The sequence below is a fragment of the Melospiza georgiana genome, chromosome 7 (genome assembly GCF_028018845.1).
Source record: "Melospiza georgiana isolate bMelGeo1 chromosome 7, bMelGeo1.pri, whole genome shotgun sequence".
Lineage (NCBI taxonomy): Eukaryota > Metazoa > Chordata > Aves > Passeriformes > Passerellidae > Melospiza > Melospiza georgiana.
The window spans coordinates 19,934,080-20,064,301 of record NC_080436.1 but is presented as its reverse complement, the minus strand read 5'-3'; the positions used below and the strand labels follow the sequence as shown (position 1 = coordinate 20,064,301).

The window sequence follows — 130,222 nt, the reverse complement described above, 5'->3', positions numbered from 1 at the left end:
CCGAGCCGGGCGGGGGAACCGAGAACCTCCGCGGTCTCTAAGGCAGAACAAAACCCGTCCCGGATAAGGCCGCGAGTTTGATTGTAATGCGCCACCTCCTCCCAGCGGGAGGACCTGCCGTGAGCTGGGCACCTGAGCCTTGGCATGGATCGAACGTTGTACCAGCAGGCTTTATTTTCATCGTGTTAAGGAGAATTAATAAGATTCCCCTCAACGTCAGTTTGCTGGTCTGTGTCTCGTGTTACGCAACACAAAGGAAACTGGGATCTCTCGGATTGTTAAACTAAGACAGGAAATATGTTTAAAGCGTTACATAAGTATATGATGATACAGGAATGATTATTAGTGGGCCTGTTTCTCTGTAACACCACTTAGCTTGTGAAGGGTTCCTGTAAAGGGGAGCAATTTGGGCTCGGCCTCCCGTCACATCTGAGTGCATGTACAGGGTCACGGGACAGTGTGTACTTTGACACGCTGATTCTGACCCTTAGCTTGTAAATTCTCCCGAGGAATGACTTTTTCATGGTTTCCCTTAGTGTGGTGTTCCAAGGAGTCTGAATGAGGCCAGAAAACCTCAAACCTACTTTCCTGTTACAATCTTTAATGTAATAAGAGCTGAGGATGATACAGTGAGCACAGTCTCGTATGTCCACAGTTGGGCTGAGTGTGTGGAGTCCCAGGCTCCCAAGATCAACTCATGGCCAAGTTAGTGACTAGGAAACCCAGAAGTATGGTCAGGATTTTCAACAGCCTCTCTGAGCAGAGAATAAACAGTGCTTTTTTAATCAGTCCCAGCACTATGACCTTGCAGTAACTGCCCAAGCTTAACTTAAAAACTATTACAGAACAGGGAAAAATGCACTCAGAAATTGTGAATTTAATATCAGGAAGTTAGGATGGATTCAGATTGTTGTTACTGCATGATGTATAGTCTTATTACTAACCCATTTACTTTTGCTGGTGTGTTGAGAGTATCTTCAAGAGGTGACTTAATAGTAAGTTGTAAATTAATCCCCAGTCTTTTTGTCACGATTCATTTTTGCCAAGGTAGTTAAAAAAACCCCTTCTGTTATTAAATGTTATTTATTTATATAGTCTTGTGTAATTCTACTTTAGAGTTAGTTGTTGGCAAGATAGATAACACAGCCATAAAGAAAATTTTTTCCAATTTGTATTTTTTATTTTAATAAACAAAAAGCTGTAACTGGGAACAGAAGTCAATGTTTTTAGAAAAAAGTGTCAGAAATAATTTTTAGCCAGTGAAAGCTAATATACACAACCTTTAAAAATCCATCAATATACATACATAAGGACATTTCAGGAAGAAAATGAAAATGCAAAATTGACTGACTAGTGCAGCATTTTTTTAAAAAGACTTGTACAGCTGGTCTACAACTTGGAGTTTGTTTGGCAGTATCAGAAGTTGTTAGTGAAACGTATGAGAATCTGTCATCCTGGAACCAGAACTATTACTGATGACTTTAGACTTCCTGTAACCAAGTTGCTCATTTAAAGACTGATGTATAAGAGAAATAATTTCTGTTAAGATGCTGTGATGGGGAAAATGATATTGAAAAACTGGCCCTTGCTATTTAGCAGGCTATTGCCAAAGACTATCAATGGCATTTTGCTTTAGGAAGATCGTGTTGTCTGGAGCTTAATCTAAATATGAAAGGTGTTCTTTCTTCTACAGCTGGGTGTGGGTGCATGTTGAGAGCTGTCTGACTTGAGGGGGATGTTGTCAATAGAGTAGTTTGCCTTACATGGGTCTGATTGCAGGCTTGGGGCATAACTGCAGTGCTTTAAGACAGAAAGATTTGAAATACCAATAGCAGGATTGAGTTTATATATGAAAGAGTTTTCCCATGCAATAAAATTCAGGTGTAATCAGGCTTAACACTAGCAGAGAACTGTCTTTTTCTACTCAAATATCTAAAATTGGGGGACACTGTTATATTAAATTCAGATAAAGAACTAAGCCAGAATATGAATAACCTGTTTAAAAAGTAGACAAAAAAATCAAGATAAATTACAAGAAAGTTGCAAAAAAAGATATGCTCATATGAAAAAGAGGTGTAAAGATAATCAGAATTATTAAATACAAAATCACATGTGGCTGTTTTCTGCTTCCCAGCAGCTATTAAGAACACATAAGAAGAAAAAAAAATACAAAAAAAAAAGAAGAAAAAAATACAAAAAAAAAGGAAAATATGTTATTTGTGGGATTTTTTTTCCTTACCACCATACTAGCGTTAAGACATTAATCATTAGAAAAATCCTGGATGCATGAGGGAATGCTGTATCAGAGCTGGACATCTGAGTTCCCCTAGGTGCTGGTTTTCCTGCAGTAGCCCCAGAGACTGAGCTCCATGCCCAGCTAGAGAGCTGTTGTTTTCTCTTCCTTGAGCTTGCCCACAAGATGTACCACATCCATATGTGATCTGAATAAATTAACCATGACCAGTTAATTCTTAGAGCCTTGCCTCTGTAAGGCCTTGCCTCCTGCTTCTAGGCAGTTCCTGGTTTACTGCAGGAATGTCCTGCGATGAATTCTCTATCAATTTGCTGAAAATGGTTTGTTGTAATTTGAGCTGTGCAGATACAGAGAAGGTAATACTGCTCTACAAATAATAAGAATACTTCTACCAGATACCAAAATGCATCAGTTTCAGAACTGAGATGCAGCCTTTGGGGTAAGTAGCAAAATAGTATGGAAGAGGAAACAATGTTTTCCAGCTTCTGATGAAACTTGAGCAAAGGTTTTGACAGATGAAACGAGACGCAACTTGGAAAGAACGCTAAAACTTGATACCTACCCTGTATTTCAGTTGTAAGCTCAATGCTGTATTTGTCCACTGTAACTTATATCTCATATCTCATTGGTTTAAGTCTTGAGCTCAGTCTCAGTGTCAGTTCAGTACAAATTCAGAAGGAAGTGCGCTGTCTTAACACAACTTCCATCCAGCACAGTGTCGGCTACACTTGGAAATAGCTTTTCTATTTCTATAGTCCTTCGAAATTTCTGAACTATGACATGTTATTTCTGTCTTTAGTGGTCCCTGCTATGGGTAGCCCTGCATTTCTTTAAAGGATTATATTATTGAAGGTTTGTTGGAATGTGGTCCAGTTCAGTTTTCACAGCTGTGGTACTCCATTCCTGTTGAGTGGTGGTTTTGCCATGCTGAAGCCTAGAATGCAACTGGACAAGATGGACAGGAATGCGTTCTGCTGGGACAGAATGTGACACCAGGAAAACTCAGGCTAAGTTCACTTTAGTTTGAAAGGCTGGGTCTGAAATGCCTATGAACAATCAGTAGGGATTCCATTCAACTATCTACCTTAAAACATGTTCTTTACTGGAGGGACAACAAGCAGGATTATCTGTCAATCTCATACCTCAGAAAATAACTAGAACACCAAAAAACCTAACTATTCAGGAGAGATATTTTTTGAAATTTGAGATACCATCTTCTGTTTTAGTAATTTGTTTAAAATTTCAGTGGAATCTGGAAAGCCATATGTTTTCCTAAGTGCTAAACATTTGCATGGTACTACAAAATCCAAGATAATGACAAGGTTTTGAATCAGACCTCTTAAACTTCCTAGCATTCAGCTTCATTATGAATTTCAGCCTGCTTTTGCAATTTGTTTAAGTCTCAGGAGACATGAATAAGAGTGTAGCTAGCAGTCCTGGAGATACTGCACTCTTAATTTCTACATCCCATATGGGTCCATTTGCTTAAGAATATTGGGTCATCTTTACGTAGGGCCACAGGCAGGACTGACAGGAAGTTGACCTGTGAGGTTTTGTGAGTCAGCACAGAGTAGTTGAGATAGTTGCATGACTCGAGTTCATCAAATAGAGAAATGAGCCCTTGCAAGTATAAAATCAGCGGTGGTTAGAGAAAACTCTTGGCTGGCATTGTGTCATCATCCTCCAGAAAGCACCTCCCTGTTCTTCTGGCTACAAGAACAAAAATTTTGCTGGGGGGAAGTAGGCTTTAGCAGTAGGAGTGGTCTGCCCAGAAGCTGAGCCAGCCTAACAGCTCATGGACATTGCCATAAGAAAATGCTGCAAAAATATGCTTCTGATACTGCAAGCTAAATTGAGTCAAACTAGACACAAGGAGCAACAGAGCTCCATGGGTGGGAGAGACAAAGAGAGGTAAGGCTCCCTTCAGCAGCTGCAAGTAGATTAATTCAGGGTGTCAGACTTGCTGAACAACACGGGAACTTGCTTTGGCTGTGTTTTGTGTAAAGTATCTTGTCAGTAGCCCAGGATTTCAAGCCTTTAGAGGAACGCAAATGTTACCTGAGAGCACATGCAATATCAAGGCATTGGTTTAGTCTGCTGCACAAGTGTGATGGTATCCGAGTGTAACGATATGAAGGACAAATAAAACTCAGGGAAATCGGATTTTAGGAGAGCATTTTTCTGTTTTAAATGGGGAAGCAATTCTAAGAGTACTGGTTTCTGCTTGAAAGAACTTCATTAAAGAAAGGTCAAAGGGAAACGTGTGGTACCTGGACCCTGCTGTTAGCAGGAGAGACATTGGGTTCCACTGGTCTGCTGGCATCCAGTAGCAGCTATGGATGGGGTAGAGGCAAACTCCTGGGCAGCCACAGCAGGAACGTGCCCGCTCCTGGCTCTTTGTACGCTTCACTGGAGGTCTGAAACACAAGGCCTGGTAAGAGGAAGAACCTGTGAATAAGTACCGTAACAACCCAGTTAGGCACAAATCTAAAGCCTGTGGCTCTTCACCAACACAGATGACTGATCTTCAAGGAATGAGGCCAACAGAAAGTCTGTCCAAGCTCTACATGCACCAGTATGTGACGGCAGACCTCTGGAACATTGCTTTCAACCTACTCACTGTATTTATGAATTTTTTTGAGCAATTGGGACAAAATAAGTCATGTTCCTTTTTAATCAGAAATTCTTCCTTGTTTGTTACAGCTGTAACTTTCCCCAGGTGATACATTTTTGTATATTTGCAAATTTTCAAGTTCATTAGAGACATGTGGTATTTGACCTGTAAACAGGTTCTGTTCTTAATAATGTTAGAGAAAACTTCCTTGTGTTAAAGTATGTCATTATAATAGGGAACAAAGTTCAGTGTACTTGCCGAGGGTTTTGGGGGTTTTTTTCCCCTTAATTTCATTATCTTGGTTTTAGTTGTGTAAAGAAATAAATAAAGAGTATATTAGTTAAATCTTGTAAAATATGTGTGGTTTTTATTCAACTGGCAGCACAGTTCATCTAAGTAAGAATATTTTTCATTAATAAAATTTCTTTCTACTGAAGATGAGACAAAGACATCTAATCTCCCTCCCATTTGGGAAGAGGCAACAGGAAAAAGCAGATCAGTACATAGCTGAAAATTTGCCATTTAGCAAGTTAGTCATTCTTCATTTCACCCCTCTTAAATGAGAAATAGATGTCTTTATTCAAACTTCCTAGAAGTTACTGTCTTTGGGCCCCATCATTATCCTGTTTGTTTATCCTTAATTTGTGCCCTTCAAGGTCATCATAACAGATAAAATTTAATCATATAAACAATTGGGGGAAAAATTGTAGATCCATTAGGTAAGGTTAGAAAAATTGTTCAGATGAAGGCGCCACATAACTGTGACTTGCAGAATCAGTAATACAGCATCTAAAGATTTTCTTCCACTATCCACAAAACTGGAATGGAAGTAATTAAATAGATACGTAGATAAAATATAAAGTCACCTGAATGGGAAAAAATCTTGTGTATTTCTTGTCTAGTGTAATTTTTTCTCACAATTTGGTGGTTTATTTTTAATAGTACTGATAGAAAAGGAGGCCAGTGAAATGAAAGAGACTAGCAAATTATATGTGTGCACATATGTTTGCTGAAAATTTGAAAACAGAATGGCAGGAGTTACAAATTCTGAAGGGAGGTACATCTGGAGGGATGAAGTGACTTACCTCTATGAATTTCAGTCTGAATTCCCATTCCCAAAACAAAAGCAAGTATGACTCCGTGGCTCCCTCTAGGAGAAGGAAGTCTGGGTCTGTAGTCCAAACCACATCCCATGCTTTCTCTGCAAGTCTCGGTTCCAGCAGCCAGAAGGCCACAGTGTGATCTGAAGAGTGTAATGTCTCTGTAAGGTCATTTGGAAACCTCTGTGTAGGTTCTGAATTCTTACATATCTTCAGATGAAGGAGCTTTTTTGTTTCTTAGGGAAAAAAAAATCCCTCACAGGATCTTTGAAAAAGAAGTTCTGGTTAGCAACCTACAGAAAAGGGCTAGACAGGAAACTTTGACATGAGAGCCTTCCCTGGGAGGTGTCTGATGCAAAGAGCAGCCAGACCTCAGAGAGGTTCTCAGCATTTTCTTTTAATTGGTGCTAGGGGATTACACACAGCCCCTGTCATCTCAGTCTGGGGGCTTAAGTGCCCCCAAGGTGCCTGGTCCACTCTCCCTATGAAGAACCCCAGTTTTTGGAGAGTTCAGGCATGGTCACAGGGGCATATAAAACTTCTGTGGTCCTTCCTAGAAGCATCATTTTATTAGAGTAGACAAAAGCATTAGGATGAACAGAACAAATTACGTTTGTGCCTAACTTTGAAAAAGGAGGTGGAAAGCTCCCAGGTTTATATCACATTTTCCTGTGTCTACATTTCTGCAAAGTCCAAATCTATAATTTCGACAAGACTTGGTAACAGATACATTCCCCTTATCTCTTACCTTCCTGCTTTGCCATGGATAGCACTGGAACTGCATCACAAACACCAAGGAAGAGAAAGCTGAGTGAGATGAAATTCCACTTCTGGTCATAGGAGAAAACTGTTTGGGGGGAGGGGGGAAAGGTACTAATTAAAAATTATTTAAGAAACGCCTCAGTAAAAGAATCATCAATCTGTTTCAGCTTAAGTCTGAAAGAGGCATATTTGAGGCTGAAAATGATAATTAACACACTCATGGTGCTCACATAAAACGCCAGTGGATGCTTTTTAACTGCTAATTAACCTCTGGCTTCTATAAACATCCTTTAAAAAAGCACATCTTCATCACCTTTATTGCAGTTCTCTAGCAATCACATACTTTACTTCTCAAATGGTGCTGCAGATCATTCCTAGTCTTTTTTACCTGTTTCTATTTCCAAACTATTGCACAACCTTCCCAGTCTAATGACACTTGCAAACATCTGCACATGCTGCAGGTGTCCTTCCTATTCCTAAAAATTAATTAACAAAAGTTAATTATTTTTTAATGTATTGTTTCTCTCTCTTGTGTCAATTAGTATCTGAGTTATTGAAGTGGATCATTGCTATTAGTTTGTTTTCACAAAGTTGGAAAATTCAAACTCCACTATCATCTTAATTACTTACAAATGAAGGATAAAATTCCTTCTTTTCTGTGGCAGAGGTCCAAAAGACATAATGGAGACAGGATGTTGTGGCAAGCCTCCGTTCCCCATGCATTCCTCCAGTCTCAGCAGGATCACTCTGGCATTGGAGGCAAAGCGTGCATGCCGTGCAGAAGCACGACACTGCATTTCCAGGACACAGAGCCCACTGCTTCTTTTACTTTTTAATAGTAGCGCCAGATTCTCAGCAACATATACTATGTTTAAGCAAAGTGGTAATTGAATAATCTGTGCTGCATAGAAAAAAAAATTAGTTCATTCTCCTTTTCTTCTCCCAAAGAAGTAGCATTGCAATACTTTTTTTCCTAGCCTGGATTCCTGCAGAAATTAAAATGGGGTTGAGATCATTATCTCTTCAGTTGTAAAATAAATCTCTGTGTGTGCGCATGTGTGCAGACAGATGTGCATGTACATACTTGCATGTTGTGCAAGAGAGGGGGAACAAGAACAAACAGTAGCCAATTTTAACCACATCTGATAGAGCAAAAAAAGGCTGAAAAATTCCTGTACGTTTCATCAAACAAGCTGCTGAGTAAAAGGAGACCCACTGACGTTTGAATTAAGCCCTTATTGAACACCAAGAAAGCTGCAAAGATGAAAGATGTCACAAATCCCTACCCCACAGGAAAAGCTGCAGTCAGAGCTTCTAGCTATGTAGACCTAGGAGAATCCAAACAAGATTTGCCCAAGGGGGACCAAGCCCCATCAGATCTGCAGCTCACAGGACTACTGGTTGGTGCTGGATTTCTAATCCATCGCTATCCAGCTTTGATGATGACATACTCCATCTTTTGCCCTTTGACTTTGGGAGAAAAAAGATATTTTTTAATGCAGATTTCTCAAAACTGAGGAGCTGAAACCCAACATGAAAGGAAGGACCAGATTTTGTTCTTGAAGGTCCTGTGGGATACCCTTTCAATAATCTAAAAGTGCAGCACAAAGAGAAAACAGCATCTTCCATTTCATGGCAAACTGGAGATAAACTTCATGCCCTGGCAGCCTGGAGTTTGATCTTAAGGTAGCAGGAATCAGTGCTGTTAAAAAGCCTCTCATCCCACTTTCTGATCTGTCACATCGCTGATGTCCATGGGTATAACTATTCTTAGAGTTTGGTGAGGAGCACACATCTTGGGCCTCTAAACGTTCCTGGTTTTTCTGCTATACAGGTGTGGCAGGAGACACAGCTGAAGGAAGTTAAGTTGGAGTTCTTGGCACTGCTCATCCTTCTCAGTGCAGTGCAGGGTCTGCCAGAGACACTCCTGCCAGTGTCACACAGTGTCTCTGGCACCTCCCTGGGTGCTGAAGGAAACACAGTGAGAGGAGTCCAAGGCCAGTGCTGCACCATGGATCAATGGACACAATCTTCCAGAAACCACTTACCTGCTGTAGTGCTTGTCTCAGTCACATTTCTCCTTCTTCATAGCTTGGTAGTGTTGGACAAGGTTTGTTTACTTCACCCCAGGGTTGTGTGTTCATCACCTGCCAGTAACACCTCCAGGGACAAACTCTGGTGCTTCAACATTCACAATCCCTTCTGGATGACTGCCTGACTTTTTATGTTCCAGTCACAGTAACTCAGCTTTCATCTATCCCTCTCTTCTTGCACTGTGTACCTCAGACCCTCCTTTGCTAAGCACACTTACATCTCTAAAAGTACAATCCAGGAACTTTTTATTCTTCATATTGTGTAACATGGAAACTTGTCTCTCAAGCTCAGCAATCTTGCTTGCAGGTGCTGAAGCAATCAATGCACCTAGGCTGCCTTGGATGCCTGTGGCCATATCTAGCTGTGCTCTGGTTCACTGTCCTTCATATCCCACACAAAGGAAAGATAATGAAAGGATTCAACATCCAAATCCTATTCCCCTCTTCTTCCCAAAAAGATTAACTCCAGTAAAACAGATGTGCCCATTCTTGTCACTGGGTGACAAAGGGATGTGTGTAGCATTGTTATTCTTGCTGCTACATGTTTGTGATCTTATCCTGAGATTTTTTTATGAACTTTTTTTTTCATCTTTTGTTGTTAAGAGAATAATAATGATCTAGCAAGGTATAAGGAATCTCCAAGGCTTGGAGCAATAAAGTCTTCTAAACTCTTAACTACTGTAAACTCTTAGAGTTTACTCTTGGTCATCTAAACTACCTACATTTTGCTATTTTTTATAAATAGCCATTCTATTCAGTATGTTATACCTACCAGTCCCTGTTTTCCCTAATCTAAAATAAAGTAGGTGAGTATCCTTCTTTTTGTGCTTTGTCATTCATTACTTAAAGGTATAGGAGAGAAGTTAAAACAGCATGTTTGTTAAATAAGTAAATATTTAACAAGTTGACTAGAATTTTAACAGTCTAAGGGAACAGTATTATAAAACCTTAGAAAGCTGGCAGTACTCACTGATTTTTTTATGTGACTCTCAAGTTTGTCGTTGGAGCTATTTTATTTCCTGGATGAATTATACAATTTCTGTAGTAGGACAATTCAGCATAAACATCTACAATAAAACAAGTCAATTAAAACTGCAAGTTATTTTTAGTCCAGAGGGAGAGAGCTACCTTTTTCTTGTTTACTGCTCCCTAAGAGTCGGGGCCCAGAGCAGTAGGACCCTGCAGAAACTCAAAGCTAAACACATACTTGATTTCTGTGGTTCTGGGACCCAGATCCTCACAGTTCTGTTGTAATTCACATTTGGAAGTTAGCAAGCATTTCTTTATTCCCATGGTTTTCAGGCAATGGAGGAGGCAGGCTGGGAAGCAGGTTTCTAAAGGCCACAGGAAAACTAAACAAAACAAAAAATCCACAACAATTTTAGGGGTTACAAATTATCTGTGAAACTTTGTAATCTGCCCCCAGGCTTTCCATGAGGAAAAGAAATTTATTGATCAAAGTCAGAATAAAGGACCTCAGATTTTGACTTCTGTAAACTGTGATTCAGATATCACTTTTGTCAAACAGTAATCAATAGGAATTAAAGTACGTTGAGGGTTTCCCATGGGGGCAGAGAGGCAGACACTCATCAAAATTCAGTGGCAACCAGCATGGCAGTGAGCTGATGGTCCTTTCTCCCATTTCCTCACTGGTTTGTCCACATTTGCTGTGTGGTCATCACTGGGAAGGTTGCAAGCAGAGGCTTCACAGAGAATAGAACTGGCTTTATCTTAAGTGAAAAAGCCTCACCCTGCCCAATATCTTGTGTTTAATTCCAGCCTGTACCAGACCATTTAGGATGTATTAACCAAGTCCAAGAACTCCCAACTAGCGAAGGTGCAAAGTATTTTTATTGCTGCAGCTAATCTACAAATGCCAATATTTTTGTGTTTACATTGTGAGAAACAAAATATCCTTATCTCTCAATAAAAAACATTTGCTCTTTGTTGGATACCAACACTGTTCAACTCCAAAACTGTTTGAAATCCTGGCTTGCTTCTTATCTAACTCAGCAGTGCCCATAATAGAAAGAAATCAGAGAACTCCCTCTGATACTACTTTACCTCCCTACTTGAGGACTCCAACCATTGAGGCTGTTCTCCTCATAAAATCTTTTTAGATTGTGGAAGACATGATCTCCATTTCAGATACATGAGTGAGATGTGCAAGAGCATCAAGAGCCTTGTCAGAGATTACATGTGAAGTCTCACGGCAGAACCAAAAAATAAATTTCCATTTTTTAATCCCAGTCCATCCTCCATTTCATCATCTTTCTATCCTGAAGAACTGATCAACAGTTTTTCTTTTCCTCTCTTCTGACTAAGTGTCTAAGTAGTGTCCCATTCTGTTCTTTGGAAAACATTTTTCCTTCCTCTTGTAGATGTTCCACATACCTTCTCAATTTGCAAAGTGGTGCCACACAGCACTGGTTGGTGTTCCTGGAGGCAGCAGACCAGCTGCAGACACAGCTTCCAAGCTCCACCAGCCCAGCTTCTGCCTCCAACATGCACCTGTAGCTATGCAGAAGGAGAACAACTTGAGGCATTGATGGTGACAGAGGCTCTGACTTTAGCAGCATCTCAGTCCTCTCGAGTGCCTCAAAGCCTGAGCTGAAATCCTACAAAGCCCCCACAAGTTCTGCTGTTACCTGGTCCATGCTCTCTGCTTTGGACCATTTTGCACAGGCTTGTATGTAAGAAGTATCTCTTTACAGCCCCATGGCATTACAGCCAACCTGAGATTTTCAGCGTGGATGTTAATAGAGGCCATTCCCAACATTTTGTCCATTAATTCTACTGCCAATATACTGGCTGAAGACAAATTAGATCTGGTTTTCCACCCTTTTTATTTAAGGTTGTGCTGTAGGTAATAAAACCCAAAACTCATTTTTCCAAGCCTACCACCAGTGCAATATTAGTAGCTGTTTCCTTATGGGACAGTGCTCCTCTCTCAATCATCTCTGGTTTTCAAGCCTTGCCACCTGCCTGTCTAAGTTGTTAATTCTCTCTGACATCTTTCTTTCAGAGTAGAAAGAGACCATTGAAGAATATCGTGCAGAGTCTCAAGCAGTTCCAGAATTGATTCCTCAAGGCTCAGGCTGTTGAGAGGGCAGCACGACTCAGAGGCAGGGCCCAGCAGAATTTGTGGGATCCTTTGAGCCAGCAGCATGCTGCTTGAAAAGCCTTTCTCCTTCAGACACATTCATACCTCAAATCACTCACTACCAAATATAGAATGTATTCTTTAAAAGATACTACTTTCCTCACATGAGGTATCTAAAACTGTTGGAAGAAGCACAGCTGAAAAATACAATGATACCCCTGGCCATATATGAGATGTGATTAAATCAAGATGCCCCCACAGGCTGACCTGGTGGCCATACAGACCCTTCCTTCACTCACCCTGGTTGGCATCTGGGATTGAGCCAGGCTCCCAGGGGTGCCCAGGCATTCCCTCTCCAGGGGCTGTGGGAGGGATCACACAGGCACGCCTCGCTCCAGCTGCCTGCCGGCATCTGGGAAGGGCATTCAGCAGGGTCCTGGTGAATAACACAAAGATATTGAAAGTAACCAAAACAAAGATGCAACGCTCTCTTGTCCAGAGGCCGCTCCACAGTTGCTGCTCCTGCTGCCATCTTCTCTGGCCATTACAAAAATGGTTTGTCTCAATGTTTGGTCTTTGTCAAATAGAAAACTGCCAGCTCCTCTCCCAGGAGGGCTCCAGTCCCAGGCACCCAGTGCTCCCTTGGCCCCTGGCCGTTCTGCCCTGCTGCTCTCTGGCTGCTCCTGCAATGCCAGCCCTGCAGAGCCGTGGGTAAGGCAGCAGCACCTGCCTTAGGTGCACACTCACTCATGGAGAGGCCCAGGAAGAGCCCAGAGCAACACGTGTGGTTTTACATTTGAAGTGTAATCATGATGTTAAAAAAAATAAAAGCACTTAGCATGGTTTACCTAACATATGCTTTAATGAGGAAATTAGTTCCTAAGAAAAGATAAAGAATGAGTAGGAGAAGGATAAAGCCCCTCCTGCTACTTTTTAACACCTTTCATGCTGAATATGCTTCCTTTTTCCATCCTAGGAGGCAGACTCTCATTTTAGGGGCAGTTTTTGCTCTAAAAAACATTCTAGATTCCTTCACACAAACAAAATATTTCTGATTCAGTGCTTATGCTGGGTAGTTGTTTTAGTCCCAAAAACAGTGCCCAGCAGGACCAGGGTAGTGATTATCCCCGTTCTTTCCACTGGTGAGGCCACATCTCAAAACCTGTGTTCAGTCCTGGTCCCCTCACTACAAGAAAGACCCTGAGGTGCTGGAGTGTGTCCAGAAAAACACAATGAAGATGCTGAAGAGTCTAGAGAATAAGTCCTATGAGGAGCAGCTGAGGCAGCTGGGGGTGTTTAGCTTGGAAAAAAGGAGGCTCAAGGGGGACCTCAAGACCCACATCACCTGAGAGTGTAGCCAGTTGGGACTCAGCCTCTTCTCCCAAGAAACAGGCAATAGAACAGGAGGAGGAAACAGCCTCAAGTTGTGCCAGGGGAGGTTCAAATTGGATATTAGGAAAAATCTCTTCACTGAGAGGGTTATCAAGCATTGAGATAGGCTGCCCAGAGAGATGGGATGCTTAGGGACATGGTTTAGTGGTGTATTTGGCAGTGGTGGGTCAATGGCTGGACTTGATCTTAAAGAACTTTTTCAACCTAAATAATTCTATGATACTAAAGAAGGTGGAATAACTCTCCCTCGCTTTGTTTCTTTTTCATTGTTATCCAGCCTCTGGTCTTTTTCCTCTGTGGCTGATCTTCATCTCTGTGTTTTTCTCATGTATCTTCTAAGACTACTCACTCCATCCATCACCTGTGCAGCTGACACATTTGCTTCCATGCTGGAGTCCCAAAGGAGCTCTGTTCTGTAGCACAAACCAGCCCAAAGCTGCAGTCACCTACCTTGTGGCCCAGCACTGCTTAAGCTCCTCTCTCTTCAGGTGTGTCCTTGACAGGTGTTTTGGGCTGATCCAGGCCTTGCTGTGGGGGCCCAAACCCCTCAAAGCTGGTGGTCCAAATTGAGCTCATTGATCCTTCCCAACCATGCTGCCCTGAATGCCATTGAGGCACAGCATCCGCCAGGAAACAATGACCTTGAGGGAATTCCCTCTGCTGCTACAACACAAAGTGTGAAAATCAAGATCACAACTACTCTAATAAGCTATTCTGGATTTTGATACACGTTTTTTTAAACATTCAGAGATCTCAGCTCATCTCCAACAGCTTTCAGACTTTCAGTCAACATTTGCCTTTGTGCTTCTTTACCTTGTGCATAAAGACTAACCCTGTATAAAACAGTATTCAGGCCAAAACTGAAGGCTACACAAGCAAATGTCCCCTTCCTTTGTTGTGGAGTGTTTAACCATGGTATGAATTGAGCCATAAGAAAATGACAGCCATTTCCTGGAATTAGCACTCTTAGAAATAGATTAGGATAGTCACAATAAGAAGATGCAATTTATGTACTAGAAAAGCCCATGCTTTGGGTTGTGCACATCTGATGCAAAGTAGCACTGAAATGCTGCAGCACTGGGTGGTCAGGCTGCTTGGTTGAATGAAGGGAAAAACACAAAGGGGAGGAGGGAAAGCAAACTCTCCCCACTCCTCAGGTCAGAGCACAAAACATCTGCCCACTCCGTTGCTCCACCTGAGCACCTCAACTTGATCACACTTGAACTGCTAGGACATGAGTACAAATACCTCCCTTAGAGCCTGGCCAGCTGATCATTTCTCTTGCAACATTTTGCACATTAATTTTGCTATCCTTTTATTTTAAGGCTGATAAAACCAGTCCAAACACTGCGGAAACCAGAAGACCCAGCATTCTTCCACAGTGACTTTGCATTCCTAGAAGGCAAATCTAGTTAAGGCAAGTCTTACCCCCCTGCAGGAAGTGAAAGAAAACCCCACATACCCCTAGTTTATATCTTTGATCCACCAGCTTTACACAAGGAGCACAGCATGTCTCCCACAGAATTTTGCTGAGGGCTATTTTCCCCTTGTGCCAGTGAGATGTTGGGAGGTACAGTGTGCATCTGTTCCAGCTGCAGGACAACAGCTGGGGGCCAGGAAAATCAGAGGCAGAAAGGGCATCAAAACTATTTTCTGACTCATCACTAAAAAGCAATAGGAAAAAAATCTTTAAAATCCTCTCAAGATGTTTTAATATTACACAATAAAAATTATACAGATGTGATACAACTCTCTCCTAAATAAACAGGAACTTTACAAGCAGCTATTAGAATAAGACACAGTTTGTAGTAACACTATTAAAACCTCAAAAATATTTATGGTCTGGGTCTTCCCCTCTAACCCAGGGTATGCCAAAATGTAAAAAATAATTCTAGTGACAAGACATACAGACAAAAATGGTCTTGCAATGCTTTCTAAGCTGTAGAAATAGAAATGCAGAATAGCTGTAGAATAGTAGAAATGCATTGGAATCCTGATTGCTCACAGACATCCCTTGAGCAACAAACATCAGGTTTAACTATCAGGTCTTATCATAGAAGAGACACTCCACAGCTCTTGGCCATATGGCAGTGGGCATCTCCCACCTCCCTCTAAAAGAACTTAAAAGAAGCAAAGGAAACAACATACCACACTTCATTAATGAACTGTTTCTAGCTGCTCTGAGTGGGAAGTTCCAGATCATGAATCTTCCCATCACAGTGGAGCAAAGAAAAGTAGCTGCTCCAAGCTGGACAGGATTTAATGCTGAACCCAGTGCTGATAGATGGGCAGAAGGTATAATCAATCTATTTCATTGTTAGAATCAGCCCAAGTGTGGGATTCTGGGGGTAGCCTACACAGGTCTTTCCTTTGCAATGCAAGGCAAGGATCCAAGCATCTCCTAAGTGAACTGTGCCTTTTGGTGCTGATTCCTTAGCTGCTATACTGGATAAACCACAAGGGACTGCAAAAGAAATCATCCATTCTGCTGGAGTCTGGTCAAGCAGGAAGCAACAGGACCAGTAGAGTCACATCCCAGTGGTGTGGCAGGGACAGGCACCTCAGCAGGGCTGTGCCATGGCCAGTGTCTCAGTGACCAACAGTGATCATCCTGTCGTGTCTTGTGCTTTCTTATATCCCACCCCAAAGCTCTTGCTTCACTTTCCTGACCCCGTATCTTTTTTGTGCTCCCTCTGTCCCTAGCCATTCTTGATATTCATAGAAGTTTTAATTATCTTCCTTCAGCTTTGGTAATTTTGTTTTCTTAGTTTTCTCAGTATTTCTACCCAAGGTTACATGCTTTCTCCTGTCCTTTCCACTTGCACACTTGGAACAACAGGCACTCTGTGAACTCGGTACTTATCCCTGCACAACCAAGGAGAAGAGAGGCATTGAGTAGAAATGAGAAACAGGGAACGAGGCTGACTTCACTGCAGCTGCAGTGCTGCCTCTGAGCAAGGCTAGTCCTCCTACATGAGCCTAGAGCCACCTACCTGCTTCATACCAACAGCAGTGACTTCAGCAACCCAAGTGCCTCATGGCTTTGCTTCCTCCTGCCTGACATTCAGATAGTGGAAGGCACGTGGGAAAGAACTCACCCTCTAAAATAACACCTTCAGCAGATCTTTCCTGAGCCCTCTGAAGTGCCAAGTGACTGCAGTTCTTGCAGCAGTTCAGTGCACAAAGCACACAGCTCCCTGGCATAGCCCACCATTGTTCCCAGCTCTTTTCCTGAACTCCAGTGAATCCTGGTGACTCCAGCATTGCACCCAGCCCAAGGGCAGCTCCAGCTGGCACTCTGCTGCTGTGACACTGGGCCCTGCCAAGAAAGCTCCTGTCTAAGGTCCCGGTTCCTCCAGCACGCTGGTGTGGAGGAAGTGGATTGCTGCTTTGGCTAGTGGCCTCCAAGTGCCCCCTCAGAAACCCCAGGGAGATGAATGGGCCTTGTGAACTCTTGCATACACCTTCCTTGATGTGATTGGAGGGTCACAGACTTCAGAGAAAAGCAGACCAGTTCCTCCTGTCTACCCCTCCGTCAAAGTAGTCTTAGAAATTCTTTTAAGTAACAGCAAGCTATTTTTAAGTGGCTGATGTCTTTCAAATACTGAGTGATATCACATATTCAGAGAGTCACAGCAAGGTTTTTTGTCTTGAAAAAGCTTAATTTCCTGAAGCACATATCAAAATCCTACCCTATGAATCCCTTCAGTGCAACAGAACTCTCCTAGTTAAAATTCTACACAAGCATATTCCCTGCTCCCTGAGGTACTATTCTCTCTATGCATGCTACAATAACAACTGTGCCTTTACTAAAATTGAACAAAATAACCAGATCTTTGTAGAGGATAATTAACAGCCAGCAGTGAATCTTTGTGCTGATTCAATGGGATATGAATGAGTGATGAAAATTCTCCTTTGCTGGAGAGTTAATGGGATATTGTTACGTTTACATATGCTTTGCCTCCTGTATGATAGCATGTTATGGTGTTCATCGTTTAAAGTCAGAAATACGTACACAGATATTTTGTGATTCTGTTCAGGCAGTTATGCCTCAACATGTTTGCCTCTCTTTCCGTCATTAACAAAATCCCCACTCCATCTGCATCTAATCCAAATTCCTCGTGTCCATTCTGAGCAGGATGAGTAGACCTGAGCCTCTCCAGCTGTTCCTAGAGATACGAAGGTTCATTTCTGGAATTGAATTTCTGCAGTCTTACGTAAACTATCTAGGTTAGTGCCCTCACACAGGATACTTCACAGAGCATTAGGAGGTAAATCCAGTGACATTACACAGGTCTGAAATACTTGGAGCCCCCAGAATTTTGTTTGCTTTTCATTCCATGATAGAAAATTCTCATCTTGTTCTTTCCTATTGGATAACTAAGCATGTGGGAAAAGTAGCAACTCTCATTTGAAATACTGCATGAATATCCATTGAGTGCACTCATACATTATATATTTAATACAGGAATACCTCTCAACTCTAGAGAACAATTGTAGAATAATTGAAATGAGAACATGGGCTTTCTAAAGTAGAAATACTAGTGAACATTCTTAAAAAGGCAAGAGGAAGAAAATATGTCCATATATGCTTAAAAAATAATTGGTAAATAAAAATTTATAATAATTAGCAAAACAAAGCAGCTCTCACCTGGCTGCACATGCAAGTGAACTCCTGCATCACCAAAACATATTGAGATGCATTTGCTTGAGTGCAATGGCCAGACAGGGACAGGCAGTTTTGTCACTGCTGTTACCTGGGTGTGCATTGCTAAGCACACAAAAAACATGGGAATGCTACCAGAAGAGGAGCTTTTTTGTCTGACCTTAGGCCTGTGAAATGGCTGGAAAAGCAATACCACGATCTCTGGCACATCAACAAGCCTGCCAGGCACCCGGGCTGGTGTCCTGGAGTCCTGGCAGGCAAAGGGCCTCAGCAGGGAATTTGCCATTGCAGGTCAGGGTTTGCCCAGACTGGAGGGATGGTCACACTTCACAGCAGCCTCCTTGCAACAGGCCTCACACCATTTCTGTGACTGCTGCTCAGGAGGTGGGCCTTTTCTTCTCCCCTGCAGCCTCAAAATCTCCCTTCAGTCTACAGAGTTATTCACACCAAAGGTGTGTTTCCAAAGCGGAGATTTAAAAAGAGGATGGGGAGTAAATAAAAACATTGCAGCCATCAGCTGCGGACAGCAGCCCTCTGACATGACCTCCAAAGGTGCCCTCAGAGCCTCTGACCTCCTCTGCCCTTGTATCATATTTTAAAAACCTTGAATTATATTTTTCTTTGAAAACTAACAGGGATGAGAGGTTTTATAGGATGGTGTATTTGTTTGTTTTCCTTTTGACATGTAGGGCCTGTCTGTCCCAGAAGGGATTCTGGCTAACTGGGCAACTAATGAAACAATAATATTGTCTGAGACAGGGGAGCCAAAATCTGGAGAGGAAACTTTTTTTCTTTTTTTTCCTTTTGTTTTTAATCTGACTGCTTAACATTCCTTCTTCCTGACATCTACAGGAGTTTGATCACCAACTGACAATTTGGAGAAAAAAAAATTTTTTGTAAAACATTCAAGAGCTTCATTCCTTCTAGCAGAACGTCCACATTACCACACAGCTGCCAGCCCACAGAATGGTGTTTCAGGGAAAACAAGCATTTACCACTGTGTGCATTTAAGGCGTTAAACAGAGCAGAAAAAGGGGATTCGTCTTTTAAGTATCTGTCCACTGCCTTTTTAACCATCATACAAAAGAAAACAATAAAAAGAAAATAAGAATTGCCCTGTAAGTCACCTGTGGACAGGAGACATGATGAGTAGGAAAGATATTTAGTTCATTTGGAGGGATTTCTTCCATGCATCGTAAAATATGTGCTCTGTAGTCCTTAGCAAATGTATCCTGCACCGTGGTATAAATGAATGTGAGCAGTTTGAACTGCTGGCCAGAAGGGCAAACTCGACAAGTGCTGCACTTGAAGTTATTCATTGCACAAACAGTTGAAAACGAGTCTGATTCTGCACAGGTGCAAAAAAGTCACTCTTTGTAGAGGAGGGTTTTTTGACATTAAATTAGTTTCAATAGATGGTGATGGAGATGCACATAATGAAGTTGTAGCTATGGGGAAGCAGAGCGTTGCTTCTGACCCAGATAAAATGCGAAGAGCTCTGCTGATGTCCGCGCAGGAGCAGCCCTGGCCGCCCGCCCCCGCGGCTCCCTGCCTGGGCTGACGGCGCTCCAGCACCTTTCCCAGCTCCAGCAGCCTCGCCACAGCACAAACACAAACACGGATTACTACACTGAACACGTCAGGCTAAGTCAATAGTTTAATAACCACTATTAAGGCTTTTCCAAATCCATTTAACAACTGTAAATTATTCCAAAATAAAATAGCCTCAGCCAATCAGCTGTATAGTCACTGACCCACAACTATGTGCTTATTTCTCAATTAAGCAAATGTCCACATGCTGGTTGGCTTCAGCTGCTTTTGTGGTTTTGTATGTTGCAAGTTTCAGCATACAAATCCCGGTTCCCTGCCTGAGAGCCTCAGCTGTTTCCGACACCAGGTACCGCAGCTTCACCCCGGCTGAGCGAGGCTGGGATAAGCTCCCCGTGCAGCCGCGCCCGCTCGCATCCCGCCCAAAGCCGTGTGCCCACCCGAACCCCCCGTGCGTACCTGTGCCAGGAGAAGCGCCGCCCTCAGAGCCATCCTGTGCTGGCCGGGCCGAGCCGGGGCAGCTGCCCTCGCCTCTGGGAGCGCATCTCGGCTGCGGTGAGGGTCCAGAGCCGGCGGTGTCCCGGCGCTCGGCGGGCACAGGGAGCCAGCCCGGCAGCGGCAGCGGCGGGGATGGGGCGGGAGCGGCGCGGAACGAGCCCGCGGCTCCGCTCGGAGCCAGAGGGGCTCAGGTAGCCAATCAGCCCGCCGGGGGGAGCGGGGAGAGCCGGCGGGCACAGCAGGAATAATTGGAGGGAGCTCCTAATTAATTTGATAATAACCCTATCCTGTGTTAACACACTCCACATGCAAAAACGGCTAAAAAGTGCCAATTAGCAGTGAAAGTGAAAGAAAGCACGTAAGGGGGAGTAACGGAACCTCGCAGCCAAGACCTGACAGCACACAGGTGTGCCAGGCCCTCAGCAGCACTGTCCCTCTTCCAGAACAGGGCTGACATGCCTTTGTAGCCTTCTGTCTGCTACAGATGTGTCTCCCATGGAAAGAGTTAGGTTCCTTCTCCATACTTGCATCCAACAACCTGCTGTAGATGGGCTCATGATACATTTAGGTGAGCTGTAAATTCTTTTCCTGGCTGGTTTTGAAGGAGCTAAAATCCTCATCCTTCTCAAACAGAGGGTAGTCTGTGGGATCTGAGTGGCTGCACGCCCTGGGGAGAGGTAGAGGCAGCGTACAGGGCCCCAGCCTCTTGGAAAGCAGGGCTGCAGCTGCATGGCCAAACGGGGCATCAACAGGCATCCCAAACCTTCCACAGCCATCAGCTTTTTCATTTCTCCTGCCACTCGTCCAGTCTGTCTGTTGGGAGGTTTGGGGTGAGGAGGGCAGAGCAGCCTCAGGAACTCCTTGCCCAGCACTGATGGAGCCAGCAGAGCCAGCTGGGGATGGCACCTGCAGCCCTCTGGAGAGCCAGGACATGCACAGGCCTCAAAACTGCCCCTTGCCCCCTGCAGCACTCATCCCAGGCTGCCGCTAGCCCACAAATCAGATTTAGGATTTAATTTCTAAATACACATATTGGCCTACCACCAGCATTTAAGATAGCCTTTTTTTCCCTTCTCCTATTACTCTGTGTCAAGCTGTTTTGTATTTTTACTCCTGAATTTTCTCAAAACTATAAGTGTCCTGTATTACAGTCTAATCCCAGGCCAAAACTGGCAATTTCAATATATTTTCCAGAAAATAGACAACTCAGATGTCATTACATGTTGTTAAAGTTTTACCAGGTATCTTGTACTCACCACTTACAAGGCTTCCATAAAGCATGTGGCTATAATGAGTCCCAGCTTTCTTTCCAGACAAATATGAAAGAGGGCTTTTTAAAATTAATATTTGTGAACCAAAGTCCATGCTCTGTGGATGCTGTTGTGATTGCCAGAACACACAGATGGCTGTTTTACTTATTTCCTAATCCTGCAAAGCAGAGGGCAGGTACAGACATTTGTGTATACCCATCTCTGGGCAGGTCACAGAGCTGATAAGGAGAGGAAAGCAGGGAAGAGAGAGGGAGCTGGTGCAGGCTCCTGTTGGGACTGGAGAAGAAAAGGGGCCTGGAGTCCAGCAGCCCATCTTACAGCAGCTCCCATTCACAGAGCATGACTCCCAGCCACTCGATACCCAGCACGTGCTCTCAGGCACGGTTGGGATGAAGCAGGTGCCTCCAGCACAGCAGTGTCCCACATCTCAGGTTCACCAGCCCTTGGGAAGGTCAGCTGGGGGCAAATGGAGGAGAGGAGAATTGCAGGAGAGTCTCACCTGGGTGGAGGTGAGCTACACTCCAGCCTCAGAGGGACTCCCACCCTTGAGGAGCCTCCCAGGCTGAGGAAGCAGAGGGACTCAAAGTTGCAGCATGCACAGGGGTGAAAAGTGGGGTTTGCACCTGTACCGGAAAGCCAAGCACCCCTCCTCTCTGCACGTGGCACTGACCTTAATGCTGGGGCCAAATCTTGGGTTTTAGACAAAGCCATAAAAGGCAAACTCTCTCCAAACATTCATAAGCCTCTTTAGAAAGGTTCAATTTAAGACAAACCACAAACTAGGCACCTTGCCATGGGACTGCACTGCTTTTAGCTGACCCCATACCTAATGGCAACCTGAGCAGGCTGTCAAATGCTGTAATGCAGCCTTCTGGCCCCCAGGGCAACTTCCTCCTGTGAATGCCAGAGCCAAATCTCTGCAACAGCAAGCTTTAAATCTGGAAACACCAACTGCCCTCCCATCTCATTAGAGAATCCAAGTATTCACTGGGACACTGTGAACAGTAAATTGAATGCCCAAGTTAGGGATAAGGGAGGCTACATCTCTCACTCCTGTGAGAGCACTCAGGTTTGGGAAGTGTCATTAAATAATAGTGGCAGCACTTGGTCACAGCATAGTCTGCCTTCTGCCTTTTAATTAAATGATACCAAGAGGCTGTGCTTCATACCATGTGCAACAGAGAAGGCATTGGCTGTGAAAACCATCCCTGCCACTGCTGTCAGCTCCTGTACCAGCACACTGCACAGGAGGAGGCATCTGCTCCTCTTTCCCTGGGAATTTATTAATTTTAGACTGCATTGCAGTAGAGCAGATTCACCCCCCAGTAGAAAAAGAAATAAAACACCCTCCTTCCTTAGAGCAAAGAGACCAAAACTGAAGCATGAGACAAAGTTAAAAAATCCCAGCAAACATAACTTTGATGTACTTGATGCAGGAAATGACATGGTTTCTCTAGCTACATTGCTATGAAATCTTAAGTGAAAGATTGCTTCCAGCAGAACACACTGATTAAATCTGAAGAGATTTAAGAAAAATTAAGATTCCAAGGCCAAATTAATTTTCTGATCAAGACATCAAGATGGGTAAGGAATTGGGAGTGGCAGCTGAGTTGTAAGTCTTTCTTCCTTGATTGTGCTTCTGTATATTAAAGAAGCTTTAAAACCAAGGTACAGGAGAATAAAAGGCTGACCTTTGATGTATGTGATATGCCATAAACTAGAACCAGTCCTCCAGATTTCTGTTTGTCAGCTTTGCATTTATGAAACAGAAGCTGCCTTTGAATGCAGTTTAACATGATTACAGGTCTTTCTATGACTGAAGTTCACTCTTAAAGAGAGTAGCCTACATATATTGCCCCTTTTCCTTCACGGAGTTTAAAGAAAAAAGGTCTGAAAGGTTTGAGAGCCATTGCTTCTTACTTGCCTCTTTTCCCTGGAATCTTAAACTCATGCAAAATCTTGTCCTTTTTTGCTAGAAAAATTTGTAGATTATTTTGTCCTCTCTGTGAGGATAGAGGGGCTTCCTTGCTCCTATGGAAAAGTAGGAGAAAGACAGTTCCTCACAGAGAGAGCTTTGCTTGTAGATGTACTAGTAACAAGCATAACAATGAAAACAGTCCAAATAAGACACATCTGTGTGCTGAGCAAGGATATCGTGCACTTGGCAGAAGTGAGCCCATATCCTCCAGCCAGCCACAGAGCCTTGCAGAACAGATGTGCTGCTCCAGTGTTTAAAAACTTACAGCTGAAAAGTAAAACCCTTTCCAAGATCTCCTTCACACATTAATAATAATGTTATTTTCAAGGAATAGTGACTAGAATTAATTTCTGCAGAACCATGTTCCTAACAAAATCTAAAACTCCAGCTGAAAAATTTGACTACAAAGAGGGAAACCAGCCAAACTCACCGGTGTGATGAGGAGTTTGAGAGACTTCTCCATGCCCAAACCAGCCACATGCAAATGCTAGAACAAGGATTCACCTAAAAAACTGGGGGGACAGGGAAGTCACCCAGGAGTAAAGTGAACTATAACTGAGATTCCAATGCACTGCAGGTAGTGAAAACTGCCTAACCCCCTGAAGTTTGCAATCCTCATCTAAAGTACTGTATACTCCATAAGTAAAACCTCCTGCCCCAGAAATCCAAGGGAGGGTGAAAGAACTCACTTGAAGGTTTGCCTCTTTGAAAAAGACCTAAGGAAAGGAAAAAAGGTCCATTTCAGGGCTCACAGAATAAGAGTATTTAGATACTCCTCCTTAAGAAAGGACCCAGACGCAAGCCAGGTTTGTGCCATAGTTTAAATCCAGGTTCCCAGGAAAACTTGCTTACAGAAAGATGTGAAGATCAGAGGATCATTACTGCAGAGGATTCAGAGAAATTATCTCCTAATACACAGTTGAAGACAGAACTAGTCTTGGTCTCTCTTTGGCTTGAACCTCTACTGAAATTTAATGCTGACAAATCAAAAAGGGATATATCCAGAATTTGTAACCCTGATAAAAATGGGAAATCTGTATCATCTTAATCAAAGGATATGCCACCCTGAGCTGGATCTGTGTCTTGTCCCTTGGCCTCATATGACTCCTGTGTGCTAGAGGTTAAGGGTTTGTTAAAGAATATCGGTTTTGATTAAGTGTCACATATGGTGTAAAACATCCTCTTTATCACTGGCAGTGAAGGTTGGGGGCCAGACAGTGCCTTTTAGAGAGCTTCTAATATAAATTAGGTGTCTTAGGTAATGGGTGGTTTTCAGACAGGATTGATCTTTCTATGGTCCAGTGAAAGTAGGTGTGTTTGGTGAGATGTCACAAAAGCAGCTTCCTGGCACCTATACTAATGGGCTGGTTACCCCTTTTGGAGTAGGACTTGAAAAATATAGCACAGGAATCCCCCCCTCCCCCTTCCTAACTTTTTCATTTTCTTGATGTAATGGGCAAAGGTCTATATATCCTTTACTCCTTTGGTATTTCAGTCCTTGTATTTGCAGTATCACTCAGTGAATCTTAAGCCACTCATCCTTTTAGTCACTTACACCTCCCTAAACTTGCATGAACTTAAGGATGAAGTGGTTATGAGTAGACTGGGTTACTTACTATTTTTATCCATGTACAACCTTTAAAGAAAAACGTATCAAGGATCCCATCACCACCACAACCAAATGATTTCTGTTCCCCACCCATTAAGTCCTTCTTGGAAACTTTGATGGCACAGAAACCTAAGAAAAACTGTTGAGATGTTAAACCCTAAGTTCCCCTGCCTCAAAAACAAGAGCAAACATGCATTTCTATAGACATCAAAACATGTCTGTATTTTCCTCTTTATGAAGCAGAAATTCTCTCAGCTTTGTGCAAAGAGTGGCATGATCAAAAGCACAAACTGAGCACATGAGATCCAGAAGCTGTAATGCAGAGTCTAACTATGGACCTCAGGTAAAGAGGGTATACACAAAATAAATCTTTCCTTTATAGTTCATTGACATATTGTAGTTAAAACTTTTCTGAAAAGTTTCCATGGGTTTATGAAGACGTGAAAGCATAAATGTTGGTATTGAAGGCTCAAAAACTCAGCTGCTGAACAAAGTCCTTAAATCATTAAACATGTAAGAATATTTCACAAACATTTTAATATTTCATTGCATTTCCCATATACCCATTCATCACAGGAGCTCTGGTAAATAACAAATTTGATAAAAATATTTAGATAATTAAGATGCAGAAGTCTATTCTGATTCTGGCCAGAAAGGTTTCCTTGGACCCCAATTTAACTAACTGGGATAACAAAGATTTAAAGCATGATTACCCTTAATTTGCTTATAAAAATGTATTTGTCTTTAGGCAAAGATAGGCAGATCAGTAACTCCAAGATCAGAGCAGTTTCACTGGATACAGTGGGATCATTATGATTAAAATTGCATTTGCCTGAAAACCAAAACAGAACTGGCTCTAGAGATGGCCTTCCATTTAGGTTATTTCAGATATGAAGCATAAAAACTCCTCTGTTAACATGGGACACCTAGAAAGCATTTCTCCTATCTCATGATCTCTCCTGCTTATTTTTTCTTATTTGCTCATTGTTATAATGAAGCAGCTTTGGCAAAGTGCTTTTGAATATCTGTCTTACTAGAGATACTTTCCAAAAATTGGAATAACTAGTTGAGGTTTGGGTTTGGGTTTTTTAATACCATCAGATGAAGGACACTCATTCCTACACCCCACTTGGGTAGGAAATCCTAAGGGAGCCAACATGCTTGCCAGGCCCCCAGCAAGGCTCAAGCACCAAAATGCCTTTGGTCTCCTGTGCTGGCCTCTGAGCCCCCAAAAGAAGGTGCCCACTGTGACTGTCAGGGGTAGTACCTGACTTGATTTCTAATGCATTTAAAGATATTTTGTCCAAAGTAAAAACATCTGGTGGAAAACAACACATGTATTCTTATTGATTGCTAGAAATAATCCATGAGTACTTCTAAGATACAGTTTGATACAGTATTAAAATACAAGTCCTGCAAATAGACCTTCACTGCCTTTGAAAATAGAACCACTGATTTCAGAGTGAACATACTCATCCCAGACCTGCTGCCATGCCAATGCCCTTCCAAACCATTCCAGGAGCTTACTTAGGAGATAAAACCACATTTTTCAAGCCTGTCTTATACAACAACTCACATTATTCCTCATGGAAGAACCAAAAAAATGTTTCAAAACTGCAGTTTGCCAGAATAGGTTTTTGCCCATCAGAAACACTCCCCAGTCCTGCAGGAACAGTGGCACAGCAGCAGAGTCCCTGCAATGCTCAGCACCACTTAGCTTTGCCAATTTGCTGTCACTGGGACCCTGCCATCAGGAGCACACAGGACACTTGTAAAAGCTGATGCCAGAAGCAGGGGAGGGAGGCAGGGCCCCCACAGCAGAATCACCCTACAAGCTGCCTGAGCTCTGGCAGGGCTGCCTTGGGAGCTGTAGGCAGCCTTGGGATCCCACCCTCTGAATCCCATTGCCATGCTAACTCCTTGTATTTTTAATTTGTCTTTGATGGCTCAGACACAAAGTGCTCCTGTATCCTAAAACAGATGTTACAGGTTCAATATGCCTGATTTGTCACAGGAGCACCCCTTCTCACTGGAGAAATGGAAGGGGTAGTGGGATGGAGCACAACCGTGCCGTGGTCATTGCTCCACTCCCAGGCACCGGGCTGGGCACTGGCACAGAGCCACAAGAGGTTATTGGTCAAGTTATTTCTCCATCCTTTCCAAATGTGCTTTCATACAGTCTTGGAATTAGTGAATAAGAATGTTCCCAACAAGGATACACTGGTTTATTCCCAGCTTGCCCTATGTGTCAGTAGTGCAGGAGTAAATTAGCTGTTTACAGGACCAGGAGCAGCCTGCACCTCCCTGCAGCCCCATTTATCCAGTGGAGAGGTAAGGTTGCCTGGGGCTTACCTCACACAGCCAGGATGGCAGCAGCATCCCAGCAGCACTTTCTGGCCTTCATTGCCATCTCCTGTTTCCCAGAGACATCACCTGTGTGGGGTCACGAGGAGGACAAACAGGATTCAGCACCTGCCAGTTCATTTCCTCTGTTCCACAGCAAAGACACATAATAGAGATTTATCACTGCTGCAAAAGGTTATAGAAATATAGGAGGCTCTCCACCTACTTCACCCTATGGAAGTTTTGTGCCTGCCTTGTGTTATTTAGATGGGCAGAGAGAGCAAGGGCTGAAAGGGTAACGTCAAGCAGAAGCTGCCTGAAAGATCTGTCCTAGATTAATTACTCTCTTTTTGTGCTGAAAATGCAAATACAAATAATGAAAGTTATGACCAAAAAAAAAGTGATTGGATTCCTGGGGTTCCCCTGTTCATCCAGTGGCCACCAAACAGTGGGCTGATGTCCTGGAGGGCCAGCTGCCCTTGCCCGAGGTGTGAGGAAGGGGAGGTCCATTCTCTTTGGGGATGAAGCATGGAGAGAGGGGAAGATTTAAGACCCATAAGCCATGGGGTGCTCATGGGGCCTTGCTGGTGGTCCTAATTAAATGTACAATAGATTGTCCTACTTGAAAGGCCAACCAACTGTAATGCCAACACAGCCCAACAAAGAGCAATTAAACGCAGTTTGATACCCCATCCCTTCTATGTACCCCTATAAAGGGGCTCTCCTGCAGCCCTCACCAGTGCAAAATTGCTCTGTACAGAACTGGCCCTTCCAGGGTCTGATGGTTTCCTATTTGTGAATGGAGGAGAGGTAAAATATGGCCAAACTCCCTTGACCTCTGAAGAACAGGGGACAATTTTCATGAAATGGAGTGTTCAATTGCTCAGCGCTGTCCCTAGGCACAAGGCCCTCGATTACTACCCTGCACCCCTTTTGGGTTCCTTTTGGGTTTATTAATAATTTCTAATTCCTATTAGTCTTTCTCCATTAGAGGAGACAAGAGTGGGTTTCACGTTCTGTGGTACAGAACCTCCTCTGCTCTGGAGTCCAACCAGAGGCTGACCCCCTCTCCCGGTATCCCTGGCTGCCCTGCCCGGCCCTTCCCGGCCGTCCCCGCCCCTCCGCCCCCTTTGCGCCGCCCCGGAGCGCCGGGCTGTGCCTCGGGCTGCTCTGGCGGTGGTGACAGACGAGCTTGACAGCCTGCCCAGTCCAGGTGACTGAGCATTAGCTCGCCCGAGAGTGCAGGCGCTAAGTAAATCTCATTCCTAATCCAAATTGCTTTTGATAAGAACAAAAGCTGTGTGCAAATGAATATTTCCATCTTATTTCAAATTCTAGGTTTCAACTGCAATATTAATGCTATTTTACAGTGTAATTTACTTGTAATAATATGTCATTATTGTCATTTTACAGTTTTCTCTTAAAGTAGTAAAGAAAATGTTTTAAAAGGCACAAATAGCTGCAGCACAAATCTCCATTCAGCCTAAGAATCTGTGCTCTCCCATCAGAATGCACGTAATTGAAAACAATGACATCCCCAATGGGCTAAACACTCCAGTCATTAACTCATTTTTATTTTGGGATAAAAGGGTGTGCTTACAGCTTTTTTCCCAAATAGTAAATATAAATTAAACAGTTCTCTTTCTTTTCCAGAATGGCATCTGCCAGTGAAGCCAGCAATGACCTCTAACACTGTCCAGAAGCACATCCCAGGCCAGCAGCTGGTGTTGGACACAAACCTCCTCCAGGTGAAGGGTTTCCCACAACACAGCAGGTAGAGGTGGCATGCAACAGCACAAGTGTCCTTATTGCCTGGTGGCAGGCTCCTGAGCACCATGAGACTGCACTGCGGGGCTGGTAGGAGTCACAGAGAGCCCAGGCAGCCTGCAGAGGCCGGGCTGTGTGCAGGGATGGAGGTGCCACAAGAACTGGCATCTCTCCATGGAGATGACATGTGTCACACTGTATTCCAGCTGTGTTCCCATCCCTCCTGTGTACCTGTGGATGAAAACTGATGCACTATGAGTACCCTCGAGGACAGGCAGAACCCATCAAAGGCTGTCACAGACCTCTCGTCCTCCTCCAGGAGGATTCCCACCACACTTCCCCCATCAGAAAACTCCCCAGCCTGAGGAGGTCAAGGCTGTTTGAGATTGGTCAGGAGGGTGTAGGTTACACAATTGTCTCCTGCAGGCTGGGAGTTTATCCCAGCAGCAACTATTGCGGAGCAGCTGTGAGATTTATACCACGTTTCCAAAAATATGATTTCTCAGTGTGATCTCTGTCTGAATTCGACAGAAAAATATTTAATGGCTGGCAAAACATTAGTAAATAAAAGCAGATCAAGATGATGTTGTTACAATAACAGATTACATTACTATTCCCTGTCCTCAGGAAAACCCTGATTAGACCAAGATCCTCATGGGGTCTTATGAATAAGTCAGGAAGGGGCTCTAATGACCCTGCTGAGCTGCAGCACAGCCAGCGAGGTGCCAGGTGCTCTCAGAAGCAGGCTCTAGCCTGGATGACTAACAGCACTTATCACAGGGGGATTGTTGATTTTCTTTAACAATTTGGGACATATTTTCTGCTAATATAAACTAGTAGCCAGGATAATGCTGTCAATTTATAACAGCAAAATCTGAATCTATTCTTAATCCCTTTATTAGTCATTATCTTTTTGAAGACGTGTACTTCAGCCTGAATATTCCCCACTACAGAGAAAAGCCACAGACTTTTCTTGTTAATCTCTATGGGAAACTCCAATAGCTGAAGTATCCTTCCACCTTTGCAAGCACACCTAGCACTGATTGCTGATCTTATATCTTGAAATGCATAATTACTGAACTAAGAGAAAATTACTTTTTGCTTGTGAGTGTCAGGACAGCTCTGAATTCATGAATGACTCACCCTCAGGCACTGGTGTTTAATTTATGAGTTATTTATCTCCTTGCACACACCCCAGCACAAACAATTATGCTTAGTAATTTGTTGATCTTATCAAGGCTGTTTGATGTTAGTATTGCTACCTCCAATAACGCTTGTGCTTTGAAACTTAAACAGGATTTATAACCAAATTTGGATACTTTGCACATGATTCATATTACAGGGAAGTTTAACTCTTCAGCAACCAGAGGGGTTTGCATGCACTTTTGAAAGAATCTTTTGCTGACAGGTTTGGCAAGGTGTCCCTTCAGCAGCATGAGAGCCCCTGGTTAGTTTGTTCTGTCCTTACCCAGCATGGCTGAATGTTCCTACCCAGGACAAGGGAAGGGAGCGAGGCCTGGGCCTGGCCCAGAGCAGCAGCCCCAGCCCATGCCCCTGCCCGGGGCCTGCTGCAGTGCCCTGAAGAGCTCAAAGCCCCCAGTGTTCACAGGCTGGCCTGCAGGGTCTTCCCCTCAGAGCCTGCCTTGCTCCTGGGAACCCTTTTATGTGGGCAACAGCCTTCCTCATTACTGAGCACAAGCTTTATTAGCCTTTAAACTGTGACATGTTTACTATAAATGAAGCCCTGTGAGCCCCTTAGCCCCGTGTAACTCCTCTGTTGTCAGGTGCAGGTACCAAGCCTGGGCTGGGCGCGCTCACCTCGTGCTGTGCTGTGGGGCAGGCAGCTCCTCTAGGCCGTGGGGGCTGAAGGTCCTCGCCAAGGGCTTTCCCAAATCACCTCACAAACCCTCCTCCCTCCCCCGTGCATGCTGCTGTGATCATTACACCAAAATACAGCAAGGGAACTTGCTATCAGAGGCACAAGCAGTGCAGGGATTTTACAGACTCACAAAATGGTTTGGGATGGGCTGGCAGAGACCTCAAAGATTGAATCCGACCCCCAGCCTTGGGCAGGGACACATTCCATTACACCAGGCTGCTCAAAGCCCCACCCAGCCTGGCCCTGAATGCTTCCAGGGATGAGGCATCCACAGCTTCTAGGGCCTCACCACCCTCACAGGGAAAATTTTTTCCCAGTATCTAATCACAAACTCTCCAGTTTAAAGCCATTGTCCCTTGTTCTGTCCCTACATGCCCTTCTAAAAATAATTTACCTTAGCTCTTTTGATTCCAGGCTCAGGTGCCTTGAGGCGTGGTGACGCTGCCTGGGAGGGATGGAGGGTCTCTGCTGTGGCTGTGGTAGGGCCCAGTGCTGGGCCTGGGTCGCTGGAGATAAAAACATGGTCAGTACTTCTTCCATCCCCACTCTTACCTAAATAGCCCTTGATGTGTTATTTATCTGTGTTTGGAGAAATCCCCATACCCAATTTAAGCCTTCCCAATTCCCTGTTGTGCAGAGTTCTGCCCTCAGGGCCCAGCAGTGCCAAAGCCACAGCAGCAGCAGAGCTGCCGAGGGCAGGAAAGCCCCGCGCTCCTGCTCGGCCCGCCCCCGGCTGCCAGGCCCTGCCTTTCCAAAACTCACTGCATCTATTCTGTTAACTTACACGTCCCACACCCTCTTCCGACAGCTGCAGATTTGATTTGCTGTGTGGTTTATCAGTTTCTCTGCTGAGCACGCTCATTTTGCATGTAGAAAATAAAACTCTGCAGGCATTAAGTGCACAGAGCCACAAAGAGCTCTGATGGCAGCACAGACCCAGCCCCGCTCCTGACAGCAAGTGCACACATGGAGCATTCCTCAACATGCAACACACTGCCATGTGTGTCTGTTCCATGGACCTGGAATGGCCACTACCCATGCAGAGAAGTCAAGAAATAACTGCTCCAAAGACAGCCTTGAAATGCAGAATTTACTTTAAACTTTCTAAACCCAACCTTTACACCGTTATTTCAATCCACAGGGATACTGTGGTGAATACCATTACTTCGATTTTTTTAAAAATCCTTCAGTGGTTTTCCTGTTTTAATTGAGGTGAAACTGTGCAATAGTGTAATCAAACATTTGGAATTAGTATGGAGGGAGTAAAAGCTAAAAGAAGTGATTATTAATTTTACACAATTACAAATTTTTAATGACTTTCTCTGCTTCATCCTCTGTGAGTGGACAACAATGGTAAAATTTAGCCAATATTGTTCAAACTGAAAACTTCACCAGACATACTGATTTTTCAAAAAGCAACATTATGGTCCTATCCTGCAGCTGGCAGAATAAATGGTGTTCAAACCACCCATTGGAAGGGGGTATGCAGCATCCCTACCTCAGTGAGGACCAGCGGAGCTGTGCAAGGGCAGCTTGAACAAGCCTGGCAGCCACCAGAACATGGAACACTGTCCCAGGAATGCACCTCCCTGACGTTTGTGAAGCTGCAAGGATGGTTTGCCAGCTTGCTGGGGGCACAGTGGGGCTGTGGGGACACTTGGCCTGAGCAGGGCTGTCCCTGCTCTCAGCTGGCACCACTGAAGTGCCAGGAGGTGCTCAGCAAAGCCAGCCCAGCTGCAGTGCTGCCACTCCAGCTGCAAGCCTGCTTTCTGGGAAAGGAGGGAAGGAAAATACAGCTAACAGCACGGGGCTCCAAGCAGGCACTCTGCCATACAGAGTCCTTGACAGGCCCTGTGGGCTGCAAAGAGATCAGGGTGACCTTGGGTGGGAAAAGGCAGATGGAAAGCTGCAGCAGGTAAGAAGGGATCCTTCAGGAAAAGAAAACCTTTAAAACAACTGTGGCAATTCTACCAATTTCTACAGGGCTAGACATAGGCAACGAAAGAACAAATAGTCATGAAGGTAAGACAGTGCTTCTATATTTTATCTGATACGTTAATCCTCACAGAAAGGCCAAACCTGTTTCCCATGTGTTATTAGGAAATGCCTATAAGGACAGAAAATTGCATCTTACACCTGAAGTATCTATGGGTACAAATAGTCTTCAAAAGTTAAATTTCTGTGCTTTTTATGCTTCTTAATGGTTTGAAATGTCGCACCCTGGGGTCCCCAAGCACATCACCTTGATATTGCTATTGATTCTGCCAAAAGCCAACAGTCATAAGCCCTTGTCTACAGCATTGCTGTTATTTGACAGGAACATAACTTTAGAAGTGAACCTTCTTAGCACACCTCTTCCCACACACACACACACTCCCTGCCGGCTCTGCACAGCACAGGACTCTCACAACAGGCAAAGCGGCTACTCGTTGGCTATCTTAGAGCAAACTGCTTCTCTTGGACCTGAGGTGGAAATTGCTCTTGTAACTCCTCACGGGACCAGCCTGCCACCAGCCCGAGCAGCCCCAAATACCAGGGGAGCATCAGGTCTCCCAGCCAACTTCTGCACTCTCCAGATCTGCTCCTACATAGTAAACCCGAGGGGCAGTTTTCACTGCCATCTCCACAGCATTTTGGGTCACTCTCTTTTGGAAGCTTGGAGGCTGGTAGCAGCCTTTTCCCTGTTCCACCAGTGTTTGTGTAACCCCAGAAACATGCCATCAATGTCACTGAGGACCACCAAGAGGAAGAGTTAGTACTCCTCCTCCCTTGCAAAGCTCCCTACTCTGTATTTTGGACGACCACTGCCTACAATGTTTTTTCATCCTCCTGCTGGAGAAACAACATGTCTCCTACCCACTGCCACCAAGCCAGTGGCAATGAAAAGTGTGCAGACAGATTCCACAGGTTTTTTCTTAAATAGCAAACCTGAGTAGGATGGATACATTGCACCTGGAGTAGCCAGTGCAGGTTGAAATGCAAAATAATTTGTGTTTAGCTGAAGTTAAATCACAATTCTATTTAAAACAGAGTGCTTTACATTTGCTGTATATATCTACAAGTTTTAAGGAGTTGTATATCCTGAATGCATAAACCCCCCTGGGAGAAACATGGGCGGCACATATTTAACATGGCAGTTGTCACAAGTCACTGGTGATAGAAATAACAGCTTATCACATTACTCTTTCTTTTAATAAAATTCGTGATTATTCTGGAATAATTTATTAGCTTCAGTAGTTAAAAGAATCTAGTTGAACAGCTCAAGAAAGAACTATTCAGGCAAATTAATAAACTGAAACATAAAACATTACAGAATCTATATTTTTTAAGATATGGTCAACATTTCAAGTTCATTTTCTATATTCAGGATATTGTAGTAACTTCAAAGAACCCTGTCTACCAGGAACAACTTAGTTTGATTTTTAATTATTTTTATTTTTAGAGCAGGGAGGCATCATGAAGTACACACAAATAAATAGGAACAATTCAGGACCATGGGAGTATTTTGGAAACCAGAACAAATTTCAGCCAGGACAAGAGAACACATTTCAGTGGGTATTAGTGCAGTAAAGAGGTTACTTCTCTTTCAGCAGCACACACACTCCACTTCTCTCTCACCTTTCATTGTGTCTAAAACCCAGCATGAGCCCTTCTCTGGTACTAGCACCTTGCTGACTTCCAAGAGAAACAGGTAGGCTCTGTTTTCTTTTGGATTTGACTTCTAACACAAGATTTGATGGTCCTAATCTTTTCTCAATTATGTAACATCAAAATAACACCAGTAACAAATACTGGCCATGCCAGGGAGATGATACAAAAGAGAATTTCAAGGATTCCAAAACATCTGACGCCCCAATACTGTCCCTGCTCCTGCCACCATGAAAACAGGAGATGCTCTTTAAAACAAAACCAACAACTACGTGTTGAAGTCATCTGCCCTCCCTCCTTCTCTTTGGCGCAATTAAAGGCACAATGCCAACAACGAGGCTCGTGGCTCTGGCTGAAGCATGTCTCACTCTCCCAGAAAGGAGCAAGGAGGCTCAAAGGTGGCATCTCCAGGGAATGTCTCCAGCAGGATGCAGCCAGCACTCCCAGTGCCCTGCACACAGCAGGGGGTGAGCTGGTGACAAGCTGCCTTTTCCAAGTTCCCAGCGAGGGAATTTATCACCAGGACACAAGAGGCCTGGCACACCAACAAGACACAGGTAACAACAGCATCTCTCCCAGCCTCAACCCCACTGAACCTGTAGCCAAAACCCCCAGCACAGGGGCACTCAGACAAAGCCAGGCTGTTTTAAACACACTAAACATACTGTGAGAAAGGGCAGCTCTACACCTCACACTGAAAGGACAAACTTAGTTTTATTTTGCCAACACCTTATATTCCTGTTACCCAGAGTGACCAGCTCTCCTTCATGGTTAAAAAGCAGAGGTAAAAAGGCACTCCCAGCTGCAACCTCATTTCAGCAGAACAACTTACCTATCCAGCACGGTGTGACCTCTTCCTTCACAGCACTATCCGTGTGTGGCCTGGCTTCAAAACCAGACCTGAGAGGACAATGCACAACATCAATATTACAGCTCCAGCCTGATTTATTAATTTCAAGGCAAGAGTGAAATACTTTTTCAAAATGATTTGAACAAAAAAGCTTCAGTCTCATAGATAACATGATTTTTCTACATGTATTTCCTCTCTCTAGTAAAAATAATTTATGCTGCCATGATTATTATCCTTAGTATCATCTTTCAGTGAAAGTCCATCTACAAATTCATTAACTTTTTTGAGACAAATCATTGGCATCCTAATCTTCTGATTCCCATGAAAGACTCACTTTCAAGATACAATTGCAGCTGCCCCACACTGCCAGTTACTGTATCATACACGTCTTAAAATTCTGTAATCAGCATCCACCAGGTGCCGTATCGCATTCAGCACACCACAGTCAGTCAATACAGACATCCCCAAACACACCAAGGCTGGTTTTGTCAAATGTTTTATTGAGTGTAGACATCTGGAGTACTGTAAAACATGCATTATCTGTAGATTCAAAAAGGAGCAAGCCACATTGTCCTCACTGTCAAACGTGTCAGGCTTGGCATACATGATGGAGATTAATGAAGTATCATGAGAGTAATATGGTTCCCGAAAAGCTTCTACAATTTGGAGTAGGGTCTTAATCGTTTGAAATGCAAAGCTGTTCACATTTAGTGAACTTGCATGTTTGCTGGAGGTGCCATATTTTAATTCAAAACAAACAAGAATAATTTCACTGGGGGGAAGGGAGGTTCCCTAGGTAGAAACTGTACGCTTTTTGTTTCCAGATATTCCAATTCCAAATAAAAATTCATATGCTTTTTGAAGCAGCACAGTTCATTTCTGAGCAAACAAATCTGGTATTCATTTCTTCTTGGGTTGTTGGGGTGTATTAAATTTAAAGAAGATAATATCTCCATCCTCCACTACGTAATTTCTGCCTTGTTGTCTGTATTTTCCAGCAGCCTGTAAATGGAACAGACAAAAGGAAAATTGGTTACTTCATTAGACATTTTATAGTATTTTCAAATGGCAATTATTTAAATACATTTTGGCTAAGAGATGGTAATACTTCAGTTTCAGAGTTTGACAGTCACAATACTCCTCAGTTTGACACTTGGTTTGACATATACATAAAATATATATAAAAGTAATTTAGCCTCCACTGGATCTGTAGTGCTTAAAATGCACCTGCATTATAAAGTGGTAGAGCCTGGCAAGATAAAGGACACTAAAACAGTTCCTTTTTTTTTTCCTTTTTTCTATTTGGCTTTCTTTTCCTTCATGTGAAAGCCCTGCAAATGGCAAACACTGGCACAGGAATGGAAAGCAGCATTGCTGGAAAGGGCTCCCAGCCCCCAAGCCGCTGGACATGGGGTCCTGTCCCCACTGACCACGGGGACACCCAGCAAAAGCCACAGCTGTGCCTGGCTCGGGCCCAGTGGGGCTCTCTTGTCTGCCTGCACCCACATAATGAAGGGCTGAGGAGCACAAAATGCAGGCTCAGCTCTTCTGTAAGAAATTTCCTTTAGAAGGCATTTGCTTCAGAAGGACAGAGAGCAGAGCAGATAGGCTGTGAAACCAGGATACAGGAAAAGGCATATGGACCAAAGACATGAAAAGAAAATTCGTTATTAAAATGCTGTACTTGAGGAGAGCAGAAAATAGGCAAGGAATCTATTAAATATCAGTACTTTCTGCATTACAATTTATTATTCTATTTTTCTACTGTTATCTCATTGTAATTAAACCCAGTATTACAGAGGCTGTGGCATTAGGCCTGACAGGCTGGGCGGGAGGTGGTCTGTGGAAGCATTTATCTTGAAAAGTGTCTACAATATGGAAAAGTTGAGAGCTTCTGCTTCAGTTCAATAACCATTCCTGTTTTGAAGTTTTCTCTTGCAGGAGAAAGTGCTTCCATGCAAGACCTCACTGTGCCATTATTCTCAATGACACTATCACAGTGGTGGCATGCTAAGATCCCATTACAGGAAAGCTGTTAACTAATGACCTTAGTTGCTGTAGAACAGATCAGATTAATGGTACACAGTTAACTCAGACACCTTTCTTTCACAAAACCTGCTCTGTAAAGCAACCCATTTCCCCACATTGCTGCCTAGAAATTTAGAGGCTCGATATCCTTGTTGCTGCCATTCCTTATTTAAATGTGGTTCCCAGTGATGCTAGCCTATGGAAAACAGCTGCTAAGATAGCCCTGACAATAAATATATACTGAAATAGCAATTGACCTTACCCCACATGACATTATTGATACATAAGAAATAGTACTTTGCAAACATTTTCCTATTTCTTTCCCCTGGAAATCTGTTTAGACTGTAAAATGTTTCAAGTTCTTTCCTTTGAAGATCCTAATAATGCTTAAAGTCAAGAGTAATTAGACAAATTGATGGCATAAATACTAATAAAACAGTGCTGTAAAAATCATCAGAAAACATAAGCTGCAGGCACAGGTACAGAAACATTTACAGTTGAATACATTTGTTACTCACAAATATTTGTAGAAAAAACTGTCCTCCACAAAGTAACACAACATATTTTTTTAGTACAGTAGTGCACACGATCAGTGTGACATAGACTTCTTTAATTAAATACATTTTGATACACTAATATAAGTTTATGTATTTTTGTTACCAGTTTACAGTTAATTAAAAGTGACAGTGTTCCTTTAAATTCTCTAGAGACCATTTAATCCATTTCCATTGCTATCAGAAACACTGGTTGAAAAAATCAATACCCATTTGTGAATCTTGAGTATGTATTAAACAAGACACGTCTAACCAGTTCATTTGCACTTGAAAGCAGCCATCTGTAGAAGCCAGCTTTGCCTAAGCAGATATGATTGCTAATAATGTGATATCCCTGTAGACTACAAAGCCCACACAGAGCTATTCAGTGCATAGTTCACAGCACTGGCATTAAATTAGTTATGCTGTACTGGTGTTAAACACACACAAAATCAAACTTAAAAATCGATCAACTTGATAACATACAAAGCAAGCAACTCCCATTACCACTGTTATTTAAGATGACTCCTACAAGCACCTAAATTTAATTTTGAAATTTACCAGCAATATAAAAGCAATTAGCATTGTCTATGGCATGAAACATTGTATTAAATGCAAATTAGAAAAGACCAGAGGAATATGACACTTTATTCTAAGAACAAGGTTTTTTTCCCAACCTTGACTTTAAAACTGAGTAACAAATGCAAATCTGCTTGTTTTACAGCTACATCATAACAATAAAAATTTAATCATTAAATATGATTTGAGCATGGAAGTTTCATTTCTAGAATCTCACATTGTGAAAAGCAAATAAAAATATACAAGCAAAATACTGATTAATTTAATAGGTGTTAACTGATGTAGCCTCTCAGGGAGAACACTCATATTTGAGCATCAAAAATGATAGTGGCAAAATTTGAATCTGTTACGTAAAGTGGTTTCTGACTGCAGAATATTAGATTTATTTATAGCTGTGGCTTCCCTTTACAACTACAACTCTACTTCCCTTTTCATAGAGCAGTTCACATGCCGCAACGAACCAATTATATGGGATTTTTTTCCCTCACTTCCTGGGGTTCAAACAAACCTATTAAAGTCCCGCTGCTCAGTATGATCTTCCTTAGTGATACCACTGAGAATAGGCTGAATTTGAAATCATAGTTTTGCATACCTTTCAAGCTATCAAACAGCAAACAAAGCCGAACCTCTTAAATTCTTTAACACATTATTGTGTGTAGAAACCTACAAATACTGAGATTGAGTAAATCAAACTAATGTGCTTTGTAATTGCAATTTCATAAAATACAAATCTTAAGAAAACGTCAGAAGTGCCAAACGAGAAATCAAATGTATATGACAAAAAGGTAAGTTTTTCTGCTTAGAAAGAAGAAGGAAATAACGCATTAGCAACGCAGAGAAGAACAGCTTTCGTTATGACATTTTTTTGCCATGTACAAGTTCATTTCATACTTAATAACATCAAATCAGATATAATTTGTCAGCTCTGAAAGGGCACAACTTTGGGCACCCGAGCAGTCTCTGCCCTCTAGTGTTGAGAAAGCAGATGAACCTCTTCTCAACACAAGTGTTACCACAAAGAAGAGCAGGCTCAAGGAGAAAAGTTTTACATTAAATATCTTTACTGTCTATTCAGCACATAGTAGCCACCCTGAACGACCAAAGTAAGGCATGGCATTTTTGATTGAGACATCAAAGGGCAAATGAATAAAATACTGAAAGGGTAAATTGTAAGATCCTAATTATGCTTACCAGAGCCTAGAAGTAGAACCCACTAATCCTCAAAAAAGGGTACAATTTTATAATATAATATTTTCTTAACCATTTGCATCTGACACTTTTAATACCTTTCTTCAAAACAAGATGACACATTTTTAGAAGAAACAGATTTTTCTGTTTCATGTTTCCCTTTAGAAGTGATTAATAAAATCTCTTGCATCTTAAAAACCTGATTTTTCAAAACCAAGTCAGTTTTAAAGCTTATTAAATTCTGAACACAAATATGTAAACGGAGAGAAAAACACCTCAAAACATTAGAATTACATTTAGTCTTAGTGCTGACTTGTTGTCCATGCACTGCTATATCTCGAGTACTGAAATAGTTGCATTCCTGTCCAGTATGTTGGTGCATTTGAACTCTTTCTTAAGTAAAAGATGAAAATGGATTTTGATCAATTGCTAGAAGTGACTGAAGATTCACTTAGCATTACGAACTTTTTCCAGTGAAAATTCAGATTTGAAATGGAAGAATGGCACATTTGGAGGGAGAAGAAAAAGTGGGGAGCTCACCTTGACAGCAGCCTCTGAACCTTCTCCTTTAAAATCTTCATATTTCATTACTTCAGCCATAATGAATCCCTTTTCAAAATCTGTGTGAATCTTCCCTGCTGCCTGAGGAGCCTTCGTCCCTTTCTGTCAAACGAAAGACAAGAAGAAAATTAATTGCATTTAAGAAGATTGATTGCAGGAAAGAGGTTTCTTCTTTTTTATATGCTTTAAGGTTCTGCTGAAACTTTGTTTCATATCAGCTAAAATGCCACACATGCAGCTGGGCGATCCTCAATACTGGGACACAGACAGTGCCTTTGCCACAGATAAACCAACCGACATTAAAGAACAGCAGCTTTGTTTTTCCTAATAGCTATCAACAGCAGTATTGATTTTAGAAGCTATGACTGTGTTTTGTTGTGAGATTTGCTTCGACCCCTAGCTTTCTACACAGAAAGTGAGGAAGATAAAGATTTTTAAATAACTTTAAAATCTGAATTACTCAAGACTTTCACTTACATCCAAATAATTTCAATTAAAGATAACATTCATGGCGAACAACATTTGCAATGAGAAAGGACGTATGGATGTCAAGCCGTACACATTAGCTTATTTTTATTTCAGAACAATTTTAGTAAGTTTGCTATAGAACAAACTGAGTATTCTTACCAAAACATCAACAACTGAATCACTAAAAAATAAAAAATTACCGACAACTATACGATAATTTAAGTTTATGCAATAGAGGAGAATGCATTATAGCTGCATGCTTCAAATTACAAGGACATACATTCTGTGCACACACAACCATGGAGAGAAATTTGAGCAATAATGGTGACCTAAAGGCTGCTTAATAAAGCATGTTAAAGTGCTAAGGAGTCTGACACTGTAAAGCACAGTTTTTACAATAAAAGATGTATTGGCTTAATATGGCTACTCACTGATGCTTACCTGACTAAGTATCTTTGCACATTAAATCAAAGATACTCACAATCAGTCTTAAGATAAACCAGCTTTCAAATTCTCTAATAAAGAGCAAGCACTTCTACTGAAAAAAGTGGAATTTCACAATATGCTTTTTTGAAACTATGGCAAGAATCAGAACATGCTTTTATATTATTTTGGTTGCTGTTTCAGGGACCTTAGCAAGCAGTTATCATGTAAACAGAGATGAGAAAAAAAAGCTAAAAAAACCCCACACATGCTTTTAAGAAAATAAGTTTAACGTGCTAAAACACATACACAAACATCTGTAGCAGTACTATTAAAAATATAAATTTACAGGAAATTATGTTGATTAATGAAAACAAATTAATTCCAGTGAATGAAATTAAATACAGCACTGAAACTCATTGCACAGCCCTAAATACACTGATGCAAAAAACAGAAGCTCAAAGACTGAACTGCACCTTCAAAAGTTCATATTGCTGTAATTTTTAAGGTAAGAGCTTGCAACTGTACACATTCCAAAATATTTGTTCTATATTGATCTTTATATTGCAACATATTTACATTCAAAGGCAAACCATTACAGCTCAGCTCTTACTGTCCTCTGGGAATAAAGCGAATAAATCCGTTGATGTCTGTGGCTATAACCATTCTACATCAATATTTAAAATACATATTGTTTTAGACATTACATAAGTTCCCAGATAAACATATAAAACTATCAAAATAAACTAGGTCTAAATACTAAAGTCAGTAAAAGACCTGAATTACTGCACACTGATTCTAGGATTTGGAGCCCAACTGTGTATCCATGAGGAATATAATGACGTTATATTGCTTTTATTGCTAAAATGTAATCCCAGCAAAGCACAGGAGGAATGAACCATCCGCAACCCAAACAAACTTAGTGAATACAAAATGAAAAGCAACATCAATTTCACTGCAGACAAACCCAGTCACACAGATTAAGCAAGCACAATACTGGTACGTCTTATCTCTGACCACAGGAGGAGGGTAGACAGATTCTACAGGATGAAGAAATTCAGACTATGTAATAGGCAGAATCAATTGTTACCTGCCTCAATCAATGCAGCTCCACTTTCACTGTTCAGCAGCTCACAAATAATTAAAGTTATCCTGGACAAAAACCTCATCTGTAATGACTAGCTAACCGCCACCATGACAAACTTCAAAGTCAGTGATATCAATCTGAATTCAATAGTGTGGAACTGGATATAGCTGATGAATAAGTATGAATCTTACCCTGATGGTCCATGCACGCACTTCATCTGGGCCTGCAGTGAAAAAGTATTCTAGTTGGAGTGCTGCATATCCAGCCTTAATGATCTTTGCTAAAGCACTGAAAAAAAAAAGGGGGTGGAAGGAATCCAATTCATTCAGCACATACACATAAAACAGCTAAATGCGCCAAGTAATCAATTTACGTGGAAAGACATCACATATTTTGAAGATATCAGGTCTACTTTTGAACAGAGCAATAATTGCAGTAGCCTTTTACTTTGAACTCTCCTCAAAAGAAATACTTTTTTACTGCAAAATCATAAAGATAGCATTTTGATTTGTTTATTTGGCAACCTACAGAAACATGGGATAAATATAAATCACCCTATCAGGCAGCACTCTTGTCTCATGCAATTTTCAGGACTCCAGGTCATGAAAGCATATCTGTTTGACTGAAATTCAATATTGAAACAATTTATTATAGTTCCTCAGAAAATTATGGCAAAATTTTCTCCACTGTCCTTATTCCCCATAGATGACGAAACAGTTTTGGTGATCATTCCTTCTCAAAAATATACATAACTAATACCTATGTTATAATTAAAACACTGTACAGAGATGACAGATGACAGTTAAAAACTTAATTTAAAATAAATCTTTTCACTCTGTCTCATGGTAAAGAAAGGAGAAGATTCTCTCTTTATAATGGTAATTACTCTGTCATTTATTATTCTATCAGCGCAAGCAATTAAATTACTGCAAGGAAATAGTTGATAATAAAGTGTAGGGAAAATGAATGCTAATTAACCTTTGTGTCATGTTCTCTTCCAGATACTTCTGTTTCTCCTCAGCACTCATATCTTGCAACTTGAGTTCCAAGGCCCCACTAAAAGGAATGACCAAAGCTCCAGGGTCGTGCTTGTCCACCCACTCTTTAATTTTTATCAACCTGTAGACAACAAAGGGCACAACATTATCTTGTAGTGCATGCATGGCTGTACCACATTCATTATTATCAAGTAGCACATACATATTCATAAGAATTGCACGGATTTATGATGCCATCTTTTTGTGTATTGCTTTCCAAGGTCAAGGCATTAACAGGCAGCAATTGCTTCAGGTGTACTCCATTAATATTTCACTGTTTCCTGGTTTCTGTTTGGCATTTAATCTACAGAAATAGGCATAATTTGGGACAATAACTAGGTGTTTGGTAGAGGTTAAATACTTGCAATCTAAAAAGTGAATAAAACTTTCTGAGAGAAAAATGTACTTCCAAGAATTATATTTACCAAATGTGGTAAAACTGAGGGCCTTCAGTTTTTCCTGACTTTTTTTTTTAATTAAAAAAAAAAGGCATCTCAGTAGCTAAGACTGCTGATATTAGCAGATAGGAAAGAACACTACACTCCTATATAGCAAGATGTACGTCCTTTTTCTGCATATTGATCTTGGAGTATGCCATGGCTGATCAACACAGTTCCATGTTTCTACTGGTTTTTCCCACCTTTTTACTGTTGTCCCAGGGCAAAGCTTCTGCCTTCTATACTACGATTATTTTTAAATAAAGAAAAAAATTCCTATTCATCTTCAGTAACTGGCAGCATTTACAATAGCTTGCTATGCATAATTTCTTTTAGTTGAATGAAACAACAAATTCGGAGCTAAAAACTCAGTGTTAGTTTTTGAATGTTAATTACTCTACTGAAGTAAACAAAACTGGCAGCCTCCTGGCAGCCAGGAGGGTCAGGTGTGTCCTGGGGTACATCAGGCACAGCATGGCCAGCCAGGCAAGGGGTGTGATTGTCCTGCTCTGCTCTGGGGCAGCCTCACCTCCGGTTCTGGGGGAAGTTTTGGGCACCACAATGTAAGAAGGCTATAAAGGTCTTAGAGGGTATCCAAAGGAGGGAAACAGTGATGGTGAAGGGCCTTGAGGAGGAGCTGTGTAAGCAGCAGCTGAGGTCACTGGGCCTGTTCAGCCTGGAGGGGACTGAGGGGAGACCTCACTGCACTGACAGTTTCCTCTGAGGGGAAGAGGAGGGACAGCACTGATGTCTTCTTTTGGTGACCAAAGAATGAGGGAATGGCCTGAAGTGGTGTCAGGGGGGGTTTAGTTTGGGTGCTCGAGACAGTTTCTTCACCCAGATGGACAATGCTCTCAGGCACATGGCGTGACTCTTGGGGATGGTTTTGTGCAGGGTCAGGTGCTGGACTCAATGATCCTTCTGTGATTCTGTGAAAACTTTAGAGCAGTAGATGGTGTTTAAAAAAAATCTTTAAACACAAGCATCATATTCATGACTGCAAGTATTTATTGTAAGTTTAAGGGAGACATTTATAAATTACCTGGGAGGAGTTCACTACTACTAATAGGACACTATTTCTAAACACGTATGAAAGGTAAGAATGACAGCTCTATGCTCAGCAAGCAAACACAGGAGCCATGGGAATACCTCCTGTACACGAATAATGGAATCATAAAACCCAGCACTTTGGGTGCCAGCAATGTTTCAGACCTGAAGCACCCACCATACAGCACAGGGCTTTATGCTTGCTGAGCTCTTTTTCTCAGTCCTGCTAATCTGTAAGATTTAGACCAAGGTTTTAGCTGCTATTATACTAAAGTGCTTTGAAACTGTGGCCTGCAAACCTTTAAATAATCAATGCAAATGTCACTTCAGAAAAAAATGAAGTCAACCACAAGTTCATCAACACACATTTGTCAGAGAAAATAGCAGGGGATCAGAGCTATTATGAGATTAAGTGCATGGCCGACTGAGTAGGGTTTTAGATGGTACAAAGAATATAGAAGTTCACTCAACAGTTTTCACACATTTGTTATATAAGGCTGGTCTTCTATCATTTACTTATGTAAATACCCCGTCAATGTTCTTCAATCCTCATTATACTAATCTTTTCCTGCCTCCAGTTATCCAGTGAAAACAGAGTTTGGTATCCAGGACTGATACTGAAGCACTACTGCCTCCAGAAACATCTGAACTGAAAAAACAATTAAGGTGTGTTTCTCAACGGGAGATCTGACACTTAACAGCATTTCTAAAACTAACATTTGCAGTTAACTAATTTATTTTGGCTAACAAATTGGGTGTCAAAGTTCAGAGCTTATAAATGCCAACATTTTACAGAAAATATGTCTCAAAATGAATCTACGATTCATGAGTGTACTTTGACACATGTGCATACATCCTTTATAGATGGGTTTTTTTAAGGAATTACCTAACACTGGTCTCCAGACTAATTAAATAATGTGCCACGTGAAGAAAGATGGAATGAAATGTGTAAACCTGAAAAAGTGAAATGAGCATGAAAATAATGTCAAAAATTTGATTCAAATTCTGTTTGGTAAATATGGTCATCATAACTAATAAACTAAGAACTATTGTGGAACAACAAGATAAGAAATAATTACTTTGGCTAAAACACCAATTCAGAATAATAATAGTCTTAGACTGTCATTTTAACAGCTTTTCTATTGAGTCCTTGGAGGGATTATTTGCATTCCTCAGGTATTCTATTGTACGATTCAGATGAATAAAGACTTACAAATCATTCCTCTACCGCCAGTGCGAGACTTTGATCCAGTGAATACACCATTGTACCTTAACTATAATTGGCAAAAAACCTGACAGTGTAGAGCATCACAAGCTTAATAACAAAGGAGAATATCTCAAAGTGTTGACAGACGATCTTCATAATGCAGGAGCAAAGCTGGTACATTTTACCAATAAATGAGCACTGAGGTCTAAAGGTCTCTGAAGTGACTGACATCAGACCTGCTACAGCCTCTCTAAAAGAATAAGGTAGTGCATCACACTCTGTACAGTCAGGTTCTCTGCCCGAGTCTTTTACTTTTGTGACTTTCAGTGTCACAGGAATTACTAAAAAGTACCAAGGAATTCCCCTAAATGTGATCAAAATAAAGAAAACACACAAAAAAGTAAACACTCAAACATAAATACTGATGTATTTCTAATTCACGTTTTCCCCAAAGTAGAATGCTTAACTAATAATCAGTAAAATAATAGTGCATGTTTGCCTTCCTGTTACAGATAACAAAGTGTGCCAAACAGATCAAAATGGTCTTAACAAATGGTAACAATTAATGTCATAGTCTGTTTTATTTGAGCACATAATTTTTCCAAAGAATATTATGTATGTCTGTAACAGGACAGCAATAGTACATTCATTTTGGGCCTTTAAGATAAGCAAATTCTGGAGTATCTCTCCATTATTTCATGCTATACTGGAAAATGAATAATGAAAAGTATTGGATTTTATGCTTAAAGACTTTTAATACTTAAAAACTGCCACTGCATGCTAAAATGTAACAAAATGAAAAGTAAAAAACCAAAAAGTAGAACTGACAGCACCAATGACCGTGATTAACAGCTGAAACTACTTTAAGAAATGAGGAATTGCTTGAGATGAAAACCCTTCTTTACAAAGTAAACCAAAAACTAAGTGAAAACAGTGTAAGAGAGTGGGATTTCTGCAACATCCAACAGACTTTCCCGACTGGGGTAGCTTGGTTCCTCCCTTCCCTGTGGAGAGCAGTGTGCCAACAGCAACTAGAGAGGGTTCCACAATTGAAGTCTGACTGATGCCAGAAAACAGACAAAATATTTTTTCTGGAAAAAAAATACAGACTCAAGAGACAGCAAGACATCCATTCATTCTGTGATGGCAAGCAGAAAAGCATATTATGACTGTGTAAAAGCCTGACACAAGAACAAAACCAAGACAAGTGCAAAACCAGACCTCATCAACTTGCAAGTGAAGGCAGCACTCAAATTTCTGATCAGGGAAAACACTTAAGAGGAATTCAGATGCTCATTTCCACCTAGCACTGAGACTGTTGTTTGATAAGGACATAAGGAGTATCAGCAGCATGATCAGTATTTCCAGTAAACCACAGGGGCCAGTGACTTCAAGTGCAGATGGATCAGGACAACTACCAGAGTTAACTCCTGATACTAAATCAGGATGCAAAAGACCATGGAGAAAGGTTTAAAAATGATGGCACTCACTGAGAAGGCCAATAAGCAAAGAACACCAGAAATGGGAGTTGTACAGAAGGGGGTGCCTTCACTTTAAAATGGGGATGCTTACTGAGGCAGAAAAAACCAAAACCCGCAGCCAACCAAAATAAAAAGGTATAAAAGTTGCAGAAAGTACATTACCTACAAATCAATATTTGAGAGAGTTTCACATGAGAGATCCAGCTGGGAACAGAGACAGAGTTCAGATGGAAATCTGAAGTAGTGATGGAAGAGAGAAGCTGCAGAGAAAGCTTAAGCTCAGTGGACACCTGCAAGACAAGATGATCTGAAAACCTGACCCCTGAGAAGGAAAGTGATTTGTGAAAGTATGCTTTTGTACAAGCAAGACCAAAAAGACTAATGGAAGAGAAACAAGTGTTTTTCTGTTCTACACCTGAACTACGAGTGAAAACCAGCAGAAACAAAAGAGCACGGCAGGGAAAAAGAAAATATCAGGCAGCACAAGAAGGAAAGAAACAAATGTAGGTAAGATAAAACTAAATGATCAAAATTTACAAAAGAATGGGAAAAAGATCCACAGATAGGAATGAGAATAAGGACTTAGAAATTCCAACAGGCTCTTCCTGCTGGCAGTTCTGTACAATACCAATTTTTAAAGGCTTCTAAACTCAATCTGTTTAGTGCTTGCTCCCTATTGTTGAAGTTTTCCATAGGTGGAGCCTAAGCCACCTTTATTTTATTTAAACTGAGCCTATAGACTGTGGACCAAGAATATACTCTCCCTATTTAGATCTTTTAAAATGTAGGCAGTTTTTATTTTCAGCTTTCCTTGTAAGCCACATATTACTTCAAACTTTGAACCTTTTTGTTTGGACTTTCTTCAATTGGTCTAAAAGTTTCTGAAAGCACAGTCCCCAATGCAGTTCTCAGAGCTTTCAATAACAGTATCTTATAAACATTACAAATAGATAGAGGATTAACTAATTTTTCAGGTGATTTTCCTGTTTATTAAACTCAGTCTAGCATTTGCTTTTTTCTGACAGCACTGCAACATTATCTCATGCTCAGGTTATAACTTATTGAGTGACCCCATTTGACTAGCTATTTTTAATACTATGTTTGCATAGTTAATTATTTCTGTATAAAATCCTTCTCAGGAGCTGCACCATGGCTATTTTTTCCTAATGATTTCTTCTGTTTCTTGAGATGCTCCTAAGTTCTAATTTTGTTCTACACATATGTGGACATCTCCTAGACTGGGGGTCATGCAGAGATTTAACAAGAGTGCTCATCATCCAGCTCATTAATGGCAATACATAACAGCATTCAACCAGTAGCTGCTTCTGCAGGTTTCATAATGTGATATTCTTTGTTGGGGAAGTGTACCACTGATAATCATGCTCTGTGTATTATCTTCCAACCAGTCTTGCACATTCTACTTCCAGTAGTTTCCATCTAGCCAATATTTCCTATCTTGTTCATGAGAATGCTGTGAGGCACTGAAACCTTTAAAGGCTTAATAAAAATCCCAATATGCAGTATATTTTTTCACTATATGCAAGACTGTTACATTTACCACAAACAAAATATTAGACTCATCTGACAATCTAAACAAGTAATGAACTGTCAACATGAATTTGTGAAGACAACTGGGTTGCTTTTAGGGGATTAAAACGTTAATTGTTCCAACATTTTTCTTGAAATTAAAAGAAAAATCATTGACTTAAAAATACTCTATTTCTTCTCTCCTCTTTGTGACTTTCTTTTGTCTTTTGAAATCACATCCACTATGAGGTTCCAAATGAAACCACAAATTATCAGAAATGATGATGAGTTAGGAAGAATTGTTTCTTTTGCCACTTCCCAAAACCATGAGGACAATTAGGTTTAGTTGATTTGGCAGGATGGGAGAGGAAGACCTTATCTAGCTAAGCACCAGTACTGCATGGCACAGCGCCTAGGTGATGTCCTTCCCTTCTGTTCTGGTAGCAGGCACAGATCCATGGAGATCTGGTCCCACTGTTCTCACATGAGGATAATATGTATATTATCCTTATGGATAACATATATATGTACCCTTATGGATAATATGTACATGTATCCTTATGGAGATAAGAAACACAGCTTCAGTAACCTTTCATTCCAAATTTCTACAATTAACAAAGGATGGGATGGTACAACCAACAAAACAAATGTATATACAAATACAATGTATAACAAATTTGTGATTCTGTATCACAGAAATGCTCTGTGCCAGAAGTGAAGAAGGGGAAGAGGAAAGCACAGGTGGTTGTCACTCTGCTGTAGTGGAGCACTGTGCTCTAATTGCCTTTCTCTGAGTATCCCTTTCTTCTTGCATCACATAAGAAGACAGAATGACTAAACAGGAAAACATAGAGGAGTAAAAAGGTACCTTCTCCCTCACCATGATGAGTTTTTATGAAGAGATGACCAATCTACAGAAGGTTTGGGAGTACCTGTTACTGACCTCAGCAACCACGTCTTAAATCACCAGTGATGATTATAAGTTTATTTTTTTATTCCCTGTTCCCAGCTGGCCAGATGAAACACAGCAATCCTTCAATTTCAAAAAGCCCTTTCCCAGCCCTCACCTGCAAATGCTTTCTAGAAACAGTTCAGAACAAAAGCCCTGCCTCCATGCACTGGGCTGCTCCCTAGCCAAGCACCTCCTGTCAGCCCCTCAGGACAAGAGCTTGAGGAGCTCAGCTCTGCATTTATCCTGCATATCCTGAGTGCTTTCAGCTCCTCAGCATCTTCCCATAGTCCAGTGTCCATAACACCTCCAATATTTAGTCACTGCACCCACCTGAACATTCTAAGAGGCCAGCGTGGAGGACCCATCTCAAATGATTGATGTCACTGACATCTCCTAACAGATTGACTTGAGCCTCAAAACAAAAAGTGGAACAGCCCTTAAAATTCTTTACCTTTTAGGGACTTGCCACACATCCCATGATCACAGGAATCTTATGGCAGAATGGGTACATCAAGTATGTCATTCTACCAGATCCAGATTTAAAAATTTTAAACTTCATTGTAATTTCAACTTACACTGTTATCAAAAACAAAATCATGGAGGTTCCTTTCCTGACCAACACTTTTATTTGACATTTATTACAGATGGGTTTATAACTCCTTAACATTCTCCTTTGAAATGTAAGTAATCCCAGGTTCTCTGCCTCATGTGTCAAAGCAAGTTCTTCCAAAGCCTTGATCTCTATCATGGCCATTATCTTAAATCCCCAATAATTCTGCAAAATCATTTGTTAGATGGGGTGACTAGTATTGCACCTACTACTTTATTCAAGTTGCATCCCAGGTTTTAAAGAAACATTTTCAGAACCTGGACATGAGCTTCTCATCTCATTCCTTACCCGTCCAGATGTTACACTTGCTTTTCTGCTAGCAGCTGCAGCACATGGAGCAGGGCCCCTACAGCACTCCCTGCAGGCATACTCAAGCTGTTCACCAATAAAAACAATCCAGTAAAAAAGCAGCTTTTGGAGGGAGAATTTAGTTCTTTCATAGCTCCCCTCTCCAGCTATTGCCTTTAAAAATGGACCAGTTCACTTTCCCACATATCCTTAGAAATGGCTGTGCCAATATAACTGAAAGGTGCTGCAGGAACAAGTAAAGACTACTAAGGACAGGATGTCTTAAGTTAGCCAACCACCCAAAAAACACCAATGCCATGGAGCCAAGTTCAATCAGGAATTTCATTAATTATTACTGAAAAATGTTTATAAATGGCAGGACTCCTGAGTAAAAATTATCCCATATGAGATCACTTATAAATGGATTCTTCCAAGTTGAAAACAATGGTTGACAACAGAATTTTAAAGATCAAGGCAATATTCTGAAAATCCCTATCAAAGAACTTTATGCCCTCAAGATAAAGCTCTGTTAACAAATTAACATAATATGGCAGTAGCAGAGGGTTCTCAGCTTGCCTGGTCTAGAGAGCTACCCAGGGATATTGGCTGTTTAATGGTATGCTAAAAACACATAAGGGCACAATGTTTCACTTACAAATCTGTATGTATGACCAACCACTTTTTGAATGTATTTTATATAAAGATTTGCCTCAACTGACATGAAACTTTTTTGGTTAGCAAAATGTGGGAGCTGTGAAAGAAGTAATATCAGAGAACATGAACCTGTATATCAAGAATCAACAGTAGTTAATGAACAGAAAATTTCTGTATCTCGGAGAAGCATGCATAACAGAAAAATAAAGTTTGTGTATTGCAGCAACTTTGAATTAAAAGACACCAAGATGGCAGAAAGACAAAGAAGTAAAATAATCCAGGATGATTTTTTCTGCAGATATATATATGGAGAGCTCCCACTAAAAAAAGATTTAGCAGTACATTATACAGCTTATATAATCTAACAAAAGCTCAGTCAAGGTAAAACATTTGTAAGACGCATCACTTATGAAGAATAAAGATCTTAAAATCCAATTTCAAAACATTCATTTCTGATCTGATTTCCAAGACTGTAGTAACATCTCTATCCAAACTATGGTCCCCACTAAGGTGAGTGAAACCAATTACAAATTGGCATCACAACCAACTCAAACAAACAACAAGTGGTACTACACTGCCACTGCAGCACCTGCTGGCACATGAATGGCTTACAATTCTCCTTGGGCTGCCAGCTGGGAACACTAATTCTGTCTGAACTAAAAAGACAAAAAAGAGATGGCTGTTGCAAGGATCAAGAACAGCCAAGACCCAACTACTGATGAACCCACATAACAACAGAGACTGCAACAAACTGTGCATATTACATTTCCTAGGTATGGGCACAACAAGCCCTACTTAAGCACATATACTTTGGACCAGAAAGATACTTTTAAAGTCCCGTGTTGTCATTCTTTCTGCTATCATTTATAAAATGCATAATTTACAATGGTTATCTTGAAAACTATAACAAAATAATTTAACAATTGTTCATTCATAAATCATAGCAGAAGGAGCAAATCTCAGTCACAAAGCTTCCATGCAAATTGGTGATAACTGAGATACTATTACAGATTAGTAGAAGAGTTCCTATTCCATAGTCAGGCTTATGCTATGGCATAATAATTTTAAGTTTTGTCTCTTCACAGGACTTCTTTACGTCACATGAAAACTATTCTTGAGAGTCCTGTACATTGCAAGACAATTCATATCAATGCTACTATAGTAAAGTCTCAAATATATACACTCAAAAAGTTATGAGCCATTCATAAATAAGAGTATTGACCAAAAAGACATCAAAGATATTGAATGGTTAATACTCAACCTAGAGCAACTCAAAGAATACAAGGCTTTATTTCAGATCCCTGATTTAGACACCTAATCTAGCTCTGCTCCCTATATAGTTAATGAAGTAGGAGGCTCTTCTGAGGGCAATTCAGAGTACTTAAATTAGGGCTCCCTTTCTCATTTTCTTCTTAAAGCATCTCCCCTCTCCTCTTTTCATAGGCTGCTTTAGAAACTAACCCTTACCTTATATGCCTGAGACACTCACATAAAATTATGTGATGGGCCTCAGTCCTGCCTCCTGCTGATAAACTTCCCCAAAACAATGTCTAATAAATCCAACAGCACACACTGTACTGTCATATGAACATGTTCATGTCTGAGTAAAGCACTAAATGAGTTCAGGATTTTCACAGCATGCAGAGATGCCTTGTATGAAATGTACTTCACTAATTTGAAAAGCTGTCACAGAAATGTTCAATTCCACAGACACAGTCTGTTTACCCGTTGTCTGTTGTCCAAACTATGGTGAAATGAAAAAAAAATTAACCATGTCTGAATCATCTACTAAAACATACTTGTCCTAGGGGAATGGTAACTTTGATTTTTTTCAGATGCCAGAATAAGTATCTGGATCAGTGTCACGCTTCATTTATCTGACAGACTAAAGGATCTGTTAGACACAGATTTTTAAGGCTGAAAATGGAATGAAACAGTATATTTCTGTCAGAAGTAAATAATCTTATTCTGTGGGTGGGTATGCACAAAACATTTTTATTTGAAAGCACAAAACTAAAATTTGATTTATCATAAAATTGTTTGCTTACCAAGCTTCATTTTTGTATCAGTTATGGAATTAGGAAACATTCAACACCCTCAGCAATTTCAACAATAAAAAAACCAATTTCACTGAGAAGAACTCCACCTTGAAGTTACAGTGCTCTGTAGTATGCTTTACCCTTACAAACACTAGCACTAACAATAGGATCAAAAAGCCAAACCTAAAAAGCAAGCTACTTTTATTTTTGTGACTTGGCCCAGAAACCATTTTTCAATAAAGTCAGAATGTAAGCCCAAAATCATACTAATCCATGTTCAGTCTCTCCTGAGTAAAGAAAAGGCTCCATGTGTGGTGGCAAACATGAGAGTTGTCAACATAAATGAAAATGTTCATGAATAAAAAACAGGCTGTTATAAAGAGCTAATTATAATATTACTATCAATTGCTAGCTTGCACTTGCAAATCTTTCATATCATATAAATGCATTGTTTTTGATGTTTCTCTGTAGCTAAACATCACATCATTTCACTTTTTCAAAGTAGCTCAAACATGCATGGGATATACTATAAGGAATGTGATCTGATCTACAGTTACACTGAAAAGAAAAACTATGACAAGAAATGTGCAGTCATTAAAAATGTAAAACATTAATCACCTCCCAAGTAAAAAAAAAATCCTGACTTCTAACAGCCTCTATAAAATGATTTCTACTTTCTTTAAATTCATTCTTACTGTCCAAAACAGCAGTTGAAAACAGTTATGTGAGTGATGACAAAAACAATACAAACATCCAAGCACTACTGACACTGAACTATTCAGCTTCCATCCAGATGCTTTCTTACCACGAGAAATGCTGTTTATTTGCTTCAAGCAATCACCTACACTCTTCTAGCACATACAGTTTGAGAAATGTTTCAGTAACAATGAACTTCTCAATGACATTTTCAATTAAAAGCACTGCTCCTATTTTAATGCTCACATTTTCTTCTGTTTCAGAAGCAGCCTAGAATTTGAGTTTGGAAAAGACCTGCTCAAGAGGGAAGAGCCCCAGTAAGTAACAGATGGTTAAAAGTAGACCTAGGCAAAGGAAAAATACTAAAATATCATATTGGGCAGCTATTCTGGGCAATGATAGTCTATGCATTTCTCCACCAAAGAGTCACTTAATCAACATACACAATGCAATTTTAGTCTTAGTTTGGTTGAGTAATGACACCATCAAAGAAGAACTGATGACAGAAAATAACCTTGGGTAAACACAAGTAATTTGGTTTAAAGGAAAAAATAAAGCATGTCCTGAAAATTTATTCTCTCATTGATATGACATATGATTTTCTGTGCAGGAGGAATGCATCTCTGAAGTGTGCTGTGTGTAAAACTACTCATTCAGCTGGAGAAGAAGGGGAAGTGGATTTGTAGAGAGTGAGGACTGAGCAATGCGCTGGATATGATAACAGGAGAACAAATGAATCTTTTAGGGTACTAAATCAAAATTCACCAGGATCAAACTTAGGACTGATCATGTTAAATACATTAATGACCTTGACACAAACATTAGTTGCATGCAAATTTTATGTTCAATGCAGGGGCAGGAGACGTTTTCCTCAAGGAAAGTCATCATCATTGTCAACTGCAAGTGACAGAGAAGAGAGTTCACACTAGGTTAGTGCTCTTCAAAGCAAATCTAAGCAACAGGGGAAAGGAAAATATCATCTACAGATCCTACTGGAAATGCTTCCCTTTGTTAACAGGATGCATTGTATCTGCATATAAGGTATTCCTGAAAGCATAGGGAGCCCTAGGTGTAGCTGTGGTCAGCTAAGTTCACAACAGGTCTCAAATTATCAGAGGGATCTGAACCTTGTGTAAATGACACAGAAAGAGAAAACCGATAATACCTGCTTTAAATAAGGAGATAAACACCAATTAGATAAGATACAATTTAGTCTACAGGACAAAGCTGCCTTAACACCAATGAAATAAGCCAGCCATGGAAAAACAGAGGCTGGAAATTAGCAGAACATTTTCAACCCAAGGCAGCAGCAAGGTTCTGTGAACTGCCTCCCAATACTAAGTGCAGAACAATCAGCCACTGTTAAAAAAAATCCACAACAAATCACCACCTTAATTAATTTATGGAAGTCATTATACTGTGTAGCTACCAACAATAACTGGTTCTGTACTGAATGCAGAGGAGGGATTACAGTAATTTAGGGATTACCATATAGTTACAAGGAAGCACTACACTTTGTGAATTCAGAAGTACTTAAACGCTATGCAGAAATGCACAGGAGGACAAAGAGGTCTCAATTTCATACAAATCAAGTTCCTACACCTTTTGTAAGAACCAATGCCTTCACTGGGAGGAAGGCAGAAAGAACTCAAGCCCCACATACTCGAATTGGCTAGTGCTGGCCAGCTGACCAGCAGCAGTAGGACTGTCAGACTGATGCTACCTGTGCTCACTGCCTGATGTCACTGCTTCCTAAAGGAGGAGTATAAATTTGGGATCACTGTTGTAAGGAAACAAGACTCAAAACTCATGGACAACCAGACTTCTGCTCTTCCAAAATGAAATGTACACAAAGTCAGAAGTAGCCCTCTATACCATACTTAGTTACCAGTACCACTCACAAGGACAGGTAAAGCAGAAGAGGTGGCTGAAGCACAGCTTGGCAGTAAGTCATCTCAAAATTTCAACAAGGTACAATTTTTAAAATAGCACTAATAATAGCACTGGACTTCAATATACTAGCTGGTCAAATGAAGAAAATTAAGTGTTTTAATTTTGAAGTATGTAAAATTTTTAAATTAAATTTTCCTACTTGGTATCAGAAATGGAGATTTAAAAGAGACAAAAAAATCCAGTCCCTCATCACCAAATTTCCAGGCATGTGGCTTTAACATAAGGCCTTCCTTCTACAGTATTGAGTTTTGCTTCAGAAAAAGGGAATCCATCATCAGGGGTCTCCTACCTATCCAACCCTACTGCATCCTCAAGAGCAAGCTTGTCCTTTCCATGGAGCAAGGTTGGCCATAAAGGAAGGGTACACCCCTAAGCACCACTAACAATCTTCATTGTGGCATTTTCTGACTTTGAAATGTGTCCCATTGCAGCATTAAGACACTTAATATAGCAGGACATAATTTCCAATTTATAAAAAAGTCACCAATAAACATGCTGAACCCTAAAGTGAATGTACTCATTAAATACCCACTACACAAACCTATCTTTGAGCTAATGGAACTACAGTGAGCATTTGCCCCTCAGTAAATTAGAAGCTGTTCTGCTGCTACCCTTGCTGTGGTCACTCCTACACCCCCTACTTCCTTTTATCTCCTTTGCAGGGTTACCAGTTCTGCTCCTGGTCACAGACCCACTTCCTGCTCAGCTTCATTCATGCTTCAACATACAGAGGTACAACTGAGACACTTGCAAATCCCTCTTAGGTCTGCTCAATTCTTAAATTTAGCAACAGCTATTTCAAAGAAAAATTCCTTTACCACTGTGTATCTCACAGTATTTAGTATTACATTAATCATCTACTACTGTACTTTCTTATAGTTTTTTAAAATAAATTGTATAAATACTGACATTCTGAAATTCATTCTGCACAAATCCAATGCATATTGATGATTTTTCTCACTAAAAAGTGGACAAGGTATTTATGTAATAGGCTGAAATAAACAAAGCTCAGGTATGAAATACCAGTCTAGTAAACAAAAATAAACAAACAATCCACTGCACAGTTTAAGTACCAGAGACAATAAAGATGTATACCACATATATACAGTAATATCTATTATAAAGAAATATTAGATACAAGTCTCTCAGTAAAGTCTAGAAAAGCACAGAGCATATAGTTGTACTGTTAGTGCTTCCACTTACCAGATAAAATCTTATCTTTACACAGAAAAAGGACCAAAAAAATGGGGATGTAAATATAGCAATGTGAAACATGGTAACACTAATTCTGTGTCTTTCCTCAAAACAAAAATTTCTCTCAGAAATGATGCAGTTGATAGTTTTTCTAGCACATTCAAGGTTATTGTACATGTTTGTCTGGTACAAACCTGTGGAGCCCGCAATAAGAAATGCCAACAGTGCAAAAGACTTCGTATGACAATATTCAAGTTGAAGCTGTGCACATCCTCAATTTTGCTTTTCACCACAAAGAAAGCCCAACTATACATTATGAATCAATCAGAAAGAGGACATTTATTTATGTTGCAATAAAAATAACACAAAGTATGGAACTTCAGTGATGAGATGCCTAAACCAGAAGCACTTCCCCAGCCCTACAGCAGTTAAAACAAATTACATAACAATCCTTTACAGAGAAAGCTCTTCCTGAATTTGAAAAAACACTTACATGCTGCAATTTTCAGAAAAGCACCATGCTAAAAATGCATTCCACTCATTCAGAAGCAACCCAGATTCAGTACTATAGAAGCTAAAGGTACTGCTCAATACAATGATTCATAGTTTCTCTAATAGGAAGATTCAGCAGTTTTCAGACGAGACCTTTATTCCCTCTCTGAATAAATGATGCCTGAAATTTTTATTCTTGTTCTAATGGAATTTCAATGGCCTTCACTGCAAATCTACTGGAAATTTTCGCATATTAAGTGGAAAAAATTAAATTATGTTAACCACATTTTAATGTGATTAAGGCTGACAGGGTCATTATTTCTGCTAATCACTCAGTTTAAAAAGCTCAAACAAAACTTTGTAACAGCCAACGTTTTTTCTGGTTTTCTGTATGCCTACTGTAGTTGAGAATTGAAGCCACTACTGAACATGAAACACAGCATATTCCATAAAAGGATACATCAAATGTTTGCTGCAATTTGTACATGGATTTCATAATAATTAATTTAAAACTTTAAAAAGGGGGGGAATTGTTCTTTCAGAATGTATAGTCCTTTACTTCTTTTGTCTTCCTCAATCAAAAGACAAAACAGAACAAGGGAATATATACTTATTTCCCCATATGTCATATTTGCTAGTAAACAAGAGAAAACATTTCTGCATGTCTTTACTGCGAACCACAAGATATGTGTAATCACAGAAAATAATTTCTCACACCATGTCTGTTAGCCTCTGCAATAAGGAGTTCTGCTTATTACCATTTAGGTTGGCATAATCTGGAAATTGGGCATAAAGAAGTAGAGCAGAATGAGTAGCAAAGATTATATAGTTTTCAGAGTGCCTTGTAGCTGACTTGCATGGAGAACCAAACAACAGGACAGAAAATTAAGGACACTGCTGTTCTGGCCACAGGCTCAGCTCGAGAGGCACAGCCTTAGAGCCAGCCCTCTTGCTCAGAGGTTTGGCACCAACAGCAGCAACTGTCAGTGGAGCAGCTCCCTAAGAACGCAGCAGCTTTGAGGATGACTGAACAGGGCAGAAGGACTTCACCTAAAAAACAGACATAAGTTTGTCTTGTTCATACTGCCAAAGGAAGGGATATGGTGTTTGTGAGATTTCTATTTTCTTTCTGGGTGGGAGGAGGCTGTTCACAGGTTTTCTTAGGCTTGCATTTTAGGCTTTTTGAGGGATTACCACTCTCTGCAAAGATGACCACTGTAACGCTTACTGCTGCTTAATAATTAACACCACCCTCTGTGAATCATTATTTCTGGATGAGCTGTACTTCTCAGGCCATGTTATCTCTTTCCTCACAACCTCTAAATTTAGAGATGATTAAAAAAGAGGGGGGAAAAAAAGCATTTCAGCACTCATATTAATTTTTTTCTACATAAGTAACTTACTCATACACAAGTTACTTTAGAAGAGAAAGAAAGTGCGGACAGACTGATTCTGATTCCCATTGATCATTCCCATATAGTTCAATAGATACATTTCAACCTAACTGAATCACTAAAAACCACTTATTGAATTACAAAAAGGAAATTTTTTAAAAATTAAAAATAGTAAACAAGATCATTACCTTATTAATCTTAGGGTATGTGAAATTTATCTGAAGAATATTTTATTTCCTTCCCACTCCTTGGCAAAATACCTGAACACAGATTGTAAGATCTACTTTATGATTACAACAACAACAAAAAAAAAAAAAGCTGAGTAAAAAAGATGGTAATTATACACAAGTCTTTTCCTATAAAACTTTACTTCTTTGTATCTTGCATGTACTGCTAGCTTCAACAGCCAGCAGCTTTTTTTCCTAACAAAACGTTTGCTTCACACCTGAATACTTTCCATAGCAAGACAAAAAGTCCAATGACATTAGATGACTTACTACAAGGAACAAACTACATCAATACATTACAGCTGTAGTCTGTGGTGTTCTCAAAAAGAAACGTTACTGGTATCATTGCATTTTCTAGTTTTAGTTTTTTAGTGTGAAGCCATGCACTAGTGCATCAACTAACAGCCCCACTGAATTCTTGTGCTCATCTAAGAAGGGACCCTGCTGAATGTCCTAATGCATCTTATTGTGAATCTTCAGCAAATAAAACTTCATGTATGAGCTCATGATGTGCTTTGCTGCTGGAAAGTCACAGGCTCTGTGGGAAGCTTTTTATCTTCCCAGCAGTCAGTTCTCTGAGAACATCAGTGCAGCTACTGTAGTTACCTGTAGATTACTTGTATTTTCTCACATCTGTGTCCAGCAATCTAAACCATGATGATAAAGGGTCATTAGGTTTTGAGTGAGGAAGGGGATGGACTAGACAATTTGCTCTGATAAGCTCCTTGTTGCGAGTGCCGGTTTAGAATGTGAAATGCAGGGTTATGCACATTCTCAACGCCAACGCCTGTGCTCTCAGAGCACCAATTAAAAATCACACTCAGCCCATCTCAAACTACATCAACACATCTTACCTGAAATTTTTACCATTAAAATATTGCAATAAACTAATTCTGTCATGGTAAGAAGGACATGAGCTGTCTATTAGCCACAAAAGAATTCAGGTACAATTACTAAGATAACTGCTGTTTGGAGCACAGCAAAGCAATTTCCCACAGTGGGGCTTACAGTTCAATTTACCAGTTGGGCAAATATTTTGTGCTCTGTAGTGGTCCACAGAGTTAACAGTTACCTGTAACATTTGAGTAGTGTTATACTTGGAAAAAACTTTTTTCAACCTAAACAGGTGTTTCAGCTTTATCCCTTCACATGAATACAGATTTTTTTTTCCAACCTTTTTCTAAGAACTCTTTTAAGACTTCCATTTAACATTAAATGCAAATTTTATGAAAGAGCCAATGGGTCTATTTTCCCATTCCAAGCTACTCACACTGAGATCTTGTAAGTTATAGGCTGCTTGGAAGAGGAATGAGAATAAGCACAATGTCACCTATAAAATTATGTTAATCCTCAAGTAACTTGATGAGGTGGTAACAGGCTTTTTTCCTTTCTTTCTTAAGGGATATGCTTAACTCAGTAAAAAAATAGTAATAATAAAAAACCCCTATTCTCATGAACTAAACAATAATGAAAGAAGGTTGCATTTTCATATAAAGCAAAACCAGGTTATACTATGAATACAGTGAACAGTTCCAATGACATGGCCAGTGACAGAACTGTGAGAAGCCTTTAAAATATTTATCATGAATTTTTGTGTCAAAATGCAGTGAGTATCATGGTATTAGGCATCAGATAAATACATGGAAGTACAAATGGACCAATAAATATTTCTTGGTCAATCTTCAAGGAATCACAAGGAATTCAGGGATTTAAGAGTACGAAGAATGGAATTCCTACACTTCCCTCTTCTTGAAATTAAAGAGTAAAATAATTACCATTCAAACACCAACTCATCAGCTTAGATAGTTCAAAAGGGGTTTTCTTCATCGCCCTTGCAGAGATGATGATATCCTGCTATGTTGCTTTTGAGTCTTAATTTTAAGCCAGTGAAGAAAAACAGAAGGTCGATATTTTACATTAAAAAGGTCCATTTCCAAATTACAATAATTGTAACAATACATGAGCTCATAATGGATTTTCTACCAAAATTCAAAGACAGCATTTGAAAATGAGCTCCTTAATTTTATCACTTGGTTTTATTTTATAAAAATACATCTTTTAGTTCCAACTGCTGCAAGAGAACTGGCTACATAGACAACACTGGTTTAGCTTTCTTTTTTTATCAGTCCATGGTCTTCCATGAAAATGCATAATTTTGAGAACATTACCAGTCTGCATTATCAGAAAAAATGAATCCTTAATAATTATTCATACACCAAGTAGCTGTAAACCCAAATCATTTCAGAAGACCTGAATGTGTCAAGAACTTTGACAATTATGACTGGAGCCAGGAAACTGTAGCACTGCAGAATTTCTTATGAATTTTTCTAGTTACTTTTTATAAATGCTGTCCTAGATGACAGCTTAATGTGTACCACATGCAATATTTATTCTTCTTCAGTGTCAGACTGTCTAGCCATCCAAGGGAATACAAAGAATGTCACTTATTAGGATAAAAGCACAAGGAAGGTAATCAAGGACATATGTAACATCAGCCAATCATGCCCTATTTCAACATCCTATTCCATTCATAACAGTTCAATAATTATTTGCTTACTGATAACTTGCTTTCAGGCTGTTTGTGTTCCCCATAATGGTGGTTTGCATTTATTTTGCTCTTTAGAATTGGACACTTGCTGTGCCATGCATGTTTGTCAAAACTTTCTATCTTCTGTCAGAAAGAGCTTTAGCATATCAAACAATTTCTGTTTGTCAAAAATCAGTAATAGAACAATCTAGTTACCTTCTATGTCAATAGGGTACTAACATAACTAGAGACCAGAAACAAAAGGCTATCAGACACTACACACTACTGCAAGACAGGCAGCTAAACCCACATTTCTATTTACTGTACTGATCATATAGCTGCGTCTTTAAGAAAAGCCTAGTACAAAAATTAGACACTGAATGGAATGGAAATGTACTTCAACAAGATACTGTCTGAGCACAAAGACATGAACCTTGCTGTTAAGCTTGAAAATGAAATTTCTTTCTAGTCTTCTGTGTCTCTTTACCATACTTCTATTTATTTATTTATTTTATCAAATGCCTATATAAAATACTTGTAGACATCTTATCTGCTGATTCTAATCGATACAATGCGTCAAGTCATGAAAAAATGTTAGTTTACAAAGACAAGTAGAGACAGACAGATAGAGGGAGCCAAATACAAACATTTACCCTACATCAAGTTATTTTTAAATAATACCACTAATAATAATTTTCAAAAATCCTATGGGAAACTGAACACATATGCACATGCATGCACACTTCATTATTCTGAATATCCTGGGACATTAAGATTTTATTAAATAAAAAACAGGTATGCATTTAATGAGCCTCTGAAATAAAACATGAGCTGGAAGTACCATCACATGGTTTAGATCGGCAACATTGTGCAGGTTTTCAATGTATTAGGTGTAAGACCTTATTTTCTTTTTTTTCTTTAATAAAAGCCATTTGGACTGAAATACATTTTTGCTTCAGGAATGTACTACTGTGCCAATGAATGAGAACAAGAGGAAGACTCAATATACAATGAATCCCATTAAACCCAATGAAGGACAATATCAGCACACATATTTAAGTCTCTTTTAAATATCTATCTTCCAAACATTTCTTCAGGCTTTAGAAATTAATACCAGAGCACAGTAAGTCCCAAACATTATTTAGATTTATATTCAAATCAACTTCTCTTAAAATTAACAATAATTAAGCTCAAGCATTGGTAAAAAAGGATGACAAGATACTCATACCCAACGCCTCATCTGACAGTTCTTCAATTAAACATATATAATGTACAAACTTTCCTCTTCAATTTAAACATGGACACACATCTATTCCTTGCTTCCAGACCAGGATACATGGTTCCATCCACTGTAAGACTAGTGACTACCAACATCTGAACATCAGTCATCCATATTAGTGATTAGAAGAAACTCTAGCTGTGAAAATAAAATACTGTGCCAAAACCTTAGAAGATAAGATACGTTTCTTGGGAAAAACAAGCAGTTAAATGAAAACATATTTCCATATACTTAATACAAAAGAATGAGCTGTAAATAACCATAAAATTAAAAGGAAAACTATTTTTTTAAAAATGCATAAGATTTTCAAAGTAATCATCAATGAAAAATGTGTGTCAATTGTGAAACAAAGAAGTCACTTAGAAAAAGGAAGCTTAAAAAAAGGATGTCAAAGCCACAGAACCTACATTTCCAATTGTATAAAAGAACCATCCTCCTCAAATAGTATTTTTCCATTTATAATAAATGCTTGACTGCCTGATGTTTCCATGTAGTCCCTACTTATAGCAAACAGAACAATGTTACAGAAGGTATTTCCTCCAGAGAAGGAGATGTTGCAGACCAGTCACAAAGAACAATTTCAAGATGAGTATTTTTCCCAGACCCTATAGGTATCCCAAACACCATGCATGAGAGAAATAATGGTAGGTGGAATAAAATTAGCTTCAACTATGAGAACATAAAGATATTAGCACAATTCTGTAGGAAGTGATAGCATGAAATGTTTCAAGAAATTAATTCAATAAGCAGAATTTTAAACAAATATACAGGTACTTGTCTGCAAATCAAACACTGCAATACTGAGTAACACATCATGAAAAGAAAGATATTTATCAACTGGGACATTGTTCAAGAGATGGTCTTACAGCAATGCTGACTGCAGTTCCTAATCCAGAATACCAAAGCGATACAAGTGTATTGTCTATTTCTTAACAAAAGACAATATTATCAAAGCACTTTTTGCTTTAAAAAATTTCTAAAATCAAAGCTCATCTGTCAGTTATTACAACTGCTGATGTGCCTAACATGAGAGTTTTTCTCTCAAAACCCAGTTAGAGGCAGCAAGGAGGTATCAGATCCTCATACAGAGAGGGAGCTACTCCCATCAATCACACCAGGTGAGACCACAGCCACTCACCTCCAAAGTAATTCAACAGCTTCCTTTCAATCTTATGATTCTCAATAGACCCTCAAAAAAAAACAGCTGCTGGTTTTTAAATGCCATATCAGATACAGGAACAGTGACCCAACAGATTGGGACACAACCTCCCAATCTAACCTCCCCTCCTAGTATCTATTTTCCCCTTGATTTGAAAGAGAAATTTATTTGCTTTAAGGGCTATGCACAACTTCTAAGTTGTCTAGTTGACAAAGACAGGCTAACAATGCTCATTCATTCTGAAAGGCACAGGGCTTAATAAATTAATATGAAGAAGAAATAAGTAACAATATTCAGTAACTTAAGGACGAACAACTGTTAACAAGAATAACAATCTCTTGCAAAAATCTCTATTAATTTATTTGTAAAGCAAAACAGGACAAAAGCCCCCTCTATTAAAAACCCCAAATCCTACTTTCTAGGGTAAGACCTGTGCACAGTGCAGTGAAGGGGACTGTGCTTCTAACACTTAACAACCCAAAAGAAACACAGTCTCTGTGTCTCTTCTACTTTTCTGTTACTAATGGTGTTTCTCATGAGTATCTTCAAATGTGAAAGAGATTTTGACATGACTATCTACAGGCTTACAGTCAAACTACTTTATTCTAAAATAAGTAAGAGTGAAATTCACTCAACTGCCATGGCAGATTAGAAGCATTGTTAGCAGACAGCAGTTCATAAGACTATACAAGCCAACTATAAAACTGGTAGGGCATCAAACACCCATAGCTGCAGTCATTCAGCAATACAACTGAACCCACAGAAACGGATATAAACAGATCAGAAACTAGTGATGATGGCCAAACCAAAAAATTAAAAACACTGGGAAGGGCATCTGCACAGGGAGGAAGAAAAGGAAGAGAAGATGGGAAGCAAAGCTGAACTGTTCAAAGCAGGTTTGGGTGACATGCAGCTGACAAGACAGGGATCATACACACAGCAATGAAGTTCAGAAGTTGCTTGTAGCTGACACTGATGCTCTCCGAGTATGTGAAGCCTGGTGGGTCATTGTCACAGCAAATGTCAAACACTAGCTGCAGGTGAGGTGGCCGTGATGCACAGATATCACCACAATTTCAGAAGGCTTTAAGCATTCACCCATACAGTAACACCATACCACAACAGAAGGCATCAAGTGTATGCCCAGACAGACCTACATCGTATCACTTCAGAAGGCTTCAAGCACCTGCCCTTCTTCTCCTTCAGCACAACCTTTTATATCCTTATCTGCATGCATCACACCTGTGTGCCCCTTTGGTGGCTGCTCAGTGTCCCTGGGCACTCCCTGTCCCACTGCCTCCAATGCTGCTCACCTGCCCTGCACAGCTGCACCCACTGGGGATGAGGCTCCCACAGCCCCAGTCCCCACAAACTGTGCACCTACAGGCCATGGCTGCTGTGCTGGGCTGGTTCTGGAGCTCTGGGATGCTGGGCTGTCACGTGTCACTCTGAACACTGGAGAGGCTCTTCTTCATTTCCCTGCTCACCCTTCTCTCTACAGTCTGCAGCCTTTGAGGGGTTCTAAGCATAGTATGATGGTACCTTAATCTGCCCAGGACAGACCTTCCCAAAATCCAGCTTTCCCTCTACTATGACCAGTCCTCTTTTTGCTAGCTCAGGAGTCAGCATATTCTAAGTAAACCACTGAGGTTTCATTTCCTGACTTGGCAACCTACACTATAGCTATTTAGTAGTGCCATGTTGTAATCAGGTGGAACAGAATTTTTGAAAAAAGCATCACCATAAAACACTGCCCATTTTTAAAACATACAGAAACAACTCATTTGAAAAAATGTACTGTCCTAATACATAGGAACCAATACATTTGGCACAGACCAAACTTGCTATCAGAGATAGACCATCACATCTGGGCAGAAGGTGAACACTGGAGTGAAGTCAGACTCCAGGAAGGTGCTTTTGTCTCTGGAGGAAGGTCACACATGAAGCTGAGAATGGGATCCATCTTTCCATGCTTAAAGACATGTCCCCAACAACTGCTATTACCCAAACAATATGCATTCACATTCAAACAGACAGGGGACTCCAGAGGGGCAGGCAAAAGAAAGCACACCAAAGCAGGAAGTCTGGCAAAAGAAATCATCCAGGCCAAAAGACTGGACTGGAATTAAGCCAGCAAGGATGGGATGAAATCAAAGCAGAGAGAATCTGGCAAAGACCCATGGAGAACATATCAGCTAGGAAAACAGTGGGGCAAAAAGTATGGGATAAATAGAACAACTGAATGAAGTCACTGGAATTGTAAAACAGAAGACTCCAAGAAGTCAATTGGCAATGTCAGGACATGGTGCTAGAAAGAAAACAGACTGCCATTTGGCTGATGGATGACTAATTAATTTGTATTCATTAATTCATTTGTATAAGAAACAATAAATAATAACTGTTTATTAAGCAAATAACATGCACTATCCCTTACTATACTAGGTAGGTGCTCCATGAAAAACATTTGCAATTCCCTAGTTTTGAAAGTCTGAGCTGTAAGACACACTCAGTCAGGCAGTAAAGATGTAGCACAGGATGCCTAACTTTTGGATCTCATTAGCTTTGAATATCTGACTTCTCAACTTGTGTGTGCAAAACTTTACTTATACCCTTATACCCAGATAACATAAATCTCATAATATTCTTTTAAAACATTTCAGTTGTAAGGCAGGAACAAGAACTGTAATATATTTTAAAATATTATTTTCCAAATTTGTAAACATAGAAGACAACCTTAAAATCATTAAGCAGCTATGTCAAGAAAACATGTCAACACCACCTTGGCATTACAAGCTATGATTTGAAAATTCCTTCAACTAATTTCTCAAATATATTTATCAGAATAAAATGTCACTGCCTAAACATCCATACCTGCAGAAATACAACCAAGGATTCCAAGGCTCCATTTATTACCATAAATGGTAATAAATAATTCCATTTATAACTTTGTTTCCTAACTAGTTTAAAAGTGAAAGACCTACTGAAAGAGATTAGTTCATACTCAAACCTATGGAGTGTTCCTTTTACTTGACCCTTGATATTTCTTTCTTCATGTCAGATTTCCCTACTTCCTCCATTTTTTTTAAATATTTGGAACATCTGAAGCAATATGAAAAAGATGAATAGAAAAGGATTATTCACTCTCATAATACAAGATCTAAGGAGCATCAAATGAAATTATGATGTGGCAGATCCAAAACAAGCATAAGGAAGTACTTCTACATATAGCACATAGTTAAGCTGTGGAAGTCCCTGCTTCAGGATATTGGGATACCAAAAAGTATACTTGAGTTCAAAAGGTGAATGGGTAAATTTATAGAATAAATATCAGTCAAAAAGTATTAACCACAAGTATATCATATCTGGCTTAGTCAGTTCTACAATAACAGATTGCAAGAAGCTGGATGCACATAGTCTGTTTGCTTAATCTGTTCCTATAATCTTCCCTGGACATCTGTTAGTGGCCTGTCGGAAACATGACACCAGAAAAGATGGACCTTTCATCTGACCTAATTATACCTCTTCTAGCTTAAGAACACTGAAAATGCTATGAAAATTAATGGGCAAAATTTTATTTATTATGACATATGTGTCACTTTTCTAAATACACAGGAGCAAAATACTAAAGTCCTCTATCCTATCAACACTGATCAACATTTTTAACAGAATGCCTACCATAACATTTTGAGAAACAACCCCTTAAAATTATGTTAATGTACATTTGGATATTCAACAAGTCTGAATTATATTAGAGAAAACAATGTTTAGAAATCCATAATTAAGTCTCAGACAATTTAGTTACAATGCTAGAGATAGTAGAAAATCTTTAGCAGCATAAGTGGCTTTTTGAATTACAGTCTAGATAAGCATAGGATGAAATTCACTTTATTGGGCCAGAGAAATTGAGTCTATAGATCAGATATGAAGCTTTAACATATACCAGTATCTCTGGTGCTTGCTGCAACTAAGCCCAAAATACCAAACCAAACATGATGCTAAGCTTGATCCACTACATCCACTCATTATTTAGCTCAATATATTTCATAACTGGAATCCATTCTGTGAGCCACTAGATGCATGCTCTATAGCAAGACTAAAATATAAAGCTTAAATATAAAGCTTACAAGGGCTGATAAATCAGATATTCTGGATTTATGTAACATCCTGGGGCTAGAATGCAGTTTAAACTGATTATTATTATTACTATTCTCACTATTTTCATGGTTAAACTAGAATACAGTATATCATAGTTAAGGTACTAGATCCAGATTTAAAAAAAAAATTAGGAATTATTAAAAGAAGAGTTTAAATACTCATTTAGAGTACAGCAGTACATATTAGGAATGGTTTCAGTGGATTCCCCCATAAACATCAAGATTACTGTCATCTGATCATAACACAAGTGCGACTAACACAGCTGCCGTGTCAGCTTCTCTTCAGGGGCTAGGTCTTAATCATAAATCAACTGAATGACTAATTCAACATTGTTAAAACCAGCAAGTAACTGCTTGGAGCCATTCCAGTTTTTACATCTTTCAAAAGGTCAATACACCTACTCAAACACACAATAGTCCTATCTTTCACAGTGTTTTATTCTTTCCTTGGATTGAAAAATGACACACTGGCACCTAAATATAAGTGTGCTTTAACTAACAATTAAAATGTTCATTAATTCTGAAAGAGTGACCGAGTAAAACAAAGAAAATTTCAGTTCTCCACTCCATACAAAATCAAAAAGCCTCTTCTCTCCTTTGCTGTTTTAAACACTTTTATAGTTGCAAAAGTCTGATGAAAAGAGTCTCTTGTTATATTATGAATTAAGCTCAGAAATAAACTTTTTTTAGAAGAATGACTACAACTAAATGTGGCTTGTATTTCAAATATGAATACCTACCCCTCAAAATAATAACAAAAATCAGAAAGTGGTATCTAACAGTAAAATATATTCTAATCATTTACATCTGCTTGCACCACATAAATGACAGAAGCCTACCGTTAGCATCCTTCATAGAAAACATTTATTCTGCTCTTAAATATAAAAGCTGTGTTGCATAAACAGAGGATTTAAGGCTGTGGCAGAGTAGCTGAAGGAAAGGAAATGGCAATCTTTCTGGTTCTAGTAGATGCCTTTCCCTATCACACAATGTTTCCCACTCATAAATACATGACAAATACTTCCTCAATCATTTTTTACGAGCAGGGATGCACAGGGGGTAGTCAATGGCTAGCTTGAGGGAAAATAGGAACAGCAGGAGGCAGAAACTGTACTGAAAATGGCTATGTGGTAAATTCTCTTCTGGAACATCACTCAGATACCCAGGCTTTGATCTTTCAGCTACAATTACACTCACATCCATGAGATCTGGGTATACTTTTTAAAAACTACATCGCTAATTGTAATAGAAACAGTTAAACTGTTTCATAATATGACTCCTCAACTCAAACATCTGATTTTTTACAAATTAAAAATTGCAATTTATCCAAAGATTTGCTTTCAATTGGGTTTAACTATGTCATCATCACAACCAGTCTCACAAAAAACATGGGGTGACTGGCGACAGCTAATCACAGACTGGCGTCGCCTAAGCAGTCTGGCTGCCATTAGGGTCTGGGCAATGGTGTTCACTGTACAATCAGAGCCACTGAGCTCTACCTGTAGTCAGCCAAATACAGGTGTGAGGATCCTTTTTAGGACATGGAAACTGACTCACCCATTTGCACATAAGCTTCCACATCCGTGCTCTTACAGCAAGCCTGAAGACCATAGCATTTTTACTTTGAAAAACTACCACCTTACAGTAACAGAGCAAATACAACTACCCTGATCTTAAATACTTCTTTGGGTAGAACTATTTCTTATATTTAAATTGTCATACTCAAAAAATTTTTAGAGGAAAAAATTATTTTAAAATTATAAAATTCGGACAAACATGAAGAGCTTACATTATTACACTGCTTGTGAAGCCTATTTGAAGTCTGTGTTTGGGACTGAGAGGGTTTGCTACTAAAATACGTTAAATTTTGTTCTTTAGTACCAACACAAAATGTCTTGGAGTATCAAAAGGACAGTTTTAGTTGCAGTAATTTCACAGAATTTATTCTAATGATTTATTGGAGTTAACCATCTGACATTAATTATTGTTTTGGCTTCCAGTCTATGAATGTTTATTTTTCAGTTTAAAGCCTTCTCACTCTTTGATATCATATGGAAATGAGAATTTTTAATGGAAAATTGAAACCATGTGCATCTAAGTACTTAATGAAGTACAGGGAGAAACAGAGGGTGTACTTTAGGAGAATTCAGATATTCCGCTTTAGATACTTTTGATTTGTTTGGATGAGTTACATGCATATATCTGTTCACAAACATACATTTATACATCTTCAAAGTGTCTCACAAGTACAGTGTTTAAAATTCTGAATTGTAAGAAAATATTTGCTGTTTGGTTGGGTTTTTTAAACTAAACACACTGCTATAGATTTTCCTTCATCATATGCTAACTACCCAATCTGTTCCCTCCTCCACAGAGGAATATTTATGCCATCTAGAGCTTCCAATGACATGCTAAATGCTGTACTTCCCAACAGTGGATTCCCACCTTATGTCTACCATGTTAGGATCGGATCTTCATCCACTTCACTGAACCTCTGATAGACTGATTTTGTAAACATTATGTACCTGAGTCACAACACTGATGCCAGAAATACCTGACTAAAATCTGAGCTATTCATGGCACTAAAGCCCACCAAAAGAGGCCTGTAAACCACAAGCAAGGCACAAGAAGTGGCAAGAAAGCCAGGCACCCAACTACAAACAGAAGAGTAACACTAAAATTGAAAGACTTCTGTGCAAGTCACATAGCTTTAGTCTTCTGGCACTCAATTCATTCCTTTGGAATGAAAAAGATGCTGTTCAGACAACCAGCATTAGAGAACATGATAAAGCTACATGTTTATTTAAATTAGTACTTCTAAATCAAATCTATTTTCTTCAATGTTAATGGCTTCACGTTAAATTGTAAGGATGGAAAGCATATTCTTTTCTGCAGTTTCAGTCAAGGTTTCACCATATGCATTGTACTCCAGCAGCATGTCAGTGGGAGCATAACAAGTAACAGCAGTGCAAGATTAGTTCACATAGCTATTTCAACTAATATCCTTGGTGATCTAAATGTGCAAGGAATTACTGACCATTGAAAAATGTGAAACAGAAATATAAGTTTAGACATTTAACCTGTATACTCACCACTTGTTTTTCTTTCTAATGTAGTCTTTTTCAGACAGATTAACCAAGTAGATCATTGGTTTTGAAGTAAAAAACAAATGTTTGTTCAAAACATCAATCTGGAAGTGAGAACAGAGGGAGAGAATTTTAAAAACAGTTTAAATCAACTTGAATAAATTTTATTATCATTTTCCTCGTGGCATGTCTGAGAAGGTTACAAGAATTCAAGTGTAATACATAAATCATATATAAGTATAGATTCAGCGAATAAATTCAACATTCAATAAGCTATGAATATGAAATTTTGAAAAAATACCAAAAAAACCAACAACTTTAAAAAGAACCAGTAACAGGTAGCAAAATTAGAAGTCAATTCATGGAGTAATATTTATAGCCTACCTCTTTGTCATTCCAATCATGATAGAAGCGGACAGCTTTCTTTTCATCTATTACCCATGTCTTGATTTTGCACATTACGTCCTACGCAAGATCAAAAAAAAACCCAAAGTCAAAAACTCAGCTGGATATCAAGACTATTCTCTTCCATAAACAAGGCGTGTATCCATTAAGATTCAAAACATAAACACAAATGAAAAATTAGATACTACCTTTTATAAACAAATTTTTACTCTCCCAGACAAGCAGAAATTGCTGCTTTCAAAGTCGCTAAAGAGCAATATGGATTATTGAAGTCATCCAAATCCACAATTAGAAAGTTAAATACACAAGGCTCAAGTATCATCTCTTGTCACCAAGAACACCAGCAGAGATCATAAAATATATGTAAAAATCAGTACATTTTAGATTGCTTTTCGAACTCAGTAAGATGCAACATTTCAGCATCCAGTGGGAGAGACCACGTACAATATAAACATGCCATTAAGAAAAGAGAATGGGTGGGACAAAACACAGCAAAAAAAATTTTTTTTTTTCTAAATTGTGAGCAAAAGAAATGGAGCCTATTATTGATGATCCACCCTCAAGAAATTAATTCAAACGGCCAAAGCCCTTTTTATTCCGCATTAATTTTTCGCCAACACCTTCTCCCTCCCCCCCCAAAATGAAACCTGCCAAAGCCTCCATTACACAATGGCAAGAGCCTTGCACTGGTGACCTCCAACCAGCTGCATTCACTTTCAGAACATCTCTCTCGGCAGGAAATCTAAAGGCCTTTTAGTTAGCAAGCTAGTGTGCATTCAGAAGGAGTAACTGCAGGAAGAGCCCAATGTGCTTTGTTTCTCTGGCCTTTCTTCACAGAAAGATTAATCATCTGTGAAATGGAAACGGCAAACAGCAAGTGACACAAACTGAACCCTTCAAGCCTTTCCTCATCAGTTTTGTGGTCGTGAATCCGAAAGCTGCGTGTGGCACGGTTTTCCTTACAGGCAGGTGTTAATAAAAGGCTCTTGGGTCTGAAAGGTCAAACTCTGCTCTTCTAGGAGTAGTACATTTTAGAGTCGCCTATTTTTTGTTGTAGATAATTTATGATCATGCTTTAAATAATGCATTTTTTTAAGCTGAAATTGATGCAACTGAGCATTAAGATCTTTATAATACAAGGAAACATTCCCTGAACTGTTGAGCACACAACATTTTTTGCACTTAATACTATGCAGTTGAAGTACATTTATAAACAACCACAAATAACATCAGTATTTACTATCGTCTTTTCTAGTCTTGCAGTAGCTTTAGTGGAGGGGAAAAAAAAAAAAAGCTCTTCTAAATCTTCAGATCCTGATTTGAAACCCTCCAGGAACAGGACTCCCCACAGATTTTAACAAGGAAGGGGCAAGCTAAAACTTTTAATGAAATCTAACATGTTCTGCCGAAGAATAATCACTTTTACTCTCCTATAACTGAATTTCACTCATAAATGTTTAAAAGTGGCTAATATAACACCATTTCCTACAAGGAGAAGATCAAAGTGCTATATTACAAATGCATTATGATTAAAAAAGCACTGTGCAGCTTTGCTATTAACTGTTCTTTAAACCCTAAAAGGCTTCCCATAGATCTCACTTGGCACTGCATATACAACCTTTGACAAGTAATGTAGACCATTTTTATTCATTGCCTAAAATTGTAGGCAATTATGTGCGTCACACTGGCCACCTGCAAATTCTGAATGCCTGCTCCAGTTGTCAGAGCAAAAAACTAATGTCGGAGGGGATTAATCTAGGGGGAGAGAGTCCTCTTTAATGGCTCCAGCAGGTGAAATGGCCCAGCTGGTTACTATGATGAGTGGCCAGAACAGCTTATGTAGAGACATGCAACAAGATTACACATAAAGAAGAAAACACTGGCACCATCTTATCTTTAACCCTATGTGCTTTTTATTTTTTTAATTAATCTGTATAAACAAGATAAGGGAAGCAATTCTACCAGTAAGTACTTTTCACTTAAGATATTTATCGTCAGCTTCTCTTTAAATACATATATATAAAAATCAACACAACCACCAAGATTCCTGTTCAGCAGTGAAGGAATTCTGGTTACACACTATTTTGGGTTTTGAACTAGTTCTATAGGCACCTACCACATGATTTTCAGCATTACAGTTTCTCCCACAATAGCAATGCATTGCTACATATAAATTGGAGTCAATAAAAAACTGACAGAAAAAAAACCCACCACAGCAGAAGTCACTGGAGCCAAACTTTTACGTTTCTGCTTAAGAAGAAATGAAATGTTTTGTACTCACACTGTAAGGGGAGCTACGTAACACAGAACCTCCACAAAATTTCAAGCATCAACACAGCAAATAAAGTTTGGCCTTTCTAAAGCCTGTCTAAGCACAGAGCTGCCAATCAAAACCTCTTCCACACTCATTTGCTACTTACAGTGACACACAGTCTAAATCCATTTTGGCACTGACCTAATTTTATTAATTACCTGTTTATACACCTGATTTAAAGCTGTTTGCAACTGCTGTTCTAAAGGAGTGATTACATGGACAATTTCCCCAGGTAAGGCAGATCTACAGCTGAGTATGCTAGGGACAACTAATAACCATCTACTTGCAATTTTATTTTGGTTTTATAGGGAGGCTGGCAAAATATTGTAAAACTTTCTGTAGGTAAAAGGATGGAAACTTGTGAGCAAATGCAGCATTTTTGTATGAAGCTGATGAAGCAGTGAGATACAAAGAAGTTCTCTCATGGACTATATGAGCAGCAGTCACACCATGCAGAATGTAAGTATGCAGTCCAGAAACTCAAAAATGGGTGAGCTGAACTTAGATTCCCCTGCATCAGTGGTGGTGTTCCACTGAAATGGGACTTAACTCTTTAACAAGAAATTGTTAAATACAAATGACAACATGAAGTAAGGCACATATTTCCACGTAATTTTTTTTAACTCAGCTGCCCCAATACTCTCAACATACATACAAATAGCACATTTTGGGGTTATTTCTCATGTAGCACCCTCTTTAATTATCTGCTTCTATTTAGGACTGGTAAAAGAGTACAACCTGATCTTTTTATCTTCTCTATCACTGTACTAGTCATTTAAACACATTTCATCACTACTCAAGTTAACTTTGAGACGCTTAATAAAAGAATACAAAGCAATGATCCACTTTGTTTTATTAGATCTGGCATCCCCAATTGTACACTTAGAGGTCAATCTGTCACAAGCAGAATGATCCACTTCACCTTCTTTGATGAGAGGTACTCTTGTTTTCCAACTAGCAACATTATAACAAAAGCCATTCAGAAAGCCACCAAAAATCCGCCCAAATTTCAATTTCCTTACAGTTGTCAAAGCATATGAAATGCAGCAAACTTAATGAATATCAAATATCTATGTTTGTAAAATCAGTTCATTTCTGACTATATGCATGGCAATATATTTAGCACTTACAAATACTCAGTATATTTAGCCCTACAAAATACAATGATTTTAATTATGTCCTGCACTCATTTTCCAAAGACCACAAGTACTCAACCCACAAATGCTAAGCAGGACATTAACAGTAAGTCCAGCAGTATAAAATAATGAAATACATGTAAATTGCATATAGCAGATTTACCAAGACCTACTCATGAAACACTACTGTGCAGAAAAATGTGCATACATTAATAGACTTTCTGGATGAATGATAGTAATAATGTGTGCCAATGCCAAATTCTTCTTACAGCATGAGGGACTAAACTGAAGCTTGGAAACCCACTTGCCTACTTGGCATCAGAGAATTGTGATTTTTTTGTTGTAAATTACCAGGGCATGTAATTAACTTCCGTAAATTTAATAAAGAAATAAGCAGTTGTGAGGATTATCACTTCACACTTCAAAGTGCAAGTGAATTCCCTGTGATCCTGCAGGCAGTGCAAAAGTCTCCACTAGTACAGAGTAACTGTGAGTACAGTAAGGTTTTTCCCCCACCAAGGGACATATGCAGTGTTTTTCAGTATCTTATTCATTCCTTTCGAAACTTCCAAGATGTAAAAACTTACCATCTCCCTGTAAAAGATTCAAAAGCACTTTCACTTTTTAATAAATGTTTCCATTGTCTAAAATTCTATTATTTACACTTCTCTGCTGCTAGGAAAAGCTACAAGGAGTACCTAAAACATTATCTGTAGCTCTTAGTTAGCTCCTCTCACTTCATTCCTAAGTCCAACACCTTTGCATATCAGTAATGAAGATGGTGGTGCACAAATAACCCAATCTGACTTCCCTAAGGAATCTGGCTCAGTGGCAGAAGGTGTTTCTTTAATAAATCACTGCATATACTAAATGGATTCAACACCACCTACCCAGTAGGTCTAAGAATACAACTGTAAATAAAAACCCCAATGTGTGTGTTTCTGATGGCACTCCAGAAAAACTCTCTGCCTTTCCCTGGTTACCATCGTTCAACAGCCAAAAAAGGCCATGTTAATGATACACACATTCTGGGAACAGTCACTTACAAACACTGGGAACTATGTAGGAACCAGAACTGCCCCACAGCTCTAAAAAAGCAAACCATACTTTTGAATACAAAACCCTGAAGTTCATACACTGTTGGGCAGGGGCAAAGGGAGGGTGGATAGAGTATTTACCAACACAGCACTTCCCTCTTGCAAGAGTGGCTGAGAAGCCTGGAGGGTCATAAGCAAATGAACTGTCCTGTAACTAGAAGAATAATGCAATCTTGGAGTATATAAATAGCCTAGTGTCCAACAGGAATAATTTTATACTTATCTCTGCTGAAATGATGAAAAATTGGAGAAAAAAACAGAGGTTTTGAGAATGTGCTTATGCACGAAGATTTGGCGTTCTTAAATTCTATGCTTTTATTCTTATTGCATATATATATATATATAAAACAAAAATATCACATATGCAGGGTTTTTCACACTACCATAGAGAAATCAAATGACTGCTAAAGCTTGACAAACATTGACTAAAATTGTCTCATTTCTATACAGTGAAGATAATTAATTATTGGCAGAGCTAATACAAGTAAAAGTAATTTAACTCTAGCCTGAAAATACTTTAATAAAGGTTAATTTTTCCTGTAAGACGTTCCATTCCACAGTTGTAAGAATTAAGTTGGGATATGCAAGGGATCAAACCAGATAATTATTATTCCATCTGACCTTCAAAATTTCAAAACGGTTTTTCAGATACAGATAGAGAAGAATGCTATTTGAGGTTCTCATGGCTACTTCAACTGTGCTGCACCAAGAGCAGTTTACTGAGTACACATGAGGTGGATGGAGTGCACTGAGCCCACAGTCCTTCTATTCACAGCTTTCCTTGGAAATCTTTTCACTTCCCTTGAGCAGAGCCTCAGCTGTCTGCTCTTCCTGGAGGTTTTGTGGCAATTTAGAAGACTGAGGATGAAGCAACATGGTAAGAATTTATTCCAAAAACACTGTTTAAAAACAATGGTATTTTAAAGGACAACTAAGACACATTTGGCAGTTTAAAGAAAAGGCTAGATCATGTTTTTACATTGTGCTAAGTGTTTAAATAAGCTGTAGCAGCTGGGTGCAGGAAAGAGAACAAGACAGGTACTGCACCAATTGGAGTGACAATGAGCTCCTCTGTGGTACAAAACAATGTCTAATCTCTTACAATTCCCTTGCTCACTGACTTTAATAAAAATACAATGGGCCAAGTAATGGATTTAGGACAAGTCCTTCTATTTAATATCTTCTCACAGAGCCAGTACAAGCTGTACACGATAAAAGATTTACTTAGAACTAGATGTCAATAATGTTTATGAACCACAACAAGCACTTTCACCCAAAACATTCTACAGGCATTCCAAGCAATGTAACTCCTGTTAATAATCCCCAAATTCTCCTGTATGGGTCATCCTTGCAGCCTCTACAGCATTATATATGAAACAACTCAGCCACGGGTTGTTTCTCAAAAAGCAAGCAAGAATAAAGAAAGCAGTCCATCTACAAGTGATTATTTCCAGCAGTTCAGAAATTCAGAACAGGGAAATTGCACTGAAAAGTAAAATTAAATATCTTTCGCAGAGTTTCATTAAACTTTCCTTATTCCATTAGCCACTCACAAAAATTTTCAACTAAATCCATGTGTGAATGCATTTGTTGTAGATTTGTGTGAATTAAGGTGAATGAAAAAGGTGTCTTTTTCAGAATACAGTTATTTTTATACAGTGTTATTTTGGCATATGCACATCGAGTTTAAAACTACTTAGATCTAGACATACTAAGGGAGGCATGATTTACAAAATTAATTACTTTAAGCTACTTGTCAAATCTACACAGGAAAATCAGACTTGACAGAAAATATTTAAGCACTGACTTTTCTCTGTCTACTGATAATACCAAAAAAATCCAAATGTGTGTTTACACATTATGTATTTTTAAGTCAGGCTTTACTACCAATCAATTCACAAACATCTGCCATGCTACATTCAAAATGTTCTCCAGAATGAACTTTAATTTCCTCTAAATACCACATTAAGCACAGTAAATGGTCCACTCAAGATTTTAGGCATAATTATGTGCATTAAGAATATAAATATTTTCTCGATTCCCTATGATTTAAGTTAGCAATTGTAAAAGCCATCAGCAGAGAGTATGTCAACAGTGCATGTGTACACTGCTCCTTTCTTTCCCTCTCCTGTGGAACAAACTGGCCTCTCAAACTCTCCTCGCACAAGGAGACAAAATAAACTGGAAAAAAAAACTTATACAATTCATGACTGTATTTATCTTCAACTTGGAATAGAAGAAAGGTGAACATTCCCAACTGACATCATCAGTTGGAGGAAATAAGAGTTCATCCATCCGTGAGAACTCTGGCAAGTGCTTGCAGCAAGAGGTCAGCAAATTCTGCTTGGCACATCCCATTCATCAGAATATTGCAGGAAGGAAAGGTTTTCAGCCAGTATATATTGGTAGTAAGAACAAACTGAATCTACCAGCTCTTTGCTGTATGTGAAGTATCCCCCACACCATACTGGTGATTTTAACAACAAATGATGAACAAAAGAACATCTTTCAAACAGTTACTATATTCTCAGGACAGGACCAAGACATTAAATGTAAGGGAGGAGAATGGAAGGGATTAAAGCTACTTAAACCACCATTAGGAATATTTTGCTTTACTCTTCATAGTACATATATGCTGACAAATACACTGGCCATAGGCTGAGTCTAAGTGTTCATTATTAGATCATTGTCCATCACAGTAACAAAACAAAGCTTGATGCCTTTCTTTTAAGCTGAATAGGCACTATGGTGGTTCTCATACTATTATACAAAAAAGGAGTCTCTAACTGCTCTTGCATAACTGCAATTGCTCTTCCTGTTAAAAAATGTGCTTGATTTGATAAACTAATCTTATTTTTAAAATGACAGACTTTAAAATGGAGACTGGTGAAAGCATCGCATTCAACCCAACACTGGAAGATCAAATCCAGTGAATGCTGATCCTGATCTACTGTAGAAGCTGCCTTTCAACAGAGAATTGGAAGGTCAAACACTGTGCACACTGATTCTGACCTAAAGATTGGTTCTTCATGTCACTAACATCAAAAATCTGCATCAGCTCAACTATAAACAACAGCCTTGCAGTCAGATATGTAGATCTCAATACTGTTAACATAAGAATTATTTTGTGCTGGAATTCAAGATTTTGGGCACCGACAAAGGGCTCTCTCTGTTGCAGAGCTGTCAATTCTAAGGACTAGAACTGAATCAGGCTAGAAGGACATTGGAAGAGAATCCTGAAATAATGTTCACTTCACTGCATTAGATAGTATTAACTTAGAGACTTGTCTCTAGGACTGAAAAATCCTACCAATTAAAAAATACTTTTTAAGATTATTTTATCATTTGTACATTCTGATTTATAAAGTCATTCATATTTGAATTTGACTTTCAAATCTCCAGCTATCCAAAATGACAGATCAATAATAAGCTAATAATAAAGTTTAACTCAATATCTATCTAATGTCTCTGCATATACTATCATCAGACAGATTTAAAATATAAAATCAAAAGTACTCTGACTGCTTTCTGAAATTATATCAGCACTGTTTTAATACATTCAAATAAAGGAGTATTTTTATTCTATAATATCTCTTTAGAAGGTTATAGCCAAAATACTATTTAGAGGTATATAAAGTCTGAAAGACTAGTACCCTTAGTAACAGTAAACAGTCATTTCTGAGAAGGCAGTGGGAATACTTGCAAAACGGACAATACATGTGTAAAGGAAGCTATTCCAAGCTTATGTCAACATGACATGTTGGTGATCTTGGATCATATTGTGCCACTGATTTTTAAGTAGAACTTGAAAATTATTTCATTGATAGCTCCTTAACAACAGTAAGCTATTTTATTTCTGCTGACAGGGGATCAATTCTCTGAGAGACAGAAGAATTAACATGATTCAACTGCCAAGCCAGGTCACTGCACAAAGGTAAATTTACCACCTGTAGGCAATGTAGGCTTTCACAGAGGAAAAATGATAATTAACAAGTTATAACACCATGCAAAATGCAGGCAATCAAGTACAAATCTCAGATTTAAGTCTTGCTGACTGATATATAGTGCCAATTTTTTATTTTTCTCCTCCAAAACCTTTTGGAGATTTCAGACTACCAAGTTACAATGGTGGTGGCTTATTGATAAAGCAAATATTCTAAAGCAGACAATTCATATTTATAAAATGAGACAAATTACTTCTAAAACTCTCAACCAGTTGAAATTCTTGAGACGTTCTCAAGCATCTTCACCTTGAATTGTTCCAAAAGGAATGGGGGAAAGAAAACAATAAAAAAGAGAGATACTAAAATTTTAACATAGTGCTTAAAAAAAACCCCAAAACAATCCATGAATATCAAGTCTTTTCCTTCATAACCTCCCAATTTTCCTGAAAGGGAAAATGACTGGGAACACTTGGTGCACAGACAAGAGCTGTTTGTTCCTCATCTCTGCTACAGAAGAAAAATATTCCTAAGAATAGAATATTAGCAATGGCTGTGTATTATATTGGCAAATAATTTTAAAAGGCAAATCTTGAGAAGTTGTCTCCCAGTCCTGTCCCATCCTCTATTTTTTTGAAGACAATCTGTTTGGAAAAAAGTATTCATTTCAGGCCATACTGTCTCTTCATAATTTTTTTTTTTTTTTTGCACTAGAAAAAGCAAGCCTTGAACAGTAGCTGCAAGTGCATGGAAACATTACAAATTGTGCTGGACAGGGAACTCTCCCTGTGACAGACAAGCTAAATGCAGAGTGCAATGGACTGGGGAAGTGCAGACTGACCAAACTGCCAAAATATACTCCTAACGTCTGGCTACCCTTTTAGGAAGGTGGAATAATCTTGAACTGCTTTTTTCACTAATCCCACAATGTTTCCCTCCTAGACCTGTAAATCATTTATGCATAGTCAATCCTGCTATAGTGTACTATAGTATATTACATATAATGCAACCACAGGCCTTGTGCAAGCCAAAACATGAAAGGAAAAGAGGCAAAGCAAACTGCACAGGAGTGCCTCCCAACCCAGTGGATGAATGTCTGAAGCCCTGTAGTGGCCAGAAATGCCCAAGAGCAGCTGTTACAGTCCTACAGCTACACAAACCTGCTTCTAGAAGCTGCATAACTGGACCTAAGGATTGATTTACCAGGAGAAGAAAGGAGGTTTCACAGGCCTTCACCAAAAAAGTCCACTTTATGAAGTCTAGTGTATATACATTACAATTCAAGCATGCAAGTCACAGGGAAGAGAGGCAAGAAGGTCCAAGATCAGCAAGATTCAGAGGCATTATGCCCCCCATTTCCTTGAAGAGATTCCCTAGTGACTATAGTTCCTCCATGCAGCCTTTGTCTCAAGGGAAGCATTAATTTGTGCTTCCCCACTGTTTAGCCACCCCCTCCCATGAAACAAAGGAATTTCACGCCTTTGAAACCTCCATTGTTGTTGACAAACTCAGCTGAGACTGGTCATGTGTAACAGCTATTATTGGGAACAGAACGGGCAGAGCAACATGACGTCAAGAACCTGATCTTTTCTGTGCATCTGCTCATAAAAACAGGATTAAGGAAACACAACAAATGACAGGAAGTGTGTTACAAATATAAGGTGACAAAGTCATTTTGACAGGTGAACAACAGATGAAGTAACAGTAAGGAGACTGAAGGAAGAGGCAATGAAATGGAGGAAAAACTGAAGCTGGGTAAAAAAATATTAATAATAAAGATTTGAAATTTTTCTTTAATTAATCTAAATTGCATTTCTAGATTTGAAGTTTTTTATTTACTGTCTCTCTTAATTTGAGGACAATCTGATATTTTCTGTTTTCAAAGACATACCAACTTCCTGTAATTAAAAAATGACTAAGAACAACTCCTACCATACAACCATAACTATACCTACCACCCATCAAGTTATCTGATCACTTTTACAAACTCTATTTAAAACACACTTCAGTTATGATTCTTTGTAATCACAAAAGTGCCAACTTCTTCCTTCACACAAGAAGAACATACATTGTGATACAAAATCCTCAAAGCATCCACAGAGGTACACTCAAAAACTAGATAGGAATGTTCCATCACAAGGAGCTGAGCAAAGCTGTTTCCAAAGACAGCCACACAACAAAGTGAGTGAGAAGAGCTCGAGGCTGGGCAGAACAGCATCACAGCATTCCTCATTTTCATCCTGTCATACCAATGTGAAATTTAGCTTTAGGATGAACTTTGAATTCGCTACGGACAGGATTTTTGCTTGCCCCTTTCTTTAACATGAATTAAAAGGTGAAATACTGTGTGAATGCTATTTGAAACTGCAGGCATAAACTGCACTGTTCGTCTAAGCATGTGAAACCTTTTGTGAAAGATAAAAATCGCTGCCCACATGTACTCAGGGCTGGGTTCACATGACAGATAAGACCTGAAATGAAGGTTCTTAAATGAAGGTTCTCTCTCTCTGGGCTTACATAAAGCCTTTAAATCTTCCAACAATAGCTATTTTTTCTGGCCTAGACAAATCAAGAAATAAAACAGTTTTCATGCCAGATGAAGACTAGTTCTTCACCAACAGAAGGTACCATGGAAGTGCTTTTTAACACTGCATCATGGAGCAGAATATTTTGGAGGGGGGTGTTCACTTTCAGCTCCTGTCTGTTTCCAGACACTAGGCAGGGTCAACAAATTTCACTGCACTTCAATATTGATAAATTAACCTGGCAGCACCAATACAGCAATGTTTTTCTTCTTACTTGGTTGTCACCGACATCTTTTCATAAAAATCCTTTCTTTAGGATTTTTCCCCCTTCTGAGAAGCTGTGGCCTCAGCAACAAAATGTAAAGAGTGGTTATCTGCTGCTGGGAAATTCAACAGGTGGATCCGTGATTGGTCTTGGGTGGATGTTTGGATTTACTGACCACTCACGGCAGAGCTGGGTCTCGCTCTCTGCTGAGATACAGACCCTTGTATTCATTCCTTTTCTATTCTTAGCTTAGCTAGCCTTCTGAGAACTTTTCTCTCTATTCCTTTTGGTATAGTCATAATGTGATATATATCATAAAATAATAAATCAAGCCTTCTGAACATGAGGTCAACATTCTCACCTCTCTCTTCATCCTGCAACCCTTGCAAGCTCTATAATACTTGGTATCAAAAAATCCATCTGAGAAAACAGTATCTTCTTAATATTACTTGCTAGACATAAATAATTTATTTCCACACAGATAAACTGTTGCAACAATTAGAAAATGCATTTTATATATCACCTGAAATATTTATAGAATATTAATGACAAAGAAAAATGAAGGACTATTGGCAAAGTATAGGGGAGTCAAAAGACAAGTAGGAGTAAAACAACAATTTGCAAAAAATATACTTGGAAGTTGATAATTATTATACATTACTAATTTACAAAGAAACATCACTACTACCCGATGATAATTGAGCTCATTTAAGCAGATTTCTACAACAACATTCTAAAATTAATTTCAACTAGCAGTCTTCATTTAACATGCGCTAAAAGACACAAAGTGCAATCACAAAAAAAAATACATTCACTTGCTGGCTACAGGAATACTAATATCAACATAATACTAGAACTTAACAGCAGGAATAAGTCAGAAGTAACTCTGAATTACAACTTAGACATTGATGTAAATTTGACAAAGGATTGGCAATTCGCATACAAAGCTGTATCAGCAAGAAAATAACAGCTGAATTTCAAAAGTTACAATTAGCTACATCTATGAAATCTTACACTGACAGCACAGCCAGTCATTCTAGTATTTTTTCAACTCATAATAATTACTTTAAAATACATATAAAAATAGTAGTAGAGTTTTGTATTACACATGTGGGATCAACAAGAAAACCCAACAATACAAATATTTCAATTCAATGCAGACAAGACTTAATGATTTACTTTTATAGGTCATGTACTTACATATTCAGGTTTTAATTTCTTGTCTCCTCCTCTTACAGCTACTTTTTCAAGCTTATCTATGCTCTGCAGGATCAGCTCCTCATCCTTCAGTCGAAGTTCTTCATGTATAATTTCGATGTCACGAACAGGATCTACACTGCCTTCAACATGAGTAATATCATCATCTTCAAATGCTCCTAAAACAAAACAACATTTAAATTACCTATTAAGCTAAAAAGACATGAAATATATATCTAGAACATACTATAATGAGTCAAGAAAGTTTGAAATTGAAAAGCCACGTGGTTGTCCCACCCATGTACAAGTGTCCTGTGCAATGTTTTATATCATACTGGTTTAGTATGTTAATTTACACATCCACTCCAGGATCCAAAGTTCCCTCTCTGTATATCCAAAGCATAGCACTTTGCCATTTCAGGACAGGACTTAGAGCATTTAAGAGATTCTCCTAGAAAGGAACGGGCTGGAGCAGTTTCCTGAAAATAGCTGGTGTGTTTTACAATATCTAACCCAGAAGTAGCAAACACAATAGCTAAACTGAACATTGTGGAACATTTTAATACACACAGTAATGATTACAAGAATGATGGAGAGAAAACCTTTCAAATCACCTTGGCAGACCTCACTGGCTGCCCAAGAAATGCATTAAGAAATGAAGAAGTTCTAGACAAAGAATTCTGAAGTTCTGAATGACTCTTAGTGTTTCCAAGGGAAACAGGGCTTAGAAAAAAAGGCCTGAAATCATCTGGCAGACCTCGTCCCTGTTTCAATCTACTTTATCACTGTGGTTCTGACGGTGATTAGATAATGAACCACTCAGACACACAATTTACACAGCAGCTAATTTCATCGGCCTGATTTGAGGGTATGGTTTTTAGGGGGCCATCAAAGAAGCAGATGAAGGTGCATTTGTCATATATGAGTGACAACCATTCACCGTATCTGAACAAAATGGTGCTGGCCCTTATTAGAAACACATGCTATTATCACATATTTAAAGTGCAGTTGAAGCCATAATTTCAAATTGCCAACTGGAAACATAAGGTTAAAACAACCAGATATTACTGACGCATGTGTGCTGACTTCATGCCCTTCTGATGACAATCTGGCAACATAATTCAACTAGGATTGAAATTATCAGATAAGCAGCAGCACTTAAAAAAAATCCTACTCCCCCAAAAAAACCAATACATGCTTTAAAAATAAAAATATTAACAGATAAAAAGAGTTTATTAATTCTTCCTGCATCAATTTTCAGAGTACTTGCATGCCTAACCTGTAACATTAAAGATATGCATGAGAAATCAACAATGAAAAGAATGTTACATGAACATTACCAAAGTTAAAACTTATTTCTTACACAGGAAAAAAACTCAAGCCATTTCTTGTACTGAAAAACATAACAAAAAGGGTAAACAACAAACAATTCCTTAACTGATATACAGAAAGTTGTGGGGGTTCTTTGTCATCATTAACACCTTAAACTTCATCTTTTGTTTTAACTTACTGAAAACCAAGATTATAGCAACAAAGCCTTACACCAATGCACATGGAACACAGGTTTAAAAGGTTGTTCATAGTCAAATATCAAAACCATTTTTACATAAACCTATGAATAGCCTTTCAAATAGTGGTTATCAGAAGTTCCCCCCTCTCTCATTAACTGTTCCTCTCCAAAGCGGATCAGTGAACTCCCTGGGTACAAGCACAATTACCTCAGCAACAGATCCTGATGCTGGCCATGATGGGAGAACAGGCTGCTCTGTTAAAAGGAAACACTCCACACTAATCTATACCAGTGCCAGGCAATCAAGGAAGAGATACCATAGCCCCTGTCTTCCACGAATCCTTACTTGCACACCTGACAGAATGAGATGGAGGCTATTTAGATGAGCAAATATTAGAGAACAGCTTAACTGCTCTGTTCTAATTTACAAGGAAAATATTGAATAAAAAGGGTAGAAGTAGGAAGATGTCACCACACAGACCAACAAAAAGTCTACTTGCCTCAGCCTTCTCAACAGATACATTGCATTCATTCACTAAAAGGTTAAATTTCTTCCTTATATCGAGAAAAAAAGCCTCCATGACCATGTAAATATCTTCTGACATCCCTCTGCATCTAGTGTCCATGGGTTTAAAAAGCAACAAAACTCCCCACACTGTTAAAGTCAGGGAAAAGCTGCATGACCATGAAGATCTTCCATTTAGAACATAAAAATAATAACTAAAATAAACTGTTTGTTTTGGTCTTAAGGAAGGAGCCTTTTTGAAAAAGCAAGTGTAAGGTGAATTAGCAACAATAAAAACCAGCTTATATATTAGTTATATTTTTCTGTTTTCTTCAACAACAGCTTCAATTCTTCACATCTTCCCATTCCTTTTCACAAAAAAAAGTGTTCTTTATTCATTCAAACCCAATTAATTCAGCATATTTCCACCCCTATAAAATTGACACTATAACTTCACCTTCACTCTCTTCTCAGCCCACTAAAGCCTTTAACCCATGGACCCTTCAATGTTCTGCCAGAGTTTTCTTCAAGTCTCCTTCTTCCATCATGCCTGTGTCAGCAGCCACCCTGCAGTTCACTCAGGCAACAGGAGGACAAGAGATCTGTGTTTGGCACAGGCAGCTGCTTGCTTGGGTAAAAAGCCCCTCTTACTGAGCTTATGATTTCCCACTAGAGGCAACAATTTACCCTTCTTTCCGCCTCACTGGGTTGCTTGACTCTCCTCATGGAATGAATGAACACTAGTTGTATATTCCATTAAAGGCATGGATTTTAAGTAAAATTCCCAATTTTACATTTAGAGGAATTCCCATTTAGACCGACACAGTCCATACAAAAGTGATAGCTTTAAGATTTTTTACACACAGAAGACCAAACTGGCAGTAATGTCCACATCTTAGTACAAATGAGAGATTCTTCAAGGCAACAAGACACTGAGTTCTTTTTGTGAATCTCTTGATCAGAGTTTCAATGTCAGCTTCAGCCATCAACCTAAAGCAGATCACACTCTGCCCAACAGCCTAGCTAGAGAATGACAGGGATACGCCCTCAGGGATGAGGGAGACTCAAGAAGAAGGGAAGGAACAGGCAGAGTGACACCACTAGGATGGAAGAGCCTCAGTTTTTAACTTTGTCTCAATATCCATGTGGGACGTATCCTGACGTATCCTGATCTATTATGCCAGCCTCCAGCCTGCTCTGCAGTGACGGTCTGCTACAAATCACACTGAGCACTGTAGGGAATTCAATTCCAGTCTGCAGAGCTGCATGCAGACATAGCAAGCCAGAACTGGTGGTAACCTTAGGAACTGGGCTTTGAGCAAGAGAAGATCTCTAGGAAAAAGTACAGAAGTGAGAAACTTGCAGTTAAACTACTAGAAAAATGTTTTACTCAGTACCTGATTTTAAAAACTGCCTATATTAAAATGCAGAGTAGTAGGAAAAAATGGAGTTGCAAAACTGAGTTTATAAATAAGATAAACAAGAAAATGTGCATACTATTTACAAGATTCAATGACAAAAATAAGAACCATAATCTCAATCTACAAACCTTACCTGTAATAGACTGTTAACAGCATACTGCTATTTATTACTTTGTCTTTCTGCCTTTGTGTGCAATACCTCTGCCAAGCAAGGCCTTTACCTCTCTTTTGTTGGGGAAGATGTTATGATAGCCCCACCTTCCCTGCAGCACACACAGCAGCAAAACAGAAAACCCAAAGGCTTTATTTTAAAGTACAACAATAAGAATCCCATCACTGTCCAGTTAAAGATAATGCAATATCTGTACCATGAACATGATGCACAAGGTGGACACAGGCTAGGAACGCTGAGTAGCACCAGACTAGTAGCTGGTACAGTGCACAGTGTAGAAAAACAGTCTGATGAAACTAAAAACTGCCGAATTGCAAGAAGCAGGGAAAATGGGAGGTGGGTCTAGAGATACAAGATGACAGCCAACAAATGAGAATTTTGTTTTTCTGAAGGAACAGGTAAGACTGCCTTGAGTATCAGGCAAAAAAACTCAAAATCAGTTAGTTTATGGACATTGAAGAAGAAAAATGAAAAACAAACATTGACAAAGAAATCCTCAGATTAGCTTATCTGATACTGCTCTCTCATTACAACAGAATCTATGAGAAAAATAATGGGGACAAGGCAAAACAGACATTTGGTAGTCTTATTTTGATCTCAAGCTGAATATAGCTTGGGAGAGCTTGGTAGAAAAATGAGGGAGCAAAGGTTCCCCAAAATTATACTAACAGGGCATCCAGATAAGGAAGTAAAGGACTAGAATGGGATGGCTGTAAAACAGCACAGACTGCAAACATGGCCACGTGTCAGAGGTAAAGCCCACACTGATGATGAGGTGTGTTTAAATTTTGTGAACCTCAAATAAACCATGTCTGTCTTCTCACTGACATAATGAGGCCTCAATTTCTGTAAATATGAGGGAGGCTTACAAGGTTAGCAGCTTGTTCACACAATATCCTCTGTAGTACATGCACACCTGCAGGATACAGGCAGCTGAGCTCTGTGGTCTAGCATCTCAAGTTTTCATTAAGAAATTAATTTTTTCGAAGTTGTGCTAAAAATTCATCTTTTAAAAGCTGTTATGATATTTTGGAAGTTCAACAAACAACAAATTGATCTAACTACTTTATTTATTTTAAAATAATACTAATTAAAAAGCATACTTACAATTAACATCTCCAGAACTAGTCACACCACTGAGTTCTCAAGACAGTATGACCTATGGACATAATGACCTTCTCCAATGAATAAAATGAAAACCCATTGTACTTCCCACATCTTCACCAATGCATTTGCTTTTAAAACATAAAGGGCCTCAGCATTTCTCAAACATTACCCCAAACCACACCACCTTCCTTTTGACTTCTTCCTGTGCTCCAAAACTGCCCTCTTTCTACTGCAGGAAACAATGGCATACTACTGTAAGAGGAAAAAGGAATCAATCTGCCACATGGGCAAAGAAATACATACATAAAAGAGACTTACTCAAGAATCTCCCCAAGGAACCATGTGTTTGTCAACAGCCAAGCTAATCACACAGCAGTAACAGAAAGGTCAACTGGGAAACTCTAATTGGTAATTTAATTACTTTAAAAAACCATTACTAGTTCTCAGGCATCTCTCTCACATATCCTAGCAGAGGTAAACTATAATTTTACCAGAAGTTTGTCAAAGGAAGTTGAACAGAAACCATGTTTCTTGTTTTAAGTATTATATATATATATATACATATATATAAGCTTTTTCTCAAATAATCTCCCATAACATCCTGATGGATTTGCACTCTACCTTCAAAAATCTGTCACTTCCTTTAGTGTACAAGAGCACAGACTACAGAGTTAAAAACATCAGGCTCACTGCAAGTACACATCTGCTGTGGTAAATTCCCTTCATGTTTTAGCAGTATCCAGATACTGCTATTAAAACAAGACAAGTATTTAGACAGGAAAATGGTAAAGCATAATACTGGAGCAGGATTCATTTTTGCCAGCTAACAGCCTCAAAATAATGATATAAGCTGAAATTACTAGAAGTAAGGAGCTTGGAAATTATCACTGCCACACCCAGTTCCCTCTACCGTTGCCCTTAGGCTCAAACTTGAAATATTCTTCAGTTTTGGGGAAGGGTTTATCTTTAGCTGAGCACTTTATCTGGGCTGTCTGGGTCCAAGTGTGGTGGGCCAAAAATATGTTTTTAAGTGGCATGAAAGATAGAATGCAGCAATAGCTGGTTCTGCACATTTCTTTCAAATTATTGGCTTAAAATGCAGAAAACAAAATGAATGGAGAAGATGTGCAACTTGACTCTGTTTTTTTCCTGTGGAAGTGCAGGAACTGTCAGTTTGTAAGGTCTTGATGGCAGCCAGGACACACAGTCTAGATTTGTTCTTGACAAGCAAAACTAAGAGCACATAAATATGTATACAGGACAGCCATAACGAATGTCACTTTTAAATGGTATCATCTAATGGCATGCACATTTCTTCCCATTTCTTTCAAAAATCAGCTTCAAAATTCCTTTGACAAAATTTACCTCTCAGCCTCCAGAAATTTTTGCATTGCTTATGTTATACCTGTCAAGATCTGATGACTGTATGTTATGTATTCATCTGAACAGAACCACTACACTTAGTTACAGGCTATCATCAACCAATTCATTCTCTTGCTAAAATCAAGTCATCCAATTACTCCTTGACTAATCAAGGCTGTTTTGGCTTTTTCTTTTTTCAAAAGGTACTCAACAGCATAAACAGTTCACTTACAAGAAATGGAAAGGGGCTAATCAGCAGAATTATTGTTTTGCTGCCACAATTTGCAGTATTTAAATGTAGTTGCTGATTGGACTGAAAGTTTTATGATATAGCATATAAAACTAGTTCGACATAAAAACGAAGAAGCTGCCTATAGCCTAAACCTTATTGTTTCTAGCTGCTCCAAGCTGCCACTGAGATGCTAAAATCTAAATCAAAATACTACTTCTAAACTTATCTTATTCTGCTCCTAATTGCAATTATGGAAATTAATTATTATCTTCAAGATTAATTTCTCTTTTATATACCAGTCGCTTCATTTCTCTAATTATCCTTACCCTTAAAGTAAAATGTAACCAAACATTTGGCTAACAGTAAAGCTTCCCATAATGGCATTCTGGCATCTTGCATTCATTTACTAAAGGTAAGCAGCATACTGGTACATGTTATGCTGCAATTAAGGGGGATATTTACAATTTGACCAGAATCCGAACTGCATCACTAGCTGAAACTCCCATTGGTATTTAGGGTAATGACCAGCCTTTTTTGTCAATAAACTATAAGGGAATGTTTAATAACACCACCACCACAAACCAGAGCTAGGGAGTAATTGGTGCCTGCACTTGCTCTGCACATACATTCAGTGAGCGCTATCAAAGGGAGCTGCTCGGCACAGCCGGGCCCGTCACATCACGGCACACACAGCCCCGGGACAAGCCCTGACACCAACGAGCAATAATGTTATCTGGCCACTCACTGTGGGAATGGGGGACACAACAAAACAAACTAAAATACTGTAACTTGAGTGGGAAGCTAGAAAGAGGGTATTTCTTTGAGCTACAAAAAAACAAGACTAGAAGTGTAAAAAAAAAATTATAATTAATATCTATACTTAGACTGGCTTGACATGCTATCATCAGTATTCCAAAGACTTAAACTGTAAAAGATACTGCTATTTCTGACTGAGGTGTAGGTATATCTAACAATACAGAAAGTACTAAACTTTGATGATAGTACATTTTACTATGCATATTTATTATTAGGAGAAAATAATACCATCAGAATCAACATTTTTACAGCTTCTTAAACAAAGCACATGTTAACAAAGAACCAAAAATAAAGTAGGTTTAGCATGTTTTCCCTTACAAGCTAATTTCAAGTGAAATTAATCACCTGTAACACCAACCTAATATTCTTTAAGCAGAGTAATTTTCAGTTGAAGAAGATGCACCTGCCTACATCTTCAACATAAGCAAAATCAAGTACAAAAATACATTAAATAAAACGTTGTAGTAAACCTTGACTTCTGAAGAAAGAATTTTTTAGACATCTTTTGTGGCTTTGTTTTGTGCTACAGCTCCTTAAGTTTTGTCTTCATAAAGCCCTAACTAGTTGTAATCACTTGCAGTCTAATTGTGGACATTTATCTGCTTTTCTTATGCATAGAACATAGCTATTAAAGCTGAATGGTGATGGTGTGAAGTATAGGTTAAATTGGGTGAAATTAAAGCAAATTACTCTGGGATGTGGAACTCTGAAAATAGAAACCGCCAATGATTTGCAACCCTCTTGATGATCAGCTTCACAGAACCCTAAATGACAAGAAAACTTACATATTTTAAAGTTAACTAGATTTTTTCAAAATAATATGTATAAATTTATTTCAGATGCAAGCAGTCACTCTGGCAATAATTATTTTGTCTTACCTGCATCGTAAAAATATAAGAAAAGGTTTTCATTTCCATTTAAAACACTTGTTTTTATTCTCAAGTTTAGCTGATTTTTAGCAACAAAACCCAGTTCAGAATATTAGGCGCAGCATTAATGACTTTGAACACAACACTGCAGTTTATGTGTACCATATGGCTATACAGACACAGGATGGTAAAAGCAGCTGCTTTGGGCTTTCTTGACTGGTGTAGTATTAGGACTTAATTCATTACTTACCTATATAAAAGACAAGCAGCTCCATTTACCCTGCTGAGCCCTAATACCACAGCAGTCAGGAGAGAGCAAACCGCTCCCCAAAAGTCTGAACCAGCAGCTGAATGGCAGCCCTTTCAACACCAAATCTATTGGGAGCATTTGACAAAAAAGGGCACGTCTATTTCTGCACCAGCAGACACACAATGAGAGCATGGAGAAGCAATACGGGACTCTAAATGACTGTAGTATCAACTTCTTAAGCATACAAAGAATTTACATTTGCATTAAAGTACTCGTAAATCGAGTACTGCACAAGGTCAGAGATAAAAATTAAAATCTCCCCAGGAAACACTGAGGCAAAGCAATTCACTTCAGGACATGAGAGTTGGCAGAAGAAGCCACAATCCAGTTCCTGATGGAGGCAGTTTTATCAGAGAGAAGTTGTTACCAAGATAGTCGCTCCAATGAGCTTCTCTATAAAATCCTGCTCCAGAGCTCCTACTCTTGAGTGGGCCTGGCAAATATTAGTGATTTATTTCAGATGTAAAATGTGTTTACTTGCCACTGCTCTCATCCTGGCACCACTGGGCTGTAGTCATCCCTCCACAGGCAAAACTTTCTACCTGCTTTGATTTGCTATCAAGTTGGTCATACTGAGTAAAGGACATTATTTGACAGCTGAAGTAAAAAACCTTTGTCCCTGTTTGCCAAGGGCTTGCTCTGACTGCCCTTGATTATATATTGCAAATACTAACACTGCACTTCCCACCAAATAGTTGGGACACAATTGGGATATACTCCTTAATTTCCTTTCTTGCAACGTGTTACCTGAGTAATTCAAACAGATTCACTATCAGAAGACACCTTGGGAAGGGCAGCACTTGATGTAAAACATTTTGAGATGGCTAGCACATCATAAATTGTTTAAAATTCCCTAGGAAAAACTAGCCTCTTTGCTCAGATTTTTACAAACCACAATTGTGTTAACAGTAAGAAGGGGCAAACTGGGAACTTAGCCTGGTCAAAAGCCTAAACACCAAAAGAATGCATATGCTTGCTTCAGAGACAAGTGCTCTCGTCACCCTGAGCTCAGTCCCATTCTATTTTATGTTACTTTCTGTTCGAATGACTGAAAATCTCCCTTTGTGAGTTTAAGTCACAAAAAGAGAAGCAAACAGGAGCAAGGGGGATTCTCCACAGAACTCCTCTCCCTGGTGAGTGTTCTGCTGCAGCACTGCCTGCATAAAGCATACAGCACGCAGGAAGGTTTGGCCACAAACACCAGTGGATTACTTCTAACATCTCTGTGTACCATACATCCAGATTTTCCTACTCCAAAGCAGACTGAAATTCATATATTTGCAATCTGATGGAATCTACACTGTACAAAATCATAGTTTCCTAAGCAGAAGCCATTTGGAAAGTAGAAATATGCCCAGGTAGAACTGTGCATTCATACTGCCTCCAGAAACACCCTATCTCTGTGCTGCATTTTGCCCCTTTTTTTCTGAAGCCAGTCATCCTGGTCTTCTCTTTAGGAATACTCAGTTTCAAGATCCATGGTGCCAGTCATATCTGCAATCTCTCAGGGTCACCAAAACAAGATATAACTGCTAGCAGTAACCATGTTTTTAAGACAATATATCTGCAGAGATCATGAATAGCAACTAGCAGCCATTAGCAGAAACACACAGGGCAGTTCTACTTAGCCTTGAATGACAAGATACATAGGAATCATCTTAATTACTCATGGACTATTTATCTGAGTCACAGATTGATTATGTCAAAGGTGCAGTAATATAAAAAACCTACTTGAGCTCTGAAGTTTTTATTGGGTCTGGAATAGCACTACTTAGAGGTTTCCATGACTGTACTCCTACTGAAACACTCTGAACTCCTAATGCTAAAACAACAAAGTCCAAGCCACTAAACTCTGCTGAGCCCACTCTGACTCCTGTGCAGAGATAGCTCAGCTCCCTGTCCCACATTCTTCACAACCTGTAAGGTTGGTCTTTGCAAAATAATGAAGAGAATGAGCAGTTCAATTCAGCACAGAATGCAAAACTACAGCCCTCCTGAAACCCACAACAAAGAGTACAAAATTGTTTCATTACAGCAACTTCTCTTCAAAAGCATTTAAAGCAGTAACTTAAGATCTATAAATACCAAGGGAAAAAAACTCAGTAAGAAGTTTTCAGCTACAAGAAATGCATTATCCAAGAAGATTCCAAATATTCTAAAAGTTAAAATTTTGCTATGATAAAACAACAGCCCTACAAAGCTGTCAAAAGTCCTTGCACTGCCTTAGAAAAATGCTATAAAAATGGATTATAGAATTTGACTGGTGAGGGAAAAGAAAGCTATGTTTCAGAGCAGTCATTGTTTACCAGAAGAACAAGATAGTATTTGGAAGAGTACTTACAAGGAGTTGTAAACTCAGTCCATCACATGAACAAAGAACCTTATTTTCCATTATCTCAGTGCTGCACCTTTAAGGATCTATTTTGTTGCAAAAAGGAAGTGTGGAGGAGTAAACATACTTAAGGGAAAGCCAGTTGATATATAACAAAAATGAGAGTTTGTAAAGATTTAGATCAGCAAATATTGTTTTATCAGTGCCATTAGGTATGCATATGCCCTATATAAATTTGTCATGAAGTGCAGGGTAGCTAAGTGAATAAAATAGCTTTAAAAAGAAAAGCAATATGCCTCTCAGTAAATTTACCTTACAAAAATATGCCTCATCATAAAGCCTTCCCTCTGGACATTCTGACCCACATTCATAGTGTAAAACAAATTTAATGCAAAAGAAGCAATACTATTAATCCAGATTTATCCTTTGCAAATAAATTCCAATTTTAGAAGAGTGCTGCCTATGGGTTTCTAGTAATAAAAATTAATAACAATAATTTAAAATATATCATTAGCTTTAGCTGCCTCATTAAGTTAACAGCTTATTATTTTTCACACACTATTTTTCACATGTTTACTTCTCTACAAATTAAGAGATGTCACAGTTCTTAGGACCTCACATCACAGTACAGGCTTGCAATTACAAGAAATCTCAAGTGATCTTTCCAGAACAGAATCTGAAATACTAAAAACACAAGGTAATATATAATTTGCATCTTATCTGCGATGCTAAACTTGATAAAGAGGGTTTGCAACATTTCCTGTTCAATGTTCAAATCTTCATGTAAAAGCTGACCACATAAAACTTGATACTAATATTTTATTTTGGATGTTAAGTCTCTTCCTTCACAATCATCAAAAAACCATCCCAACAAAAAAATAATAAATTGCTTGCTATAGACTGGCTGGCCCATCACATGGGAAGTAAAGAACTCATTTTGTACATTATTTTAGTAAAGTAATCCCTAGCCCTCAGACATGCACTTTTTTCCTAGCAACGTTTTACTTAAATGGCAAGTATACTGTGGAAGATATCAGCGTGTTCTGTAACTATCTGGCACCATCTAGTAGCCACTGACATCTTCTTTACTAGGAACCATTAAGAGATTGTGTTAAGAAATTGTGAAAGGCTGATACTGAGTATGCAAGGAATAGTAACTCAGACTTTTTGAACATCATACGGTCAAGAAAATGTTTTATGTTGAATTAGGTAGGCAGGTATAGTCACTAACTACTTGTGTACTGTGCAAATGATGTCTGGCTTCCTTGAAAAAGTACATTAAGTACTTGTGTGTATGTTGGAGTTTTCAAGCAATCTAAGAATCTGCCAGCAAATTTTAGCAGCAGTTGACAAAATGCATTGTTTTATACATGTATGCAAAAAACTGGCCTGTTATTCCCTTTTCCTAGCCTCAAAACACACAAATAAATCAGAAACTGAGAAAGAAAACACTGACTTTGATTAACCCGAATCATGGCTATACCGGGTGTTTTTTCTATGACTGCCACAGCAGAGTGCCTTCTAGGCCTTAATATTGGGGAGGAGGGATGGAAGAGGAGTAATATGAATATATCAAGGCTACTTCATTATGTTCCTGAGGTGTGACTGGGTAGAAATCTTTATTTCCAACAGTATTACTCCTTTAGCCTGCAAGCAAATACAAATATGCAGCTCCGCTGTTCTGCTCCTTGCAAAATAAATATATGATATTTTTGCAACATCTAACCACAGCTTTTTAAGCTGAAACAGTTGTTCTTCTTTTACTTTAGATGTCAAATCCATCACAGAAAAGAATTTTGTTTTTAAAAGACCTCCTCAATGAAGCAGTTCGTCTCCCTGCCATTTAGCTCACTGTATTTTTACAAGCACCAGGCTGAGCAAACTATGATTGAGAGAAGCCATCTTATGCACATTGCTGTTGTCCCACATCATTCAGAACAAACCTTTTTAGATCGTTAACTACCACAGGAGTGCTGATTACACAGGCACCAGCAATTTCCTAACCAATGACCACCTGAACAATGATGTGTTCAGCTTCTCAGACCCTGAAGCCTTTCAGAGGTGAATCATTTCACAGTTTGGAACTAGATCTCCATAGCAACTTCCCTTTGAGGGTTTTAGAATCACCATCCCGTAATTCTATGATCATCAAGCTCAACCATTCCCAATGGTTCTTTTCACAGCAGATGGAAAAGGAAGCCTTGAAATTTTACAGTCTATTTCAAGCAATTCATCTGGCAGCCTATTAGAATTCAAAATATTTCGACCTTCAATCACAAAGCATGTTATCTGAAGCTGTGGTGATCTCAAGTCAAGACAAGCAGACGTTTTAGTCTAATCATCCATGATGAGAAGAGACTGACAAAAACTCTTAATTCAACCACCATCAAAATGCTTATTTTAACTGCATGAAAGTCTTTCAACAGGCAATGAAAACACACCATGTACCATTTTATCACAACCTTCCATTCAAGGGAAATACGAATTCTGAATATTGGCATGGATCTTTGCACTCCCTGACTGCTTTTGAACAAATATCTCCTCCTTGGAAGTCAGTATAAATCCAAATCTACCGCATTATTTTTTTTCAACAGCTGTCAAGGAAAATGATAGAAGCAAACTGCAATTAAACTTCTCATGATTGAGTACAATAATGCTGCAAATGAGTTACTTATTGATAGACCCAGTTCGTTACAGGCATCTTCTAAGAAATACAAATCACTTACTACTCAGAAAATAAATACCCATTAAATTATGAAAACACAGCATTGGCTAAAATCTTGAAGCAAAGCTCAGTTTCATGATAATCATAATCAGAGGGATGTTTAAAGTTGGGGATTTTTTCCTTTTTCTGTTCCCAATTCCTAGCTCAATTCCCTCTGTTTGGCATTAAAGAAACGTTTCGCTTTCTCCTGAATGTTTCAGTCAACCACTGAAACAATCCCATTGGGGCACAAGACCTTTAAACTCGAAAATATTTTCACCTAAAACCCCAGGCTGATTCATTTATATTCATCAACCTTAAACACAAGCTAAATTCAAATGTTTTAAAATCTCACCTATGCGCTGCTATACACTACTGTGTTATTAATACTGTTATCTGATAACTAAAGAATCCAGAAGACTTTAAACTTCTCATATGCCAAAATGCCACTAATTTTTTTTACAGATTTTACAGAATGAGCAATAAGTTTACTTTTAAAAAAATGCAAAGAATCACCATTTAGTGACTTGGCAGTGAGATGCTGATATTTAGCAACTGCAGTAAAATGCACGAAACTTAAAAGCAACAAGAGAAGGCCCCCACCTGCACCCAGGCACCAGTATCCATGAAGAATAGTGAAATGAGGGAATTAAGGGAAATTAACATACATGTTATATTTTGCAACATTTGTAGAGGAAGGAACACTTAATTGTTTTACTTTCTTTGAATGAAAAAATGAATATTCAGAGTCCCTAAGTAGTTAGTTAACAGAGAGTGGCCACAATTGAGACCCTCTCCACAGCACTTAAAATGCCACATTTTATTAGCCTACAGAGAAAAGAACAACCCCCTCCCCCTTCACTGACCTTATTCTCCTAGGTATCAGCAATGCTGAGCCACACTCTTACACTACTTCAAAGAAAAACTCTTTAAAAATTAGGAACTTATAAAAATAACCCATAAAACTAAAAGATCTTGAATATATGATTTATTGAGTGGTAGCTTACTAAGAGTTAAAATACTGGTGAAGCAATTTTGAAAAATTACTGTAAAAGAAGTGATGATGAAAATCTTTGGGGAATAAATTGGCACAATAGAGGATTTATGTTCATATATTTTTCACTGTTTGCAAAGCAGCCCGAGATCAGAGCTACACAGCTGCGTACATGCACTACTTGAAGATCTGAGGGGAAGTATCTGAACATAACCACAAAATTTACCTAAGGATCAAGCTAGAATTTAAGATAGAGTAAAGCAAATAAAAATGTTATGCATCAACTGAAAATGCAAACTGTTTATTTCTATGTACAATCGACTGAAATAAACACAGACCTTATTCTAGCAATCTGAGAAAGAAACACCATGGGAAAAAACCTTGAGTATGTTAAGTACCATCTCCTGCAAAGACCAGAGATTATAGCAATTACATATGAACAATATTAAAATTCTTAGTGGTTTTCAATGCTAGATCAGTTACTACTGCAAATATCTTTTTAAAGAGACAGAGCAGTTACAGGATACATTTTACAATACTCATCATTTTTGCTCAAGAAAATTTTCAACTTTTTTTTACTTCAATGTGGAAGGCAATCAAATATCTTTGTTTTCAGATGTTTTAAGTCATCTATAAAGCTTAGCTTACTTCTTTTTGTCTGTTCACCAAACATAATATACCCACCATGTACAACCCTTCATTCAGCATTTGGTCCAGCTGAAACTGAAAATAAAATTGTCCCTGACCACCAAGTTAATTAAACATCTTGCTAATAAAAAAGTACAACTGTCACTGCAACAGAACCTAAATGTATAGACAGAACTACATACATACATACATGTTATTTTGCAGTGTAGCTATTGCTAAATGTAACTTGAACAGGAGCATTTTAAAAAATTCTTTTGTAATAGTAAATTAGAAGTATCTTGCATTGTACAATTAGACTGCCAGCAAAGGATACCTATTAGTAAGACACAGGCAAATCATCCTAGAGTTACATCTTTACAATCTATCCCATGATTATGCACACGTTTTTAAGTATTTTCATGGTATTTTACCAGATATTTCTCATAAATATTAACTTCAAAGTCTAAGAGGCAATTCTAAAAGCTGTCTTCATATGCCTCTAAGAATGAGAGCTGCACTTCCAGCTTTCCCTCTTCCCAATATTCCCACCACCATATCTGAAAAACCTCATCCTAAGCACAGTAGTTATATATTAGCTCACCGTTTAACAATCTAGAATAACCTTAAGTTTATTTCATAACATATAATCAAGCAACATACAGTAATTAAAGCACACTGAAAACAGCAGTTACTAGCTAATTAACATTACAGAAACACTTTTCTTAATGCTAGAAAAAGACAAAGATTATATAAAATACGGTAGCATGACGAAGAGTTTGTTATGAACCTTTTTGTTTAAAACACTGAAAACTTCAACTTGAGAATTTGAAGTTCAACTAGTTTTAATTCATGAATTAAAAATGTCAGTGCAGGTTCTGCATGATTAGGTAAGCCATTTAGGGACTGCCCTTGCACCACATGGGTCTTGCAGGGCAAGGACCATTCACATGAACTACTATATCCCAAAGGACAGCTCACCATCCATAAACATGCCCAACCTCTACATTATCCTCATTCCTGCAGAGCTGAAAAAATAACACAGTCTCACTATTTTCATGGCCAATGAAGTATTTTGGCATCACCACAGCACCTGAACTGCAGCAGGGACAAGCAGCAAAGGCTCTCTCAGGCTGTGACAATGACAGGCACCCTGGGCTGGACTTTGGGGATGGCTGCCTCTGTGCCCTTCTGAACGCACTGGTTTGCAGCACCAGTACAGCAGCAGACTTTGCTAGATGGTTATTTTCTGCTTTGCTATTAAATCCCCACTTTCAAACAGTAACGGTATTTTACCTCTACATTACCTCTATTTTTAAACCCACCTTGTACTTCTTAGAGCATATTTTATATTTTATATCTGTCTGTATTAAAAATAATACCTGAAAATGCTTACGAGGTAAAACTGAGTGCACAATCAGCTTTAGCAAGCAGTCTCTGTGGAGACCAACACTTTGGTATGAAAATATACTCTTATCTTTTTTCCCCATTATTTAACAGTTTCCATTTATTCTCATCTGTTCTGACATATTTTTATCACTTAACAGAATTTTTCAATGTCAGGAATTATTTTGTGCCATGTTTTCTAAGCTTTCCAAACACAGTACAGGTGTATTACCTTTCTGCACAGTTTCATGATGACTAGATAGGCAAACACAAGCAGTAGCTGGTCAGTAGTAAATGACATCAGACCTTCCATAAAGCCTGGCACACAATCACAGCTTATTTTGTGCTCACATCCAGGCACAGGGCAGTGCACAGGCAAAAACATGGCCAACACCAAAGGGAGGGCAGACTGCCTCTCACAGCAGTACTGCCTTTGTTTCCTAGGCACTATAAGCTGGCAATTCTATGCACAACCTTGCAGGGTTTCTTTAAATTTTGAAATCCAACAGATGTGCTTATACAAAGGTACACCCAAATTCTCAAAATTCTCTACACATGAATATCAGTACAGACATTTGTACCACACTGCAAAGAAAGCCTGTATCAAGCAGGCCACTTCAAATTGCTTTTTAGCATGAGGAAACATGTATCTTAAAACATTTTCCCTCTGATAAAAAAGTATTTTAAATTCAAACATTCCAGAAAGAAAAATAAATATTGATGTTATTATCCTTCACTTGACCCCTGCCTTTTTCAACATCACTGCTACCACAACTTCTTCATTAGGCTGTGATACAAAGTATCAAACTCACCGGCAGTAAGACACTTTCAGAAAACGCTGAAAGAGACAATGCTGTCAGCTAATTCCAGAACAAAACATCATTTGTTCAAGGTTTGGTTTGACTCTAGTCTTATTTTCCTGATAAAATAAACCTAAAAATCATTCTTAAGACAGAATGAAGGTTCTCTCCATTTCAAAACACTCAAAGAAACTCTTCAAAAGAAAAGGATCATACTGGCTATCACGCTTCTGGTAATTTTTGAAGTCTCCGAAGCAAGTTGTCATCCATCAGATGCCCTTAAATCTATAAAAAAAACTTTCATCCAATTACTGTAGGAAGGTTCCTTGCAATTTTTCCCAAAAGTTATCATGTAGCATTTGTCTTGGACCACATCTATCCTGAAGAGGCTACCATTATTATAAAAAAAGACAGAATTATTTTAGGGTCCCTAAAACTAGTAGACTCTCAGAAGATGCTGAGCCACAATACTTAAACTTCTTCAGCATACATAAAAGATGGCAAAAATCCCCAAATGTCAAAGGATATGCAAGAGGCACATGCAATATTCAAGCATTTACATCCATGCCTCTAACAGCACTGCTGTAGATGCCCCCCAGAGCAGCAAGCCCAGCCCCTCCATCCCTTCCTGCAGTTTCACTCAATTTACAGCCCGCTCACCCCCTGCCCACGGACACAGCTGGCAGCAGCAAGCCAGAGGCCAGAGCTGCTCTAGCAGACTTCACAGCCCTGCTAGACCGAGGAGGAGAATCTGACAGAAAAGATGATTCCTCAAGATTTCCATCCTATTTTGGAGTAACCTTATGATTCCAAATGAGTTTGTTATAACAAAGACAGTTCACTGTTTAATTTCTCTCTTTTTGTAACAACCTTGATACAGAATACTGTATGTACTTTTTACATAATGCAATGTTCTAACCTAAATTAAAATTAGAACAGGGATTACAATAAAAACTCAACTATATCACGTAACACAGAATGAAAGTGTAACTATTTCCTTTTGATATGGCAGGAAAACCTTATTTCAGATCTTTTGAAAATATGCTTAAACTTCAAAAAGTTTAGAAGAAACACACAACAAATCAACAAGAGACTTTTCTCAAAAAAAAGTTCCGAGAAAGCAGAGCTGTTTGTTGCAATGCTATGAAAACAGGATGCATTTTGTTTTTCAGCTGGCCAATGTTAACTGATTGCTTATTTTTCAAACAATTTATGTCTATAAAAATTTTCAAAATTTTATGACATGCTACTGCAGAAGAAGGAAACTTCCAAAAAGCTATACAGCTGTTAAGTTTCCATTCTGACATTTATTTAATAGTACATATGCATATAAAATCTTTTTCTTTAAATAAATTGGTAGGCAGTATAGCTAAGAAAAAACATGTTAAGTGAACAAAAGATGGATTACCCTTGACTAGACTTTCCATTCTGGTGAAAAATCAGAACTCTGATCACAAGCAAATTTCTCTGTGGTTTGCTGATTACTAACATTAGAAATGTTCTCCGAATCATTTAAATCATCTGTTTCATCACAATGTGCTTTCAGTTACTTGTTTTCAGTTTTCAATACAACATTGCTGATAATATTACAACATCCCTTCCTCCTAGGAGAGGCAGTCAGACCCTGTCTGCATTCCACAGGAACACAGCCCTGCTCTGGTGCAGCTCCATCTGCCCTTCTCCCCCCCACGGCCAGCCCAGCTCACCCATCCACTCACTCCATCCAGACATGAAAACTGGTGGCATATGATACTGATTTATGAATTCAAACTGCAACAAAAATTCAAACTGCAGTTAAATACAAGTACTATTTCCCCTTACCAAAGATTTCCAAAAAGTTCTTTCTTGTCAAAAACGCTGAATATTTCAGCCTAGTTTCGTGGAAGTATTTCTATGCAGTGCTTGTATAATTCACAATTAATGCACTTCCATATAATTACAGATGCTCTGAAACAAAGAACGTCATTTGTTCATCAAGGTAAAGTTTAAAACAGAAAAAAAAAAGTAACTTCACAGTGATTTTATGGCTGAGATTTGAAATTGCTTTGCACTAACTTATCAAATTTCAGCAAATTTAAGGTTTCAACTTAAAACAAGTCTCCTACAGCTGCAGTGGTTTTAGAAATATTTGACTTGATCTTCCCAGTCAAAAAGATTTCAGTTCTCTAAGACTGTGAACAAATTATTATTTCTCATATTTTCAGTGCTCTAATACAACAAATTAACAACATTCTAGTAAATAGCACCATTGGTGTACAAAATCCTGTTAACCAACATCACCCTGCTGTTACACAAGAAAACAAAAGTGGGAAGGGGGAAAAAAACGCAAATCGGCAAACATGCAGAGGCATTCTAGGGAAAAAAAATCCACAAACAGAAAGAGATGAGAGAAACGCTTAACTTGATGTTTTTAGCTGACAAAAGAAGCATTTCTCTCCAGCAGGGAGGGAATTTGGAAGTTGCTCATGGGAACCAGATGAAGGGACTCCTCCTATGACGGCAGCACACGGGCTGGAAATGCTGGTGTTCTGCACCAAGCTGTCCCTCCAGGGGCAGCTGAGGGCACCTTGCAGGCGGGCAGTGCCAGCCCTGCTTCCCAGCATCACTTCCCGAGTAACCCATGTCTCGTCTCCCAAACCCACACGAGACCACAACACGAGGACAGCCAGTAACAAGGAAGTGAGGGCCAAGCACGGGCACACAGGCAGGAAGAGCCTGGAGCCTTCAGCTCATGCCCCTGCTCAGGGAATCCACACCCATCCAGGGGCACCAGTGTGGGAGGCACAGGGCACACACCCACACACACAGCATTCTCCTGGACTCCACTGGCTCCCTTCATTCACTGACCAGCAAGCTGCAGCTTTCCACCCACAGCAAGGCTACGACAAACTGCAAAATTCTTGCCCAAAATGCTGGCTGGTGAGGAGAATCAGAATGAAGACATAAATTACCTTTAGAAGCGTCTAGTCCATCACACTATTCAATGCTCAAATGAGGTAGTCAAAATACCTTAGCATGGCAACATTACACTAACCATATAGGAGGAAAATAAAAATTTAACAACACCTAACATTTTTTCTAAAAATAGGGGGCTTCATTAAAAGCAAATTATTAAATAACTCAGAATGGTTTTATCTTCTCTTAGTAACTGAAACCCTGCTGAGGTTAGGTGAGCAAGGCAACTGAGGAGCTGAGCAGCCAATTGAGCCTGGCAGCACCTTTGCTCTGCTGGGCCTATTCACACTGCACGTCCCAGCTCCAACAATGGCTACAGCAAGTCAACAATGACACTGCAATACTTCTCCATAAGGAAATATATATATACAATGACACCCCCCCAATTATTTACTTAAGAATGCAACTGCATCCACTAATACTAAAAACCATTCACAGTGAATCCATACAGAGAGGGTGAAAACTAAATTTAAACACGTATATGACAAGTATTGTTATTTTACTTCAGTTTGGGACAAATCAACTAGAAGGAAACAATCTATATCCTCACATGAAGAATGTGAAATTGTAAATGATCAATCAACTCATACATTAAATTATTCACTCTAAATGGCACAGTCACCTTAATGTGAGTCTGCAAAAGTAATCTATATAGAAGAGAGGAAGATGTTTATTTTTGTTTTCTAAAAATATATAATTATTAGTTAAGGTTCAGACCAAGCCATCTTTATTTACACTGAGCAGAACTTGACTGCAATTCATGGAACTTGAATCACATCCCTGGAGAAAATACAGAAGTACTTTAAAACGTCACTTTTGTTCTCTCTCCCTACTTGCTTACATACACATTTTAGGAAAAATGACAACAGGAAAACATGTGAAAGGATGAGAGCATAAATTAATAATTAGCCAATTAGCAGCTTGGAATTATGCTGGAATAATAAAATGGAACTATCTTAATAAAGTGAATGTTGTTAATGGCTTATCAGTTTAAAAATAATCATATTCTTATTAAAGCCACTGTATGGGAATAGACTAAATGAGAGCTGTATGTTTTAATATCGTTTTGCATGGTCTTTAGCTAGCATTTATATCTTTTCATTTCCCATCCCCACAGGATTATTGCTGGAACAGTGCTGTAGTCATTATCTGACTGTAAGCTACTTTTAACTTTATTTCTATCTAAATCTCTAACTTGGACTATTCCTCAGAAGGGCAAGTTACTAGACCAGTGTGCAAGAATAGGAAAGTTGAATTTATATGCTCCTGTCTCAGGGTTTCAGGCCCAAGGAGAGGTGACTGCTGAAGGGAGCCTTTAATGCTCCAGGACTAGTATACAGACACAGAGATTTTACCACAGATTCAGTGGATCCAGTAAGTCCTGCACACAAATATGGAATTACACAGTAGTCACATTCCCTCCAAACACAAAGCAACTGAATACAAAAATCTGCAATAAAGTAGCTTTATTAGAGCTTCATTTCTTCAAATGAGAACTATGCCTCACCTGACTTCAGTATACTGAAATTCTGAAGAGATGTTATGCCTTTCCTAAGGTTATGGGGCCTACAGCATATTCAGCTAATAATAAAAAAAACTACTAACTTCATCCCCTAGGTTGAATTGTCCATAAAAAAACACATTTTATTCAATACAATGTAATTTAAGAAGGAGACAGCAGATTTTTCACAAATTTCTATAGCATTGAATATCTGTTTTAATACAAGGAGAACAACTTTCAGAAATCATGACCAAGTCACATGCAAATTCTTCCCATTCACTGTGAAATAGGAAGATACGTAAATAAAAGAAAAATAGAGCAATAGCAGAGGAACAGCACATCACAGATGAGGTACTTCCAACAGAGAAAGCCATTCAGTAGGTATCTGTACAGTCATTAGTACAGTAGGGTCAGAATCAGAAAAATGTCGTTTGCTTGTGGGTTTTATTTTAAACCATGCAAACAAAAACTATTCTGTTCACATCAAAATGTGTTCACATGGAACAAAACATCTCCTGCAGTCCAGATCACTTCACTGCAAGGCTTTTTTCTCTGTTCCAATATCATCATGTGCCATTAATTTGCTAGTTGAAAAAAAAAGAAACCCTGAAGCCTAACATGTATTTTTATCTACTTGTTAAAAAAAGGACGAGCAAAGCTCTCCATAATGGTGAAGGGAGGAGGAATGGAGGGGGTGGGAGACAAGAACAGGACACAAAAAACCACCTTTTCCAAAGACTGTTCTAGGCAAAAGGGACATGTCATGTTAAACAGTAGTCAATAGCTGTATACAACCAGTAAACAAATTCAGCTCTATGAAAAAAGAACTACATCACCATTTAGTGGTTGCAATTTAGATTATTCTAGCGTGTAATACTTTAATTGTATAAAACAAAGCTGATGTCACAAACACAAAAGAACTTCTTGCAAAGCAAGCACCACAAGTAATTTTTATGCTGCCACTGATGGCTGACAAGTGATGAGCACTTTGTGCGAATTCATATACTTATGCATCTAAGGCAACAGGTGGCTTATAAAAAGAAAACACTAAGAGCTTTTTAACTCTTCATTATCAAAATTTTTATATTAAGTTTTATCATCATGACTAAACAATCTCTACAAATTAAAGCTCAACATACTAACTACAAAGATGAACCATGGTTCAGGGAAAATGATCTATTATTTTGCTAAAAGCAGAAACTGAGGTAGGGTTCTGGATCCCACTGACTTGAGCTCTGCCTACACTCACAACATTCTGTAATTGCACAAAGCCCTCAATATTTAAACAGTAGCTTAAGATATATAAATTAAAATCACTTTAAGACAAAAAAAATTCTATTTTCTTGCTGACTGTCTTTTCTATATCCATCTCAAACAACAGCTGAATGTTGTGGTAGCCTTGGAAGGAAATTTCTGGAAGTGTATTTTCAAGTCTTAAAACCCACTGAAAGTGATGCATTTCAGTTGTCGCTTAATGTAGTTCTGGGCCAAAAGTGGCATTATAGAAAAAACATGTTTTTTTCCTAAATATTGCACAGTCCAATGAACACTTCTGTCTTCTTTAAGCACAGAGAGTTAGTAAAAAAATAATTAAAGCAGCTATGCTGCACAGAATGAAGGAACATAGTTAATTTACATTTGCATTTATGTGCAAAGAACTTCAAAGCAAAATAAGACACCATAAACACAGAGATAATTCAGATAAAAAAAAAACAGAAGTAAAATAAAATAACCTAGAGCGGTTTTTGCTGATTTTTGTTACATTATTTAAAAATCGGAAGGTAAGTTGAGAAGACAAAAATGCAGTAAGAATACCAAAACAATCTTTATATTCTGCCTTGTAATTAAGCTATGAAATAATCATCTGGTTATGATTAAAACATTTTAGTGTTTGCTGGTTTGGATAGATTAAACTCATATACAACATATTAGACTCTTTTCTCTGCATGGTAGTTTCATCATGCTATCCCTAACAATTGAAAAATACGACATTAATATTTCTTATCTAGTACACTACACACACAATTTCTATGGAGATGTTCACTGGATTAATTTTTCTGCTTTTTGACACTTCAGAGAACCCAACCCAGAGTCTTAGACTACTCAACTTTTGGATTCTCTCTGCTTTTTTACATATTTTGTCTGAAAGCAAGCAATCTCTCTCAGGTAGCATACATTCCTGTACTTCTACATTTCCCCTCCAATTGCAACTCTTTCACACACTCAACTTCCCATTCCTGCTGCTATTTAGCTTTGAGATAATAATTTTCACATCAAATTACCAAACTGGGTGCATAAAAATATGCAGTAAGTGTCAAGCAGCTTTTACCTCAGCAACAGCCATCTAGGCTAGTACTGAAATGCAAACCTCTATGCTCAAACATATTTTAGAAATTTATCTAGTAAAGTGAGTATGAGGCACAGAACCTTCTGCCATCATCCATATAAGGTGAAAAATGTATATGATGGTGGGGGGAATGAAGAAGGCAGAGAGAAGGAAGAAGGGAAGTTGCTTGATTTTGTAAAGAAAGTCTTTTCAACTAACTTTAAAGAAAACAAATTAATCATCTATTACTTGAATACACAGAAACTTAATTACATACCAAATGAGAAACACTGAGGTTCTGAAGAATCTTCTTGCTATTTTATCAACAACAGATGAAGCTTCACTTTAATTGCAAAACCTAAAATAAGTACTGAAAGTAGCATTTCTGAGGTATTTCACAAAAATGAATAAATGTTTGGCTTGGTATTTTGTTAATTGTCTCCCGGCACAGAGGCTCCAGGGTGTTGTTTGAGGCTAGAGACCCCCTGGCATCAAAACTAAAGCAAGAGTTTCCAAAGCAGCTCTTGCAACTACTGCTGATAATCACCCAGCATTTAAATCCAGCCCACTGCTAATTCTGTTTTCTGCAGAAGATACCAGGATAAAAATTCATCTTGAAATACACTAAAAAAGAGCTGGGAGAAACTGTGTGAAGCAAACACAAGAGTGACAAGTTCCAAACAGAGAAAAACCAGGCTATAAGAATTTCTGCCGAGATGCCATTGATAATTGACTAATACATAACTTGTTGTAAACCCAAGTAGAAAAGCAAAACTTCATCTTCACCCAAAGTGAAGCTGGACTTCATCAGAACAGAAGAGAGTCTGGACAGCATACTGAAAACATACCCACTATCTTTGTTGAAGGCTCCCCAAAAGAAGTCAGCAGATTTCCACATCAATACTTCAGCATTACAACAGCACAAAGGCACATCTGCAACCAAACCCTGCATCTCAATAACATCTCAGCATAAATAACAGTCATAAGAAAGTCAGATTTCTTCAGACTCCAGCGGACAACATGCAAGGTCTGAAAGAAAACATCCCTACATCTTGTAAACTTAGAAGAAAACAAAAAAGAAAAAAAAAAAGGATGCAACTGGCATATTTCCTATGGCTGCCTTAATGCTCCCTCAGCTAGAACAGCATGACTGTTTGCTGTATTACATATTGAATTTGATTAGAGAAATTACCTATTTTTAAAATAACCCAGCAAGAAGAATATGGTTATTTTTAAGACCCAAAGCCCCTTTTAGTACATGGTTTCAAAATCAGCTCCAACAGCACAGAAGAAAGTGGCAGCATATGCATGAGAAAAGGTGTTGGAGTACGGAGCCACTTCAGCTTGCAGAAGACCTTCCTATCCAATGTACAAGTCTGGCACAATGTATGACTTGGAAAGGGACAAACACCTATTTTTCTGAAAGTGGCATTTTAGCTGTTGTAGAAACCAGGCAGCTCACATAAATAGCAATCCTGAAAGGAAACTGAAACAGAGCTTTTTCTGTCAGTTTATTAAATGGTCTCATAAACTCTCATAGGCAAGACAAAGGAACTCTAAACGAGCAACCCAAAGACCTCAGACAAATTTGCTTGACACAGAACAAAAAGGAGGTATATATTAATTAAATCTTACAACAGCATATCTTAACTAACCAAGAAGCTTTGTTTAGTTTGTCTAGGATAATTAACTTACAGCCAGAATAAGAAACCCAAAGCCAGGCTCCTCCTGGTCTTCATTTGCAGTAGTTAGTCCACTGTTCAGTACACAGCAACCAGATATGTAAACTGCTCCTTGTCTATTTTAATATTGAAGGCATGTAAACCTTGGAAATGATCACCTCAGCTCATTCAGTATTGACTCACTTGCATATTCAACTCTAAAGTAGCAAGGGACAGTGATAGAGAGCCCCTGAGCAAACTCCTGCCATACACAAACCAGGGTAGCCCATGCCCTCAGCTGTGCTAGGACGCATAGCCATCATCTACCATTCAACTGAGAAACAGAAGTGCTCCAAGGAACCTCTCCAATTTAAAGTTTTCCTTAAAACTCTGCAGAAGTTAATAATTAAATAAAAAAATAAAAACCAAAACAACAACACTTTCTCAAAAGCATTAAAAAAATCCAACACTTTCACAAAAGCAGCTTTCTGAAAGGGATGATACAATATTCTCAGTTTACAGACTACTCACCTTTCTGATACAATCATGCAGCTAATTAAAGTGAAAACACTCAACCACTTATCTTTTTGCAAAGAACTGTTACTTTACCTTTTCTGAGGTAGCCTTCTTCTGACCAAAGGAAAACAAGCAAATATTTCATACTAGAAACAAAAACATTAGGAAAAAAAACCCCAATCCATCTTCAGTACTTTTCCCTTCAAGCCTTCAAGAAAGTCCATGAAACAGCAAAAAAAAAAATTAATAAATTATTAAACTATCACTGTTTTTAAGAAGTCCGGATACTCTAGACCATCAGCAAAGACACCCACTCAAACAGGTAAACAAGTATTTCACAAATAGTCACCTGAACACCCCAACTCTATCACACATTGATGATTTCTCTGAAGTATTACAGAGGAAAAGCTCATCTACATTGCCTAAATACAATTACACACTGCCAAATCACACACACAGAACTGTAATAAAAGTATCCGTAGGTCAAATAATAGCAATGACTCAGTAAAGACAGCCTGCCTGGTCTTTATTCTCAGGGGAGGGAGGGTTTACTGGTCAAGTACTTTATGACTCACAGTACAGTATATTAGAAATTTTCTATGTATTCTTTAGAATTGAGAGATTGCCCTTGTAGCTCAGTAGGTAGCTCTCCTGTTTCTGGCCTACGAGGTCATAGCTTTAAGTCCCTGCTGAGGAAACTTAACAAGTTCCATCTATAAATAGAATGGCATTAGATGCTGCTACTCTAGCAAGGGTGGTGGCCTTTAGACAGGAAATTTTATGTTTTCATCTCTTCTGATATAAAAAAGAAACTGGACATAAAGAGGCATAGGATATTATGCTAAAGATGAATGACAAAGTGGGTTCCAAAATCCACTGTCACTTCAATCAGCATGACACTAACAAATCTAGCATTATCAAGCTATGATAAAGGCTAGACAAGAATGCAAGAACAGTAATTTTCCTTCTCAATGAGAATAAGTAATTAAATAAAATTACAGACTTTACAATATTTGAGACTGAAACCTCGTAGGCACAATACAATCAAAATTCGATTTGTGACATCAAGAGGCAACCTCAACATAAAACAAATTTTGGACTGTTTGATTAATAACAATGTTTGAACATTCATAGCTCTCTCTATCTGAAGAAGTAAAGTACATCCTTGAGAGATATTTAATTATCATGGATTAATATGATACATATAAATTTTTGCTCCTAATATCCATATATTTGGGGAGGCTTGTTCAGCTCTCAGAACAACTACTTGTGAGAAATTTTTAAATGAAACCTATTTTAACACTTACCTGAGTTTATTTGTGCTTTTAAGTGTAACCACCTGGCCTTAGAGGAACGCAGATTAAAGCTCAGGTATCAGTTTCATTCAGTCTGGCAGTGTAATTTACTGCTCAATAAAGACAAAGGCTAACTCACTACAGTGATGACAATTTGCCAGCACCTGTTCCACAATCTGCACCCACATGTCCAGGGAAACAAATTTACTCCCCTGCTGGAGACAAAGCTGCAAACAGAACACTGAACAGCTCTGAGGTGCAAACCCACAAATTTTGTTCATATACACATACCAAAAAAAAAAAAGAACACCAGCAATGTGACAGGAGATTAGGGTGACTTTATAATGTGATTTCCTGCATCTCAAACACACTAACATTATGTTCAAGGATGATGACAGATCTTGCAAAGTTCTTCTGCAATTTTTCAGCAAAAGAGGTTACTGCCCTTCCTAATTACCTTCTTGCCTAAGTGAAAAATCTGATTAGTTAGAAGTTTTCCACAGCTGGCCAAATTAAGCTGGTTGATCCTGCACTGGCACTGATCAATCAAACAGGATGCTGGTGTACAAAATGTCTCCCTCTCTCCTGCAGGTGTAAGTTTCAAATTAGTAGCAACTGAAACTGCATGAGATAATATTGACAAGAATCCCATCCCAGTTCTTTAATTCCATTATCAACCTTTTGGACAATAATGTACAAAGCACACACAAGGCTCTTTTCTGCTCTTCAGATCCTTCTACAAACAACTGCTTTTAAGCATCAGCCTTCATCCCAGGTCTTCTTCCATGTTCTTGTACTGAAATTTTGAAATTGCAGCACACAATGGAAAACCAGTGCTGCAAATATAAATTATTTCAATTTTAGGGATGATTTTGCTGAAAGGAGTAGAGGAATGCCATTTTCACAACTCTGTGATTAGAAAAATTTCCTACGTGAAGTCTTTTCTCAAAATCAAAACACTGTACAATATTTAACCAAAAAAATCCCAAACAAAAAAAAAATCTAAAAAGAAAAAATCACAAGCACTAGATTAATACACAGACAGAACTGCCAGTTTAATTTGAAAGCTTTCCCAATTTCTGGATTTAATATGGAGAAGTTACTGAAAGCCAACTGAAAGTTTACCTGATCTGTGAGCTATTGCAAGTATTTTATTAAAATTTAATTCAGTTGCTCTAACAATAAATAAGAGAAAATTTCAATAGGAACTCACATCTACTCAGTAGCACACATCAATACATCTTGATAGTGTAACACTAACAAGTTTGATAGGTGCAGAGTATTTTTAAACTTGGGTAGCTTAGCAGTGAATGATTTGTATTTGTAAACAGGCAACACTTTTTTAACAGGTGTCAACTGCACTTAGTAATAGAAAACAAAACCAAAGCATCTTCAAAAATTTGAACCAAAATATGTCAAAGACAATACCACTTTTTTTAAGATAGATATGTTAACAACATTTCAAGGTGAATTTTGACACAAAGATGAAAAAACAGTTTCAGGTATCAGAAGTGACAGAGTCAAGCTACAGCTGCATAAACTGTGCCACTGTGATTCCCAAAGCACAGAACACACATGCTGAAAGGATGAGATCTAAGTCATACTTCATTCACTGAAATGTTACTGCAGTGGAGAGCCCCAAGTGATATCCCCACAAGCCTCCTCTCAGCAGCAGTTGGATTCCAGGAGCAGTAATCAGCAAGTATAGTTTCTTGTTAGAGAATATGGAGGGAAAAATGCATCATACCTCAAGCATATAAAAGCTACAGATGATTAGCATCTTCATATAGAAAATACACACATTTTTATAGGAAGTGAGGATGTATCTTATTCAGTTAAATAACTTTATCATCACTTTGGTTTTTGTGGGCAAATCAAAACACTAGCGGTATTACTAAAGGTTACCATTAACCTTCATGATCATAAGATAATAAAGCTATGTCAACTTGATTTTAAATGCTGAGCAAAAATCAGCAAAAATATTGTCAAACCCAGATTAGTGCTTTTAGCAAGTAAGAATAAACTATGCTCAACTGACATGATTCATAGCTATCAAAGCTTTAAGTAATGACAAATAGCTTTAGAAGTTATCTAAAATCCTGGAGGAGGCAGAACCAGGGGGTGGACTAAACATTTCCAGTTTTAACAAACATAAAACTGGAGTAAAAGCAATTAAAGCTTTCTAGGAACCCACGGGCATTGGTCACACCAGTCACTTCCGTGAAACTGCAGGGGATGTTTACCCAGCTTCACAGCTCTTTCACTCCTAGCACAAAGAATGAGATTTCACGGATTATCAGTTACCAAACTCCCCATCCTGCTGCTGAAGGGCAGCTGGAGCTCCTCTGCTGTGAAGTGAGAGCACTTGCAGAGGAGCAAAGCAGGAGCTTCCCAGCCCTAGGAGCCTGCACTGCCCAGCACCGAGTCACTGGGAGCAGCAGGGAGCTCGCAGGATCCTCTGCAGGACTGGCACACCGGGCATGCCACAGTGAGCTCTCGGGTTCTTCCAAAACCCAGTGTTGCCTGCCCTACTTGAAATATCAGGCATCCAACTCTCATGTCTTTTTATTAAATGAAAAGGAGCATTTGATAGCAAAATACTTTTACAGACAAGCTTACTCCCATTTTCTGTACCTTTGAAGAGAAAGACTGGATTTCATTAAAGAAACTAAAAATAACAGAAAAATGTGGAACATGTTTTCTAGAAAACTAGGACTGCAGAATATCAGTGGGAAGAGAAATTCAAACACATTAAGAGCTCTGGCTCTTTACCACCCAGTATGTTCAAAAGTTTGACAGAGATGTAGCAGTGACTAAATACTGATATCTACCATTTTCCTCACTGAAGCATTGTTTAAGCATAATCTGTAAATTTACACTTGTAACAAAATTGCCATTTATAGTTCACTGTACAAAGTAAGTAATTTTCTACAAGTACTTGTGACCGATCTGCCATAAAAGTTGAAAGGCGGTTAAAGCCATTAAACTGGGTAAAAAGGGCTATGATAACCTTCAAACAGCCTGCCTTCTGTCATCACACAAAAACACTGCTGCACCAGTCAAAACTGCAGTACACCTGAAACATGGAGAACAGAGCTGCCAGACATGTTCCAAATTAAACCATGAAACTTGGAAGATGTACAAAGCTGTACCTCAAAGCCCATGTCAGCTTAGTGTGGGACTGCAAACACCACTATCCAGGAAAGACAAGCATTTCAAAATTAAATCCCCCATTCATTCAGCCAAGTATATCTTAGGTTTTCAGAATTGGGTATGACCAAAAGTAAATTATACGCCTACCCCTAAGAAAATGGGATAACATCTGAAATTTTTATTTTTAAGTATGGAGACCAACTGGTTTAGTATAAATATCAGTAAAGCATTTTCAGTTTGTGCACTTTTACAGGAAAAAAAATATCTACAGAAAGTATCAAAACCCAATAATGGATTGCTCCATTCTGCAGGAGGAAACTTAATTCTCTTGTTTGCTGAGCTAAGAGAATCTACTTTGTACTGTCACTAATCATGTACAAAATACAGTGGTGTTCAACACAAACTTACCTCTCCTTTTACTTGTCCTGTTACCCTACCACGTGTGGTTGCCATGTGTTGCCTGTTTCTTTGCATACATTAAATATACCTTAGACACATAAACAATGTTTTTATTGATTTAATGAAAACCATATATTTTAAGAAAAGTAACCATCTAACAAGGATATGGAAATTTGAAGGCTGAACACTCACAGGCATTTCAAGATGGGGATACTGTATCTTTTTAAATAAAGAAAGTAGAGAATTAGCTAGGTGGAAACAGAATTTCTTCTCAGCTTTATGCCATGTAAGAGCTCAACTGTGTACCTTGTGATGGATCAACTGACAGGCAACAGCCCTCTCCAAAAAACACCTCAAAACACAAAGAGGTAACAACAGTTATTCAGTTATGGCAGCTAAAAAAACAACAAATATACCTTCTGTCCTAAAGAAAATGCAGTTTAACCCATCATCAATAAATAAAGAAAACAGGACCAAACCCTTCAGCCTAGAACTATAAAATACCTTTGCTGAGCTACCCAAAGTTTGTGTCACCATACTACACTCCATTCCTATCAAGCCACTTGCTTACCTATTGTTACCTCAATTAATACAACTTGGGTAATTCTCAAACTGCTTTCTGCAAAATTACCAACTGAACCAAGCTAAGTCAGAGCCTAACAAACCTTTCTTCAACATATTCAGGCATGCAGAGCTTAAAGTCTACAGCACAAATCCACAATGACCTGCATCTGACTTCCTGCCTGGCATCCATGAAAAAGAAAAAGACCACTTCTCTGAAGGACTCTGCTTCCCATGCTGGCTATCACCACAGGCAGTAGTAGTGTGCATCACAACAGCACAAAGACAGGAAGCAACACCTTCAGTGCTCAAAGGTGAAAATGTGTTCTAGATCAAATCAAAATGAAACCAAACACTACATTTTTCATGCTTTGAAAATGCACAATCCCCAGATCACTTCCCATTACAGCTCTTCCTACCAACATTTTATAATTCTTATTTTCTCTTCACCTTCACCAACACCTCCTTTCCAGCTTGCTGGCATACAAGTCTCACCCTCCAGTCCCCTGCCTACTACCCTTGAACAGGAGCAGCCTGCCTGGGTTCTCCTTAAGTCACTTTCTACTGTGACTGCAGAGATTGGGTGTTCACAGTGTCCACCCACGAGGCTGAAAACTGACACTTGGTTTCAGGGCACTGGTTGCCAAAGATACACAGTTCATCGGGAACTTGGACCACACCCTGGCAAAAGGCAACAAAGAAACTTCATGCTCTCAGGATCTGCAAAGTTTAAGGATTTACAAAAGCAGCAGATTTCTACTTCCATCTCTGTCTTTTATTATTAACACATTCCACATTTCCTTCTTCATGAAATTAGACAAACTGCCATGCACTGCCAGCAGAAGAAAATGAAACATCATTACTGCAGATTTCCAAAAACCCAGCTGCTTTTTAGGTCTTCAGTACAAGGCTAATGAAGAAAGTCATACCTGTTACATAGCAGAGGATGAGGACTGTCTTGGCTGGAAAAAAACCGATGACTTTGAATTGAATGGCAGAAGTTGAATTGTAATGGATATTTGCTCCACAGTTATTAATTACAGTACAACAATGCTGTCCTTAGCTACAGAAAACAGGTAAGTAAATTTACGTACGCATCAGATGAAAGATCCCATCACAGGCATTAATGTGAGACAAGAAGGAATTTCCTAAGCCTTGTCCGGTGTGGGCTCCCTTCACCAGGCCAGCAATATCCACCACATTCAGAAATGCTGGAATTTTGCTGAAATATAGAAGTTAGAAGTTTCATTACTAAAGCATATTAGCCAATATTTTTGGCACAGAAATAAATTCAGAACATGAAAATCCAACACTTCTTTGCTGAAACAAGTTAAACATCACAGTGTGGAACACACAAGACAAAATTCCCCCCATCCCATGTAAAACTTCCATTCTCTAAGTTCTCTGTAAATATTTATGTAAAATGAAGTAAACTAGTTTTGGAGTGTGGAATCATACAGACAACTACACAATAATCAAACAGGCCTGGAAGGCTGTGGCATAAATATACCATGTGCAATGCACAGTTTTCACAGGACCAAAGGGATAAACACAAAAGGCCATTGCACTCTGCTATTGCACACCTCCAAGGTTACCATTTAGTTCAGCAGGTTATGCAACCTTCTCAGAAGAGCATTTTTTTTAATACAGTGCTGATTATAATTAGTAGTGACCAGGGTAATGCAAACAATTTGGAAAAAAAAAAAACAGATAAGATAGTATTAGAATATAAACAGTTGTGATGTTTTCCACCATAGTGAACAGCAAAGGGTTAAGCAGACATGTTCACATGATATTTTATACCGCAACAACAGCAACAGAATAGTCATTAAGTTCAAATTAGCTGACAAAAAACAGAAAGAAGCTTTTAAAGTGACGGGAAACTTACAAACTGCAAACCTTCTATCCTCCACAAATTCTCAACTTGTTAAAAAATGAACAAATAACATAATGGGCATTAAACTTTACATGTACACTCTAAACCAAATTACTTCTCAAAATCGAGCTGAATCAGAAAAAAAAAACCCAAGAAACCACTAAAACTTTGTGATAAGGTGTTGACTAAAAGAACCTTCATATGCTCTATGCAACTAACACCATCATCATGAACAGTGGCAGAGACAGAACCACAGTGAAATGCTGCAAATCCCCCACTTGCCAAAGACCAGAAACTGCACACACCAGTCTCAAAACCTCCAGCTTGATGGCTCCAAAATAAATAGGTGGAAGAGTAGTTCATTCCTATCAAACACTTCATCACCATCATACTTCATGGGCACTATGCTAGGACTAATACAGCAGCTCACCATTTTACTGGCACTAAGTACAGCAGCAAATCCCAAACCCACAGCTTCCACACAGCCCCAAGGAGTGGAGTGTGACCACCCCAAGGCAGCACGGGTGAACAGAGCTGAGCTGGAAAGCACTCCCCCTGTTCTGTGGTGAGTGTTCTCAACAGGACATTCAAATCCAAAGAGATAAATTCTGTGGTTCACCTTAAGATGCCTTTTCCAAAGCCCAACCTTTGCAGCGCTGCCCACAGACAGAATCAACCACAAAGGTGGGAATGAGGGCTAGGGATAACCTAGCCAGTAATCTCCTAGGCAGTATTACACTTCTGAAATCTTTATGGTCCACAGCCAAACTAAGCTTTATTTTTATTAGTGTGACAACTTGCTGATAAATACATGTTTTCAAATACTGAATATTGACAACATGATTACGTCAAATCCGTAACAGCAGCAAACTCCACTAGCAGGAAAGTCACCTGTTTCATCACAGTGCCTGGTATGGTAGATACAGCCCAGACAGAAAAAAAATGTACTTACAGAAATCTGTGGATCTTTGTCTCTGCTCTGAGCAACTGATTAAGGTAGAACAAAACACAATTCCAACTTTTTTTCCTTTGGTGCTACCCCACTTTCATTTGACTGCAAAAAAAAATCAGCAGATGTGCTTCCTCACTTCAAATTAACTCTCTTTGGGGAGATATGATACACCAGACTCTGTTTGAATACAGAACATCAATTATTGCTGGAAGAGTGGTGACCTAAAGTTTTGTTTTCAACCTTGCTCTAACACTTCCAAAGAAAAATTATTTATTTCAAGTAAAATAATTTCACAATAGAAGATCTGGACAAAATCTCTTTGTTTACTAAGATGAAGTTCAAAGTCACTAAACCTGTAGATATAATACCGTAGGAAGTTAGTGACATGCTCCATGTAATTAATATCTGTGATGTACTTAGAAAAAAACAATTATGTAACACAATACAGTGTGTTACTTGCATTCAGGTACCACAGCAGTAACTTTTAACTTCACTAGGCCCATGAAAAGAAGGGCCCATCCTTGGGAAGACAGATATTGTGTGCTGCGAGTTAACGCTGTGGAATGCAGTCAAAAGTACACGAATATAAGTACACTATGAAGTAAACCAATTTTACAAATTTCACTTTTTTGCCCCACTACATTTTTTTAACTACCAGTACACAAACTCAGAACAAATCCTCATTTAAGACACTAGGAAGAATAACCTACATTCTGAAGACAGAAGTCAATAAATATGAATGCATTAACCCAGTAACTCCTTTTGCTTGATACAAGAACTAACACACTTCAGAAGTAACTGCAGGCAACTTCCCAGTCTTTGCTTTTTGACATTTAACTACTCAGCAGCAAGTCAGAAAAAGCCTCTCTTTAAAGCACTTCTCCATTGTCATTTTAAACTGTGTTTTAAGAAAAACAAAGGTGGTGTAAGAAGTGTTCTATGCTCCCCTCTCACCTTTCTGGTGGGATTAACCTCCTGGCCAGCCATCAGAACAATTCACACTTTCACTACAAAGATGCCACATTAGGGCAAGACAGAGACCTTCATATGCAGATGGCCACTCTATCACCAGAATCAACCTCATTTGCTACACAATGGAAAAAAAAACCCAGCACATTTCTTTCACAGCTGAGTAACACAAGCAAGAGACCTTTGAAGTGTGTGGGTTTCCAGGGCGCTTTCTCACCTTCACTTCGGGTACCACAAAGTTCACATTCCAAGCAAATTAAAACTATTCCCGCTGTTAGACACCTTCCGGGTCTAAATCTGTTTCATCGTACAAAGATGGACACACAGAAAAACAGAAAAAGGCACAAGGTAGTCACACTTGTCTTTACTCTGAAGGACAAAGAGCCAACATTATGAAACTAAATAAACAGAGAACACTGCACAGAATGAGGGGAAAGTACCGTATATATTGAATATGGCTTATTGAAGACTTAACTGCATTTTGCTTTTTTTTCCTCCTCCTCTAAACACATTAATTTCAATTTCTTAAGATTCATTAGTCAGCATTAGCATAATGTCACTGAGCCTCAAATGATCATCAGGAACAGGTGGCATCAACTGATCATTTGTACAAATCAGTGCTACACCAATCTACCATAAAGCACGTCACAAGGATTTATAACATGAAACAGAACACCAAATCCAGAAGTATCTCTATATTTTAACCACAGGTTTAATTCTTGAGCAGGGATTTTTTACCACACTTGAAAAAGCATTAGCATTGAGTTCATGTTAGTGTACCAGCTTCACTGTATGAGCAACCACACAGTAAAGAGCACAAGACTCACTGGGCCAGATAAAGTACAGTTTTGCAGCCTTGTAGTTAGGGCTTTTTCAGGAATAAAAGGCTTATGCATCCATAGGGTTACATATTTTGCAGAAAAGAGAAATTCTTTCGTCCTGAAAATTCATACAACTTAAGTAAGAGTCATCTGTTACCATTCACAAATGACCTGAAGTAAAAGCAGCAAGACAGAAAGAGAACATGCATATTGTGGCAATCTCTTTGAGAGCCATTCAACTCTCTGTCTGTCCTCACTGCTATTTTTGGCTCATTTCCAAACAGAACAGTTTGGAACTCCCTCTTCCAAGAGACTGTTACAGCTCCCACAATCAATCTTGCAAGCAGTTTTGACCAATGTAAGCACAACTGGGCAGTTAAAGGAATCTGTTTCCAAAGAATGAGGTACTGCAGACGAACCACGGTCATTTCTAAGAAGAATGATTTCATTAATAGCATTTTATCCATGGTACTGACAAACAAGACTTGAACCTAATGGCACATAAACCAGAAGTGAAAAATCTGCTAATTAAATTGTGCTTATATGAATTATAAGAAGGTAAGAGAGACTCAATGTGGATTACAACACATGCTCCGTGTCCTAGACATGCCAAACACCTGCATTCTCAAACTATTCTGTAAGTTATTACACCAACAAAATACAACTAATTACATTTTGCCTCCTCTCATCAGGCAGAAAAAATGGCTCAAGTCACCATTACTTAAGACTTGTCATTCATTGCTGACAAACAAGCAATGCCAGAACACACAACACAGCCCAGCTGATTTACACAGCTCAGAACAAACTGAAGAGCAGGCAAAGTCAGTAACACCTAAGGAAAAAGAACATTAACAACAGGATATAGTTACCAATTGCCAACAATTTTCATTAAAAAATGGGATTCTTTTACAGATGCTGATATGTTAAGAGTCCCAGCCTGCTAAGTTATTGATCTCTCACTTTGAAACTACAGGTGATTTCTGTTTACATAAATGGTCTTCTTAAACACAGCCCAAGTCCCACAGGATGTCTCTCAAACTCCCTCTGCTGAGCTGGTTTCTACAAAATGCTTTCCAGCAACTGTTTACATAATTTTGACTTTTAAACTTTTATCACGTATCTGAGTATGCTATCCTACAATGAGTTGAAGGGAACTTTCATTTAATATTGCAGATGACTTTTCTGATCTATACAGCGATGGGATTTACTCAGATTTAGTTCAGTAACCATCACTTGGGCAGTAAAGAGCTAAATGAATGCATTTTATCAATCTGCAATGCAATAGAACAAATCAAAGCAATCTGCTGACAAAAAGAGATCCTGAAGTATAATGGACAGAGGTGGAATTTAAGAGGGGTATATATAATATATATATAAAATACCTATATATGTAATACCTAGTTAAAACTTAGATATTACCCTCCTTTGAGATAACCAAAATTGCTTTAAAATTTAAGTTTGAAAAGGACATCCAAGACAGATTACAAATAGTCTACATAGAAGAGAAACATTTGTGGATGCAATAAACTTTGTGTTTGGGAACACGTGTGCAAGGCAACTCACAGGTGCAAACCGGGAATGAGACAAATACTGACAACTTTTTAAGCAGTTTGATTCATCCCTTCTCTCAACTCACTCCTGCTTATAATCTCATTTGATTTAAAGCAAGGGAGGAAGCAGAAACATAAGACTTCAAAATGACCTTTTCATTAAGATTTTCAGACAGGCTGATTCCTATCAGCCAAAGCAGTCATTGGGTGTAATTACTTACAGTTAGGCTGTAGTTAATTACCTTAGGCTCACAGTGCCTCTTCCTGAGTACTTCTTTTAGTTAGTCATGTAACTTAAAGTAGAAAAAATGCAAGTAATTGCAGTGAGATTACTGGGGCACAAAATAAAAGAAATAAGGAGGAAACTGCAGTTTCCTCTTCCACCTCGATGAAAATCATTTTGAGGCTGGACTCCAGTGTCACTTGAGGCACATCTCCTCGTCAGGCACAGCACATCACAACTGTGGCAACAGGCTGGGGGACCTATGGCCTAAGAGTGGTGGGTACATACACCCAGAGGCTTTCAAGCTATTTGTGAGCTGGGACACAAATCACTGCTCAAATTACATGAGTTTGACATGCTTACATTTAAAAAAAGTAGTTCTAAGTTTAAGGTGATTAAGCAGCAATTTAATGAAATTTAGAACAAAAAAAAAAAACATTATAATGAAGAAAATAGCTTCATTAAAGCTTTTATTAAGTTACTAAAATTTCTTCAGATGCACTATGCACACAGTTCTTTTTTTGTGTGAGATACTCATCACTCCTAAACACACAGTGTCCCATAAAATATTAATTGCAGTTAACAGAGCAACTCTTTCTGGCTTCCATGTCATTATTTTCACGTCAGGAGCTACTTGTTGAGATGAAAAACATCTTTGTTCCATTACAGAATTAGCAGACCTCATCCTCTGCAACCTACTTAGTATTCATAGATAGGTGGGGGGAAAAACACCTTTCTGCTTTAGTTCCTGCTGAAGTCAATCAGTCTACAGAAAACACTCTCTTTCCAGTTACAAAACTGGAACTAATCCCATCTTTAGTCTGTAAAACCTTGCTTGAATGTACCTCTACTGCAGTAACAGAGGTAGGAGGACAACAAAATTCAAAATCAACCATCTCCTTTCTGAGAAAGCTACAGATGGGCACAATGTAACAAATGAGTTTTCACTGAATATTGTATGAAATTCGTAACAAACAAATAAGTAGTTTAAATACATACATTAAGTTAGTAACATAATATAAACAAATACTTTCAAATCTTGAGCATTCAGAATTGTGTTTAATATATTAAGGTTTCTTTTTTTTTTAGTATCCGCAGTTTCATTCACACCAAAAAGCACACAGTAGTAACGCTGAAGCTCAAAGAAATCATCTATATCATTTGGCAGCAACATAGCAGCTTTTACTGTAAGTTCTTAGAGCCCACCTTCTGTGTACAGTCTATATCATTCAACTTATTTACTGTCAATAGTCACATACATCCCACTGCTGCGGAAAGAAAAAAAGCATACGTTACAAGTTCTGCCAGTGTACCTTAATCTATTAAATACAGATTTACCTGTAGATAACTGTCTCTCAATTTTTGCCTATGTGATTTCACTTACAAACATTTACACTTCCAATTAATACCAGTCAGCTTTCAGCATGGGCTAGCAAGTGACAGCACAGCAGCCCCAATGAAGCTGATCCGTTCCTCTCTCCTCTTTTGGAGACAGGATGGATCTCCAAGCAGCAAACAGTACCTGAAGATGCCAACTGCTCCTCCAATGGCAGCCGGGCCCCAGGCAACAGAGTCACCGTGGCTGCAGCAGAGCAGGCCCAGCTCAGTGGCACAGACAGCAGCTGCCAGCCCAGCCCTGCCCCTCTCCCCTCTCCTGGCTCCCTGCAGGCACCAAGGCAAGATCACTCTGTCCCGTCACACACTATTTCAGTTAAGACAAAGTCACCCCTTTTTTCTTTTCCCCATCTCCCAACAATGACTGCACTTCTGTGAAGACTAAGTGTAACATATGGGAAATAAAAACCCAAATGCTTTAGATTTTGAAAGACAAAATCTTGAGGCTAGACAAGAGCCCAATTTAAAGAGAATTCACTGTTTATAAACATTGTGTGTGCACAGATGGATTACATCTACTAATCCAAACAAGTAGAAAATTACCACAGAATGTATTACATAAAGATGAAGAAAAATCAAGACTATACAGAGAAATTAAGACATTTAAATTACAATTCAGTAGCCTATCTTTGTGACTACAGCCTTCTTTTCCTGAGTTAGTCTGAGGCAAACAAGCACAAAGAGCCCAGTAAGTTACCTCAGTCTAGTGTCCTACTGGACTACCACTAATTATCTCTGCTTTATTACTGTTACAGCGAAATACAAAAATCATATAAGCAGCATAAGTGGACTCAGGAGATATAACTATCCACTAATGCCCACATCCATTAAGTAACAAATGTCTGTAGAAAGTCAAAAGATCATTCAAATAAAAGCTGATTATCCAGCTTGTTATCAAACTCAGTATATTTACAGAGTAAAGACAGAAAATATACTATTTTCATTAATACTTTAGAGCGATGAGTTAGGAGAGAGGGAAGGAGAATTTGTGAGTCAGAGAACATACATACAAGTATTTACAATCTTAGCACTCCCTGAGAAGATAGATGGCCAAAGGCAGGGTGAGGGAAGAAGTACTAATCTCCGTGTCACTTCAGCTATTAATATGGGAGTAGCCCTTCATAGCTAAGAGAGAATAAAAAGGAATTACTGACATGGCCAAAGCAGCACTAATAGTACAAGTTAGAAGAAAACTGGCAACAAAACTTAAAAGCTGTGTCATTACCTCTGCACAGTCAACAGCCTGAAAGCTCTGTCTCTAATTCAGCAGTTTTAAGATCCATGCAGTAACCATCATGCTTAATACTGACTTGAGCAGGAAAAACAAAATAACGTTATAACAATCCACCTAAACAAACAGCTTCATATTAATGCATTATTTAAAAACTGCACAATAGTTACAAACAGAAACAGCTTGCCTAGACCTGACAATTAAGTCAGAAAATGGATTTTTGGTTAGCAACTAATCAATCTTTTTTAACTGTGGATGAGATCTGGCTCTAAAACTGAGGCCCAAGAGTTGGAAAAAAAGCACATGAGGGCATGCTAGTTTGCCCCATGATTTATGTACTCTCACTTGATTCAGGATACCTCTGCAAGTAACTGCAAACTAAAATTAATGAGTCACAAGTCCCTATTTAAGTTCCTGTTTTCTGAAAGCACCTTAAGTTTTGCTGTTCAAGCAAAAAAAAGAAGTTCCCATATGGAACATACACAGCAGTTTACAGTCAATAGCAAAAGAACCAAAAAATGATGTGACAAAATTAACACACTCCTGGAATAATGAAAGAATCAGGACAAAGGTACAAGTAGCAGAGCCTACTGAAAGGAGAGAAAATCGGGGACAAAAAATGACTGCCCACAAAACTTATTGCCAAATAACTGAGGATGCAGGGATAATGAGAGATATTTGTTAAGCTTCATAGAGCACATACAATATTCTGAATGTTTCAAAGCATAGGGTGGAAATCTTTCAAATGAGCTACCTTATGACAAGTTAAGCATGTCCACTACTGTTTATTTTACAAATCTCTTCAGAAGATCCTCCATGGCACCTGGGAGCAACCACCTTCAAAGACAGGAACAACTAGCACCAAATGGTGCTGAGCAATGACTGAGAGCTCCTACATTTACCATTCTTATAAAATAAAGGTCTTATCAAGGGCGTGGGAAAGGTAAAATCCAGGTAGACATATAATTTCACATTCTAAAACAATGTCAGTAACAAACTTCCAGACATTATAGTTGCATTAAACTTTCATGAAAAGTTTTGGTTCAGTAATACTACTTCAGCTGCCTAACTGCAGAAAAATATTAAGAATTACCTTGGAGGTTTGTGATACTGGCACAGGAAGTCAAATCTGTCATCTGGCACAGGCACTCGACTCTCATTCGGATCAATAGTACAGAAAGGAAAATTTTCGGCTGCCGCTTGACTCTTTGTTAACACGTTGAAAAACGTTGATTTCCTATAAATGACATACAAACATTCTTAAAGTAGCTCAATTTCGAAGCACTTAAAAGTACTGGATTAAACCCCATTTTAACCCAAAGCAATACTGAGCTTTCCATTTACTTCAACAGCAGTGGCATTCCCCTGATTCTAGCAGAAAGCACACACATCTGGAATGCCCCACTGAAACCCAGTGATGCTTACCTCTCCTCTCTACCCTTTAAAACTCCCCTAAGTATGTATACTGTACACACATGTTAGCAGAAAAGAAGTCAAAAGCAAGGCACAGCCCTACTGGCTATTTCTCATTTTCTTCAAGTACAGCGAGACACCAGTATGGATGCTTGAAACTTTTCTTTTAACTAGTTTTGCCATGACTCACCCTTTCCACAGGTGTATATTGTTCCTTAAGATTTATTTACATTGTGACACAATTTCAGTATCTTAGCAATAAAAGTCAACAATGAAAAGAGAAAACAAGTGGCACAAAAAGCAAACCACATCAGTTAATCAGTTACCAATAATCTTTGGTGCATATGAAGATACAGTTATACCTTACCAAACTATTTTCATCCTTGTTAAGTATCAGTAGCAACAAGTCTACTCTACCAGGGGAAAAAAAGAACACTTTCCCTTAAGCCGAGTAACAGATTACTTTGTTAGCTGGCATTTATTAAGCCGAAAGAGCAATTCTTGATTTATTAACTCCCAAATTTTCTACAATAAATATTCAGGTTGTTGTGATTTTCAGAGCTGCTCTGCATACAGCCAACAAGCTCAAAAGTCACTAACAATTTTCTTTGAAAGTTACATCATAACATAATTGAAAATGCTATTTATCCCCATTGACATGCAGTACAATGCTACAGCTAATTATTTCCTTTATGGAGCACATCTTAGCTACACCCTGAAAAAGAAAATAAATTATAATGAAAACATAAGACAGCGGTGCTTCCAGCTTTAAGACATGCACACAACCTAATTTGTTAAAGACTGAGAATGCTGAGACCTTCTCTTAGCAAACAGGATAGAGAAATTAATACCAAAAAGTTTCACATGTATATCCTCCAGGTAATCAATTCATTCTCCTTTTCAAGTAGAACTCCTATGAGGAGCCACAACAACTACAGATGAGAAGCATGACAGAAATCAATTATTAACATTCCAGCATCTCTTCCAAACTGTCACTTAGGCCTGTCTCACTGAGAAGACTTCTTCTTCTCTGAAGAAGTTTCAAGAAAGTAAGTCTTCTTCACTGCTAATGACATGGAATAATTAACCCCTTCTTGTACATCATCCCAAAACATAAAAGGAATTTGTTGCACACGTTTGCCTAAGTATTTGCACGAAAACATGCATTACGCATACACAACAGTGGAAGTAAGAAAACAGAAAAGACAAAAGACACAGGGTTTTATGAAATTCAGCAATTACTAAGACTTTTCCTTTCTTTGAACCCTTGCCTATTATCCTGTCCAGACTCGTACACACCTGCCTATCGCTGCCAGTTTTGCGTCGCTCCAGCTGCAAGTACTTCCAGCTAAAGATGGAAGCGCATCACAGAGCAGTGAGACTCGTGTCCCCCAGCTCCGGTCCGCACCTGTCCGCCGGTGTTCCCAGGGCACCCGCGGGAACACCGGGCAGCCTCCCCGCCCGGCCCCCAGCACCTACCCCACGTTCGGCAGCCCGACGATGCCGATCTTCAGGGACGTCCCGAACCTTCCGATAATCGGGTGCGACTTAACCCCGTCGCCTCCCTTTTTCGGGGGCATCTGCAAGCAAGAGGAGGGCACACTGAGCTCCCCGCGACACCCCCGCGCCCCCTCCACGCCCCGTCCCCTCCCGGCGCGGCGCAGCGGCCCAGCCAGGCCTCCGCCTCCAGGAAGCCGAGGAGAGGCCCCCGCGCGGCGGCGGCAGCGGCGGCCGGGGCCCGTGCGGGGCTCCTGCGGCCGGGCAGGCGGGCGGTCCCGGCCGTGCTCGCGGTCCCGGCTCACCTCGGCGCGGAGCCGCCTCGGAGCAACAGCGCCAGCGGCCCCTCGCACGCGGACGCGCCGGCGGAAGGGGCGGCGCCGCCACGGGGGAAAGGTCGCGCCGGGCGGGAGGGGCGAAGCCCCGGTCCCGCCCCGGCAGCGACGGCACGGCCCGAGCCGGGCCCGGCAGTGACAGCGCGGTACGGCCCCGGCCCGGCCCCAGCTAACAGCAGCGGCTGCCGCGGAACGGCGGAGCACCTGCGCTAATCACAGAATCGACGAGGCTGGAAAAGACCTCTGAGATCGTGGAGTGCAAGCTATGCCCAAACACCACCTTGTCAACCAGACCATGGCACTGGGTGCCACGTTCAGTCTTTCCTTAAGCACCTCCAGCAACAGACACTCCACCATCTCCCTGGGCAGCCCATTCCAATGTTAAATCGGCCTTGCTGTGAAGAAATTTCTTCTCATGTCCAGCCTAAACCTTCCCAGGAACAGCTGAAGAAGACCATGTCCTCTGTCACTGGGTGCCGGGGAGAAAAGGCTGACCCCTACCTGGCTACAGCCTCCTTCCAGGGAGAGGTACAGAGTGATGAGGTCACCCCTGAGCCTCCTCCTCTCCAGGCCAAGATCCTGGTCCTCTGTTTGCCAACCCAAGCACACCAGAGCAGGAAGCACTGGAAAGGTGAAAGAGCCCATGCCCAGAGACGTGCTATAGCCAGAGAATGCTTTTTGGATTCAAAGGAGCACTGGAACTGAGGCACACCACTAGATTTTTGTGCATGCTTATCTAGATAAAAAGGCATATGGTCAGGAGACTCTTGTAACTACATTGTGATTGATTTATAACATTTACATGGCAAATTAATAAAATAAAATAGAGAGGTTATGAAGAACAGATGAAACATTTAGAATCTATGAAAAATTAATTGTAGAAAATGTTACAGAAGTCAGATCAGGACTCTTAAAAAAATTAGACATTTTCTTTAACTCAGGCTCTGCTTCTCTGAACCATTAAAGACAGCCACCATCAAGTGTTGCCTGCTAAGAAAATTGAAGGAGAGAAGGCAGTAAAAACTATTCTTATAGCATGCCCTATTTTAAGGCAGTAAGACAAAATTCTCAAAACTTGAAAAACACCAGAGTGAAGGAGTCAAGGTGAGAGTATCATCAGATATATATCATCTTAGCCACAGTAAAAGGAATATACTATTGAACATATTTTTGAATTTTTTTTAAAGAAAGGACACTTTTACTAAGCCTAATCTGAAATTATACATAAAAAATGTCTGTTACAACTTTTACATTTCAGTGGCATGAGATTTTTGCAACAATAATATTGAGGAAGAGAATGCTGCACCTGTTCAGTTTTTCTATTAGTATAGTGATAATAACAGTTTTTATGTGGTCTTTCTACTGTCTTAAAATCTACCATTATACACATAAGAGGGGAAAAAAGTATATCTAATTCAGATTCAGATACAGTTACTTAGTTGTTGGATAAAGCTAATGTATTACTACAACAAACATTCAGTAAAATTGAAATTAACAGAAATTATTATAAATTCAGCATAGCACCAGCACCCTTCACATACATAAATGAAAATCTTCAGTAATCAAATTTAGTTTCCTTTTCAGGAACAAAATAAAAACATCATTGTTTTCCACCCTTTTAAAGTTCAAGACTCTTTACTTGTCCTGAAAGCAGTGTTCTGCAGGACTTCTTCACAGAAACAGTACAGGATGGATTTGCCTACCCCTATTAATAAGGCCACAAACTTCCTGAAAGGCTATTTTTGGAGAGCTTTTCTGCTTATTAAATTTTCCCACAATCTAAAGCTCTTATCAGACTATTTTGTTGTTCAGCCTAGGCACAATAGCTCTCAGCAGATGAACATCTTGTCTTCTTAAAATAAAAATATTTAACTTTTCCAATTTGTA

At 39.0% G+C, this 130,222-nt stretch overlaps 1 protein-coding gene across 1 annotated transcript; it reads right to left on the bottom strand.

Moving 5' to 3' along the window:
- Window positions 1–35,855: 35,855 nt before the first annotated feature.
- On the bottom strand, window positions 35,856–128,383 carry OLA1 (Obg like ATPase 1). The gene is made up of 11 exons (XM_058027945.1): window positions 128,306–128,383; window positions 127,983–128,083; window positions 126,184–126,327; window positions 117,168–117,295; window positions 84,566–84,741; window positions 72,067–72,147; window positions 71,689–71,786; window positions 43,221–43,361; window positions 42,434–42,530; window positions 40,244–40,366; window positions 35,856–36,377 (listed from the first exon to the last, which is right to left on the bottom strand). The coding sequence occupies exons 2-11, from the start codon at window positions 128,081–128,083 to the stop codon at window positions 36,276–36,278; spliced, it is 1,191 nt and encodes a 396-aa protein (XP_057883928.1). The 5' UTR covers window positions 128,306–128,383; the 3' UTR covers window positions 35,856–36,275.
- Between the last annotated feature and the right edge of the window lie 1,839 nt (window positions 128,384–130,222).

Coding starts and splice junctions, on each gene's coding strand:
- OLA1 (XM_058027945.1), bottom strand. CDS start 128,083: ATGCCCCCGAAAAAGGGAGGCGACGGGGTTAAGTCGCACCCGATTATC. Junction 126,328..127,982: donor GTCGGGCTGCCGAACGTGGG/GTAGGTGCTGGG, acceptor TGTCATTTATAG/GAAATCAACGTTTTTCAACG. Junction 43,362..71,688: donor ATTAGAAAGAAAAACAAGTG/GTGAGTATACAG, acceptor TGTTGTCTACAG/GTTGATAAAAATTAAAGAGT.